Source organism: Synchiropus splendidus, chromosome 17 (genome assembly GCF_027744825.2).
Source record: "Synchiropus splendidus isolate RoL2022-P1 chromosome 17, RoL_Sspl_1.0, whole genome shotgun sequence".
Classification (NCBI taxonomy): Eukaryota; Metazoa; Chordata; class Actinopteri; order Syngnathiformes; family Callionymidae; genus Synchiropus; species Synchiropus splendidus.
In genome coordinates this window covers 5,052,213-5,191,789 of record NC_071350.1, presented here as the reverse complement: position 1 = coordinate 5,191,789, position 139,577 = coordinate 5,052,213, and the positions used below count along the sequence as shown (strand labels likewise).

The window sequence follows — 139,577 nt, the reverse complement described above, 5'->3', positions numbered from 1 at the left end:
AAGGCAAAGGTCATGCGTAACACCATTCCTGCCCAACAGTAAAAACATGAAAGCACCTGTTGAAGAAGTTTTGAAAATAAAATAAGATTTTATGGCAATACTTTTATTTACACTTTGTTGACATATTCTTTTGGAGTTTTGAATACAATATAGAATTTTTATTTTGATATTTAAACATGGTTTTATCATATGTATTTCATTAAGAATTGTATTGTTTTTCCAATTTTCTCAACAGTTTACATCAAGTGTATTTTTAAATTTTTTCTTTAGTAAATTTGATGACTTGCACCTACTTCTGCTGCTAGTTGGACTTCTCGATGACAAATAAATCTTTGCCATGATCACATGGTTTCATGTCATTTCACAAGGTTTTGGTTTCTTTACGTGTAAGAAGAACATGGTTATCAATCACAAATGAAATGAAGAGTATGTTCTATTGCCTGAATGGACCTCAGCCCCATTTCTTCTGGGAAAGATGGGCCCTGAGATCAAAAAGGTTAAGAACCCCTGTTCTAGACAACCATCTGAATGCACCAAGGTTTTGAGGGCTTTGTCAGTCTCGGTGGAGAGATGGCACAGGAGTGCAAGCTTTGCATCTTCCCTGTCAAGTCTGTGCAGTGTGTGTGAGATTTTTATTAACAAAGAGAAAAAACACATTTTTATTATTTTTGATCAAACAATGGAGACTAGAGAGGTTCTCACTACTGCACAGGATCCACAACATCCTGTAATGACCTGCACTGATGTGAATGTTGGGTAAACATCTGTCAGGTTCATTGCTGCGCAAGATTACATTAGTTTCAAGGCCTAATACCCAATGTTAACAGCAAAAACATTTCTTTTTTGTCCCTCTTAGAGAACAAGAAGGACATTCTTCCTTCACTACTTCCACTTGCAAAAGTTCCCCAAGTTCACTACACAACAGTCAAAGTCAAACCCTAGCCGTGCAAAGGAATGCTCGAGTGAAAATGGCTTCTCTCCAAAAGAGAACTCATTGAGGTGCTTGTGATCAGGTGAGTATGTTTTTTCCCTCTCATTTTTCATGGAATTTAATGATAAATGTCGAGCAGCTGTCTGATCAAGTGCGTGTCGTGCCACACGAGGCTTTCTCTCTGTCCCGACAGAGGTCAAACTTTAGAGAGCTTTGCAGCCAATACCTCTTAAGACACAGCGGACGCAATATCCGTTTGATTCCGGTGCAAAGTGACCTTAGCCAGTGACTGGAACATGATGATGAGGGTTGGCAGTGGATGTAAATCACTGAAGCCTTTAGCTGATTACTGTGTCATTTCCAGCCCAATGGGACAAAGTATAACAGACCATTTGAATCCCAAGGTAAAAAAAAGGCCACTAATAAAACATATGCCAAGGAAGATCAAGTCTGAGGAGGATGACAGTTTTATGTCTTGCTTACCCTTCAGCAGCAGGGCAAGTAGAGAGTGCACCTCAAGTGACTGGCCATCATGGCAAAGCAGCGCTGCCCGTGAGAATACCAAACGGTGGGAAGGGACAGGCTTTTATCTCGCCCACATTGCTGAAATGAGGGATGGTAAGTGATGGTGGGCTGCTGGAGTGGGATGGGTAGTTCTCCATTTCTGCGAAAACCCATCTTCCAAAGTTCCTCAGGCAGCGCTGGGGAAAATTGCAGCGATGACTGATGCCACAATGTGGCTTTTTGCAGTGTAAGCGCCAGGAGATGCACTGTGAATGGCTGTATTCTGAGATGAGGGCGGCTCTTGCAGTTGCACATTTTGTTTTTGTCAAATGCAATTTGCCAATTCGAATTACAGTGAAGAACTGCTTCATTAACACTATTCTGTTAATGAGGCAGCTTTTCTTGTCTTCCGTACACTCGCGATCTATTTTGGAGACACTTCGCTTGAGACGAGAAGCAACACACTTTTGAAATGAGAGGAATTTAAATGACGGTATTGTCAGCTGTGACCCAGCAGGAACCCTGCAGCACAGAAAATGCTGGAAGATGCTTTGGAACCCAGCACTTGTATTTGTTTTTATCGTACTCAGTAGCACAACAGCTTCTTAAATCCGATTCTCAGACATTGATTTTTGTATCTCCGGTGAGTCTGCCAACCAACTATTGCGATATTTTACAGACCATGACGTCAGTGATCCATGATTCAAACACAATCGGAATCCCCCTCAAACAGCGCAGAGCATAAGCCAGATAGCTGTGCAAAATCTGGCAACCCAATCCACCATGCCCAGAGATGTTGCAGTATATGGCAACCCAATCCTCCACTTCAGCAGTGACAGCGTTGTCTCACCGTCTCACTTTGTTTTATGTGATGTCAAGTATCAAACACAACCTGCTCTGTCCTCATCTTGTCACTTCAGTGTAAAGTGTGATTCGATTTCTAAATGCAGTTGGATCCATTTCAAAAATGTGCCTGTTGTTTTAAAGTGTTGGAAAATGAGAATAGAACTACAGTTTGTAACAAGTGGTCAAGCAAACTGTCTAGAGCCTTCTGTCGGCAGCATTAGCCTATCTACTGTGGCCAAGCAGAATGGTGCCAAAAGGACAACAATTCATCTGCCATGGCTTTATCAACCTCAGTGTACTTTCGTTTTTTTGGAATGCGTGTTTTGTAGGCCTAATAGAAATGGGCAAACTTTGCATTTGCAAAGCAAAGGCAACAGGAACATTTAAAAAATATATATCAAATAATTTGTATACTTTGGAAAATATGTTTTCTAGACTATTGTATTCAGCTTGGCTTCTCTCTCAGAATGCAGTGTTTAAAACATGCTGTTAAGTGGTATTTGTGCTTGAAATATAAACATTATCTTTGCTGTTTTTTGAACCACTGGATGTTACAGTAGCTAGATTCCTCCTGAATATTAAAATCAGATATCAGTTTCTAACCAGCCTATCACCACATATTTTCTTTCTCCCTCGAGGTGCTTTGCTTAAGTTTCTGAGTTTCATCTTTCCTTGTTAAAGACGTGTCCTTTTTTGCAAAAGACAAATTGCTTGGAAATAACTTGTGAGAGGAAGACTTTACTGATGTAATGTGTTTTATTAGCATATATAATGTTCTTGGCCATTCCCAATATGGGTCCGACACTGGGAGTGAAGATGGGACTGAGTAAGACATTGTTGACCACTGCAACTAATTTTCCCCAGCTCATGTCAGGGTAATGTTTTTTTTAATCTTCCTATAGAGATAGACAACACTGTATGGTACTAGAAAATGGCTTGTTTTCAGAAGCTTGGAAAGTCTGTGAAATATCTGGCAGTGGTCGACATCTTATCCAGGATCAACGTTGCTTAAGTGTGTAATGCAGTGACACGCGGTGAGGTTTATGGCTGGTGAGGCGCTGACTTCATAACAATCAGATTTACAAACACATGAACCCTACAGTGCCTATTCACCATTTGACTGGCAGCAGTTAACAGGTTATGATTAAAATCTCATATCAGCTTTTTGACATACAAACTGTACTATACAAAAAAGCAAAATAAATTAAAAAAAACAACAACTAAAAACATTATCATGGTCTTACCTTCATTTATAAATGAAGTCCATGCGCCGTACGTTCTGTTCGTACGTTATGAGCCTTTTCAGTGCTGAGAATGGCCGCTCCACCGATGCTGCGGTAGCTGGGACAGTGAGCACGAGCTGGAACTTTGTCGCCTCTGGAACAGTTTGAATGAGATCCTTCTGGTCCAGAAAGCTAAGAAGCTGTTGTTTGTTGTCACTTTTTCTGTTGTAGCAAGAAGAATCCCTGGGATCACAAGTGCCCCCTACCACGAGGCAGGAGAACTGCGTGCCTCACTTTGTGGCTTTTCACGGCTGTTTAATGATCACTCAGCACTAGAAACTAGTAACACACATACAGTTGTTGACCCAAAAAATCACGATATCCATCAGCTATACAGTAGCAAAAACGTTCTCACTGCATAGCAACGGTTAGTCGAGTCATTGCGCCATCTATGGTGAAGCTCAGCAGGTGGCTGCCTCACCGCGCTTCTCTTTGAACAGCGTTTGGCCAAGAGCAAACAACATTTTTGAAAATTCAGCCATTTTGAATAAAAACCTAAAACTTGTGAAATAAAAAAAAAATTCATTCATAGTGTAAATCGGTGGATAAATATAACCATTTAATATATTTTTTCATTTCACATTTTTTTCTTCACACACATCACACCGACGACTCAAATGATGTTTGCTCCTGTCGGAAGCAGGAGATGTAGAGGAGATTGAAATGCACGTCAAATAGCAACTTAAGCTTTACTGTGACATTATTCACCTTTGTCTTATGAGAAATGTGGACAGAGTGATGATGTAAAATCCAAGTTCAAATAAAACAAATTGACCCAGTCCAAGTCCAATACCTTAGTTTGTAGAGGTCCAAAACCTCGACATCCTCACACCAGGGAGGAAAGAGTATGAAATCAAAAGACAAGTGGCGGTCAGAATAAACAAACAAACAGACAAACTGCCACATGTTGCTGTTTGTCCAGAGATTGTAAAGGGCACAGCCCTCCAGGTGCAACCAGCTGGAACTGCGAACTCCAGATAAACTCCAGATGCAGCAGGTCGATGAGGCTGACACAGATGCGCAGGCAGGAAAACAGGAAGTTGAACAAAAAGAAAAAGAACCAATATAAAAGCAGGACATGACACAGCTGTTCCGTCTCAAACATTTCTCTCAAGCCCAATTAAAAGGCCTTTTATCATTCTACTCTTGAATCATAATAACTCCCCGCTCTCACAGACTGTGAATGTATGAGGTGCAGGTGCCACCTTGCTTTTCTCATCATCTCTGTAATGATATTTTCTGATGCCAGAGATGAACACTTTCTCATCACCCTTCAGAGTATATATATATTTTTGGGCCAATAAAAGCACCCCAACTCACCTTTTTTATTTTTACCTCTCTTTGTGCAGGCTAGACTCTTGGAAGATCAGGAAGTGCTTATTTAGTAACAGTAAGACTTCACACAAGTGTTTTTATTTTAACATCTGACAGCGTGCCTGCGAGCGAGAGGGATGAGAGCAGAACGCTGACAGGAAAATGACAGCATGCACCTTCAAACAAGTCTGCTGTAAGAAGACGTCTTCTCAAGGTCACAAAGCAGTTTTCCACAAAACTTCTTTGGACTTTTAATGAAAGACAGATGAACATTTGATGTCAACAGCCACAGTAGTGGCAACCCTTATGACTACGCAGATTGGATGTCATCTTACAGTTTCCACTGAACACAACAACTATTTTCCACTGTCACTCTCTCACTATGTCGTGGAATATTAGAAACTGTATTTATGCCACATGATCTCTTATCTCTCAAATAATAGTCATCGAATAATGGTTGCAACATCACGCTCAAAACAATGCTCACACACTAACAAGATTAAAATGAATCTAAATAGAAATGGTTTGTTTGTCTGTACATTTCAGCACATAATCCAAAACAGGAATAATCTGGACCTGTATAACAAAAAAACAAAACTATTCAATCCATTCAATATATCAGTTTTCCCCATTACAATGAATGGAAAAAGAAATAATGCATTCCAAGCCTTAAAATAGGCTTTTGTAGGAGTGAATGTAGAGTGTCTGCTGCAGGTGCGCTGTTCCTCTATGTGTGTGGCCGCTGCATGTGGGAGGGGTTGCCGAGTGAGTGACGTCTCTCCAGAAGTGAAGAGGTGCCCGGTGCGTGTCCAGCTCTGAATGTGCGCTTCTGTGCAGTTTGGCTGTGACAAAGTCATAAACCAAGTAACGCTCTGTCCCAGACTCGCCTCATCCCTGTCCCAGCTCCAGCCCACAACAGGACATCAAACCCTGGAGTGAGCGCTCCAGCCTCGGAGGTGTGGAGAGCAAGCACCTCCCCTGTGACACTCTACCACGGTCCAGTGTGGAGACAGGAAAGGTTTTACACCTCAATATGAAGAAAAAACAGCCAGTAAATGTAGCTAACGGGACGCGTCTGCATACAGAGGCTGCGTTATACACAATAACAAAGCGCGTCGTGGGTCTGCTGATCGGTCCGCGCACGTTATGTTTTTCGGGGGGGGGCGTTCGAATTCTGGATTTTCTTTTGAAATCCAAAGGAAAAATATCTCAAATTTTTGTTTGACCTTCGAAAACCGAGGTACCACTGTATATATATCAGAATCAGAATCAAATTTATTGCCATGGTCAGTGGGGAGCCCACTAACTAGGAAAGTGTTTTGGAATAAAGTGCTGACAAAAAATAAAATAAAATGTTCACGAATTCAACAGTCTGATGGCTGAGGGGAAGAAGATGTTCCTGTGACAGGAGGTTCTGGTCTGGATGGACCGTAGCCTCCTGCCAGATGGAAGAGGAACAAACAGTCCATGTCCAGGATGAGAAGGGTCAGCTCTGATCAGACCTGCACGTCTCTGGGTCCTGGAGACATACAGGTCCTGAAGAGGTGGCAGGTTGCATCCGATCACCTTCTCAGCAGAACGCACGATGCGCTGCAGTATCTCTTGTCCCTGGAGGTGGCGCTGTTGTACCAGACAGTGATAGAGGAGGTGAGGATGGACTGGATGATGGCTGTGTAGAACTCCACCAGCAACTTTGTCGGCAGTCGTAGTTTTCGTAGCTGCCTTAGGAAGAACATTCTTTGCTGGGCCTTCCTGATGAGGGACCTGATGTTTGGCTTCCATTTGAGGTCCTCAGTGATGGTGGTTCCTAGGAAGCAGAAGGAGTCCACAATAGGAATAGGTAAACCAGCCAACATGAGAGGGGACAGAGAAACTGTCTTCTGGGTGTTGAGCTCCAGGTTGTTGTGGCTGCGCCAGGACACCAGACGCTCCACCTCCCTCCTGTAAGCGGCTATATATATATATATATATATATATATATATATATATATATATATATATATATACACACACACACACACACACACACACACACACACAACTGCTGAGTGAAAATGACTCCTTCACCAAACACTCCACGGCACCTGCCCCTCTCCCATAATATTGAGGAATTGAGCTGGAATCATAAATGAATCCAAACCACGGACTCTGATAACAATACGGTGAGGCAGAGATTCTGTCAGTTAATAACAAAAGAACCCAAACAATTTTAATGGATGGGTCATCTGTCCTGGATCAATAAGAACACCTTTCAAATTGAGTTTGTTTTTCCTTCTTCTGTCTTTTGTTTTGATAAGCAGCTGTAGATGAAAGACTTAATCTGTTTTTCCTGGAGGAGAGTTTTGTCCCAGGAGTACGCTTACTGAGTGCTTACTGAAATTCAAGCATCATAGTGTCGAAAAATGATCCATTTTGACCTCTCCTTTAATGCACTTAAAGTGTTGTATTGTTACATTTATCTCCAGTTTTCCCCTTTTTTTTGTAAATCATCAATTCCCAGCACAACTATCAGTTACAAACCAATTTTTTTCCAGGTTTTTTTCATATTGGTCTTGAAGATTTTATTACCTTAATTTCTAATATACAGTAATGACTAGTAAGATCACTGTTTTATTTGAGTCTTTGAGCTTACTGGTGACGATGATGATGATTTTCAAGTTTTGCTTTTTTTTTTTTTTCTGGAATGGCCAAGGAATAGTTCCTATTGACTTCCTATATTAGACATAGGCCAAAGGATCATAGCAGCAATGGGGCTTGCTGAAAACCCTCATGCAATATGACATTGCTACAGTTGCACTAGCTGCAGCGCTTTTAGGCTTCTGTAGAAATGGCACATCATGCGATGAAAACATTCTCCTCTCCAAACACATGGATGATATGGCAAGATTGGTAGCAAACCCTAACTTGGGGTGACAGACGAATGCGTGACAGAGCATAATTGAGTAAATAATAACACTTTTCATTGTTGTTTATACATTGTAACGGCAGGTTGTAAACGCCGGACAACATTACAAGACTGAGGAAAAGTGCAGGCGAGAAAAGCAAACTCCCTAACACAATATTCTTGCTGGTCTTGCCCTTTCTGCAGTAAACCACTTGAAGATTTTAAGCTTCATCTGAGCCTTTTCTCGTCTGAACACAGCAGCACTTTGTGTTGAGGTGCAGCCGGGTCATGTTGATAAAGTGAAACACTGGCTGGCAGGAGCGCATTGCATGTTTTGATTTTCTTTTTCATGACTCACTGTCCGACCGTTCAATGGAATTACACTGAATTATGGAAAAACTTAACTGCTCCCTGTGACCTATAAATGATCTTGATTTCATATCCTGTTCATAGCATTAGATAGTACTCGAAAAAAAAAAATCTATGAGCATATTATTATGTGTTTGGCATTACAAAGTCAAATGTGCTCTTTGTTCACAACAAATATAGTATCAAAAAGGCTGTTGAGAGAAACTGTCAAAGCTACACCCATCTTCAATTTTCATGTGTTTTATGCAAATCAAAATGTGAATCTAATATTGGCTAAGTTTGAAAACAAAGTTTATTCACAAGTAAATGTTTTCTTCGTGTTCTTTCAGTTCTACCGAAGGCTAATAGAACACTCTTGCGCTTGGCATTTCGTATTGTTCGGCGTTTAAGTTAAGTTAATCCCCCGTTATTGCTATGGCCTTTCATTCTATGCAGTACAATGGAAGTCTATCGGAGCCATTCCTTAAATTCACATATCGACGATGGTCACTTTTCACTCAATATATTAAAAATAAAAATAATATGTTAAGATTTGTGCAAAAACATTTTGGCAATTGAAGGGTAACTATTTTTAATGATGAAATGTGTTGTATTAATAGCTGGAGTAGAAGTGCACTGAAACATTTATGTTTAAAAAAGGTTAAAATATGACATTTTTAAGGCTATGAAGAAATTCTCCAAATCAGATTTGGCCCCTTTGTATTGACCAAGCAAAGAAAAAAAAAATCTATTGAATCTATCGACCAACTTGCAACTTTTGCGACTAAAATGGCAAAATTTGCTCCTAATATATTCAACCTGGCATGTAAAGGTTACATTTTTGTATTGGAAGTATTGAATAGTTGCTTCTTATGATCAGATGAGAAGTTGATTTGATGGTTTAACAGTTAAGAAACCTGAAACCAATGTGTGTTCATTTTTATCATGTATTATACTTACTGAAAGATAAGGATTTTAAAGAAAAATTAGGTAAAAAAAAATCACATTCTTTCTGGATACAGGTAACTGTTCAAGCAGAAAGCACATAGAACTGAGACACCACCCAGAGGCCCCGCGCGGAACTACAAGAACAGAAGTCAGCATGTGCAAGAGCAGAAATTCTGTCTCTGTCATTCATCTACGCGAGAGAAAGCTCCCTGAATCATAGCAGCGGTCAGCAGATGGTGCTGCAAAGGCAGGTTTTGAGCCACGTCGATGTTGCCTGTGCAGTGTGGGAGACTGGCGTAATGAAGAAGTGGACTCCAGATCATCATCATCACTCCGGTGAGTGTGGCGTACAGGCATGTGACTAATGGAGACTATAAATCAAGCACATGAGAAAAGAGGCCGCGAGAGAGGCTGCAGAGGAGAGTGATGACCTGCACTTTGGAAATTAGAGAGGGCTGCTGCTTACGATGTGGACCGACATATTATTCCAGTGCACATTTCTCTGACCACCTGCCAGCCGGAGCGTCAAGAAGAAAGAAATGTGGGCATTAGATGCTTTACTGAACGAGCTTCTCGGAAAAAAAATGTGAATTTATTGGAAAGCTGAAGGGCCAAACAAATACAGTTGTCATGCACCAACACACTCTACTCTATTTCCTAAACATTTAACTGGATTCAAGCTCACTGAAACATGCATTAGCAAGTGCAACTTTGTCCAAGTAAGACACTAAATTCAGCTCAACACTGACAAGTCCCAGTACATATAGTCACCTTCCCTTTCTTTGCTCACCAAACTCAGCTGACTGTTCATTCAGACTGCAACCACCAGGACTCCCTGCGATATGTAACATAAAAAGCAATTGAACACAAATAAAGCTAAAATGATAACTGTTTGTCGGGTTAGACTTGCATTTCTTTATTCTCTCCCCCTTTTCAAAACACTGTGTTATTAATGCCAAACACTTGAGATCATTGTCAGGAGGTACACGATAAAACTGTTTCCCCATAAGAAGGCTCATTTGCAGGGTGGGTTTCATCACTCTTAACTGCAACTGTTCTTCATATTTTATGGCTCAGTTTAAATATTATAGGTAATAAATTACATAAAGGAAACATACACATGATTGTATTCTATAATTCCATATTGATTCGGGTTAAGACAGCGTGGTGAAGTAGTTAAAGCTGCAGCCTCCCGACACAAAGGTCACAGGTTCAGTACCAGCTTGAGGCAACTCTGATTCATAGTGTAGTGTTTGTGTCTCAGTCCCATCCTGGTTCCACCCTTTTGGTTGTAGCTTTTTTTCTCTCTCAGCCCTACTGGTTTGTCCTTCACCAGCACACCATGCCTGTTCCTGATCCCTGTTTCCTCCTGATTCCTTGTCCTCCAGCTGAATCTCTCATACCTGAACCTTGTCTAAGTCCCTGCACCTCCTTGACCTTCAACCACAGCCTCAATAACCCCCCATAAACTGTATGAGGATCATGTGTGGATCTTTTTGCAAAAGTTTCCTGCCACTTGCCAAAACATTCAGAGGTTTGTGGATAACTCTAGTGTGAGTTTTATATGCCTGTGAATAAGCAGAAGAAAATGAAACTGTATTTCAAAATCATGACTTTCTGCTTTGACTGAAAGGCCTCTCCACTTTTAGTGAGGGTGTGTGCGAATACATGTCTGTGCAAGTGAGGCTGTGTTGGTCGAACGTTGTGTGTTTGTGTGTATGTTGCATGTGTACAAGCCGCAGCTGGATGTGTGTGTGCCACATATGGTGACACAGCTGTGAGGCTTTGATTGTGTTTCTTGGTCAAAGGCGCACCGCACAGGTCCGTGAGTGCTTGAATCTACAGACATGCGTGTGTGTACCAGTGCGCCCAACCTTTGATTTCCTTTGTGTGTTGAGCAGAATTTATTCTCATTTTCTTCTCAGCAAAAAAAAAATTACACACAATTACATTTCATATATATATAAACATAGCAATGAAGTCAGTGGATAGTGAAAATTCTTCCACTAGTTGACATTTTATTGGCCAGAAAAACACAGCTGTGTTGTCACATTTCTAAAACGCCAACACCACCTCACGAGCTCTTATATTCTTTTGTTCATCAATCTGTGTTCTTAGACTCTTTTTAACGGCTCTTTGTTCTCCGCCTGAGTCTATTTTTATCCTGCCGTTCACGGGAGGAGTCAGAGAAATGACAAGGCTTCGGAGACATATTGGTATCCATGGCAACTATACAGCAAAGCCCTGGAAGTCCAACGTCGCATTTTCCCCTATACCGTCTCGTGTTCCCGTCTTATTAGATTCCAGGTCGTTTTCTGCAAGGATTCCTCTCCAGATGTGGAAATCCTTACATATTTCCTGCTCTGAATCCTCATCTCCCCGCAGCCCCCAAACCCCTCCCCCTTTTTCTCACCCCCAGGAGCCGATTGAGCTGTCTGCTCCTCTCTGAACCAATGGCTGTGCTGTTGTGGAGTAATTCCTGGCCTCACTCCTGAGCTGGGATGATATTCGCCATGCAACCGCTGAGAGGCCCACTTTCATGTGACTGAAAAATCTCTCAGGCCTCTGAGAGGGGTTTCCCCCATTTTTTTTTGCCTCCTGTTTGGATCTCGCTGATGCAACTCCACAGGCATCCCACTGCAACGCTGGCGCACATTTAGAAACCAACAGCGCGTAGCCGCCCCTCCTCTTCCCCAGCTCACCTTATTTGCGACTTCAAATCAAACATCCGCACTGACTCACGCTTCATCAAAGCTCTCCCGCCTCATTTCAATATTCTCCACCACAATGGCTGGGGTTCCTTCTGGTCACATGGCTTGTACTGTACAAACATATGTTGTCAGAAGAAGCTGCAAGGTTCAGTTGTACACAACAACATGCCCAGAGCGAGGCGTGCAGAGAATAGAGGCAGTCTTGAGAGCTATATATGAAATGGATGGAGGGGGTGGGGACTTCACAGAACAGATGAAGAAACACTCCAATGTGGGTAATAAGGAACTGATCTATATCACTGCTCCAAAAATGGCCGTCCTATGAGGTGTATATCACCCTGGGCTAATGATTCACATCACCTTTTTCAAAATCTATTTTGGAATTTACTCAGTAAATTTATTATTGTTCTTAGTCTCAAGAGTCTATAATGACTTTTTTTTTGCGCAGGTAAAACCATCACACCTTCGCTGACTCCAGACGGTGCAATAGAGTGAAAACATAATGGGGCCAAATCTTGCACAGTTGCCAACGACTGTGATAGACTAAGTGATCTCCCACAGTCCAGCAGATTGCCTCCCCAACATGAACTCCTCACACTTGTTACACCATGCATTGGCACCAGCTTTCCTCTTTAGTGTCACCTGCCATCCGGGGAGCAGGTGGCCCCAGCGGGCCAGGTGGCAGCCTCAAATGCTGCACATGCAGCGTGCTTATCATGGGCAAGTTTGGAAACATGTGATGGGTGAGAATGAGCTTGAGGGCGTGGATCGGAAACAAGTGAAATACTTATACATGATTTTAAAATGATCTTTTTATTCCCTAAACCAGGACGTGACATTCATCAGTGGGCAGATGATTTTTTTGGGGGGCTATATTAGTCTGTAGCAGATGGCTGGTGCAGCTCTAAAGGATAATGTAAATAAATATACCCACGTCGATAAGAGACTTAAAATTCAAGGACAGGTTCCACATTGCACATAAGGTGCTATATATACCAAACAACAACTAAGTTGAAGTAAGGCAAGAGATTCAACTTGCATCCACAAGATGTACATGCATGTGCAGTCACTTGGCTAGAAAGGCGAGACAAATGGGAAGTATGTCCTGACAAAAGTATTTTTTTAATGGCAGTTTTATAAACGTTATGAGAAAATTGGCAACCCGATACAAAAATGTTAGCGCTCTCTGCTAACCGCGGCTCAGTATAGCGCTGGAGGATTGTAACCCAAGTGACGTATGTTGAGTGAGGATCACACCAACAGATTAAGAGTGAAAAACAGTTTTTTTTTAATTGTCAAACACAAAACACACAGCAACCAATACAGACACTGACACAGATTTGTGGATTAAATCAGGACATTTCCTATGTCTTATCTGGTGCCTCAACTCCTCAGACTTTTCTCCACGTTTTCTGGGTCCTAATCAACAATATCCTGAAGCAGTGCTTTTACCACATGAAGCGACTGAATATTGTGTAGGCAATGTTTCAGGTAACTTCCCTGGTTGGGCTCTGATATGTGATCCTCACAGACTGACACACGCAGTAAACCGACACTGGTGGAGTGACTAAAAATGACATAATAAGCAGATACAAGTGTCAACAATGGTCTGCTGTCCTCCATTCAGAAACTCCGAGAGTGAGAAAGAAGGCACAACAAGCTGGAAGCCTTGCCCGGCAGAGCTGTCTTCTGGATCATTCATTCAGACTTTTGTTGTACCATGCATCAAATATGCAGATGCTCTGATAACCCAGTCGTTTCTGGAAGGAAGTAGGAGGAGATGGAAGGAGCAGCAGAAGTTTGGCTGGTTTTATGGCACATGACTAGGAAGGGAGAATGGATGTTCTTTCTTTATCACAATGGAGGCCACAATCTGACTTTGTCAGAACTGATACCAAGAGACATGGCCTGCTAAAGTTCTGGAACATTATAATGACAGGAAGTAGATGTTACAAAATAAAAGCATGCAAGAGTGGAATGTGACAGTTCAGTGTATTAAAACACCTGCGCTATCTTTACATTAAAGCCAATTGAACCATGCTAGCAGTCTAAAGGTCTTTAAGAACTATCACATTTAAGCTTAGCTCTTTTTTACATTGACTCCATATTGTATATGCCCATATTTCTGTCATATTACATAGTGCTCAGGTTCTATGGAATTTGTCTGTTGTCTGTAATATGTAAAGTCTCACTGCCTATAAATTGAGTCTATTGCCATTGAGTTAACTTTTTTTTTTTAATTCATCCATTCACTATTGGTAAACATCCAAACACATGTTAGAAGCCACATCTGGCTGACAGCTGCCAAGCATGAAGAAAAGGAAACACCTCTTACATAGTCAGCCTCAGTACACATTTCTGGCTAATATTAAGTCATGTATCATGTATAGGTGACCCTTGACGTGAAGCAAGTGACAGCCTGGTAATCCAGCGCAGTAACTAAAGTCACAGCACCCCCCACTGTGAAATAGGATGTGATCAATACTGGCAATGAGATGCAGTGTGACGAGTGGTCTATCAATACCTCGGGGCAGAGGGGGGTGGAGTCATAAATCAATGGCGTCTCCCAGTTTATGAATGTACATGGGCATTTACAATGGCAAGGCAAGAGGTCACATCTGCAGCTTATTGTATTATTACGCATTTTATATATAAGACCAACTTTCAAGCAAACAGTGGTGTCAAATGCTCCTCTTTGTCATAAAGTTTAGTTAGTGTTTTCATTAGTGTGCCATAGTTGCAGGATATTTTCGGCCTTCGAAGCAACAAGTATTATTCTAAATGTTGTACAGAGATACGCAAATATGTTTCTCTGCTGAAGAATTGAAAAGATACTTCGAACACATGAGTCTGTTTAAAGCAATCTGTACAATCTACCGACTCTGCCTTGGCGATCAACTGGGAGATTGCGGTCAATGTATATAATGTGAAATCTAATGTGAAACCTAAACTCAACTTGAAAACTTATCAGCGTAATACTATAAATAAATCCAATCAGGCAATTATTGAGTGTTTCATGTGTTAAAAATATGGTTTAAATTGTGATCGAGTATACTCTTCTTGAGATATATTGTATCTTCAGATGTTGAAACAATCCTTATAGTATCTTATCGTATCGACCTATCCCAAGGCGACTGTCCTAAACAGCTTTTCCTCATTTGTATTATCTACAGCGCCTTGCTGCGCCCCCCTCCTCCTGGGGATTGTTTCCGATCGGGGGGCCTGGGCCCCTTCGTTCCTAGAGCAACTGTCAACCGGAACACGCTGTCCTCACCGCACTCCGACCGCGTCGCGCTGCCAGGGTGGGGACTGGCCCTCGTTTTTATGGGTGCAAGGGATCTGTGGCGACGTTCGGCCACCCATCCGACCTGTCTTGAAGCATGGACCAAGGAATGTAAAGCACGCGTGAGTCTCTCTTCCACACACGAAAGCATAAGGCACAATGAAAGTGAGGGCCGGTCAGCCAAGGTGGGGATCCCAGAGGCGCTTTCCGCAATCCCAGGGACATCACCCGCTCCGTTTGGGAGGCGGAGCATGAGCGCGTGCGATAGGACCCGAAAGATGGTGAAGTATGCCTGGGCAGGGCGAAGCCAGAGGAAACTCTGGTGGAGGTTCTGGGTATAATGATGGACCCATACATACAGTTAAACAACAAAATATTTTATATTTTGCATCAGTTTGACAATGGCACAATAAATCGCGATGGTGGCTACATTCAAGTTTTTATATCACCTTATTTAAACTAAAGCTCTTTTAATGTCTTGAAAATATTTGTATAAGAATTACAATTTGATAAGAATCTCAAGTACATTCAGAGTAGAGGAAACCCTGGCCATTGTGTAGTGAAAAACCTCCCTGAACAAAAGCAAACAGATGCTTTTGTTTGCTTTTGTTCAGAGATTCCTCCATGTTTTTTGTTGTTGTTATCATCCTAGCTGCCACGTGTCTTGTGCATCAGTGTGATCAGTGGACCAGAAACTCCTGCAATTACAAAGGTTCCCTGTTGTTAAATTAAATTAAATTAAATTAAATTCTCATTCATTTTTTGTAATTAAATTAACACAAGTTAAAACATTTATTTTTCATGTTATCATTTCTTTACTTATGACATTCAATGAATAAATATATATGAACAACTGATGCTCACAAAATGAAGAGAGAGAGCAGGCACCATCGAACTCCATCCTCGACTCATTGTGCAGGACCAATCATACAGCTCTATAACTCCTGGCCAGAGCAGAAAGCAAGCCGCTAACCCTGACCGTAGCAGTGCATAACTGCTACATGTATGAGCGTTTCGAGAATCAATGTCCTTGTGAAGCTTTAGGCTTTCCAGCACAATGGCACAAGCATTAGTGAATGTGGAATATGTGTTTTAACACTCAAGCGCCGACTCAAAGTGAACATCTTAATTCCCTAAAAGGGTGAATATTTGCACAAGAGTGTCACGCCCTGACCTCTGGTGCTACTGTTACCCTCTGTTGAAAAATCAATGAAGCGCATGGGTGAAGGGGCTCCCTGAGGACAGTCCACATCTGCACACATCAGTGTGTCACCACTGTTTTTTATGAGGAATGCCAGCAGTGTCAGCTGCAATCAGGAGGCACAAATGTGGCACTTTTAGTGCTTCTCATTGGGTCTATGAACTCACATAAGTGCAGTGCACCCAGGGGACAGGACTGGCCAACACTGCCAAGATATCTGCACAACAGAAGTAGGACATCAAAGTGATTTAAATATACTATTCCCAAATCGGCAACATTCATCACAGCGGCATTTTCCCAAAGTTTTATTCCCACTCTGACATCCTGCACGTTTCTGCCCCCCACACTACACACTACACACTACAATGGCTACATCATCCATGTGGTGGAGAAGAGGTCATGAGTGACTCTGAACGCAGCGTGGTTTATATATAATACATCCACTTCCTATAGAGCCATTACTGATAAGCTGAAGTCAACTGAGGTTTCCACGCCATGGCCAGATTCTCAAATATAAGTGGACTATGGATGCAATCTTTCAGTCCAATGATATTGCTGTTGAGGATGGTAGGCTCATGGGTGAGTGTGGCAACATTTTGAAATGATTTGCGAGATTGTTTCATCACAATGCTTCTTATCTATCGGTCAAAGGTGGGCAGTTATATTTTACATTATACAGTGGTACCTCGGATCTCCACCACAGTCCATTCCAGACGGCCGTTCGAGAAGCGAATTCTTCGAAATCTGAATCGATTTTTCCCATTACAATGAATGGAAAAAGAAACAATGTGTTCCAAGCCTTAAAATAGTCTTTTGTAGGAGTGAATGTAGAGTGTGTGCTGCAGGTGCGCTGTTCCTCTATGTGTGTGGCCGCTGCATGTGGGAGGGGTTGCCGAGTGAGTGACGTCTCTCCAGAAGTGAAGAGGTGCCCGGTGCGTGTCCAGCTCTGAATGTGCGCTTCTGTGCAGTTTGGCTGTGACAAAGTCATAAACCAAGTCACGCTCTCTCTCAGACTCGCCTCATCCCTGTCCCAGCTCCAGCCCACAACAGGACATCAAACCCTGGAGTGAGCGCTCCAGCCTCGGAGGTGTGGAGAACGAGCACCTCCCCTGTGACACTCTACCACGGTCCAGTGCGGAGACAGGAAAGGTTTTACACCTCAATATGAAGAAAAAACAGTCAGTAAATGTAGCTAACGGGACACGTCTGCATACAGAGGCTGCGTTATACACAATAACAAAGCGCGTCGTGGGTCAGCTGATCGGTCCGCGCACGTTATGTTTTTCCAGCTTTTTTCGGGAGCATTTGAGGTCTGGATTTATATGTAATTATTTCATTCAGTATTCAATCCATTCAAAGATTCTGAATGTGTCTATACATTTCAAAACCTATTTTCAACTGTGATGTACTGTAAGTTACAAGAAATAATCCTCATCAACTGAAAAGGCGAACAACTAAACTAAATGAATAAATAAAACTGTCAGGCTGATTTTATAGTTGTACCCTTACTCCAAGAGGGCCACGTCAATAGAGTCAGAGGGCCGCATTTGTCCCCCGGGCCACATTTGCCCAGGTCTGCTGTAGGTGTATCCTGAGAGGATCTCCACTCAAACTGTGGATGATGATGTCTATACCCAACCTGAGGATCCCGCAGGAGGAGCACTATAACTGAGCCCGTGGGTAAACGGCTACAGGAAACTGGAGAAGTCCTCCCACATCTGCATAAATGATGGTGAGACCCAAGACTCATCCTTTCTGTTAACTAAATATGTTCTTACATTTTGACAATATAATCCAAAAACTAATATTCATACCTATTTCATGTCATCTTTAGCTCTTGACCTGCTTTCTGCCCGCTTGGGGCGGCACATTGAACTGAGTAGTGTGGTCGACACTGTAGTTAATGTATGCAGCAGCACCACATGAGAAGGGCTGGGTTTGCCAGCAGTGATGCCCACTGCTATTCATGCTCATTCTTAAATATTTGCTCATCTAACAGAAACAGCATGGAGCGAGCTGTTGCACAGTGGAGGCCACCCATGACTTTCCATCTATGTGCCTTCGGAAGATGAGGTGAGTCATCTATATGAGAGACTGTACAGTATATGTCAAGTAAAGCAGAAATAAGCCCTGGGGAAGACTCTAAATAAGTGACCACTGAAGGCCACGTTACGGAAGAATGCATAATCAGGCTTCAGATGCACTGAGCATTGACCATTGCAGTCACGTTCTGGAAACACTGATGTGTACATTTGCCATCATATTAACTGGACTCACATGACACTGCTGTCACAAATCTAAAATATATTTTACTTCAAACTGGATCTGCTTGTCTCCAAGAGGACACCTCTGTGAGGGTGATGCACAGCTGCTCTGAAACGGCACAGGTCCCTTGACTGAACCCTGAGACACATCCCCACTCACAGACACACTCACACACTTGACAACATTCTTTTCCTCAGTGTTGCTTTGGCAGCTGATTCTGTTGCACCTTTTTTTTTTAAATAAAACCCATGCATGCAGACACAAAATAGCATGCTGTGGAATTTGGATAATTCATAGCAACCAATGCTTTTGTAACAGATGTCTACATAAATGCACATATTTCCATTATGAATTGTACAGCAGTACATACATAAAATGATTCGAAATATAAATATATGAAATAAACCACACTTTAAAAGAAAATATATCACCAAATGAAGATAACAAATTTGACTGAAAACTGATTTCACTTTCACAGTGAGACCTTGTGGTCGTGTTTTACTGCGTAAATAAAAATACATACTACATACATACATGTTATTGGTTTTCTTCAATTATTTCTGGGAGGTAAATGCCATGAAAACTCAAGCTTAGTCAGCCTTGAGATAATGGACATCTGTACATGAATCTTGGCTCCATTTCAACACAAATTTAGACCAATAACCCAGGACTCATCTGAGGACTAGTACTTCATATGAAAAAAAATATTTGTTTGACTGTCCAGCACCTTATTTACATTTTATTGTGAACCCCAGAAGAAATAACAGTAGAATACTCCAGTAAAATGTATCCATTCTCCAAATGTTTTGCCAGATCTTCACAAAATGTTTGCGAATTGAAGTTCATAGTGACACACTCACTGTTTCATTCAGAAAGTATAAAGTAAAAATACTCTTGACTCTCATTTAAAGTGAATTGTCTGTGTTCAATGACAATTTGGTGTCAGCTTGGACAGACAGGTGATTAATTTGCATAAAATGCCTACAAAATATGGCTTCAGTTAAAGAGAAAATAAACTACATTTAAATCTGCAAATACAGACACGAGCCATCACATCTATGCTGGAAACGCTAACCACAGCACCCAATCTGACACCGACCAGGCAAAGTTAACTCAGCAGAAAAAGAAAACCAACAAGTAAAGAACGTGAAAAATCTTTTTTATTATGTGTGTCTTCATATTTTGTGTCCATCATTTATGTATTTAAAAGAAAAAAAAAGTTTGTTGATCACTTAAACATTCCTGACAGGAAGCACAAAAACGTTTTTTATTTGTTTTTTCCCTTCCCTCATAAAAGGTGACACCCAACTCGACTCGCTGTAACTTTTACGAACATATACTTTCATGAGAAATCATTCACATTCACATATTCGCATGTATATTAACACATCCTCATGACTTCTCAAATAAATTGTGATCAAAGTCATGGCCAAAACAAAAGCTCAACAAACTGAGTTGCTTTTTGGCATAATTTATTTTGCCATTTTGATTTTTTTTTGTTCACACTGAGTGGATAGTGCAAGACTAAACATTTCACCAGCCTGCCTACTGTTTTGTGTGTGTTTTCCTGTCTCTCTGGTCAATGTCTGTAATGTCAGTGTCTCAGATGGAGATGAGTTGGCCTACAGGAGGGAGGTGGAGCGGCTGGTGTCCTGGTGCAGCCACAACAACCTGGAGCTCAATGCCCAGAAGATGGTCATAGACTTCAGCAGAGTAACAGTTTCTATGTCCCCTCTCATGTTGGCTGGTTTACCCATTCCTATTGTGGACTCCTTCTGCTTCCTAGGAACCACCATCACTGAGGACCTCAAATGGGAGCCAACCATCAGGTCCCTCATCAGGAAGGCCCAGCAAAGAATGTTCTTCCTAAGGCAGCTACGAAAACTACGACTGCCGACAAAGTTGCTGGTGGAGTTCTACACGGCCATCATCCAGTCCATCCTCACCTCCTCTGTCACTGTCTGGTACAACAGCGCCACCTCCAGGGACAAGAGCAGACTGCAGCGCATGGTGCGTTCTGCTGAGAAGGTGATCGGTTGCAGCATGCCACCTCTTCAGGACCTGTATGCCTCTAGGACCCAGAAATGTGCAGGTCGGATCAGAGCTGACCCTTCTCACCCTGGTCATGGACTGTTTGTTCCTCTTCCATCTGGCAGGAGGCTACGGTCCATCCAGACCAGAACCTCCCGTCACAGGAACAGCTTCTTCCCCTCGGCCGTCAGACTGTTGAATTCGTGAACAGCCTTGTTGTTATTTTATTTTATTTTATTTTATTTTATTTTATTATTCAATTACTTTTTGACTGCACATTATTCCATAACACTTTCCTAGTCAGTGGGCTCCTCACTGACCATGGCAATAAATTTGATTCTGATTCTGATTCTGATTCTGATTCTGATTCTGAATGGGATGGTGTGCCCTTATTTGAACTGAGTAGGGCGTTTTGCACTGCAAATGTCATGTCCGCACTTTAACCTGTTTGTTTTTCCACTGTTTGTATTTTCTCTGCGTCCCTTCCTCATACTTTTATTCTGTTACTCCCTCTCGTTTCCGTTTCCACTCCTTCTCTCCATCTTCACAGGCAAACACACCTGGCTCTCATTGTTTCATCAGTCCCTCCTCGGATATATTCCTCCCAACGCCAGCTACGTTTGCCAGATGGTAGATTTGACTCTCCACTCAGGTGTGTTTTCTGTTCTCCCAGTTTTAAGGCTTGTGATTCTCATCCGCCTTTATTGTGTTCTATATTCTTCCCCGCTCCCTGTGTGTTCTTCCTGGTCCGCGTTTTGGTTCCCGGCGCTTTTAGTTCATAGTTACTTGTCTGTGTATTCATTTATTTGTATCCATCGATTAAATTGTTAAATTTAATCTCGTTGCCACGTGTCATCTGTCGACCAGTACCGACTGCACTTGGGTTCAAAAGCGTGTGCTTTTCCAAATTATGTACAGTCGAAAGCCAGAATGAAATGCCTCTCAATCTTCAATTGATAACAGTCACGGCAACCCATCCTGACTCCCATCGTGTAGTATATTGACAATGGGAAGGTGGACTTTTGCATCCCATTAGGATTTCAACTGAAGCATGTTCCACCTCTGGAGGTGGAACACGTGATGCTCCTTGTTCTTTGGGACATGTGATCCACACCTGTGCCTGGAACGGGAAGTAATTTTTTTTTATCCATTGATACGCCTATGCGTCAACATGCAACACTGGAGTCCGTATTTATCGTCAGTATAGGACGCAAAAGTCTGCATTCCCAATGTCAATATGTTACACCACCAAGTGAGAAAAGATGGGTTTCCCAGAGTCCATTCAAGAGAGCGAAATACCTTGGTGAGCAACAAGATATGATTCATATCGAGGAGTTTCAGGTCCCCAATCGAATTAAACACTGAAGGTTGATCAAAGTTTGTGCTGCTGTGGGGAACATCTTTTTTACCTACAGTACTTGAAACAATTACTCCATCAACATATCAATATACAGATCTGATCACAGTCAGTGGAGCCAATGAGACACTAACAGCTTTCAGCCTCTTAAATAGTGATGCCAGTAGCAGTAGGACTGTGCTGAACGTGTGCACTAGAATGGCATAACAGTGAAGAAAAAAAAAGAAAAGGAGCAACAGCCCATTAAAATGTATAGTGAACGATTTAGGTAATTCATTAATTTAATCAGTAAAGACAACTGCAGTATCCTGTTCTTTATCAATGTGCAGAGGGTGAGACAGATAGCAGGAAATCTATAGAAAGGGTTGGCTGTCGAATTGAAAGTGGCAATATGCCACTATAACTGTGCATATGCTGCTGTCAGACATTAGAACCCTCAACATCATTAGCACCGTGTCAAACACTGCTGACCTCGAACGTTTCCCGCCCAATCTCGACAATCCTCGAGCTGTGCCAGCACAGACAAACTGTTGGATATGTTTGTTGACTGAAATCTTCTTTCAATGGCCAGTTTCAGATTCAGCTGGTTAACATGGATGGTGACTTTAACTTCATATCATGTCGATCACCAGTCTGAGCTGATGCCAGGAAACTCATTTGAAGTTGAACTTCTGCAGCTTGACGTGAACCTCTTTCGGAGGCTTTTATTGCGTATTTTTTTCTCATCCATCGCTCTCTGCTTTCTCTGGGCAGTGTCAGGTGAGACTGGCAACTGAGCAGAATTTCAGTTTGCAACACCACTGAGCCTGCTTTGGTCGAGTGTTTTATCGACAATCGTGGACATCTTATCTGGACTCTTGGAATTCGGAAATCCCCTCTAGTTTTCATTACTTTGTGCCAGTGTCTTGGTTATTAAATCATTTTTGCGACATTTGTGTTGCTGCACCTCTCATATGTCCGCTCTTGGGTGTCCTCCATTGTCAGAGCCCTCATGATAAGAACTTTGACTTGGGCCACTCCACTGTGGGAGTTACAGTCTCCTGCCCAGTCGCTTCTGAGGCTTCGCCTTCTGAGATATGTCAAGAGTATCTTCCATTCTGTAACACTCTGCCTCACATTGTCTTCTTAGTCTCCACTAGTCTGAATCTTCTTCTGCTCACATGGAGCAGCTGGTACTGGATGGGCTTTTTTTGAGGATCCAGTGGAACTGATACATGATCATTCCAGTTACCTAGAAGAGTTGATAATAAACCAAGCTGTTCACAGTTTGAATCTGAGTTTTATTTGAGGTTGAGATGCAGGAAAACTTTTCAGACACCAAAGTTTCAGTTCACTGCACTTGCTGACAATCATGAATTGAATGGGTTTTTAGTAAGGATCATGATCTTTCCCCTCCACCTCACTGCCTCAAGAACTGCTCCATCAAACTCTTTCCCAACTCTGGTATACTTTGTAGCCGCCTTCACAGTGTTTCCCAGTCCAAGAGCAAAGCTTTTGAGACCTTCATTCATGACTCCATTCCTCTTCTCTTGATACTGATTTGGAGCCAAGATAGAGAAGTCCTTCACTACCACTCACTAACATCACCTTAGAAAAATGGCAACCCTCTGGAACATTTTCACTTCTCTGCAGATACACCTGTTTCATCAGAGATTGTAAGGGTTGTCATGGATGCGCAAATATCTGAACCAGTCCCTGGTGACGGTACAGCTGACTGCTTTTTCCGCTGACTGTTCATTCCCAGGTTTTACAGTACAATGGGGATTACCCGTCACCCAGGGGACCACTGTACATGCTACATGCTCCTTTGTGTGTCAGTGCTTCTGGTAGCCCCCAAAATGGCCCGGTTACTACTGTAATGTACTCAGGCATGGGCTCCAAGAACTGCTTTCTATTCAGAATAGTGTCTACCTCGTGGCTGGTCTCATGTCTAGAGTGGCGACTGAACGAAATGCCAAATGTGCAAAGGTGAATTATCTTTGCCCATTCTCTCAGACATGATGACCAAAGCCCACCAACTTTTTAGTGTAATGATGCAGGACATGGTCAAGCTAGGAGCTAGCATGACATGGCTCCTGACTGCTATTTATTTAATTTTGATGTAGAAAAGAAAGACATTTTAATAACCAGTACTGAGCTAGAGACTTATTTTCACAGTAAGCTTTCTGACATTCCTTACTTCATTTGCAACATTGTCTATTATTATATTCACCAATATGTCACTCCTGATTCCTGCCCTTGCCTAAGCTTGTCTCAGCTGTAAAGACTGCTGATCTGATGTAACATCTGTAACCAAGAACCACGTTGTTCAGGATTCCATTTCTCAAGACTGGCAGACATCCTGCAAAACTATCTGAGCCTCTCCAAGTCTATATTCAGAATGCAGCCCTCAAACTCAAAAGTAGGTACCTTGCCTGCACCAGCTCAAAACTCTTGAATATCATCTACCACAGGTCTGTCGACCTCCTCGCTTTCCTTCATAAGAACATTAAGCTGCTGCTCCATCTTTCCGGGCTCATATTTGTCACACATATTTCCCACTCAAGAGCAGCCAACACCTTTTTTTGCTTTCCAAATAAGGCTATAGTCCATAGCCAAGACAACAGTGACTTTAATGTACTGAGTTTTGTTTTTTGTTGTCATTTAAGTGTTTATTTGCATGCACTTATTTGTTGGTGCAGTCATTGTATATGTAAAAGCATTTGACAGGAGGGGGAAGTCAAAATGTGTTTTATGTATACATTCAACGGTGCAGCAACCTTGGCTGTCAAAGCAATAAAACTGCTTGATCAGAGCAGTTGGTTTTAGTTGCTTGCTGACATTCTGGAGTAGGAGTAGGAAACTCGAAAGCTCAACTACTTCCAAAGAAATGAGGATTTTTAAATGTGTTGATGGTGTAACCAAAACTTTCTTAGTGGCACATAAATGATAATCATGCCTGGCGGACTGTCTTATTATCTTTGAAAAGCGAATCCTGTCCAGCGAGACAAGTCAAACCAAAGACAGATTTTGTAGGAGGTTAATTCTTAACAACCCATCAGGAGGCACAATAACACTGCAGTGCTTCTTTGTGATGGTCATTGTGGGTCATTATACATGAGCCATCTGTCACTGAGGCCTGTGTCTTCTTCCACACTCTTTCCCCTTTTAAAGATGTTCCCATCGCCTGGCTCGCTTGATATTTGTGTTGACACTGTATGAGTCGAATGCACATGCAAACACAAGCCTCAATGGAATGTATATGTATCGACACAGAACACATAATAATGCATCTGTTTTATTTAAAAATAGTTCAAATTCAAATCCATCAACCTCCACCCAGAACACTCCTCAGGGCAGGCGGCACCCGACCCCACTCTTCATCCAACAATCACAGTGACTCCAACCAGCCGAAAACTCCCTCCAGATCCAGACTCCCTTAAGAAACCCAACACAGAGACTCCACAATTCCTCTTCTTCCATTACATCTACTCAACATGAGATTTTTGAAAAAAAAAAACAAAAAACACTGACCTTCCCACTGCCCAACACTACAAGTGACAAATTTGAAAGGAACCTTTATAAGAACCACAGACGACTTAAACTACATGAACATTTCTATATCTGTTTGTCCAACAGATGGTAACCAGTCAGAGCTCAAATTATTTAACAAAACTCAAGCTGTAATTCAACATGATCTCAGAACTAGATGCATTTGCTCAGCTGAAAACAGTTAAACTCTCACAACTCCAAATAAAAGCCCTTGACCAACAGAACAATATCATATATTACCTGTAGACAAAGGCTCCAAAATAGCCGTGCAAGACAGACTACAATGCAATGAACTCAAACTATGAAACCCAACACATGACGACCGGTAGTTTTAGTGCCTCGTTGCAATGCGTCATATGTCTCGTGAATGTTGAGTTCAATGCAAATTATATATATACAATCAAAGCAGGGCAATAATATTGGGTTTAAAATAAGAGCTTTTGAGTGCCTGTCTAAGTCTTAAAACAGTTTGCCCGGGAAATGATTTCTACATTTGAAAACAAAGTGACAGAAGTGCATGCATTAAATCCCAGTTGAGCTGTGTGTGTCCCGTGGGACTGATTCTAGTAGCAGGTGAGCACTACGAGCAGCTGAGCTCTCTGTTGTATGTTAATGTGTGTAGGAACAACACTTTATCCGTGTCCTTCCTTGTCAGAAAGCAGACCATTCCAACTCAAGCCCGATTCATGTATCGTATATTTCTGAGGAGCATGTGATGAACAATGCGCCGCTTGTCTCGCGTTTGATGAGCAACAATGCTCGAGTGTAACTGCGTGGTGTCTGAAAGTCGTATGTTAAACCCCACTAATGCTGCAGCGGCCCAGACAAAAAACACACACGGAGGGGACAAGGTTTACCGCTGGCTGACGTGTGATTAATACCTTCAGCCTTGAGTTGACACCAGGGACAGAGATGAAGCTGTGTGATACATTGTGTCCATCAATTCCTCGGATTGAATTTGATAATGCTTGAGATTCTGATGGATTTTCTCATGTCGTACAAACCAACCTTTGTTTATGTCATGTCATAGACGAGTGAGGATGCATTTCTCTCAGCACCAATAAACCTGTGAGTGTCAAGAGATTCGAAAAATGTCCATTTTGACTGCAAAAGAAAATGAATGTGACCACTTTTGATTAGCTGAGCAGATTTGGTGAAGTGTCCTGGAATGAGGTTTCATCTGTGAGTACGTTTTAATGGGAAGGGTATTTGCCTGGTTTAAAAAAGGGAGCAATTTTTTTTTTTTCTCCTCATTGACCACGATGAAATAGCTGAAACCTTGAATCGCTCCACACCTACATTTTCTTCCATCCATCCTTTTTATCCGAGATCTTGTTCTTTCCGTCATGACCACACTACATTTCTGATGCAGTTCATATATATATATATATATATATATATATATATATATATATATATATATATATATATATCACTGGACTAGCACTTGACCCAGACTTCAACTGACACCCCTCTAGCTATGGACTCTCATTTTCTGGGGCTCTCTCAATAGCTGTCATTTTGTATATTGCATTTCCATACAGTGCAAATGGCTCATCATATGTTGTACTTTAGAATCCATTGTAGAGGAGACAACAATCTTCTGCTTCTGACTGCAGCGAGTTTATAGCAGGGACTGAGGGACACAAAAGTAAAAAGATGTTTTGGAAAAAGTGTTGAAGTCAGCGACGTGACCAACTATCACACGTGGGTTTAAATGGCTGAATGCCAGAGAACCCATCTACATAAGTTCAGCATGTGCAAAAGTAAACACATGCTCAAAGAAAATGTGGTGATACTTTACTTATGGTTCTCATCTGAAATGCACTTTTACTACATTCCTAATACGTCATAATGCATTCACAGGACATTATCAACAAAGCTAGAGTTGTTGAAACTCATGTATGGTAACTTATGACAAGGTTTATATAGTATTGTATGTTGTGGATTTAATTCATTGAGTTACATTATACAGCCTCACGAACACCTAACCATAACCTTAACTCTTCATCGATCCAGACAGACACTTGTCCCTTAAATTGTGCACCTCACAAGACTTCAATAACCATGTTATAGACAGTCATTCACGAGTATAGTAACATTCAGAACATCAATATGAAATGGACCTATTTACAATGATGGACATATTGAGACAGTGATTGATGTAAATATGCCAGTTTATTGCAACAATGCTGATTTGAAGTCCGTGGCAGGTGGCGAAAACACATGACAAGATAGTCGCGATAGTAAGGTAAACATGGCTGGTCACAATATCTTAACACGGCATTCTGGTTCACCAAGAGTCCAATGAAAATAATTTCTGTTGAATGAATCAAAAGTCTCTGGGAGCTGAAGATGTTGAATTTTTTTTATTCTTTTCTTTTTTTACAGGGGACACAAAAGAGGAAGCTTGTTCTGGAACAATCTTCTTTGTTATGAAACCGATTTTTCATCGGAAAGGCACAAAGATTAGTTGAGTGAGTGTTGGATAATCCCATCAATATTGTGTCATAGTTTTGTAATTTTTTTTTCTTTGGTTGTTAATACTAAACTGTAATGCTTGTCACAAGTGCAGAAGTGAATGACTGACTAGCCGACACCAGTAAATTGACAAATTTACTGGTGTCGGCTTGTCAAAAATGTAATGGAAATTACACATGAGGAATCATGACCCTTCATTCCCTGTGCTTTCCTCACTGTAGCATGATGGTATTTTACTGTTCAATGCTATTTCTATTGCTTTTGGTTTGACATTTTGTATGGTGAATACATTTATTCCATTTTTCCTCCTTGAAACAAATGTGGCTCGACTGACACGGCATATGAGAAGTGCTTATCAATTACGCTTCGATTTCCCTGAGGAGATAAATAAAGTACAGTCTGTCAAATATAGCAAAAGTGTCAAAAGTGGAAAAAGCCCATAACTCTGTTCCTGAAAATCCTTATTCATTGTGATAATCAAAACAGAGCTCTTCCATGGCTTCCATCTATGGAACCTCATGTTGTAGGTGAGACTGTATTGTTGTTGTTGTTTTTTCACCAAGTTCAAGTAAAATCGCTGCTTGCCATGCATTAGGGCTCCACGCTGCTCTTAGTCGCATGCCTCTCTTAACTAAACAAGGGCGCCATGTGAATGAGGGGAAGGTAATAACTTGCCGTGTTACAATATGAAGTGTAGTACCCAGGCACTGTGGGGAAAAAAAAAACCTCCTATCACCGGCTCAGCAAGCAAATATAATTATATCGTCCTACGTACCTGCCTACCGTCGTGCAAGAGCATCCCACTCATTCTCTTTCTGACTTCTTCTCTGTGGCCTGGTGATGAACTCTGATAGTGCCACCAGCTCACTCCAATTAACCTTCATTTTTACAATGATAATAATAATAATATTAATAAAGCTTCATTTACATAGGACTTTTTAGAACACCGTTCACAAAGTGCTTTGCAGGTAGAACGTGTTTGCACTTTCTCGACTCCAAGGGTGGACAGCTAGACCCTCAGATAGAATTCAGACATTGTTTGGAGAATATAAAATCCAAGACTATAGAGCAAGTTTTTAGCAGGGATTTGAAGACGGTAGTGCATGTTGTGTTTGGGGATCTCCTCTGGCAGAGTCCTGACAGAAAATCCTGTGTCACCTCTAGCTTTTTAAGACTTCAGGGACAACTAGCAGAGACCCATCTGAGGGTCCTGGTTGGCCTGCAGGGCGTCAGCAGTTCTACAATGTAGTCGGGGCCAGGGAGAGACAGACTTTGAAATGTATTCATAAAATCTTGAAGTGGATTCAAAAGTGGACAGGGAGCCAGTGCAGAGAAGCTAACTCTGGAGAGATGTGCTGCTGTCTGTTAGACCCAGTTAGAAGCCTGGCTGCTGAGTTCTGAATCTGCTGGAGGTGTGATAGAGATTTCTTGTGGAGAGATTCCAGTGAGAGAGTTACAGTAGTCCAGGTGGGAGAATATGCATTTTTCTAAGTCAGCATGTGGAAGCGGGAGATCATTTTCAATTGGAGGAAAAGAGTGGACTGGACTGCATGTGAGGTTCAAAAGAAAGTGAGAAGTCAAGTGAGATGCCGAGATTTTGGGCTATAAGAGTTATATATATTTGTACAGAGGGCTGAGGCTGCGATCAGTTTTTGACTGGTTCAGCTGGAGAAAATTATTCCCGTCCACTCAGTGACATCATCAAGACATGCTAGGACCATAGCCTAGCACATATAAACAGAATAACAAAACAGTTTATGAAATTCACAGTCTTGCAAACTAAATTATTATTATATAAACGTTATAATATTGCATTCTGCAGCGACACTGATAGACCCCTAGCAGTGCTCAAGCACCATCCCTATTTTCCTGCATGAGAAAAGTGCTGTTTTTTGCTTGAGTGCAAAAAAAAAAAAAACAACAATAATAAAAGAATAAATAAATAAGTAAATCTCAATTTTTTTCCATCCAAATGTATTTTGGTATCTGGAGCATTTTCAGATTCATACCTCAATCTGCACTGCAGCGCTCACACGCATCAAGTCTCGGGGCGACAAGAGCAGATATGGTTTTCCCCAATAATGCTGAGGGACAGTCTTTGCAGAAGCACTGGTTAGCTGCTAAAGTTTTTCTACTACTAGGTAGATATAAAAGTGCAATACTGCTCATGAAATAAATCAAGCTGTGTTCTGTCACAGAGGCCCATATGGTGAGGTGGACCAGTTACAAAAGAAAGGCCCTCCAGACATCATTTGAAGTATCAGAAGTAAAGGGAGTGGAAGCCAGAGCGCGAGTGAGGCAGTCAAACAGAGTGGGTACATTTAGCAGATGGGCGATCCAGGGAGAAATCAGAAAAGCTGAATCATGCTCTATTCTCTTGGAGAAGAAGACCACAGATGTTTCCCACGGAGAACGGGTGTAAAATGAGTGGCATATGCAGTACAATGGTCTTCAAGATGACATACGTGCACAAAGCGGTAAGGCTCTGCATGTGCGCTGCAAAGCACATTGCCTGAACTTGGCACTGGTGGAAGCCTCAAAGTCAACGAAGCACACTGCGACCTTCTTCAGCCTTGAGAGAGGCTGCATGTCTTTTGCAGTGGTTCCCCAAAATGTTATGCTGCTTTGGTGAGATGCTGCAGTGCCTGGATCTACCATAAGTGAAGTCCCTGCAGAGAAATCTGAATGGAGTGCGGCTCCTCCAGGAGGTATGTGAAAGAAATCATCCAGTCCTGGCGTCTCTGGGGATCCGACTAGCACAAGTCGTATGAGCCATACACTCTGTGAAGGTGTGCGCCAAGTGGACAGGCACCCTCAACCCTGAGGCAGAAGATGCTTTGCAACTTTTATGGGGAAACCAGCTGAAGCATCAGCAGAGCTCAAGGTGTTCCATTCACTGCCTGCGTCGGCTTCAGTAGACAGGTCTTTTTAAACAGTTATCATGAACAGTCTTAGAGGAAGAACAGTTGCCCAGTCTTCTCTAGTTTGCTATTGATCAAGATATACCAATGAGGTCATTGAAATATTCCTGCAGATGGCACCAAGGAAGATGTTCCCGCGTCAGTAGAGATCATCACTGCTGTATTTTTAATAACTTATTAGATGATTCATTTAATTCATGACAAGCACAGTAATGCTGTGTTTCATGTTTCATTTGCTTTTCAACATAATGTGGTTAGATTAAATTGATGCATTGGTGCATCACCACATACTGTAAGCCGCTTGACATTACCAGTAATAAGCCAAGTAATCCAAGTCAAAATACAATGAGAAGGTTTTGTGTGGGTGCCATATTTGTGATGTCGGTGATGTAAATCACTCGAAAATGGATGGACTTTTGTATTTATATCATTAATATTTTGTGTATGAAATATACAGTATTATTATTGTTATTACAGTGAACCCTCGCTATAATACGGTTCACCTTTCGCGGTTTCACAGATTTTTTTAGTGCAGTTTTTTATTCTTTTTTTTAAAAACAGTGCATTGTGTTCTGCATCCTGATTGGCTAAGGGACTAACCAACGTGAACAGTCGAAAAACGTTCAACGAAACGTTCTCCAAAGGCACCCGAGGACGCACCCAAAAGGAAGAAAAAGATGCTAAATATCGCAGAAAAAGTTACACTTCTAGACATACTGAAGGAAGGTAGAAGCTATGCGGCTGTCGGGCACCATTACGGAATAAATGAATTCGTTCCGTAAAGAAGGAGGAAAGTAACATAAGGAAGACTGCAGCAATAAGTTTTAACAAGGATGCAAAAAGGGTTGTAACTGTCCGCAACAAACCTTTGCTGACAGCAATGACATTCATGACAGCGAAGAAGAGGAGACACCTGCACCACAGCCTTCAGCAGAGAAAGACGCTACAGAGGAGCGGAGTGACGGAGAGGCAAAGTTAGAGGAACAGTGAAATACGCGTGAGCCACAATGTGTTCAACCTCGAACTGACTATTAAAAATATTCTTTTACAGTTTTTCCAAAAACTATCATAGCCTTTTGTTGAAAACGTTCAGGGTTTTTTTTAATGCTTGGGCCTGAAATCAGGTTTTGGTCTTTGGTTTCAATGTATAAGTAGTTCAGTATTGTATAATAACTGTAAAAAATAAAGCTGACTACTTCACGGATTTCGCCTATCAAGGGTTCTTTTTGGAACGTAACCCCCGTGATAAATGAGGGTTCACTGTACTACAAATAATAATATAATAAGCAACTGGATTAAAGGTTCAGATAAACCAAAGCAAACCAAAAATAGATTAGCAATAAAAAGGATAAATAACTCAGAAGCCACTGAAAATACAAGGCAGAGCAAGGATGAAAAATGAGACAACAAAAAGCTCTAATCCCAGACAACAGGATGGTCGGAGTGGAAGGCTGGTACTAAGCTTTGAGTGCGGAACAATGGTGTCCCCAATGTCTGTGCCCTGTTGCAGAGATTCAACATTCGTCCCTCTAAAAACATGCCTGACATTTTCCTTTACATTTCAAAACATTCATTCTTGCTTCAATGTCAAATGTGGAAAGATCAAGATCAATAAAGGCCATCTCATCTAGCATAGAAGTTCATTTGGTCCTCACCTCAGATCCCATGTCTAGCCCGGTCACTGTGTGCGCGCGTGCATGGTACATGTGCCATTTGAGCTTAAGCAGCATGGCGTCCCTCATTCCACTCCTTCTCCAAAGCATGAGGCATGTTGCCTGGGGTCTGTATCATAGTGTGAATTAATTATTCTCTGCTGGAATCATGTGTGTGTGTGTGAGCACAAGATGCCATTTGGCACATGTTATTTTTCCACTTACACATACAGACGCCGTATTTCTGAAAATATTGAGTTCACTGTTGTTGCCAATGCGTCTGCAATATCAAGACTTCTTCTTTGGAACTGAAAGATGGGTAAGTGACAGGGGGAGGTGGCGAAGGCGCTTGTGGGTGCGTGCATGAAGTGGGCGACTCTGTCTGCTGCGTGGCTCTGTCTTTATTAAAATACTTAAAACACAGTTGTACATGCTGAATACCTGCTCATGGAACACCTTTGGAACCATTGTTGTGTTTGGTTTTTTTTGTTTTTTTCCTTTTCCCCTCTTGTGTATACAAGCTGCAAGCAGTCACGCAGCTGTTGCCATGGCAATATCTATCAGTGTGAACAATTCATTAACCCTTTCATGCAGTTGTGGAAACCTCACGTAGAATACAGATGCAGACACAGGAGGAGACTTTCGTTCTATTTTTAAAAGGTGATGCTATTATTATTTTAACTTGAATGACATTTGAATTTCTATCTGATCACATTCTAGAGGGAAAACAACATGTGTTTTATCATTGCACATGGTAAAAAAAAAGGTTTAAAAAATACTAATGATAAAAAGAACTCATTTTTTGCATCATCGTCACTGACAGCTGGTGGATAAATTGTGTTTTATATAGGGGAAGATTAAACTGGCACATGTTCACCAGACAGAGGCGATGTAATGGGGCGTGCACATGTGTTGGTTCATATTGATAAACCATTGACAAGATTAACCTTCAGCCAGACCTTTGCAAATACTTAATTATTCATCGTGATTGTGTCAATGAAACGCCTGCGAGGGTCTGGTTAAGGATTTGGCGTCACTATGTGTTACATTAATATATACATTTTGTACACATTCTACTTTTTATGATTTGGTCATGGCTACTACACTGAACAATTTCTGTTTTTTTTTCATTAGCTACGCATATTGTATGTGTCTGCGAGTGTGTATATGTGTGTGTCTGTCCTTGTACAGAAATACTTGCGAGGGACAAAACTGGTGATGTGTATTGAAGAGTTGATGAGGTTTCTAGAAACAGTGTCCTGGTTGTCAGAGGCCACCAGATGGCACTGTCTGCTCTGTAATGTTTGCGCTTGAACAAATAATTCAATGAAACCTCACATCATTTCTAAACTAAGAGCGCCATCCAGTGGCCTCTGCAATACTGTTTCATGATACCGCATCTACTACCCATCACTATTGGAAACACGCTTACCTGTCGGGACCTTTTTCCCAGACCCCACAAGGTTAAGCCTCAATTTGTGGATGAGGACTTCAAAATAACTTGGTCATTATAATTGGGTTTAAGTGTCTTCTTTAGAGTCCTGGTTAAGGTTAGGCATTTGTTTTGGATGGCTAGGTTTAGGGTGAGAGGCTGGGGCAAGCATTATGGCAATAAGTGGTCCTCACAAAGATGGTATGACAAACTTGCCTGTGTGTTTTAGAAGAAGAACATTTGAATCTGAAGCGATTATATGTACCGGTAACATGAATTTTCCGGTCCAGGAAATCACAATGTTGTGAACATAACTATGTACATCTCAAAACAGGGTCTTGGTTACCTATTTTATTTTATTTTATTTTAGCACTTTAGCACTTTAATCCAAAGCACTTTCCTATTTGGTGGGATCCCCACTGACCATGGCAATAAAGTAGATTCAGATTTCTGATTACTTGGTTTACTTCTTTGGTGTGACATTTTTTTCTTTATTTTTTATTCTTGATGGGAACAAAAAAAACACTGAAAAAAGATGAATAACTTAATTATACACTTTGGAAGATTGGAAGGTTACTCAGCGCACTGGAAACATGACGCATGTCTCTCACTGTTTAACAGTCGTGGCTCGGTACAATCCAAGACACACCAGACTCAGACAGTCTCCAATATTTACACATGAACGCAGGTTCTTTTGATGCATCATACTAGTGAAGCGTTTGAGTACTGATGGAGACCAAGTGGAAGAATTCCTGCGTGAGGAGGTCGTGCTGCAGCTTGGCTTCAACAAGCAAACGCTGCACTTTGATTGGACTCACCACGGTAACGTAGCAACTATTGCCTGGTAGCCCGTTTCAAGGTAGTGCTTCACAGCTGTGAGCCTTGTGTTTTTGATGCCTCCTCTATCATCCTTGTATGCAATGAGGCCCGTGATGCAGATTCATGTAAAGCCCTATTTTCTTAAAGCACGCACGCCATCATAAGGCGAGGCTGTGGTGAGCTTCCATCAGTGCCACTTTGACCTGTCTGGAGAGGCACAGTGGCAGTTCAATAACCTAGCTGCGCAAAAACTGTCCTCCAGAGACAGAATCTATACATCTGATTTAAAAGGTCCTTGTTGCATCTGAATCAGAAAAGCTTTATTGCCAATGTCAGTGAGGAACTCACCATTGGATTTTAACCTCTCAAAAATTGGATTTTCTATAGTGAGTAAATCCGTTTAGGACACCTGCCTGATATATCTGCGGAGCAATGGACATGTGAAGCAGAGTTGGATCACTGGTGTAACAATACACAAAAACATCATTCGAATGGTCAATTCTTATATCTCAATAGTCTGTAGGTGTGAGCCTATGTATGTCCGCGTCTGGTGTCACAATCCAACCGTGTCAGTTGGCCTCATTGCCACAGTAAGATTCCCTTTGAATCAGATCATAATGATGGTTGAGGTTCTCTGAGTCACCTCAATGTACCAAAGGCTCCATGTTCAACAGTGCAGAAGTGATTTCCCTATACTGCATGTGAGTATTTCTGTGGAGGTGGGTTGATTTTTTTTTTTTTTTATTGGCAAAGCAGCACGAAGGCATCCTGGGACACCCTTCAAAGATATCATCCCTCACTGAGAATCGATTTTGGTGGCTGACAGACATGAGCAGCATGAGGAGAAGCCAAATGACTGGAAGGCACCAATGCATAAACCATGTGCTCCTATTTATATCAGAGGAGCAGGGGCAACCCACTAACTCACATGTGTTATGCAACATGTGATGAAGAACAAATCTGATGGGACATTCACATCTCAGGCAGGGGATTCCTTCTCCTTGTCAGGGATTACCAGTTTGTTTAACTTCAGTTACAGCGGAGGCTTTTGAATGGCAGCATCACTGAGCAGAGCTCCAAATCAGAGCGCGCTCACAAACACTGGTGATCCATCTGGTTTGGTGCCGCTTCAACTCCACACCAAGTGCTGTTGCTAGGCCCAGAAGAATGAAAGCAGTGCAAAAAACTCAAAGCGTATTCTTCATTTAAAACAATACACACCTTCAATAACTAGTTTTGCGTTTCAAACACATCACCTCACCAGTGCATGAGCGGTTTTCTAGCAGGTCATGAATGTGAAGATGCCCGGTTTGAAATGTTTGCTACAAAGGCAGAATCCAGTACAACCTGGCTAGAGCTTGAAAAACAAAGTTAATCCACAACCTTTGGGTTTTTGGAAAGGCAAACATGTCTCCACAGCCCCAAACACACTCCTCATCTCTCAGTCCCGTGTGGAGGTCTGAGATGAGCCAAGTTCTTCATTGTTTATTACGGATTATTAATGAATAACAGCAGATGAAAATAGTTGTTTGCACGTTCGCACATGTATATACACCCGTGCGAACAGGGACAGGGAGAGCCTGTGGCCCTGACAATGATGGTGATGAGGACAAGAGACTGATGATGAAGCACGAGCGTGATGGTCTCTCCCTGACACGCCACGTTTCCTCCCATCATGCATTATTGTTAATGGCTCTTCCTCCTTTCCTGGCAGAGCAGAAATGCCTCTATACTACATCGTTGCTCTCCCCTTTTGTCCCACTGGTGGTGACAACGCTGCTCCTTTAAACGAGCTTTTGCGCAGAATCTTCGAATCACCACAACTGCATCGGCGCTGGATGAGGTTGCCTAGCAACTGGGCAGCACAGAATCCCCAATGAAAACCACCTCCTCTGTATTAGGCTGGTGTGATTTCTTCAATTGTGATGTTTGATCGGAGTTTGTTTAAGAAAAAGTGCAGCAGAAATTTTGCATTTTTGGACGTGTATTCAGTGTGTTCCGTGCACGTGTTGGTGTCTGACTTAGAAGGAGAGATGTGGTGCGAGACGCAAGTACGAGTGTAACTGGAAATTTCTTCTTATTTTGGGCGTGTTGTTGAATTGGTGCGGGAACTATGAGCTCGCCGTGTGTGTTCGGGGCTGCTGAACGGAACCGGAGCGCAGCGTAATTACGCGCCCGAACGTCATTTTATGGCTTGAACAGTGGATGCGGGAGGACTTTCCACACTCCAGGTCTGATGAAAACCGGTGCCACTGGCGAACCAGGGTCCGTCCATATTCTTCACCTTCTCATTTTTCTCTCTCTCTCCAGCCAGAAGAGGAGTGAGATCGGCTGCCGTGACGTCTGCATCAGATATCAGCCAACGCTTTTTCCAATGGGCATTTTCCCCTCAGCGACTTGGCGCTGATTTACATCATCAGCAAGAGCGGGAAGGGGGGAAGAAAGGACTGAAGATTTCGTTTTTCTTTTTTTTTTAAACCCACCTCTCGCCTTCAGACGACCGGCTCAGACAAACATCCGTGAGGAGCAGTTGTGGACCAGTCTCGCGCTGCGCTGGAACCATGCCTCTTCTGCAGATTTGGACATTTCATCCACCGATTTGAGGTCACCGATCGCGCACCCATGCCCGTGCTGGCTTTGCTCTCCAGAGGAAGACTCGCGTCACTTTGAAAACTGTTGTCGGAGCTGCCTTTTCGAGCGAAATGTCTGATCTGCTGGTGCTGGTCGAGGGTCTCTGTGACCTGCACGGATTTCCATAGCTCAGGCAGAGCGCCTCGCACAACCACCCGCTTGCTTCTACACGAGTTCCCTCAACATGTCTCGTTTGTAGAATAGTGGACATAAACTGACAGGTTTTTCTGGTTGTCACTTTTTGAGGGGGGGTGGGAACCACAGGACTGGTTGGATTTAATAAACTGAAACAGGATTTGTGGAGATGTTGGGTCGTCAGGAAGATAAAATATGTGGATTTTTCTCAGCTCTGGCGGCTTTGTCCTTCGCTTGCTTCGTTCAAAGGTAAGACGGCAACACCTTTCGCACCACGATATGCGATTATCGCTCAATAAAAGGGCGCTGAGATGTGGCAAATCGCATGAGCGGGGGGGACCCCGGGCCCGACTGCGAGGGGCGGCCGATCTACGTGTACCGTTAGAACATCCACCTTCACCTCAACCAGCCGGTGCGCATCCCGATGTCAGGGGAAAGCGATTGGAGGGTCGTACCGGGCAACAATTTGAGAATTGGAAACAATAAATTGATCAACGAAGTGAGAGGCGTCAACAAACCCTCGTTTAATTGTATGTATTCACACGCCTTTTTCTGAGACTCAGTCTCCACCTGGAGACGCACGATGCAGGAGAAATGTATCGGTCAATATTTGTTTTCATGATTTTCTCAAGCCGCTGTTGATTCTCTCCAGTGGCCTGCAGCCGCTCCATATCTGCAGGTGCCCACATCTCTAACTCATTTTATAGTGTAAACCATACCTGGTCATTCTTCCGCCCCACAGGGCCACATATACTGTCAGTGTCCCTGAATGGCCCCTGGTGAGAGGTCACTTTGAATATGGAAATTATTCATCGTAAATATTAAGTTAACCTTATTACATGCTTAAACATGCCATTGTATTAAAAAAAAAAACAAAACAAAACATTTTTATAGCACACAATTAAAGTTTAAAGGCATCCTCTGTCCTTAATGCATTGCAAGGCTAGTCTTCAAGCATCTTGCATTGTATTTGGACTCTTATTCCAACTAAATAAATAAATAATATTATGAAAAAAACAATCACATAAACAACGGTTCATGTATATATACTGTTTTTGTCTTGGTCTCTTCTTCCTTTCTCTGGTTTGGTTGTTGAACTACTCCCCAATGGCATCCTCAGTGTGTACAGATAATGAGACTAAGCGTCCTTCACTTCCCTCACAATGGAACCATCAGGTGCCAAAACCCTTAAGTCCTGCCACTGATAAATATCTGCGCTACCTTCGAGCTAATTGAACTGCGCTTCCCCAGTCTGGCCACTGACTGTGGCTGCAGCCAGGGGACCAATTTAGGCTCTACTTCCGCCCTCATGCAACTCTAGCCCTTCTCCATCTCGCAGGCGCGCGCACCTCTCCGTCAGGTGATGCAGGTCACAGCGCTGATGTTATATATGCCATAGTCAGACGAGAGGAGACTCGTATGCTCCTCCTGAGGACAGCCTTCTCAACTCCCCAACCTGCAGCCATTTAAATATCCGCACGGATCCTTCCATTTGAAACAGGTTTAGCGCCATGAAACCCTTTGAAGCAGCACGGTAATGCACATGACCATCATTGTTTAACACCAATAGACAGACAAATGATGTTACACCTGCAACTGGCTGTAGCTTTCTGTCATGAAAATTCACTTTCAAAGCTTTCAAAGATACTTTTGTTCAAGTGGATAAAGACGGCCAGGAAGCAATGGGACAGTCATACTATCATGTCAATGTAAATATTGCTCTTAATAACTTATGTGTAATAAATATGAATAAATCCCAAAATGATGATGAGTCACTTCAATCTAGTTGTCTTTTGATCATAATGTTTAAACCTGTGCACCTGGAATAAACAATTATTCACGTCCTTTTATGTTATTTTGGTGTGATGAGGTAGATTGTGACATTCATTGAAACTTTAAATATCAGCCTGTGTTGCAATTTACATGTGATACTTATGAGAAAGAATTAATGGGATGCTAGTTCATGTTTGTGGGACGAATGGACATCATATCACATGTTCTTCGCAACCAAGTCAGAGCAGCAACCGCTGGTTACACTGTAACCTTTGTTAAAACGAATTCGATTATTGTCCTAAAACAGTGTCTGAAGTGTTTCTTTCAGTTCCAAGTCCCCATGAAAACAAATCTTTTCTTATCCAAAACCATCTTAACAAGAGTCACTGTTTTAAACCACAAGTATTCCTTTGTTTTTTGAGTTTTCATTGTGAAATAATTTACCACGGAAAACAGGTTTTGAGGTCTGCGACTCCCTTTTTTTCGTGCTCTACATCGTGAGCTAGTTTTATCGCTATTCGTCTGACTTGACATCGCCATTCTCACTAGTACTGGACTCATTCTGCTCCACCACTGCTGAAGTTGGTCTGTTTTTTCTAGTCGATCCATCAGTGTCTGTGCAGACTGAGGGAAGGAGAAGTGCTGATCACAATCATAAGTTCAGCATTTCGTTGCTTTGCTTTTGAAGTATTATTTTTGAAAGAATGACCTCCTCATATCTTGGGAGTCTTTAAAGTCACTTCACCAGAAAGTCTGAAAATAGACTGCGAAAATGCTTATTAATAAATTGATGCCACCGCCTTTGATTAAAGACTTGAAACAAGTCAAACAACAAGGGGCAGAAAATGGGCAACCTGGGATAAGAGTACTGAATATTCTGCTTCAATCTGGTCTGTTTCTGTTCCCAGCTCCTCCACCGGAAGCTCCGGAATGTCTGTGGCCAAGACCACCGTGGACAAGTTGCTGAAAGGATATGACATCCGTCTACGGCCTGATTTTGGAGGTATGTGTTCAAGCTTTGTTCACAACTTTTGGCCAATGAATGACATGAATATACGTCATTACAGTACTTCTGATACGTATGAAAATCTAGATTATGAATTTGTCATATTAAAGACAGCTCTCAACAGTCTGCTTACTACTACAGTAGTTTATGAAAACATTGCCAATGGTTTCTTTAGAAGTCAGAGTTAAAATATAGGTAATAGGTACATCACAATGCATTTGCACTTTACAGAAGATGTTATGAATATTCATAATCATGCTTTGAAACTTGTGACAAGCTTTCAATTTAACTTAACTCAAGAGCCCTTAACCATGACTGTAAACCATAGCTGAACCATGTGGTGTAATATTAGTAAGATAACATTATGCCACACCAGTACACCAATACTCATGCAAATAAAAGAGTGTTGGGAATGGTTGGGACAGGCCCTTAATAAAGCTTGTTACATGTTGACATACATGATCATGAACATTTCACAACATCTTATAGGAAGCCTTATAAATGCAATATGATGTTTTCTGAATATAGTAATTCGGCATTATAGATGAGACCATTAAGTAAAGTGTTGCCAAAATATATTCCATTCTAGTTTTTTTGCAGTGGGAATGGGTGTATATGTAAATGGATGTAATAATGGAAATGCAGTTGATATTCAAGACCAACCAATATTACGGATGGTTTTTCGTGGAGTTTCTTGCCCCTGCTTTTTGTGGGCATTGTTGTTTTGGTTTCTACTAGGTTGGTCTTCTTCTTGAGTGAGGGGACAGTGTCAAAGAGAATGGAGAAAAGCTGTTGACTGCATGACTGGTTGAATGGTACCAACTTCTTGTCTTGAGAAGTCACCTGCCACTTGCTCTTCACTGAACGGCCAAACCTTTGCCTCATTGCTTGACAACTTAAAAACCTAAACTTCAAAGCCATGTTCACTCCCTGACATTTGATATTTTCACCTTAACTTAAATTGTTGTGAAACTCTCCAACAAGTATTTTGGTATTCGACATTTGCTTTTTTTGTCATGTCTTGAGCTCGTGCTTTCCCACCTATGCAAAGTTTGACTGGTTATTTGTTGAAAGAGAAATTTGACTTCTTGAACTGCTCTCACACCGGCATGATGGGAAGTTCGTATAGTGCTTTGAATAACACGAAACTGTCTTTTGCTTGACATTTTATAGATTGTATTTGACGCACAGACATTACACATTCACATTTATGAAGTGTGTGATATGGACAATAATTAAAAGGACTTTAATGTCCCCAAGGTGATTCAGAACTCAGCCTTCCACAATGCATGTTGACACACTAAGCTTTCAATTGTCATGTTTACCCTCCCGCTATATTTCCTGATGCCCAAAGCAGCGCTTCAGTGCTTGTCTGACACAATGAAAAAAAGTGGTTGGGGTTAGAGTTGAGCCACACAGTGGCACTGAGTCAGCTACAGTTTCATGTCACTTGGTTTATGTAGTACCTAATGGGATACTTGAGGTACTGGATATATCAAGTGACATCATACTGCATGAGAACTTACAATAGCCTCGCGCACCCTCACCCCAACCACTTATGTTCAAGAAATACCAGTGATTCAGTTGAAACTGAATGGTCGACATGCAATGAAGAAGGCTGACGGGACACAAAAGTCCCTTTGACAATCGCCAATATGTGACACCTTTGGAGTGAGACAGTGCTGAAACATGACTTTGACAAAGATGCCAAGAGTGGCTGGACTCTAAGTGACATTTCTTCAGCAACTTAATCAGATGAAAGTGTCTCAGGGCGCCATCAAAACAACTTACAGTTTAGACATACAAGGTCGCCATCCTTAGTTACACCAGTGATCAGGCTAAATAATGCATTTACACATTCTGGAGCTCCCAAAGCTTCCTCGGGCAGGGTCTCAGTCCAAGCTCTGAGTTGAAAATACTTGTTTTTTTTGTGTTATGTGCATGTTGCAGTTGCCAAGATTTAGTTGCTTTTAATCCAAGAAAACGCGAGCTGGGTAAATCCTTTATTGTGCTCTTTATGAACATAGCACACAATTTTGTCAGCTAAACTGGATGGACACTGCATGGTCTTTGGTTGTGATCATTTCCATAAATTATGTTTTTAGCTTAAATGTGTTACAAACTATGTTCAACTGGTGGAATAAATAATGTGAACGCCAGCCTGAAATATCAGCTGGGATGTGTGCAAGAGGAACACTTTTTTCCAATGACATCCATGGCGCAAACAAATCTGAGACCCTAAATTGCCACGGCAGTGCTCATGCATGGAGGCGTGCTCAATAGGGATGGACAAAAATGGACATGAATGGACAAAAAAATTATTATAATTTCGGCAATAACGATATTTATTACGATAAATACATTTTCATTCTATTCCATGTGTTGGACACCACAGCCTCTCGTGAAACTGTTTTATGATGAAATTTATTAGTAGAGTCTGTGTCCAACATCATTATTTGTTCATGTTTAAATATAATAGTGAACAAAGTGTAGAGATGAAAAATTCAGTGTTTCACTTCTCTGGTAGAACCTGCTCATGTCGGACAGGCTGCTCTGCCAGCTTTATTTAGGGGTTAAATTGAGCCGTCTGTCTGCTGTATCTCATGTCTATTAACAGTTGACTTTAACTATGGACCAGTCTGGACACATTTCCTAGATGCTGTTGAAGAAATAATGTGAATAAATGTTCATTTAGTCATATTCTATTCTCCAAAAAAAAAAAAAAAAAAAACTGCCAGTCCTTTGTCTTGTGTGATGAAAAATCTTTCCACAATTCTCTCTCCTAAAATGGTTGTTTTTCATTGCCGTTGAAGATTTCACTAATACTTTGACCGTTTTGTTGATTGTTGATGGTCCCTAACTGATGCCGGGTCGTAGCATTAGCGCTGCCAATCAGAGTGTGTCTGCGATCAGTGAAGCCTAATGGGAACGCTGCCATCAATACCGGAGCAGAGGTCCGTCTTATACCCAACTGTTTTCACCACGGTGTTTCGCTGAGGCGCCAGGGTAGTGGGAGACCTGCATGTGTTGATATGAAGGCAGGTGACCGCGTCAGAGAACCTATGAGGACCACTCCATCTAATAAAATAAACACAGATCCAGCGACCCAGAGTTGACCCATGTCATTATCAAAGGTTCCCTGTATTAAAAATAAGTTTAAAGCTACGATCTTGAGCCAAAGCACATCAAACTCTACACAACTGCCACACGCCAGTGTCGGCTGTCAAATGCCGCAGAGCTGGAGAGTGTGGTCACGGTCATGTATGCAGGTCCAATGCCGCGAGTGCCGAGTGTTTATTAAATTTATCATGAGACGCAGAATTGTCACAGATGAGATTGTTTTTGGCGGTATATTGTGTTAGCAAAGGTCAAAGTCATTTATGGTCAAGATGTGTTTTCTAAATCTGTACAAGAGAAAAAAGAAAATAAATATAAATAAAGAAATGAAAAAAAAAAAAAAAATTATATATATATGTATATGTATATATATATACCATGTTTATCGGGGGGGGATGTGCTACCCTAGAATTGGGTCCTGAACACCGTCCATTCAGTGCCCATATAACCTGCTGCATTGTAAGACAGCCTAGTTTTCAGCGGTGATTCAACGCGCTGCCCTTTTGTTGCTGATGACATTCATAATTTTTTTATAGACTTTAAAGGTGCTGGCAGTGTATAGTGGGTTTTCGGTTTGATGACAGAGGTATCAGTGCAGTCTGTCATACGGCAGAGAATGCCATCTAGAGGCCTCTGAAAAAGAGGACACCGTTTCATGAAGCCTCATCAGCTTATCGCCAGTCACAAGAATAAAATGGGAGGCTTCATGTACATTTATAGTTTACAATGCACAACACCTCAGAACACAAGAAGGATCAGATCGACATCTTTTCATTTGTTTAAGCAGCCATGGTGTATGAACTGCATTTTTACACCCCTGACACTTAACTATCAGCCGTCTCCTTCCTGAAAAGTGATCAGATAAAATGAAATCATTTTTGTTCAGAGGCTGACATAGATATGAACAGAAACAAACAAGAGTTTTCGGCGAATGTGCTGACAGAAAGGCGATTGCATTTGTGCAAGGCTGGTGTGCTTCAGCAGTCCGTGTGAACTGTGGAGCAGGCAGGAGGGAGAATCCTGGGCAGAGTGGCTCTGCTGCACCCTCGGGCCAGGAAGCTGCACTGTAATACATCATGTGTGCTCTTGATATTTTCAACATCAGTCAGCTACTTCTAGTCCTGACACAAATGCTGACGACACGAATGCCTCGGGTTGCAACTCTCAATTGTTTTAATTTGGCTCGATGCTGGACACCAAACTGAGGTCACGAACAAACGGCTCTCAAAAACAGGATGCATTTTTCAAAATTAAAATGAGTTGTGAAATGGAACATTTTTGTTCCAATAACATTTCACAGCCACACTGTCAAATCCCCTTCATCATATTTGTCAGTTTTTTTCCCCCCGTATTTCCTAAGTCTCATTCATATCAGTGCTTGTTCATTCCACTTTCAGCCACATTCCCACTGGTGGAGATTCATCAGTAACCCTTCGGCCACGACATTGTTTACCAGTCCGCTTTGTCCTTTCACTCTTTTTAGAAGTGTTCAGAAATGCTCTTTTGTATTTATCAGTGGCCTTTTGTGACACTGCTACATATTATCTGCGTCAGATATTATAAATGCAAAATCTACGTGTAGTAAAAATAAAACATTATATAGTCGATGGATGAAGATAGTTCCAAAAGCCGACATTTTCCTAGTTATATGTTGACAACATTTTTCTAGTTCTCAACATATAAAAAAATTTACAGTATACTCACCAAAATACTCTCAATGACATGAAGGAAAGAACATGGCATGGGCCTATGCTTGCTCTAACACGTGACCTCTATGTGGGTGGTAACACAGTGTAATAATGCAGGGTCCATAAAAGTGATGACCCATAAAATGTATGTGAATAAATTTATCAAGTGATGAGATACATGACCCAGCTAAATCACGCATTGAATAATTACTCATTGGCGGCTGCTTCTTTAACCTTGCCATAGTCAAATCAAATGCACACTGACACACGATGAACTGATCATTTCATACAAACCTGAAACCTTTCTGAGAGGAAAATGCATATTGATATGTCAACCACCCATAATCTGGCAAATCATTTGCACATACAAATTGCTCTTTTATTTAGTTACATGCACACATTATTATGTGTAACTGTGTGATGCATTTGGTCTGTAAAGATCAGTGTAGAGTCTTAAGACTGTCTAAATTTTTGCCCAGTTTCGACAGGAGATTAATATAACTAAAGCAATATTAGAGCCCTTTCACACCATCCTGTTTCTGGTTCTCAATTCTCAGAACCTCTGTGCTTTATAGCAGACTAGACACGTTCACATTCATTTGAGCAGAACTGACGTGGAAGGGCACAAAAGATATCACTCATGTTGAAGTAAGTCACACTGATATAAAGATTTTTTTTTTAAATGTTATCCAACTGCAGTGACTTTTGCTGATGAGGAGGCGATGACGTCGGCTGCATCAGGTATATATAGGTGATGTGTCACGTACTGTAGCACTCTCACACCTCGCCTTCCTTTTTATTTTTTAATGATAGAATGTGACCCACCGATGATGTCATGGTGTGTGAGCCCAAACCAACTTTCTTTTTGTTTGCCGCCGTGAAACAACCATTCAGGTTCCAAACCATTTTTGTTCCTGTATGAACACATTGGCTGGTTCAAAACTGGGTTCAGGGATTGGAACTGAAGGGCTCTTAAAGTGTCACCAACACGCCTCAGAAACAACGCAATACAAAGCTGTTTCTGTTGAATTACAACTCTAAGTGAAATGAAATTTGGAGCACGGAGCGAGAACCGGAAATGACCCTTTGTGACGTGTCTGGTGGTGGATCCTGTCTATGCTAAGGGCCATAAATAATACCCGGTCAGACGGTCAGACCTTTCAGCCGTTCCATGTTCAGGAACAGTTGGAAGAAAGCATCGACTCAAGCGCCATTTATTTTTTACTGTCACTTGTCTTCAGGTCAATCTTCTGTGAAGGACGTGGAGCCACGGGTCACCAGTGTATTGTTAGCTTCTGCTCAGGGTTTCTTGTTGTGTAAGAACTGAGAGCAGAAGCATGAAACAAGCTTATTATTTTTCTACTATCAAGACATAAAAAAATTATTAATAACTGTTAAGATAAATATTTTTTGTTACTCCTTGATACAAGTCCATGAACAGTCGTTGCTATTGCATTTATTGTGTCCCACTGTTTTATTACGTGGAGTAAAGCAGTTTTGTGTTCCTTGTCCTTTACTCCATGAGCTCTATAGGTACTGTAAAACTTGTCGATCACTGGAATATGGTGTGTTTACGGCACATTTTTCAATGTGAAAGTAAAAGTAGAGAAACCAAAATCCAAAATAAAATAAAAAAAACGCTTTATCTTAAAACACATTTGTTTAATTTTTTTGCGATGGTGTTAGGTTTTTTTTTTTTTTTTTTTTTTAATAAAGTAAATAAAATAAGTACATGCAAAAGTATTGAAATAATCCATTTTAATTTAATATAAACTGCAACTGTGAGGGGAAAAAAAGATTCATCCTCTCTTCCTGATCAATGCTGAGTGCTCACACACACTAACACACACACACACACACACACACACAGTGAAATGTGATTGCAGAAAACTGCAGGTTGCGCCACATGCAACTTGAAAGAGGGGGATCACTCAGTGGGGGCTTTGAGCTCTTTAACTGATTAAAGCACACATTTGTCTTGCTCACTTCGTCACATATGAGGCCCAGAACGAACCTGGATTACTGCTGAACTTTCCAGATTTGTTTGGACTCAGTCGCTTCTGCATCTTTTTCAACTCATCGGTTGTCTTCTCAGTCAGCAGCTGAGTAATTCAATTTGGATTCGGAGGCAGGCGTCATGTATTGAACCCCACCAGGAAGCTCCACAGTGGAGTAATACGATTTTTGGTGGATGATGCAGCAGCTATGGTGTTAGTCATCAGTTGTGCGTGCGGACGTTTTCGCGCTCAACAATAGATGCTTCATTCTTCAAGATCCAGTGAGGGCTTGACCAGACTGCTACATGGGAATCGCTCATGCGGATGACGTCATGCCTTTACAACCGTTTTTGTTAAATTGTGACCCATTGTTTCATATTGAGTTCCTCTTCCTCACAGTGTCCCCTCAGAACCTCAGTACTCACGATTATTGAAAACATGAGCCAAAGTGTGAGTGAGAATTGTGAATTGAATGCCAGCATGTCTGGCTTCTGGCTTGAGTGGAAGAATAGGATGTATTGCTGGATGCTTTATTTAGAGCAGGGGTCTCAAACTGGTCCACAAAGGGGTGTCAGTGGGTGCGGGTTTTCGTTCCAACCAAACATGCACACATTGGTTAGCCACACTGGTGTCCGCTGAGACAAGTCGCTCCAGACTCACAATGAATCGACACCTGAAGACCTGGACCCAAGCCTTTGAGAACCGGTTGGACACCCTGATTTAGTGGCTTTATCTGAGCATTCACGAGGTTGGTGACTGTTACCGTTGAGCTTTGAAATGGTCAAAAATGTGCACTTACATGAGACAACATTAAACCAAACCATCCACAGTCCCATGGTCTAATATACTGACGTTGGAAAAGTGCATCCTTGCATCCTATACTGACGCCAAAGGCAGCCTTCTGCATTGCATGTTGATTCATAGGCATTTCAATAGTGTACAAAACGTTATATGAGACTATGGACTGGAGGTTAAAAAAAAAAAGACCACTGGATGAGAAAGACACACAATAAAATAAAAAACAGAAAGACACAGAGACCAACACTTGAATATGAGAGGAAACAAACAAGTATGTGTTCCAACTGTCACACAAATAACAAGGCATGGCAGATATAATAAACAAAAAGCACAAAAACCAAGAAAACACTATACAGATCTTGAGAGACTGAATAACCGGTGAGAGCCAATAGGTTTGGATTCTTCAAGATCAGGAAAACTCATGACAAAATTCAGCAGAACCGAAGCAGAACATGCCGTTTATGTTTGGTGAAAGCGGTGAAATAATTTGAAATTCATAATGGAGTTCCCGAATGGAGAATGGAGAAACAAGTAATGGAGAAACAAGTCATCGGCAGCTGTCCGTCGTATATGGACATATATAATATATATAATATATGGACATTGGGAAAGTGGGCTTTTGCGTCTGAAGGCTGCCTTCAGTGTTTGCATGTTGACACATAGGCGTTTCAATCGACTACTTGCTTTTGCTGCCGCGAAATGTTGATGTGGCTCAGTTAGACTCAGCTTTATGGAGAGAGAAGAGTATCATGAAGCTGGATCTCCACACAAACACAGTTGTTTCTCAAGCTCCGTTATGGCTGTATGAGGTATTCATTACAGTCCAACATCGTCTTAATGGTTCCAACTGAAGGAGCATTAGCGTACATTCCACAGATTAACCACCAAAGTCATGAAAAGCCTCAGGTGAAGCCAGGACCACAGCAGTTCAGCCTCCATGTTTCAGCACATCTGGGATGTAGTCACCTGCTTCGCTCTCTAGTTTGTGGCTGGAGCTTTCTCAGTCTCATCTCTCATAGACACCAATGAGTCCCAGCTGCAGCTTGATCTTGTTTGTAATGGAAAAGCACTAAATGTAGCCATGAAACCGCAGATCAGCACAGACTGGTGAAGAGAATAGACACTTAATTGACCGAAGAGGAAGAAGGGAGTCTGTACACGCAGAACTGAAAGCCCAAGTTGGTGCAGGTTTTGTTCGGTTTCTGTCTGTGTAGTGAAATAGTTAGTGATCTGGCTTTTGCATAGAGGAACCAATGCTGTGAAGTATTTAACTGCAGTAATAAATAAGACAAAAGTGTCTATAAACAGGTTTATTGATTTTTATTTGATCAACCTCCAGTTCAATAACCTGACTTTGTAAGAGGAATAGAATAATAAAAGAATAAAAGCCCATCGTTTTTTTTTTGTTTGTTTTTTTTGTGGGGTTGACTGTCCGAGAGAAAGGATTGATACGCTCGGAACATTAGGTTAAATGTATGTGTAGAAGCCATTACATGAAGAAGTGCTGCAGCTCGATCACGATCAGTCGACACTTAAGCGATCGCAGGAGCAACTGCTTGGTTTGTGCGCTACCACGCGTCAACTTGTAGGCTGCTTTGCATGCCGGCAGAGAGCATGGGCCGTCGTAATTCAGTCTCAAAGTAATGCCAATTCAGCACAAAACAGCAGTGTGTTGTCAGAGCCCCAGGATGGATGTAGGGCCATGTACAAGTGATATCTATCCTGATGAAGAGAGAATGGCCTGTGATTTATTACCGAGAAACACAAGAAAAATGCTTGAGTTGGGCACTTTTCCCTTTCCCCATCTCTTAGATGTTCTATTTGAATTAAATGAGGTGTGTATGTTGGGAGGCGGAGGGGGCAAGGGTGCTGAGAGATAGCGGGAGGGAGAATACTTTATCTTCCCATTCATAGTGTTGTTTTCAGCAACTTTAAAATGAAGGGGGGAAATGCTGATAGAATGGCACCAAAATGCATCACTGTAGACTGCAGAATAGGAAAAAAAAAAGGTCAGATGTTGGTGAGGCATCCTGCTAGCAGGGCCATTTTTTTTTGTCCTCTCTCCCTGACCATTTAACTCTCCTTGTAAAGTCTCCTGTGCGTCACATTTTGAACCTGCGGTGATTGATGGGAGTCGCGCCCGTGACAGGGGCAGGATTGGCTGGCCAAGGGCAAGAAGGAGCTATCCAATTGTTTTTACCCAGATAAGCAAGGAACGAAATGTCATTTACAGCATGTGGAGATAGATGCTCTCGGCCTCGCTGCCGGTAAGCTGCATGCTTAAAAGCTTTGCTCATTATACAAGGACAACGTGGATGAATCAGGTTTCTGCTCCAAAATTATACAACCACGATGCAAAGCAAGATAAAGCCTTGATGATGCTGTTTAAAAAGCCCTCCTTCTCTGCTTTTACAATTCATCGCTTTTTCCCGTCGAACAATAAGCAGCCTCTGTCAGAATTCAGCTGCTATATTGGGATCTCACAGGGAGAGGTGAGTAGCCCTTGTTCCTGGGGCTGGACTGTCTGCCACTGGGATACTGTTAAGAGTGGAACCAGAGGAGAAAATTTGCCCATAAACATTCAAGTCCATAACTCAAAACACACAACACATTCTCTCTAATGCATCAAATATCGACTATTTTGAAGTGCGTAATATATATATATATATATATATATATATATATATATATATATATATATATATATATATATATATATATATATTTATTTACTTTACTGTTTACTTCCGAAAATGAATCATTGTTTTGTGAGAGTGATAAGAGCTGATGGTGCACGCTGTCCTTCCTGTGTCACGGCTGCTGTGGATTATACAACAGACTTTTTCCATTTATAAGCCCCACTTGAACACCTACATTTAGAAATTGTACAGTTCTCATTTGGTTCATTATGTCTGCTGGAAAGCATCCATTAAATGCAAATGAACCCATCTGGAAAACGTACGTCGAATGTTTTGTGTGCTCATGAGGTCACATTTGTCAGAATGTGTGGGAACCTTCAGCGACACAGAAGCTGTCACTGTATTTTCTGTTACAGAGTATTTTAAGTGTGGAAGCCCATGTTGTCAATGTTACTTTTCAACAGGATTCTTCTTCTGCTGTATCTTCGTATGAATTTGTATCATGCCCTGACAACATTTATTGTGCTTTATTTTGACATAGTCTTTTCGACCCTTTTTTGCCCTTTGTTTTATTGCTGGTGTTGAGATGCAATCTGTGCAAAATCATTCAAGTTTCGTTTCCTATCTCCCTTGCACAAGGTGACTTGTGTTGTCCTGCACATTTATCATCATCATTTTATTTGTAAATAGCTCCAGATGGCTGGACAGGGGAATAAAGCAGTGATATAAACCCAGGTAATGAATTGCATGTGAGTGTGCTTGACAGTTTGCTGGGCGCCATGAGTACATGTTACACTTGTTTCACATACAGACTCGGTCCCTATTTATCATTAACTTTGTGTCTCGCACTACATTTGAACTGTTAAATAAGTCATATCACAACCAGCTCATTATCCTCTGTGTATTAATCTCTGGAACAAATGATAAAAGTGTGTGGCTGTGGCCTTTGGAAATAAGTGGAGCATGTATTAGGTTTCTTATAAAAAAAATGCATTTTGAATCATAGAACGATGCTCAGTGAAGGCACATGATTTACATGTCGTTTTGGTTACAACTGACAATGAAAGTTTGGGTTTACATTCACCAAATGTACCAAAATGTACCACATTAACACCCCCCCCTCACCGACAACACGTGACAACGCATGTGGAACACTCTAGGTGGTCTGACAAAATCAGAACAGGCAGGCACGACGCAACGATAGTAAGGGATGAGCTTAGACGCTGCAGGGAAGCCAAGGCATTGGGCCTGTCCCAATTCTCACCCTAACACTTGATATTGGCCCTAACACTCGGTTTTGCGCGTTCACATTTAAGTGTAGTGTGTCCAAGGGCACTCATCTTTCATGACTTGAAATGATCCCTTCAAACCGAGGGGGCTCCCGAACTGACTTGAAACAAAGTGGGAAGTGTGGATACATTCCCAGGATACCAAAGTGTGAGTTGAATAACATCTCTTAAAACCAATGGGGGACAACAGGGACATTTTAGTAACAAGGACTGCTCTTCATTTGTTTTCTCTCTCCTCATATCGTACATTCGTGACCTAGAGGGTCCAACGTGTCCGACAGAAATAGCAATACAACATTAATGAGTGTTATTCTTTCTCAACAAACATCATTTGGCGAGCATTCACGCGAACATCGACGTACCTCTGGTAGATGCACAGTGCCACAGCAAAATAGCAGTGAAGCTGACTTTCGGCTCCACTTATTTCTTCTCCGTTCGTTCACCAATTGAAGTGGGATGATCAGCGCTGATGCAAGAGCCTACAAAAATGCTGGAGCTGGCATTTCCAAAACGTCTCCAACACTCCATATACAGTAAACAAAACACACCGCGGCAACCAGTGACGCTTACGTTGCTTAGTGGAAGGTACTCAAAACCAAAGTGCTAGTCTTGAAGGGGGAGACATGGGATTAGGCCAAGGTCGATAAATGTCAGTGTTGTTTGACACGCGACTTGGCACGACCCTCTCATACGCCACAAAAGCATCCGGTTGCAGTGTAAAAGGAAGTTCGGAATGGTCACAAGTATGTTGTCACACCAGCCACTGGAGAGATTTGAGAGAGTGGAATGAAAACCAAAACAAAATAAACAAAACCAAAAATACGGAGCAATGGTTTGATACATCATTGATAGCAAAAAAGTGATTAGGATTAGTCCGATTTAAATGCTGGGAATAAACTCTGACACTGTTGTGGACCAGATGATGTGTGTCTTATTCTGAATTAAATCCATTCTATTTTTAAGACAGTTAGGCAAAAATGGCTTCTGCCCTGTTGCCATGATCAGTGTGGGAGTAATGGTGAGGACGGCGCATTCATAAGGCAGCAATTTATGTTTGGTGTTCTCCTGAGATGCGTTAGCCGTGATCGCTGAGGTGAATCTTCTTATAATCTCCTCAGATTAATGTCATCATGTAGACTGCCTGGGCAGGATGTAACCCCACATGGGGCTGTTTCCAGCATTTACTGTACATGTCAAACGGTGCGAGCCGACGTCTAAAACATGACTTGAAAAATAATGGCGTCACCCTCTTCGCTTGTTCATGTATTGGAAATAATGTAATTGATTAAAGATGCCAATGTGTGACTTGCTGAATAAATTAGGGTGAGTAAATAAATTATAGGCTGCGCCACGAAGGACAATAAATGAATTATACCCTTCTTTAGCCAATAACTTTCCAAATAGCTTCAGGATAAATCCTGCAATGAAAAAAAAAAAAAAAAAAAAAACTTGTCCTCAATTAACTGCACTGTACATGGACACTTGCCATTTGTTTTAATGAAATCATACTATTTACAATATTTCAGATGAAAGCACCCGGTTGCAGTGTAAAAGTCCTCTGTCATCTCTATCATAATTTCTGCATTTCAACACACTGATGTACAGTGTCATATTGCTGTGGCTGGCTTTCTATCGAGTGAACAATTCAACCAAGTCAACCAAGGCTGCGTGACAGAAGACTGATGAATATACATACATAGTCTGTTAACCACTGCTTTCATAAAAGCTTTAGGATACGGACCAAACTGAGCAGTTCCACTGGAAACCAAGGGGGGCAGTGTTGCTGTTACTAACCCCATACGTAGCTCAAATGAGACACGGCATAGCAATGGCAGAAATTCTCCATTTTCCAGTCGAGAAATACTACCGACCACCACCCCGAACGACGCCGCCTCCGTTTTGTGTTTTCTGCAAGCACAACATTATCAATACTTCTTCCACGGTTGCCATGTTTATTTTTATTGTTGTCATAAACGTTTGGCACTGGGCTGGATATAATGGTAAACAGCAAAGCCAATGCAAAGAACACATGGAGGTATGTGATCAGTGACAGTAACATTATTCGAAACGGACGGGTACATTTTCATTCGTAAAGGGAGAATAGATATGATCAAAATTTGCAGTTTCTCAACCCTTTTGCTGCCTTACGTTGGAAATCATGGTCGCCATATTTGTTTACCCGTGTAATATCGCTGATGTCCACATCTCACAAGTCGCCACACATAGAAGCATGCTGCGATTGATGGGATGTCTGACACTGATAACAGGATGAAACCGCAGATAAGTTCCAAACTTTAAATAATTGTTTATAAAACTAACTCATAGCTTCATAATTGGAGGAGTATTTGCCGTTTTTTTTTTTTTTTTTCATAAAGCTCACTGCAGCGAACTGCACTCCCCAGTGCAGTTCGCTGCACGGCACACTGTGCTTTCAGAATGAGAGCAAAATAGCTAAACTGGGATCAAATTTCTTGTGGTTCTATTGTTCTATTGTAGAAGGTAAAGAACGCTGATTATTTAAAATCAAGCCAACATCGGATTGTAATAGAATGCGATGCGAGACCATGGTAGAAAACATGGCAACCCACTCCACCAGACACAGAGGATCCGCACCACGGCTTCAGTGTTTCCGGGCTGGAAGTCAGTATTCTACAGTGATTAAAGGTTTTTATTTTTACAATTCAATAGTTGAATGAAGATGTAATTCATATTAATGTAAGCATCAATTCGTCTATGTGTGTTACCGTTTAGCTTGTGGACTGTAGCGGCGCGTCTGGCTGCGTCATTGGCTCATAAGCACTTGTACACACTTATATAGAGGAGTTGGACAAAATAATGGAAACACCTTAAGGTGTTTCCATTATTTTGTCCAACTCCTGTACATCAGGGCTCACGCACGCACTGATCTAAAGTGATATTCAAGCATAAAACCAGATCGGACTGTGATTATGAATTTTTAAGAACCTCTGCTTCATGGTCTCCCAGATGTTCTGGGCATCATGTTCAACCTGACGGTGAAAACATTAGCTCATTGCTCCACACTGAGGTTATATGTAGAATCGCTGTGTACCTAGTCAAATCTAGCGGTCCAAAATGGCTCTTTGCTACCTGTCAGCTCGGACTAAAGAGGTCACAGCGCCACCCCTTGCCACAGAGGTGACACTTCTCCGTGGTTTAATCGAGTTATTGCCGTGGTTGGGCTACTCCCTGCATTCAACCGTAGGTCAGAGAAATAGATGAAGAAAATGAACAACTGCAGCTCCAACTCTCCTATTCACAGATCATCCTTGCGCTGTGAACATTCCCCTATGTTTGATGATGGATGGGTTGGTGCATTTGTGGATAATGTGTGCACCGTTTCATAATTCACTGACAAAATCTGAGTATGTAAGTAGGCAGCTTTGTTCATGCTATGGGGCTTTTTAGTGCCACATCTGAGTGGGTTTCATACATCAGATCTAAAGTATATGACAGGATAGTATGATAAAAATGGGACCACCTTTACTTATCCTCTGTCTCTATGACTTCGTGTGATGAACTACTACCTCACCTCATCTATTCTTTTGCTTCCTTTTCTCGCCTTTTTATTCTTTCACGCTGGCAAAATATATATTTTATATTACAAGTAACACCCGACTTACGACCTGCTCGACTTACGTCCACCCGTACGTAGGACCACGGCCAGCAGATTCTTCTTCTTGTTTTTTTTTTATTCAATGTCTGGCACCACAGCACGTAGCGATCTACCACTACAGTAGCACCCATAACGCTCGCGTCGGCTATTTTAAATGGCATTCGACTTACGTCCAACCTGACTTACAACCAGGATGAATGTATTTCAAAAGATCTTCTTTCAGGGTTGGTGAGAAATTGACTCACGTACAAGTGATTTGACTTACATGGTGAGCTAATGGGGATCTTAAATGATCAACCCCTAATTTTTTCAACTTAAACTAATGTAAACAAGCTTGAATTTCTGAAGGTCTAGTGCTATGCCTTATCCATATCTACTGCTTCTATTTTATTTGTGAAGTCACGTCACGACGTCAGCCCATTGCTGTCATGAAAATAACTTTATCTTGGGCTTGCTTTGTAGCTTCTAAAATATTCATCGGTGTCATCATTGTTCCCTTCTTTCCCTCCACTCCCAAATGTGCTTCACTTCAAACAGCTGTAGTCAACCCATTCTCACTCCTCTTAAGGTGTCACATAGTGACTATCTTCAAGTGAGTTTTGTGACCTATGTGCTGGATGTTGACCCATCCAGGTACAGCTAGCTACCGAGGTGTTACAATGGAATAACAATTGTCCTTTCCCATGTTATGTCCCAAGAGTTGAGATGTGTGTGAGGGAGCTGATCGGAAACTCTCTTGACTACTTGATGTACTTCATCATACAAGATGCGATTACTTCATAGAGCCCCTTGTATGCCATGAGCATCCATTCAAAGCCTGATGCATCAACATGCAACGCTGAAGGCTGACGTCGGCGTCAACACCATCAGAGCTCCGACACAGCGAGTCAAAATGTGCCTGCAAAAGTGGGTCCTAATATCAGGATCAAATACAGCTGCGGCTGAGGTGGAAAAAAAGAATCAAATTATACTCGCAGATATGTATTCCTGACACAGTGAATTCTAATCAGCAGGACTTCAGTACTATTTCACAGTTTGTCCTGAAGGCAACAATCACGGCGCCGAGAAGAATGTTTGGCATTATTATGCTGTGAAACACACCATCATGGTAACAAGTAGGGCCATTACAGTAATGACATGCACATTAGAGGAAATATCTTTATATTCCTCTGATTTACAAGTCTAGCTAATCATGTACTTACAAACAAACTGAACTTTCCCCGTTCTTTGTGTCTTTTTACACTCTTTGATTCGTGATCGGATGTTTTTGGTTGATGTGTTAGCGTGAGGACATTACGGTTGGAAGGTCCTGGGTTGAACTCTGCCAAGTGTGTCCATGTCTGGGAACAGTTTGTGTTCCTCCGGGTTCTTCCTACACTTGACGTGATGTGTAGGTGAAGCCAACTGGAAGCTAAATTGCCTGTGGGTTTGAAAGTGTATGTCAGTCTACGTGAGTGTTTGCCAGCCGATTGACCAGCGACCTGTCCTAATGTGCTAGTCCACAACGGTCTGAGATAGAGGACTGTCTTATTGTTTGGATTATCATCTTTGCTTTAAACATGAACATGCAACAAGATGTTTCCTATTTGAGGAGCCTGATGTTTTGTGGTGGGCCAACTAGTTTTCACAATACAGTGTCCTCAATATGTACAGCACTGTTTGGTATACATATAGTCTTTGGCCATTTCGGCAAAATCTCACATAAAAAAAATGACTGAAAATGAGGACACTGTTTCTTGAACCTGGACCAACACACCTCCACAAGGAACTGTAGGTCTGAGCTACAATTGTGCGTTATTTAGTGTCTTAAGAAGCGGGCCAAGCAAACATGAGCGACCGTGTATCTTTGAACTTCTCCGCCCAACACTGTCGCACTCCCAAGGCGTCGACTTGTAACTATTCTCAAATGGACTTGTGGGTGCAAGAATCTATGTCACTTAGTAAATAGAGCACCTTACCCAACCCATCCTTGTGAACACCATGCTGGAGGTGAAACATTTAGCATCACAATTGACCCAATGACCAACGCAAGACTTTGGCATCAACAGTGGATGCAGTAGTCTACTTGACAATAGACTGTCTGAGCAGCTATGAATCAGAGGGCTTTAGATCATCCAGTCTTCATGTAGAAGCCCAGCATGTGTTCCAATGGCCTCCTTCAACGCCCATACATGCTGAATGTTAGGGGTAGGACAAAGCTGCGGCATCCAGCACCGAGCGCTGATGTAACAAAAGGGAAACAAATCCAATTGACTTTCAGAGACACTCAGCATTTACCCCTAAAATCTAGAAATCTGTGCATAAGCTCACACAAGACATCCGATGGTGTCGTACAGAAACATAAAGGCCAGTTCAATAATGAGGGTGAATCCCTTCTGCTTCCAAGAACAAAGAGCAATTATTCCTAAAAAGGATTTCTTGATCAGTCCTAGTGCGCGCTCACATTTTCCTTCATTGTTATGAATATCTGTCTGTTTTACTGTGTATTCTGCCCCGACTGTTGGGGCAGTAATTGTCTGTTTGAGAAGAAAAGGGCTTCAGAGGAGTAACCATTGAAAACAAAAGCAAACATGGACTCAGCTGAATAAATCATCGTGCTTCTCTCGCACACTGTTGGGGAAATGCTGCTCAGTTGCTATGGAACCCTCTGTTGCTAGGCAATGGCTTGATTATCAGACAGAGGTTTTTTTTTTAAAAACAGAGTATGTAGTCTTGCACACACTGAACTGAACCTGTTGAGTGACGTGTCGACCCGTTTTTGATACGTCCACCTTTATTAGAACAGCATTGCAACATGGTGGTGTGTGTCTGGACGGTAAGGCTGCACACATTGACGTCAAACCCCTTTTTCTGACTCTTGCTTCCTCTTGAATCTGATTTCAAGAGCCACGGATGAGCTGAAATGACATGCTTTTAACGTCCCTTTGTGTTCTCGAATTCATATTGTTTCATTTATCAAAATATCAAATTAATTGTGGACGTAAGAAATATTGAAGTGATGTATGATGTCGTATCTCAGTATTTTATCAGTCGAGCCAGTGGGGGATGATTTGGCTGACAGGACGAGGGTTTCATATTCTCTCATAGCTGAGTTTATCTGATAGTTGCTGTGAAGGGAAATCGTCATTTCTTTACCTCCATCATGACCGATGAGCCAAATGAAACAAAAGACGTGACCACCAGCAGCGAGGATGGTTGTTATTACAACAAGCCACGCTCGCTGTCTGCGGCTTCTGTTAGTCATCAGAGGAAGGTTCCACCCAGACGGGAGCTACTGTCTGTGCATGTTCCATAACTGGCAGCCAGTGGACGTGGATGAAGGCCAAAACGATTCAAATGAAAGATCTGATTTCTTCAAGCATGAATAAACACTGAGCAAATGCGTGAGAGCGGAGGCCTGCTGTGTCCACTACTGTCCGACTGAATTTTAAATATGCGCCTCTTGATACTGGAATGGGCAAAGTTAGCAATGGCTAAAACCTGTCAACTAAAAATGGACTAAAACTATCAAGAACAGAAATGAATGATCTGTGTCTAAAGCTTGTTCTTTTGTTCTTATTATTTTTTCACAAAATAATGAAACAAAGACTAAAAAAGTTGGCTGTCAAAAACATCACCAGCAGACGCTCCAGCGCTGTAGCCATGCGAACAACACCACTTCTGAACACACTGAACTGTGGTGGAGTTAGTTGTTTCCATCTTTGTATGAACGGCACCTGGGTGCCCACGTACTGCGACCTTCATAAAGCGGCCCTACTACTGTCTTTATTATGGAAGCAGCCATGCCGGTGCTGCCAGTTCCAAACAGACCTCCCATATAGCGAATGTCATTCCTCTGGCCCTTCTTCAGTCAGAGTCATTATGTGGCCCGAGACGGATTACTGCCTCTTCTGAATGCTACTTTTAATTTATGTAATGTTTTTTTTTTACACGTAGTGAGTGTTTAGATGATCAAATTACTATGCCTGATAAATCGTATCTTCCACATACACTGTAGAAGAGAGATGAAATTTGGTGAGGTTGTGAGGTGTCTTTCATTCTGTTCTAAACTCATATTCTTTATTTCTGTGGATCTGTGGATTAAATGTCGGGGGAGCTATCACAAAAATATTTTAGAATCATAATTCTTTCTTGTCACTCCTAACCATTCATGTCACACTTCGTACCCCCTTGTCCTCCTGCTCATTCAGACTTTACGTTTGTGTCATCACACGAATTCACGATTTTGTGCCCCATGGAATTTGCTTCTAAATAAGGTTTGTAAAAACTCTGGACTGTTTTCTCATGAGCGTGTTTGCCAGACACCACTACAAACAGAGCAGCCTCACCACCCACCACATTGCATCTGTTCTTCATTCTTGGCGCGAGATGAAATTCACACATTGTTCTAAGCGAAGATAAAATTGAAAGGCTTTAATTGAGAGACATGATACACGAGGACTGAAGTCAGGACTGTGCGAGCCACACAGACATGTGGCGTAGTTACTCTGCGTGTGAGCGTGAAAGTGATGCTACTTTGTTCGAGAAGAAATAGTGGTATCAGATATATGACTTTTAAAGCATGTTAAAGAAAAACTATACCTACACTTCACAACTAATTTTGGGCAAGCAAAGAGCTAGCGGTGCTAACTTGGTTTGCCGGACTAGCCCAGCTATGAACCAGTTAAGACTCACTGAATTTCACTTTGTTGTCTGTTGTAGTTAAAGAAGTGTTTGTGGGTTTCTTTTGAGAATTCTGGAGCAGGAGTTTCCGCTGACCCATCCGCTAAGAGGATGGTAGTGGTCTTGAAAGTCTCTCTAGATATATTAACCATCAATAAATGAATTATGAATGTAGTTTGTTGAAAAAAATAGCATAACCAATAGTTCATAATACATGGTCTGCAGGAAAAAAAAATGTGTGCTTGCTTGACACCACTGCTGATGTTCTCAGGTTTATAAGTGTCTGACTCTACTGTGCATTTTTCTGTGAGGAACATTCTAGGATAGACTCCAGCACACTCCCCTCAACCCTGAACAGCGGTGGTTAACCACTGTGGTAGCCAGACCAGCGGCCGTTCCAGATACTGCAGTGTGGAGCACTTTCATATCACCATGACAACCTATGATTGAAAGTATTGTCATTCGTGCTTTGACATTTCTACCCCTGATGAAAACATGAATCATTTGTAGGGCAAGAACTGGGTGCATAAGACAGACAAACAATTTTGTACTTGTTTTCGTCACCAATATTTTACTCTCATCTTTCTGTGGTCCACTCTAATGCATTTGGGCGGTTCACAAAAAAACTAAGACCGAGGATCTAAATGGAAAACATGCTGTGTTGCTTGGATTAGTTCTAATAACTAAAACTGCATACATACATGCATCTTCAGTTAACCTTAGTCCTGTTCAGGGTGCCGGGAGTGGTGGAGCAGTCATTGGGCAAGAGGCAGGACAAGAAACTGCACGTTGAATGTAATACATGTAATGGATTTTACAAAGAATCCTGAATGAACACCAGCTGAAACTTCCTCTCCTCTTTGACTGCATCTGGTAATCTCTCATCCATTCTCGACTTAATGATCAATATGCCGCTGGCGAGGAAAGACAATGGCGGTCATTCTTTATGTAGCCAACAACCTTGTTGACGGCAAAAGCCTCCGCGAAGTTTGGCTGTTGTCAGCCAGATGTAACGAATGAATGTGCTTGAGATGACTTTATAATGTCGCTTGCTGTGTTCATTTTCTCTCTGTGATTTAATAATAATCACCGCTGTTACCATAGCGATGGCAAGAGGATGAATTGCCATGATATCCACCCCCAGAGGTTCAGATACTGTAGTAAGCTTTTTCCTGAAGGCTGCTGAAGCGTTGAAATCCTCCCAAAGCAGGGCCATTGAACTATGGATTCTTCGTATCATTCACCATCGGAACAATAAGGAAAACCAAAAAGGGTTGATTTTATACAATTCCAATGACCCTTGGAGTGTCCTTTGTCAGCTGTTGGCTGTTGACGTGGCGTTTCCACATCCTCGCGCCAGAACAAGAACAGAATTAATGAGTGCCTTCATCGATGTGATTCATTCGGTGTAATTCTATGGTTGCACTCCTCACTGATGTGGCCACAGTTTATAACAATGGCTACTCAGACAGGAGCATGTTTTCCTGTTTGTGCCATTTAGTCATTGCAGAAAGACAAAGGGTAAAAATCATACGAATAATTCAAAAATAAAATGGAATCAAATTCACACGACTGCTGATCTGTTCTATCATCATTGTGGACAATGGAGCTCCATGACAACGTTAAAGAATGAGGGAACAAAGTGTTCTGGACTGTGCAGCTCATATTAAACGCAAGATAACAGACATTCTTTGTGAATATAGAAGCACACAGATTTTTTTTTTTTTCTATTTTAACAAAAGATGACTGGAAGGTCACACATGAAGACATCAAAGAGTTGCTGGGAGTCCATCATAAAGATGATGTGAAGCCTCTCGTAGCAAAGCACTTTTAAAGGGGAACTAATAAAGGATGTGAAGGTTTTTTCAGAGGATTCATTTTTCACCTGACCTGTGAGACACATGCAGGAGGCAGTTATATTTTGAGAAAAGCGGTGGTGACAAATTGAGCGCCTCAGTTTCGGGAAAGAATGTGGGCAGGGAATAGGAGAGGAGGAAGAGGGGGGTGAATGTCCTTTGACATCTCTTGAGGGTCATGGTTACTGGTTGCTTGTGCAAAACAGCCCTCCTTCCCTGTCCCATGATTTTTGTTTTTTTTAACAAAGAATGGGTCAAAGTCTTGACAAATCTTGAGATGTTGTGCCGCAGGGCGCAAGGAGGAGGGAGCACAAAGACGTCACATTGTTCCAGTTAAAACTGTCACCTATGGCCCATGCAAGTAAAAATGACAAAAGTAAATGCACTGAAATTGAACATTCCCGTCTGCTGATTGCTCATTTTGGTGGTCTAGTGTTACCCTTGCTGAAATGAAATCCACTTCAAATTCTGTGTCACACAAACGCTCAAGTTACCTCTGCAAGTAAAGCCCCCAACCAGAGCAGCCCATCCTCACTGCATGGCATAATATATTGACTTTGGAAAGCAGACTTTTGTGTCCTATACTGACGACAAAGGCAGCCTTCAGTGTTGCACATTGACCCACTAGGCTTTCACTTGAAGCACATGTCCCACTATCCGTGGCATAGCCTCGTCCCTCCGCGTCCCATAAATGGAAGACGTTGGGGTTAGGAAGGCATAGGGTGGCGCTCCTTGATATTCCACAAGGGCTTATAAATAGAACTGGCATATGATGTCATTCAGTGATGCTACAGAATGGACTAGTTTCACATTAGAAACTAGTGTTTTTATTGTTGTCAATTCAATGGACGTCAAAACGTCCCTTGTTTCTCGCTTTTGGATTTGACTGTGTTCTGTTCAATTTTCCAGTTCTGCTGCCTTCTACTTCTACGTTGCATTACTGGAAAAAAGAGTTCAACATGTCGTACATAGATGTACTGTGTGAGCAGTCAGATCGCATCCAACATCGGCTCGTATAGTGTGAGACCTGGAACTGTGTGCTGTGAGTAGCAGGTGAATACTGCAGAGTGTCTTCCCAGCTCAATTCTGCTTCCTTGCCTTTGCGTCAGAGCTGCTGTCTATGTACCATACGTCATGGCAGATCTCATTACTGTCCAATGGAGCTTCCCTTTTGCTGGGGCTGCCACACTTCTGCTTCTGATCACACCTGACAGTAGTCTCCACCTGTTCCTCCGTCTGCACTCTTCTCTTCTTTTCAGCTCAGTACATTACTGTACTGTACTGATTCCAAATATGTGAACGTGTCAGGGATGGTGTTGCTTGCTGGTGTTGTCAGGTGTGAGGCCAAACACGCAAAAAGCCACGCAGCCTCTCAGGCTTTCACCTCGAAGGGCATCTGGGCGTCTGCAAAACATGAAAATATAGACAACCAATTCTTGACCGTATCTTGGCTGGTATATGGCGGCATCTGGCGGAGAAGCTGCAGTCGGGAATCTGGCATCCATTTTTTCATGTTTTGCAGACGCCCAGATGCCCTCCTAGCTAAAAGCCTGCAGCCTCTCACAGTCACGACAACAAACAAATATTTTCAATGGAATTCATATCTCGGGAGAATTGAAACTTAGAATGCTTGGATGAAAATGAAGAGGCACCTTCTCCTGTGCTGGAGTTGCACCAGCATTTCTTTACAATGTATGTTTCTCTAACTGTCTCTTAAGATAAAATATACACATAGCTTGGTGTCTAATGTCGGGCTAGTACCTAAGAAGTCAAATGGAGGGCCAAAATTCCTTCTCCACGATTGGCTCGTGATCATTTCTGGCCAGCGTTTTCTTGGGACAAAGCTGTCTACTTGGAAACACTTTCTGCAAATGAAGTTCAATGACAGCGTACACTGCCAACGGTAATTAAGACAACAGCAATGAATTGTTTTATTCATTATCCGGCTGAAAATACACTGACACTTTGCAGGGAAGGCTGTCAGTGATGAAGTATGCAAGAGTGCAACGCCAGCAGATGTATTTTTAGGTAAATCGCTTTCATGAAAGAATTTGGACAGATTAGGGTCAAAAACAAGGCTCAGACTTTGTCAAAGACTTTCTGGGTGCTGAACTTTGTTGGTTGGTAACCCAAACTTTTGATGCCAGCTATTCTTGATACTATTTTTGTTTCCTTGTTTTCAAAGGCATTTATTTATAGAGGACACTTGACGACATGAAGGGGGTGTGGTCACCCTTATGTTTGGGTCAAACACCTTTTATGAGTCATGGTTGCGCTGGACATTTGTTTCCTTTTTGTCTCTGCTCTGGTGCTTGTTAAATTAGTAAATTCTGTTTTGCAATTTAGAATTATTACCTGTGTTGGGAATATGGCAAATGGGTTTCATCATTTTGGAGAGAAACGGAACTTCTTTTCAAAAGAGGATGCGTTTTCTGTCTGGGTTGGGAACACACACTGGACTGAAGTGTACATTTATTTAGGCTGGATCAGCTCAAGCAGGCAACACAAGCAGCTCAATAATAGTCCTCAGCATGCTCTGATCTACATACGATTTCCACAGTAGCCTGTAGAAGACAACAAGAAAGCTTTCTTCACCCTGACTGAGGATAAATATTATTAGAAGTTGCTTCAAGTTCTTCAATATCCAACGCCTTCGAACTTGACTTCAAACTTGACTTCAAATTTGACTTCAATATTAAGCTATGGCATTGTTGGTTTACTTGTTAAGTGTGAAGATTTCTCAAACCTTATATACATACTTTCAATATATTCAATATAAATTCCCCAGATTATTCAGTTAAACATGTATTTAACACATCAATACATGACAAAGACAATGGGAGGCTTTTATTTGCACTTTATTTATTTCATGATCTGTAACTACCACCCAAGATCAAAACTTGAGAGCCCAGCATCGATGTGTTTTATCAGGATGTTTTTGAATTGGTAGTGAAAAACTAAATGGACTTGTTACTTAACTTAATATTTCAAACTGGCTCACAGTAAAATGCATTAAATAATATAATAACTGCCCTTTTTCTGTCTTGGGACCAGCCCCACAAAATGTCTGTGTTGGCTTTCATTGGACCTCTTCACTGATCTAGAGGTCCTCTAAATCAAAGGCTTCTATAGTATAGGTGGTGGCAGGTAGTGATGGGTTGATGAAGCTTCATGAAACAGCATCCTGATTTTCAGAGGCCACCAGATGGCACCGCCTGCTGTAAAATGTTTGGACTTGACCAACTAATTCAATGAAACCTCAGATTATTTATAAACCAAGAGCACCAACAACTGTTTCATCAACCCTGCAATACTGTTTCACGATACCTCATCTACCCATCACTACTGGCAGGTCTATCCTGGAGACATTGTGCAGATGTTAGTCATCTATCTATCAATGCAGATCTGGTGTTGCTGAATAGGGAATTATCTTTGGGGGATATCCATGTGTATTGTAATGACACCTATGCAGCACTACTGCTTGTTTTCGCTTGGGTGCAATTTTAAGCAAGGAAACTAGTCCTGCACTGTGTATAAACGTTCATCTCCGTGAAGTCCCCGGTTGGATGGCCACAGTGAATGGATAATCCTTGTAAAGCTGAACTTGTGTGAACACTGAAGTGTAGGCTAAGTGTTTAGAGTACAAGCTCGGGAGTGGGCGTGCATCGCGGTTTACATGTTTCATTACGTCCTGCAGTCACGTAAACAAGGCTCGGTTTGATCTTCCTGCCTCATGACATGAAATGGTTACATCTAAATTAGACTGGATGAGTGCCTCTCTGCTGCATTGTTTCTAAAGTCTTTATTTTATGGTCATGTACCCACTGAAGGGAGGGGGCTCACTTTGTTACTATTTTTTTTTCTTTTTTATTGTCAAGTGAATTCCACACTAGCATGTGATTCTGTTGCCTTTCCATTCTGCACAGTTTTAATATTGTGTTTATTTAGAACAAACTAAACTTAAAAAAGCCCAGGTGGCTCAGGAGCAAAGATTACAATGTTTACTTACTTATAAGGATTTAATGTTATTGAATGGATGATATATTTAGTCGTATATATATGTATCACTGAAGTCTTCATTGGAAACTAAACATAAATGTGTTTCTCCTGCAGGGCCTCCTGTCAATGTCCAAATGAGCATCAACATTGCAAGCATTGACTCCATCTCAGAAGTAAACATGGTAAGAGAACCTTTTCTATTTATCATCTAATTCAGCAACTGGTTTTCAACTGCCTGCACTGATTCGAAGAGGACACTAGATGGGAGAAAGGGAACAGAAGCTGGAGAAGGTGGATGAATGGTGGGGCAAAAGTCGGGACCTAGCAAGGTTTGCTCAATAACAAGGGTGATGCTTTCCTAGTGGCATGTGTGTTGCCCAGCAAGGTGGTCGGCAACTGTATTAGTGAATAAGAGACGGGACCATGCTGCTTGGAGAAGGGTTGACCAGTCTTTATGGCAATGTATGTATAAAAATGCTCTGTGTCTGGCCTAGGTACACAAGGTCAGATGCTCCAAGTTTGGGAGGATGCCACTTATATTTATAAACGCATGCTGTATGTTGATGACTTGCTTGAAAAAAGCGAAACTAATAGTGATTGTTTTGCTATGTCTAAAATAAAGACTGGTGATGGTGATAACTAGAATGTTTCAAGTGAAGAAATGTGTCACATATCCTGGTTTTCTCCAGTAGATTCTGACTCTCAGGGCATCAAATACCGTTCCGCTGTCGACACGTCACCTTTCCGGCATGATGTTCCAACGGACATAAGGTTGAGGCTAACCCTAACTTCAATCTCTGTCCTTCCAGTCAGTGAAGCACTGCTACAGCATCTGAATTTGCCATGGGATGTGAGATGTGCTTCATTTGATAGCTAAAGGTGGCAGCATGCTATAGGGAAGGCTGACACTCTGGGGCACAATAGCCAGTAACTGGCGACCTTGGGAGTGAGAATCTGTTGTTTACTTCATGTACTTACACCCACTCTGGAAAAGCAGTGCAGGTGGCTGGGCAGATCAAACCATTTTTGAGGCTAAAGCATTTAGTCTCTACCTCGTACTGGTTATGGTTTTGACATTTTCGAACGTCTGTCTGTCTGACCAGATCCATTTTGGACCTTAGGGCGGGACTGGTAATCACAAAGTATTATTTAGCAGTAGGATGGAAATGTCTGGGGCCTACTCTTCTACCTGGTAGCTGCGCCCTGTTAAATCAATGCTGAACACAGCACACATACATGCAGAACTTTCATCTCAGAATTCGGATTTAAAATGATACATACAGCTCGATGAGAAAGTGTGTAACAATACACACAGTGGATGTGTGTCTTGATCTTATAAACTATTTAAATTTAGTCCTTTACTTTTCAAATTTCCCCAAAAATTGCCCCATTTACATCGCTCCTTTTGTACATTATGAGCCAGAGCAAAAGACGAATGAGATCATGAAAGAAACCTTGCTGTGTGTGGTGACTTGTTTTGCAACTGAAGGTAATGTACATCATACTCACATTGAGAACCAAAATTAGGGTTGTGTGATATATATAAATCTTGATTGGTTGAGCTGTTATGACGGATCACTCTTGACATTAGAAAATTTCAGTCCCAGTGTTGGGACATTATGGAAAGGCAGGTAATGACAGCATTGCAGCCGAGACTGGTTGTCTTGTACAATGTGTTTATCAAGTGAGTGCCAGTGCGTGTGGGCGTTGTGGATGCTGCAGGACGTGGAGGGAACATTGTGATGTTGAAAGCAGGTCATGGTGTCATGCGCTACAGATGTATGTGCCCAATCAAATACTTCCATTATCTCTGTCGTCACGTGTTTGAATGCCGACAGTGACCTGGCTCTTTCACCAAAGTGACAAATATAACAGTGAACAATGCACGTCAGCTAAAGACAGGCGGTGATATGTCTGCATGTATCTTGATGTGAAGCCGAACAAGATACAGGTGGAGTGAAATTTCGAAACGTGAGCCAGGTGACACCCAGGAATCATACACAAAGTTGTCTTGTGTTGTAGGTAAGCTGAAAATGTTCCGCATCAGCACGTGTCAACCAAAAGTGACATCAGTGTCCGCGCTAAGATTAAGCACAATGCGTGCAGCGCTTTTTTTCAGGCTCAGACATGTGCAGGCAGAAATGCTTTGAAAACACAGAGCGGCTGGTGTCAGCGATGACGTCATTCTGTCTCTTAGCAATCTCTTTATTTCTCTCAGCATGACAATGTCGCCCAGTTCACCACTTTTCTCTCCTAGAAGCAGCTATTCACCGGAATGCAATTTGTGTTTTCATCATTCCTCGCTTCTAGTTTTTGTCTTCATATATTCAACCACAGGGCTTGGCACGTCTATGTCTTAAGGATCGAAATGTTTAACAGCATCTATAACAATTGTGTTAAACAAAGTACCCTATATGTCACAGTGTAGTGTCGGATTTTAGGATTTCAATGTAGTTGAATTGTGCATAAAATAAATGACAGAACTGGCTCAAGAATGCTCTTGAAAAACTCAAAATGTTGAAACTAAGACTAAATATAATGGAATGGGATGTAGAAAATGAAGCTGAATAGTTCAGAGTTCTGGTGCTGACTCCATTGTTCGGACCTGAGGGACTCTTTGGCATTGTGTGTCCACTGGAGTGCCTCTGGAGGTAGATAGAGAAGCACAAGTGCAGCTGCATTTGTTGCTTTGCTGCCTGTGTCCTGTTCTACAAACGCTGAGCTTGTTGGATTTTTTCTTTTTTTTTGACCGTATTGAAGCTAAACAATTTTCAACAACTGACTACATAAGAAAAAGTGCCGTAGCACTTTTATTGCTGCTGTAGCTCTATCACAGTTGCTGGCTCCACTCTGCCCTTATCATGGTGAGAAAGAACCCTATAGATAGAACAGTCTATTTTTTTCATCAATTCTCCAGCGACTCTGAAGGCGCCGTTAAGTTAACTACCATCACATTTGTTGTTTCTCTCTTTTCACTCGTTTTTGTTTTCAGAAAAACGTCCTAAAGTTCCTAAAGACTGAACAACAGTACGGCCTTGTCAGAGACACTTGCACTGCAATAGAATTTTACTGCTGCTACTTGTGTATATATTATTTATTAGTTCGTATTTGTTGTTCTCTGCATGCTTGATTGTTTTGATATATTCTTTTTTACATTGTTTGCACCAAGGGAGTAGCGCTCAAATCTCGTTGTACACTGTACAAGGACAATAAAGGCTATTCTATTCTATTCTATTCTAATTGTTAAGGCTCTATATATTGGGTGGTTGTGAGTCTAAAGATATAGCCTGCTAAACAGTATCCAGATGTGTGACTGCCAGAGAAAGCACCGTCTTGAATCTTCATAGAAATTCATTTTGTTTTTCCATAGATTCTCCCAAAAGAAGTGCCCTCACAGACAAAAGCAATGAAACCTTTGGTTGAGAGTTTAAACAAAATGGACAAAAAAAATAATGCAGTCAGTAAAGTAATATTGTAACATGGAAAGGGGAAGGATTCATGTTTATATACTGTACATTTCGATGCAGGTTGGATGAGCTGTTGGACAATATAATAAAACACTGCTTAATACTGGGGATACTGGCAGCCAGACTTTTCCACACATCAATCTGCCTGACTTTACTGCGAGTGCGGTCTGCAGGTCACCGTTGTAGCACTTATAGATGCATAAGGAGGGCAGCGGAGAGCCAAGGTCTCTAACCATCGCAAAAAGGTCTCTTGCCGAAGATTCACTGTCATCTGTTGAAGCTTCACAGTTTTGCTCACAATTGAGACTTTCTAAAACTAAACCAAAACCTTCCATCTCATTTCCTAGCAGAAGAAAAACTCTCAATTTGTGCACATCTATTCATTCAATGTAATAAAGCCAATCCAAGTATAGTATATGAATGTATTGCTTTGTAGGCTGAGTGTAATTTCTTTTTATGTCTGCTCTTCCCAGGACTACACCATCACAATGTATTTCCAGCAAAGTTGGCGAGATAAGCGTTTGGCTTATGGTGAGCTGAACCTGAACCTGACGCTGGATAACCGCGTTGCAGACCAGCTCTGGCTCCCAGACACCTACTTCCTTAATGACAAGAAGTCCTTCCTTCATGGTGTGACAGTCAAAAACCGCATGATCCGCCTGCACCCAGATGGCACAGTATTATATGGACTGAGGTAAGACAAATTTAAGTATGCTGCACTATTTTTTTTCTCATAGCTGGACTACACTTTTCCCAGACGTTTAATTCTAACAGACAGGTGTGTCACCAACGTGGAATTTTTCGGGTGTCAGACTAATATACAAGTAACATCCGGGACCGCGATCGGTTCTGACCAACAGGTCGTAAGTCAGGTTGGACGTAAGTCGAATGCCATTCAAAATAGCCGACGAGGGTTATAGGTACTACTGTAGTGGTAGATCTCTGAGTGAGAGTGAGATGCTGGGATACTGTGCTGCCGTAACTGTCGTACGCGATGAAAAAAAAAAGCATCCGCTGGCCGTAGTCATAAGAACGGGTGGACGTCGGATGTTACTTTTATATGTTCGTTTGAAAAAAGACAATTTCTCTAAAATCTCCTGGGATCTTAAAGAATGTCATTTTGTAAAAGGCAGTTGTTGCTTATGCCCTGCCCCAAATAAGCATGCTGTCAGTTCAATGGATTTAGATTTGGCTTGTAAATCCGACATGATCTTGTTCTTGATGTTCTTGGTTCTCTATAGTAGCTGAAAGACAGAACAGTTCAAGAGCATTGGGCCACTCCCTCCAACTGTTGTGTGAACTTGGACAAGCGCACGGGGAATAAACATATATTTGTTTAGCAAAAATAAACTCTCGGGATGACGGAAAGCAACATCAAAATGAGACGTCGCGTCCACCGCATGGGAGGTTATTTTCAACATACCTAATTTTAGAAACGAAAGAAGTCTTATTTAGAAAGTAAATAATCCACAGACGACGTGAGACTCAAGACAAACAAAATTTGGAACAAGGTGAGGTTCCTTTAAAGAGAAAAGCAATGACCCAGAAAAACTAAAAGAGGGTAAAAATACATGGCACCAAAATGTCCCTGATCACAATGACAAACTCGACAACTCAGTCAAGAGTAAATGGGCACGCAGGGACCCGCATCTGTCCCTAGGGAGCTGGAGAAGTATGAAAATGTCCTGAGGTTTGTTCAAACTCAAAGCGATGTGATTCTTTTCTTAACCTTACTCATTAAAATAGTTTGTTGGAAGCAAGAATGTGAGTTTTGTAACCCAAATAAAAGGCTGTGACAAGGTTTAGATCATAGTCGGAAAGAAATGAATTATTTATGTAATAATCAGTATTCACAGTCTGTGAATTTCAGAAACAGCCAATGATGTAAGTTGTGATGGCAAAAGTTGTTCCACATCAGAGGTACTTTAAGGAGAAAGAAATGCAAATTCACTGCTGTTGAAGATCTCGCTGCTCAGTAATGTTTAACGTACACTTTGACACTGGTGTGGTCTGTCAGTCAGAACTCTTCTTTGCTCTTTCAAAATAATCCTCCATCAAGACGAACAGCGATGACTATTCTCCAGGCACCTGAACTGATCTGAAGGATGTGATTTTAGAGCAATAAGTCAGCTCCAGCAAGACAGTGACATTAATCTGAACAGAATACTGAAGTGATGTACTGCTTCCCAAACTCACCCATTGAATGAAAACTAAAACAAAAAAAAGTTTCTCTGCACACAGTTTAGCCTTTTACGCGCACCCAATTTATAGTCAACTAAAATGACTTTTTATATCTTGTACAACGAACCATATTTTGCTCTTAGTCATTTGCCAGAATGTGTTTATTTTACCTACAATAAAAGTAGATTTAATATTGGGTAAAAAAAAATGGCAGGCTGCATGAACCCTTGAGCCTTTCACCTGTGCAATGTCCCATTTGGCTGCTACAAGGAAAGCTCGGGGACAGGGTGGGGGATTCAACCATGGAGGGGGCTGGTCTGTGGACTGAGTATCAAAAATTAGCGACTGTTCTTTTAAGTATTTAAGTAGTAATATGGATGTTTGGGAAGTGGGCCGTGCGTGACCAACATGGCCTGGTGTGGAAGGTATGGCTGTGTAGCCAGTGACTTGCCCAGAATGAGCCCTGCCTCTGAGACGTCGACTGGGATGTGCTTTAGTAGCCTAATGAACCCACAGACATAAATAAATGAATATCGACAACAGCAGCTGATGAAGCAGCCGCTTCCTGGTGCCGCACTTACTGCGCTGCACTGCAGACTACTCACTTTTCCAGCTATGTTAATGTCATTCTCGGTACTTCGGTCAATAAAACCCAAAAATTAATTCATTCTCGTCTCTCCCAATGAAAACATGAGCATTTTCAACTCTTCCTTTTCTCACTCTGCTTCCTGTCTTTGTGTCAGAGCTGCTGTCTCTGAACCACACATCACGGCACGTCTCACTACTCTTCTGTGAAGCTACCCTCCCACTCTATAGCTGCCAGTCTTCTGTCACAGATGAGCCCTGACGGTCATCTCTAACCGTTCCGCCATGCCTTCATCCTTATCTTTTCCTCTCTTGAACTCTGAACGCCTATGATGAAATGAATGAGGAGGTAGAAGTGTGCTACTGCCTGGAGCATCTGAACAGCACGAAGGCGCAAGACATGTATGAGGGCAGTGATGAAGTGGTGAGGTGTGCAGTAGGAGAGACAGGTGGATGAGGATCGCTCTCAGACTGTTCCTGTTTGCTATTGTTACGGACAGACTCTCAGACAAGGATTGGGAGCAGTCTCATGAACCATGATGTTTGAGACAATATAGTAATCTGCTGAGAGCACAACCCCTTGATACCATAGATAGTGCCTGCGTCACTGCTATAGAACTATATAGTTGACACCCAGGAATCATACACAAAGTCGTCTTGTGTTGTAGGTAAGCTGAAAATGTATATAAAAACTATATATAGAACTAATACTTGACCGTTCTATTTTTGATGTCGTGGATTAAAATGGTTATTTTTAGCCTGGAAGTCAGTCGACTAAAATTCATACAAACATCAAAATTGTGTCTTCCAGTGCCACAGGCACCAAGCTGTCTGGTGAAAGACAGTCTCTGTTGATCCTTGACACCATGAGCAACTCGGAAAAGAGGTCAAGTGAAGAGCAAGCACGTGGGACATGGATAGGACAGCGTAAATGACATTCATTGTTCCTTCTAATTGGCCGTAGAGGACAGCCATAGGGTTCAATGCACTCTTGAAGTGATCCTTGGTAACACGACACAAGTGTTTCCAGTGGAACCAAGGGCTAAGGAAGAAGTGAAAGTTTGTAAAATAAGCAGGATGGAGAGTTAAGTTGGTGGAGACGACTGACCATTGACAAAGGAGCTGCATGAAAAGAACTGTGGACCTTTCATGATGTAGCTCGGACAAGAAGCAGAATTCCTGGTGGCTGAGTTGAAGATGCTCTGGTTTTCATTTGGGAGTGAGTCTGAAGGACAATCTCAGATATAAGTACAACAGAGTGACAGCACATGTGAAGATGTTTGGTGATAAAGTTTGAGAGGCCACATTTGGATTGTGATACTGGGGACATGTTGCAGAAGTAATGTGAGAATATGGGACATTGGCCTGATGCACAGGGCTGTTAAAGATGCCAGAACTGGGCCCAGCTTCTAGCTTCCTGACATAACTCAGTGTCCGCTTGAACTCCAGCGGGGAAAAATAGACCAGATTGGATCATATCTTAAATTTGCTATGATAGTCACGTGCAAGACAAACTGAAGAAATATGGTCCATCGTGTCATGTCACGGTTCGCATCTGACTTTTCACTTCTAATACCTTTGCATTTCAGATGAAGGCGTACTAAATTTATTTCGACCCATCTGTATGTATCAATCGTTCCTTGTTGTTGGCAGTTATCAGAACTATTCATGCGAGTTCTCCCATCTGCTGAATTGTAGATTTAACAGTAGCTAGCTCCCACCTTCTTTGCGCTCCACACACACTTGTGTGTATTATTGTTTTCTGCAAGCTGTGTTGTTTCACGCGTTGATGGTATTAACAAAATCATTTGAGGGCCAAGTGCTGTTCATCGCACTTCATGAAAAGGCATTTGCCGTGATAAACACACGAAGATAAATGGAGCTCTGACACATTCATCAGCGCTTCCACTGGCTCTACCCCACGTGAAAATGAAATGTTCTCACAAGGGTCTCGGGCCTTTGACATTTTTCCCTCAACAGCTCATCAACAAACATGCTGCCAAGGGCTTTTCAGTTATCGTCACCTTCTGCAGTCATGATAAACAGCAGATGGCATGGAGACCTTGGAGCTGCCCTCCAGACCATTCTTTCTGCTGCGCACAATAATGAGAGGCAGCTCACAAATCCACGTGCAATGGTGATCTGCGAGCGTCCAGGGATCATGCATTTAAATCTCTGGTTTAAATCTCCATGCCTTGCCTGAGGGCTCTGCGGACATTTCGTCTTGAACTGAAGGTGGAACTCTACCGATAGATGGATGGACTCAGTTAAGTCGAACGCACAGCCGCTTTTATTTTTGCTGTTTAAATGCATTTTCTCATAGGGTGCGCCTGCTTCTCAGGAGTGCAGCGGAATACAAACTGTGGACAATCACATTACACACACTGGTGCACCTTCACCTATGCACACTCCGGGAATTGTGCTGAAACTGATGTTTGTCTCTTTAATACCTTCTCTGTGTTGTGATTTCTTGCTGCTGACTCTGGTTTTGTTCCTAGATGTATATCGCTGATAAAAAATAAAAATAAAAAAAAGCCCCAAAAAACGAATGCTTCACATTAGGATTCTTTGTAGCAGAACTCTGTTCAGTGGCTCAATAAATTGCAATTGTTGGATGGTTTATACATGTCTTGCAGGTGGTTCCAATATGCCTCCAATAGACTGCCTTTACTGAAGAAGTGTGTTGTGAAGACTGCGTGGTGTTCATGCCAGTGTTGATGTGTTTCGCTGCAGTAAAAGCAGAAGTTGGCTGCTCATCATCATCATACTAAACTGTCAAAGAAAGAAGACAGCAAACATTAGCTGACGTTGTTTAACACTTACCGTGACCCTGTTGTCACTGTCTGATCTGGTCCGCCTGCCTGATGTGATCCGCCAGAAATTCTGCTGCTGGAACCAGAAATTGGGCATGTTTTACCAGCTGACGTTTACTGGTGAGCGCATGTGTACATGGCTATGTCGCGCAAAGGTGATGAAGGTTTTGTACTTATTACAATAGTCCAGATTTAGAAATTGTATGTTTTTATCTGATATTCTACTTTTTTTTTTTTTTTTTTTTAACGCCGCACCACGATAGATATAAACGTTGTTCATATATATATATATATATATATATATATATATATATATATATATATATATATATATATATATATATATATATATATATATATACAGCGTTATTGAATCAATAACATTTCAAGCTCCTCCAATACATCTGACCTGTGCAATGTATTGTATTATCATTATTGTATGGGAAACATTTCTCCTTACAATTGTTTCACATAGATTTAACAGGAGCAGGAGTGAGCACTTCTGCACCTGAATTAGGTTTATGTCCATCATGGTGCGGCGCTTGAGTCCATTTACGCTGTTGGAATATGAGAAAAAACATACAATTTCTAAATCTAGACTATTTTAAGTAAAAAACAATTTTAATAAGTCACCTATTTTCATAAGTTATGACCTTTGCGTGATATCACCATGTACGCATGCGCTTACCAGCAAACGTCAGTTGGTAAAACATGCACAATTTCCGGTTCCAGCACCGGAATTTCCGGCAGACCACATCAGGCAAGCGGACCAGATCAGGCACCTTTCTAACACTTGTCCCACATTGTGGCTCTCACTCAACCGACTATCGAGCGGCAAGCATTGTAGTTTGCCACATATTGCACACAAAAAAAGCAGTGCTGTCACGGCATTAGAATGTATCTTTCAAATTCACAGACATCATATGTGAGATCTGTGGCATATTTCAGGATAGATCAGAAAAGAACTTTTGTCTCTCTAGTGACTCCAATTCATATTTTTCTGTTAAGGTCTTAGGTTGCATGAGGCAGAAGAAGATGGGCTCTCCAAGTGCATTTCATCAAGAGATAGTTGTTACGGTGCCCCACTAGAGCAAGATTTCAGAAAGAATAAAAATTAAAAAAACAAGCAGGAAAGGGTCCCTTTTACCATAAATCATGCGATTATCACTGTTTCCTGACGTCTGTACTCCACATACAAGACAAGCTCGGCTTTGTCCAGTCACACTCATTGACTCACATCTTCCTGTAGTGGCAGCCCAGGACTCCAAGCTGTGTCTCGGCCCTCAGCCACTTCAGCCAAATGCATTGCGTGAGTCAATCTTCCAGCAGATGGTATTGTCTCACTTGCCTTCACTGTGAATTGATTCCTTGTGTTCCCCAAAGTGTGGTGTCGCATTTTAATTGCAAAATGATTCTCTTTAGTAAGCAAGTTAGCGCACAGTCGAGGATCTGGCAGCAGACTGTGTAGGTGTCAGAAATATTGCTGCCATATTCAGCTGAGGCCTTCGTGTCTGGAGTGCGAAGACAGTGAGATACACCTCCACAAACTGGCGCCACATTTTTCTGCACTCTCATAGTAAAAATAAAAACGAAGGGCTGTCTGCACTCTAGTTTTCCATCTTGGAAGGATTTTGTAATATTTTATTTCTAATTTTGCCATGACATTGACTGAAAAAAAACCCTCCTTATAAGGTGGTCAAACAGCTTGGAGAGTTTTGGGCTGCTGTTGATCGTTGTCAGGTTGCTGACCATTTATGTTGCAACTTGAAGGTGCTGACCAACATCTGCTGACTTTTCTAAATCCCAGAATCACACTGTAAGCTGTCCTCACTTGTCTGCTCACTGAAGATTCTCTTCAGACTTGTTAGCACCCACACATAAATATATATATATATATTTTTTTTTAATCTGCCAACGGGTGAAGGTTTTATCTCTGTCCATTAGTCTCAGCAGATGCTTCGCAGTGCTACCAAGGGTATTTTTCTTTAAGACCAGTAACACGTTTTGACAAGATGCATCTTCTCTTAAATCATCACGGTGGAACGTAAAGGTCTTGCTCACACCTCTTCACCTGCAGATTTTCTAGTGCAGTCACTCTGATTTAGTTTTCACACCTGAAGCCTGTTTCTGTTTCATCTGTTTGCAAGCTTCATCGGCTGTATAGGTGGTATAGCACCTCACTCCCATGCCGTAATATATTGACACTGAAAGTGCCCTTCTGCGTTGTATGCTAGGCAGCCTTCAGTGTTGCGTGTTGACGCATCAATTCAATTCAAGCACATGTTCAGCCATATCCTGATGCCATGGGCAATACGTCATGTAAATGAAATATGGACGTAGTGGTTAGTCATGGGGTGGCGCTGACTGAAATGACTGCGTTTCAGGAAGGAACAACACGTGTGGCGAATAGCAACTATTTTCAAGTGTACTTTTGTGCCCCAGAATCACTTTTGTCTCTTATATACAGCACTCTTATAAACATCTGCAGTAAAGCAGTGCTGAGAAACCCCATTGAAACAACCACGCATCAAAGATGGCTGACATGGGCATCAACAGAGGACACATTAGAAAAGAGTCACCAAGGGAGTGAGAATGTGTTAGAAAGAGGAAAATGTTTTTTTGGCAAAAAATAAAAACTTTCACACATTTGATCTTCAAAAGTGTGTTAATATTTTTTTCAGAATTTACCTTAAATTCTGGTGAGGTTGTTTAAGGGTATTAGCCTTTTATTATTTATTTATGTTTACTTTTTTCTCACGTCCTCTTCTATTCCTTTATGTTACTTTATGTATACTAAAATATCAAGAGTACCTAGTTGCAGACAAGATGGCCGACCTTATTCCATTCTCTATGTATCTCACAACCGGAAACCCAGAAGCCCAAAACAGAGAAGGTGGACCTCAATAACAGTTTTTAAAATACAACTTCTTTCATGTTACAAAAGTGCTCTGCAAACGTGTGCACTTTGTTTATCGACAAGTTGACTCGGAATATATACAGCTGAACAGAAAGAAATAATTCCATATCTGGAATAAAGAGAAAGAACAATGCAATATTTTAGTGGCCACGATAAGTTGGAGGTCAGTTGTTAGAAATAGCTGTGCTCAACATTTCTGTGGAAAAAGGTCCACCATTGTGGCGCAGCAGTCGGGCTCAGAAGAGGCTCCCATTGGCCATTATTTTTTCGGCTTGGAACCTTGAAACATTTTCATCCTGCAGGATCTTTATTACAAGCTGCAATATAAAAACATCAGCCAGTCATATGTTGTCACTTGATTATCTGTTTTTGCTCTATTACATGAGCGACTTTCTTTGGCAAAAGCCAAGTATTCAACATTCTTTAACAATTCATCGAGGCATTGAAAGGTGCAAACATCACGTAACCTCATTTCTCAAATACACGTATTGTGTATGCAAATAACTTGTGGATGTCATATTGACCATGTTTGGGTCAGTTCCATTACAGAGGAGTGGAGGATCCAGTCTAGAGGAATGAGGTACCATTGGTGCATTTAGTTTCAATAGAAGCGTATGCTTTTCATCAGTGACCTGTTCTGTGCCTGTTACTGATGCTTGCATATGTGTATATATTTTGACAGTCGATGGAGGTATTCATGGCACTTTTTTTTAATGATTATGTCGTGACAATTTAGAGTAAACATACTTTAAGTAACGATAAACATATCGAAGTAATATATTACGGTGCATTTTTATGAAACAGAAGGCAGTGAAACTTTTTTCCTTCTCAGCTTATTCAATGGTTAATATTTTTGTTTTCAACCTCTCGCAGTAAGAGAAAATTATCAACACGAAACCATCACAAACAAGAGATTATACGATTAAAGTGCTCTTTATTCTGACTTATCTGTGTGGTTTTCATTCTGTAAGGAACAGAAAGTCACGATTCCGTAGTATCTTTCCTATTAAGGTGATTAGGTGTGATGTTATCTGCTCACAGAGTGTATCAGTATCAGGGCGGCTGCACTCTGCAGCAGAGGAGGCAGGCAGGCGGCGAGGATGTACAGCACAATAACACGAGCATGAACAAACCTGCTTTGAGCAGCATCATGCTTGTGCAGCAGAATCTGGCTCAGTGTCATTGTGAATAATGAATACATACCTGTCACACATTCTGTTTATGCATGTTTTCCGTTACCCTTCCGTCGCCTTCTGCTGTCATGGGCTGCGCATGTTTTTATCTTAATCTGCCCCGATCAGCTTTAGCAGAACAGATTTTGTTCTTCAATTATTTGCTGACAGCACTCTATTCACGCCACCATGACCAATTTACCAAGTCCATGTTAAGGCGGTATATTTCTGATGAAACCAGCGCATTATTCTCGAACCGCTAATTCTGCAAACCCTACTGTTTTGTCGATTATGAGCACTACATCATTGTTGATGTCAGTGCACGTTTACTCATATGAGCGCGAGGCCTTTCTATTGTTCATGCCAGCAGGCTTTTCACTGTTTCAGAAGCGGTTGCAAATTTCTGCCCGAGGTGAAGACATGCTTTTTCTGTTTTACTGACAATGCAAAACATAGAAAGTCCGGGCCTAATGCTCGGCTTATAGACGGTGATCTTGAAATACATATGAGCTGCGCAGGTGAATAAGAATGAGTGAATGCACCCACATGTTCAATTCTCAGGCAAAGCTCTTGTAACAGATTTATGGGCCTAAATAAACTGCTCCATGCACTCATCCTCACGCCCCGGAAATTGGAGATATGCTTTAAATATAACAGTTAGAGTAAAAATTCCTGTGAGAACCGTTTTCCAGGAGAAGATCCGATTTTTATTGATCCACTGGCAGGCAAAATTCAATCATCAAAGCGCATTATGGCACATAGAGTCCCTGATCTAGGAGGTGATGAGTCTCTGACTGAAGATGCTGTCCGTCCGCTATAGTCAGTCAGAGAGATGGTGTGAGAGATCGGTCATGGTACTAACAGTTGGATCTCTGGTCCTAGTCTCCATCAGTGCTCTTTCCTTCCAAAGATGGAAGCGCCGCCTGCAGTGTTTGTTGATGGTTCCTGCAGTACTTCAACAGTGTGCTGACTGATGCGTACATAACATACATAACATAGACTTTTTGGATTGTTGTCTGTGGTCTACCTTTTACTGTAGGTGAACACCCAGTGCTTTGTTGGAGACCATCATTTTAATCTCCTGCCAATGATCGTTCAACCCATGCTCACTACCACGGAATATATTGACGTTGGGAAGGTGACTTATGTGTCCTATGCTGACTCCGAAGGCAGCCTTCAGCGTTGGATGTTGTCAAAATAAGCTTATAATTGAAGCACATGTTCTTCCTTCCGAGGCGTATCCTGACGCCGTGGGCAGCCTGTAATATGAAGACAAAGGTTGGGGTTAGGTAGGACATGGAATGGTGCTCCCTTCACTCTACAACGTGTCACTTCCAATTGAAAGCTCCTTAAATGCGTTTCTATCACGGTGACGTGACTGAAGAGGACAGCTAGATAAGGGGTTATATATGGCAGATCCACACCCTCCGTTTGGAAGGCTACATGTTCCATTGAAGCGCTTCAACATGCGACGTTGAAGGCTTCCTTTGGCGTCAGTATAGGATAGAAAGTCCACTTACTACACCATTGGAGGGAGGGTGGGTTTTCACAACAATTTCACAACATGGTCATTGGTCTCACCAGCTTGATCAGTAGCAGCAACCCCTTCAATGCCTTTTGTCTGATGATGCTCAAGGGCCTGAAGAAGTCGAAGGAACTTGTATTCCTTGCGAGTGATGATCAAGTGCATGTGAATCCATCTCCAGTGGCTACGAGATCTCGCCACCCTGTTTTGACAAATAAAAGGATGGTAAATGGTACATTTATCACCACAATGCCATGGGAAGAGAAAGATCAGCTCCGTGGTACTAACCACCCTCCCAGAGTTCCAGTTTGACGCCACGAATCTCGACCACACATTGCATCTATTGTGATTCATGCTTATTCCACAGTGTCTGTAGTGCAGTTCTGAGCGCATGCACCCACATACTCAGTTGCCCCATCTAAACCTGGAAGCATCCCATCTCCCCGTCACTCTCTCTTGTGGGGCCTTAGATAAGATAACCACACAAACTTTTTTGGCGGGGAGAGGAAGCAAAAGTGTTATTAAAAGGTCGTAGCAGGTAAAGAGGTGAGGAAGTTGACGAAAAATTCAAGGTTAAACAACCTTTTTGACAGAAAAGCATCACATCATAATCCAGCATCTATGAGACTCAAACTGTTGTGAGCTGTTTTTTGTTCCATCAAGTAGTGGAACGTGGGTTGATAGACGCTGCACGAGAACGGCTCACTGCTGAAAATATACATATCCGATCTGAAAAACTTCTGACCTTTAGTGAGAAGAGAGATTCGGCAGCGAGATATCTCAAAGGCCGGTTGTCTAGCCACATGGTTTCCACTCAGGGAGTCGATTCCAACATGCACTACTACTCAGAAAATTCACTTTCTCCATGATGATGGTCAAGAGAGCAGAGATGGCAGGTCCTTATAGGACTCGTAGCTCAAAACATGACTTTCACTTCAGCATTACCGCCCTTGTTCAGCGTGGCTGGCACATAACTAGCCTGAAGCTGTTTACAATCACATCAGATGAGAAACTAGCAGGACAGCAGGAAGGTGCTCAGGGAATTTAGGCAGCAGTCGCATGGGACAGCGTGTGGAGACGTGCTTTCTCTGGTGGGAGGGATAGAGCTGGGCCACTATTGGAAGACAAAATGGTTTGTGCATAGACCATTTGAGAAAGTTTGAGACATTTTAATGAAAACATGTTTTGTGTTTCGACTCAGAATATGAATTCATGTTTATTAATGAACAAGGGCCAGAAAAACTGCTCACCTTAAAACTTTATTTTTAATGACTTGCCGTGACACTTGCAGCGTGTGAATAATGAAGACAGCCGAAACAACCAGCTCTTCCGTCTGTCGTCCTCAGAATAACCACAACTGCTGCCTGTATGATGGACTTGAGGAGGTACCCTCTGGATGAGCAGAACTGCACTTTGGAGATCGAAAGCTGTGAGTAAACATTGAACTGATTTTTATCTTGTTTCCAACTTGATGTTGTTCCTTTATCCTACATTTCACTCCATAAAGCAGCTCAGCTGAAAGTAAATCCTTGTGCTCTGGATACACCTGAATTATTTTGAAATACTTGCTGAATCCAACGCAGCTCTTAATGTGGAAGCGACAAGAAAGTACTAATTACTTATCGATTGAGAGAAATTTGGAAGGTGATTTATACGTGATTTATGGGTGTGTTATGCATCGCAGACGTTCAGTGATATCCCTGAAGCACTTTGGTGGTCAGAATAGTTTCAACGTCTAGTGAGGTCTGGGCTTCACTGTGCTCAGTTTCAGGGCCAGAGCCGCAGCTCCAGAACTGCTGAGGCACAAAGATAGTCCACAAGATACGTAGTAGTACAAATATTTCCTCAAACAAGGCAGGCTGGAAGATTAGACCACTAGTGGGTTTCATACATTTCCTTGGAATTGAGCACATTCTACTTGAAGTGTTTTCAATAAATGACTTTTGTGGCGAGATCAAGATGTGTCTAAACCTTTGAACCTTTGAGTCCAAGTCCAAACATAATATCAGTTATTGAACAGTGTAATAGAGGGAATTGTTAGTCTCGACAAAAATACCGTTTTAGTCTGTATTATAATTGTTTGTTAATTTAAGCATAAAACATCTCAAGTTGATATTCTTCACCAGTGACTCCACCTCACTGAACAAGAGACAGTTTTTCTTCTCCTATAAGGACAATATTTAATCTATTTTTTTGTGTGTTTTCTATTTCATTTTGAGCCACTACCTACTGAAGTCCAGCACAAGATTTTAGAGAATTTAACACAAATCAAACAGTAAGATCGTAACTTAAAGAAAGATGGCAAATTGTATTTGTTAAAATATTACTTGTTTTTCTTAACCTCAAATGACTGCCAATTATTATACTTGAAGATGCATGTGTTTTACACTATTGTCGTTCCAGCAGATGCCATTATAAGTTGAATACAAACATGGATATATATCAGTCAGATGCAAATAAGTGATGCGTGACATGAGGGTGTTATGCTGTTGAAATATTCCAGTGTTGGGATGAATAGATTGTTGCTGATGTTACTGAAACAAATACTGATACAAATATGTTGTGGAGCTCAGAATGACGAATTTTTATTGCAGTTTCGACAGTTTTTGAGTTGTCATACGGCAGGAAAATACCAATATGGTGGAGTGTTTTATTTTAGCTGCTTTTAATTTCAATAATATATACAGTTTAGTGATGTGTCGGTGGGGTTTCATGGCACAGTAGTGAAGAGTAGAAGAGGTTTCATGACACCGTATTGAAGTGTAGATGAGGTTTCATGACACAGTATTGAAGTGTAGATAAGGTTTCATGACACAGTATTGAAGAATAGATGAGGTTTCATGAAACAGTGTCCTGATTCTCAGAGGCCTCCAGATGGCTTTGTCTGCTGTAAAATGTTTGGACTTGAACAACTAATCCAATGGAACCTCCCTTCATCTAGTAGCCTCTGAAAATTGGTACACGGTTTCATCAACCCTGTAATACTGTGCTATTATACCTCATCTACCCATCACTGGTTTATCCAGTATAATATCTTGAGATTATCATCACAAATCCGTCAGCTGCAAGCTAATGCTCAAACAAATGGCCATTTTTTCTTAAATATAACGTGAGTAAAAACAATGGGCCCTACGTTCTAAAATAAATTCCATAGCAGATTAATATTAATATTTATATCTGAGATCTTTATAGATGTTAGAAATATATGTATTGTTTATGAAGCCAAGTATGACAAATGTTTATAACATGATTACAAGCAATATTGTTTGTTTGTGCACAAGTTTCATGTCTGTGGATTCATGTTTATTGCATTATTAATAGTTTTAATAGTTATTAATAGTAATTAATATATTATTAATAGTGATAAGATGTTTATAATGTGCTGATATGCTTGTTATTCATTGACTTCCCCGAACTGTGTTCATGTAGATAAATCACCATCCAGGAGCAGATGTGTTCCTGGTGTAATTAAAAATGGTATTTGCTGGATCCTTTTATTGACCGCTCCATCATTCAACACACATGCATATTTGCGGCTTCTGCTACCTTGACCCTTGGAGAGATGGCCTGGCGGTGAAATATGGATATTCTGCAGATTAAAAAGCTGCAGGCCTGTATATTTGATGTTTATGGTCACACCCGGCCCGGGTGACGGTGGGAGCGGTGCGGTGTCAACCTTCACTTTGATTGATGAACCAGCCGCTTGGTTCATTTCATGGCCATTGTCACATTTCCCTTTCCCATAAGCAACCCACCTCCAGAGAGAGATTTCATGGAAATGAATTCTGTTGCCAAGAGAGTTTACGACTGTCCAGGTCTGGGAACCATGTTAACACTTCCCACACTGGGAAGTGGAGAGCGCGCACTAAACCCATTGGCAAAGATCTATGGTGGTGCCGTGGGTGACTGTGTGACCAAGTAGCCATGGGTGAGGACGAATGTCTTCTGTAGAGGTTCAGTCCACCATAGAAGGACATGTTTTCACCAAAATGGTTTCCTGTTGCAAGAACACAGAATGATTTGATGAGACATTTTATTGAAGTCAATTTTTGCCTTAAAGCTTTTTGTTGACTGGTCATATTGTAGGGAAAAACCTGCATTAAGTTCAAACGGGAATCAAACGTTTTAGACTCATCGCCATTTATTGATGCACAAATTCTTTTACAATGGCAGCAAGGGACATTTTTGGATGCTATACGCTAATAACCGATATGTTGCAACTGCAGTGAGGACAACATTTATGGAATTTATGGAGTTATAATTGCTGCTTCAAATTCCTTATTAATTGTCTGAATCTCTGAAACATTGTCAATGGTAATGAGGAGGAAAAACATGAGGAATGGGTATGTATGAGGGGCCGCTCTCATTTTTGGGAGGGATGGTTTGGACATTTTTGGTTCTGAACAGCTGTTTCAGTGAAAACTGAAGTCAAAAGCGCCATCTACTGACCACTGAAAACCTTGTCAGCCCATCCCTATTGACAAGGATTTCCATTGCAGGCTAGGATGGTTCTCGGAAGAAGGTGGAGGCTTGGTGTAGACAAGTGCGGAAAGACAATGAAAGGAAGAGTCTATGCCAGTACCAAGCTAAAGCATATATGCAATGCAATGCTGCCCAGCTTCAGTTAGTGGAGTGATTTCGAATCAATTCTAATTCTGAAGATCATGTGCTTGAAAAGCAACTTAATAGCTACAGATGGGCGGACGAGGTTTCATGAAACAGTGTCCTTATTTCCAGAGCTCAGCCGGTGGTGCTGTCAATTTTAAAAATGATTTGATGTTTCACTGAAGCAGTTGTAGTTGTAAAAATTTTTAAACTGAGTGATTGGCTTCTAAAAATGATAATGCTGTTTCATGAAACCTCATGAGACGCTCTGTTGTTGGACACGCCATTCAAACAGTGGGATGCAGAAAGTGAACCCAAAACACTGAGTGTGGAGTGATTTCGAATCAGTTCTAATTCTGAAGATCATGTGCTTGAAAAGCAACCTAATAGCTACAGATGGGCGGACGAGGTTTCATGAAACAGTGTCCTTATTTCCAGAGCTCAGCCGGTGGCGCTGTCAATTTTAAAAATGATTTGATGTTTCACTGAAGCAGTTGTAGTTGTAAAAATTTAGAAACTGAGTGTTTGGCTTCTAAAAATGATAATGCTGTTTCATGAAACCTCATGAGACGCTCTGTTGTTGGACACACCATTCAAACAATGGGATGCAGAAAGTGAACCCAAAACACTGAGTGTATTTCAATATAGCCTCGATTGTTTTTTGTGCCACCTACTGCACACTTAAAAAAAAGGGCACTGTTTCATGAAGCTAAACTCTTACTGGATAAAGTCTTGTGAGGGCCAATATCTAGAAAGACACATTTGCAACACTGAAGCAGTTGCATAAAGAATAGAAAAGTGAATTTTTTGCAATTGCTCAATGGAAGAGTAATTCTTAGCTTGGACTTAACGTAATGATGGTGAGCTTCCCTAATATTTATTTGATTCTTTAAGAACCTTAGAATGAAATTTGTGACAAGAAAAATATAGGAAAATTGCTTGAGCATGTCTGATAATATAAAATGCTTGGCGACCTTGTTACTTCGATAACCTCGGCAAGATTATAAACTTCTGAAAAGTTTTTTATTAACTATGTATAGAACAAAAGGTGTGTGGCCGCGAGAGAAAGCTATTCCGAGGATTTCCATGTGTCGGCCCGTCTGTATGACAGTGTCTCTCTGCCACACAGATGGATACACCACAGACGATATTGTGTTCTTCTGGCAAGGAGGCAACGCTGCTGTGACAGGTGTGGACAAGTTGGAGTTACCTCAGTTCTCCATCGTGGACATTCGCCTGGTATCCAGGGAGGTCAGGTTCATTACAGGTGAGCACATATACGAAAGAATAACACCACTGAGGAGCCACCTAGCACAGAGCTTCAGTTCTACAGTCGTGCTACGGTGGCACCCAGCATGATGCCTCCTCTCCGTTCTACACAAACGTCCGATGTGGGGGCAATTTTGTCTTTGAATTCAATCAAATGCCGAATATTTACAGCTGACATTATTATGGGATTTACTACAGCGATCGAAATAGTTGGTCTGGAACTTGATGAAGTATGTATGCTGAGGTATTGATTCATTAAAAGATTTACAGGAACCTGGAGATGATGAGGTCATTCATCACCGAGCGGTGCTCATAGCAACTGGCCTGTTAGAGCAGAGTCTTCACTTCCAACTGGAGCTTTATTTTGCCCCCTTTTTGTGACAAATAAGCAATAAAAGTAGCAATGACTTACATGCCATGAAGTTTAACAGTTTAAAGAAATGTGTGTGGTTTCCACACCGGTAAATACGGCTGCGTATCTGGAGGGGAAACGTCCCGCTTGCTTGTTTGTATCGCTTTTCCGTCGGTATTTTATTTCTGTGCTTGCTTAAATTAAAGTGCATTGAAAATACCAATTACAGTCGCTGGCCGACTGGCTGACATTTTCTAAGAAAATCTACAATGGAATAATTTACTTTTACACTTTTTTTTGTCCCCCCCTCCATGGTGGAAAGAAATGCCTTGCAATCACACGCCTTTTAAAATGGCCTTTTGGTAATGTTTAGAGGAGTGAGAAAGTGAGAATGAGAAGCCAAGCGGATCACTGTGACAATTCTCCCAGGGATGCTGGCGCTGCCTGCTGAGATAGGGGGTTGCAGAAAAATCTGCCGTGTTTGCGACTTTCCTGCCATGTTTAATTGGAATCGAACTTGTCCCTGGAAAGGAATCCATCGCTTTGGGGAAATTAAGTGCTCCATCTGAACAAATGGAGAAATGACTACCCCGCGTATTGTCAAAGTGCAGACTTTGGAAGTCCCTAAGTTGTGTCAACATCTCTCCCTCTTTGGCGAATTGTTCTGCTTCCTCCCATACTCTTGCTTTCTTCCTGTCGTTTCATAGGTTCCTACCCCAGGCTTTCGCTGAGTTTCAGGATTAAGAGGAACATTGGGTATTTCATCCTGCAGACATATATGCCCTCTATCTTGATCACCATCCTCTCCTGGGTCTCCTTCTGGATCAATTATGATGCCTCTGCAGCTCGGGTGGCTCTGGGTAAGACACAGTCACTGTCCCCATTATAATCCAACCAACAGCACCTCGCTGGCGCAAGCTAACGCTGCCAGCGCCGCGCGGCAAATTAAGTGCGGAGAGCCGCTTTGATTTGAAAGGGAGGGAAAAAATCCTGCGCCTGCACTTTTTGAAATATCAGAGTATCAATGAGACACCTAAAGCCTTGCCGCTAAATCAGCGTTTTTTTTATTCTATCTTGTCACTTTGAAATTCCCCATGATGATTATTCCTGCAGGAGCTTTGCTCATCGCAGATGTAGCGCCTTGTTATGATACAGATTCATGGTTTACATCTTGCATCTTACATCTCAAGAGCAGATACAGGATGATGAGAGCGTCAATGAATTACGGGTGGGATTCGATTAAAAAAAATTATCTAGTTAATTCAAGAATTTGTGGTGAATTAATCTCAATTTATCGCAGTTTAATGGTATAAGAATATTTGCCACAAGAATTTGGTATGTTACTGAGTCAAATGATGGACCCATACATACATTTAAACAACAATATATATATATATATATATATACTGTATTTTGCTTCAGTTTGACAATAGCACAATACATCACGATGGTAAACAAAAGCTCTTTTAATGTCCGGAAAATATTTGTAAAAGAATTTCAATTTCATAAGAATTTCAAGTACATTCAGAGTAGTGGAAGCCTTAACCATTGTGTAGTGAAAAACATCCCTGAACATTTCCAATAACCAATAGCGCCATCTAGTGGCCCCTGAAAATTAGGATGCTGTTTCATCAACCCTGCAATACTGTGTCATGAAACCTCATCCACCCATCACTAATGAATAACAATAACATAAGCAGCCACTCACATGGAACATAAACCCTAAGTCTGTTGAGTCTTAGCATAACTGCCATCCTATTCTGCTTTAAAGTGAGACACGAAACACTAACCTCCTCAGCTGCTACAATGTTTCTCTTTTTTGTTTGTTGGTGCAGTTTACTTACTGGTCATTCAGTGATTCTGTTTTCTGTCTCGCATTTTACTTTACTTACTTGCACTTTCTTTGCATTTAAAACAATAGCTTTAGGATAGCATTAGGATTTTATTTATTATTGTTTGACCCGGAAGCCAAGCAACGACATTTCGTTGCCAAGGTCTCACTGGAAGGAAGTCTAAGTCTAAGACATGATTTCCCGTTGATCCAGAAGATCAAATGATGCAAAATAACTCACCATGTTTTCCCTGATTTACAGTGGTTAATTTGCTTATTTTCACTTCAAGTCAATCTTGAAAAGAATTTTGAGCAGGGTTCTCAAACTGGTCCCCAAAAGGCGGTTTTTAGGTCCAACCAAACAAGCGCACGGAGGTTAACCAATCAGGTGTCAGCTGAAACAAGCGACACCTGATTGGTGAAAAAGGTGTCCTCCTTATTGTTGACAACAAAAAACCTTCACCCACTGCGGCCATTTTGCGGATCAGTTAGAACCCCCTGATTTAGAGTATGTTTTCCTCACCATAAGATTCTGATGACTGTACTGGAAAACAGTCCCAAGACAGAAGCTAAGAAACACAGTGAGACACTATCTGAGTTGTAGTAATATGTTACACTATAGGGCGTCACCTTTCACTGTAGTAGCAGGTACCTGCTGCATCAGTGCAGAGATAAAACTGCGACTGTCTGGATGAAACCCGTGTCTTCCTGTGTGCAGGTGTGACGACGGTGCTGACCATGACAACTATTAACACCCACCTTAGGGAGACTCTCCCAAAGATTCCATACGTGAAAGCCATCGATGTCTACCTCATGGGCTGTTTTGTGTTTGTGTTCCTGGCCCTGCTCGAATATGCCTTTGTAAATTATGTGTTCTTTGGCCGTGGCCCGGCGCAGCAGAAGAAAATCAATGAGCGGCTGAACAAAACGAACAACGAACGCACAAGATACGAAGAGAAGCGCCTGAGGGAACAGGTTTGCATCTACGTCTCCAGCCTCTATTATGCTTTCACTTCTAAGTCAGTCAGAGTTCAAATACAAACAAATACACTGCACCCATTCCTCAGCAGAGAAGTGGTTTCTAGGAAAACACAGACAGTATTTCCTTAAGTAAAGTGTGCTTATGCTGAAACACCATACCAATAAGCATCCACCAACCATCTTCCATCGCTTCTCCCTCAAGCACTGACTGCTTTCTATCGAGCGCCGCTCTTTTCATGGAGATAGCCATTCATCTAGCTCAGCAGTGGTGTAAACACTCATTTCTTATTTAGGTTCTTGTCCACGATAATGCCGTGGGCTTCATTCATTCTCACTCACTAGCTTCTATCCTTACATGTGTTTTGGGCCCAAAATGTGAGAGTGTGGATTCTTGACAGACGATGTCGTGAATGAAGCCTCTTTTTGTATGTCGACTACTTAATGCTAAGCTAATTTTCAGAATGTCATACTCTTGACTTTGTACATTATGTATCGAAATGAAAATGTGCTTCTTTGCCAGGAATTCTGTAGTCGTCTTTTAATGTTCTCATTTTTTCTTTCACATTGCAAGGACTCCATTTCCGCGCCGTATCAAACCAACACCTTCAGGTCATATACACAGCGAAGAAATCTGTATCTCGAGGAACAAAGAAAAGTCGGGGTACATGCATTTAGCAATCATATCAGCTACAGGGCAGCCAGATATTTGAAACTGTTGGTAGTTCTATCTTCTTTGACTCTCAAGGGCCAATAGAATGATCTTTTACTGTGACGTGGGACTCACATTTGCTCAATATTGAGCTCCCATGGAACCTTTGGTATATGCTCAAATGGATACGAACCACTCACTTGGACAGCATCTGAACGATGTGTGAGGAAGTTGAAGAGAAATATGAAATGAAATATGGCGACTTCTAAGCTAAGCCAACCCATCCTCATTTCCTCGGTGACATTGGGAAGGTGAACTTTTGCGTACTATACTCACGTAAAGGGCAGCCTTCAGCATACCGTGCGTTGCACAGTGGCACATTGTTAAACGTAGAATGAATGGGGCGCCATCCCATGGCTTACATGAAGCCCAACCTCCATCTATTTTTCACGTGTCGTGCTGCCCATGTGTCCATATGGGATGCTGAAGGCTGCCTTTGTCATCAGTATAGGACGCAAAAGGCAACTTTCCCAACATCACGACACGGCAGTGAGGATGTGTTGGCCATGCCAAACTGAAATATGAATGAATCTGCATTAACTTGGAAATTATTGGACAATAAAACACCTTGATATGACTAGTTTTGCAGCTACAAATATGGAACTGAATAAGAGGACTAACCAAGTTAGACTATGTTTTTGTGGACAAAAAACCAACAAACAAATAATGTCATTTTCTTGGCCCTTCATGCAGAAAGACATGGCATATCATCCCTGCATGAGTTCAGTTGATGGTTGGGGGGTGGCAGCTTTCGTTGTGCAAGGTTTTAGGGCAAGTTGAGGCTCAAATATTCTTGAGTCGTCCCTGACCGCTTCTCCTTCTTCCTCCCAGGTGGACGCATATGGAAACATTCTCCTCACCACTCTGGAGATGAACAACGAAGTGATGCCTTCTGATGTGGGAAGCAGCGTCAGTGACTCTCGGAATTCTGTCATGTCCTTCGACAGCTCCGGTGTCCAATTCAGGAAGCCCATGACGCCCCGGGATGGCTTCAGCCATCACTCCCTCGACCGCACCGCCATGCGGAACCGGGCTAATTGTCGGCTACGACGGCGCTCCTCCAAGCTCAAGTTGAAAATCCCCAACCTGTCAGATGTTAGCACCATTGACAAGTGGTCCCGGGTCATTTTCCCCATCACTTTTGGATTTTTCAACCTAATCTACTGGTTGTACTATGTGAATTGATGTGCATCCCACTAGGAATCATGGGCCATATTTTGAGAGCACATTAAATTGGCTTTGATACAGTTAAAAATATGTATACACATATACAAGTTGAACATATGTATATGCATATTTATATATACATATATTATATTTATATATACACATGCAAAACCCGAAGGACTTTTCTGCTGTACAAAGTATGAATAGGATGACTTGAATGTCGAAGAGAAGAATTTCACGGCTTTCAGTTTCTTTGCCTCCCGATACAAAACGGATCCCAGCAGGGATTTTCGGAACTTAAAGGCTGCATGATATTTTTGCTATAAAAAGCTAAGAAAACAAAAAAAGGAAAAGAAAAAAGAAAGCTCTTGGGAAGCCGCCTCAGAGTCATTAACTTTTGCATACAGGCGTCAGAAGAGAGAGATCTTTGAACCGCTAACACCGACCGCCACTCGGCAGTGGATCACGTGCATGGCACCCTCTGGTTCTACTATGTACAGCAACCTTGTATGGATTACGTGTTGTTTTTTTGAATGAAAAGCGTTCTCTTTACATTGCAGAAGCTCTGGCCTCATGCTTGCCATGACAGGGCAGCACTGGCAGGTTGTTTGAGTGCAGTTTTTCAAACTTGTAAATCTTTTCTCATGTTATTTTGAGATGACGCGTCCTGGGTGAGAATTCTTTTTCATAATGGTTGCGAACAAATGCTGACTTATGTAGATATGAGAACTACTGTGACTTCTGAGAGTGCCCTGAACGTTCGTGCTCGGGCATTAAGAGATAGGAACCTGAGCGGTACCCATTTCTAAAGAGGAAGAGAAAAAAGATATATATACACGAATATATATCCTGTACATTTTTTATCATTCAATATTCTCATTGAAGTATACATATACCTGTTTCTTTCCTCCTTTTGATCGATTCATGTGCTCTTTTGAACAGTCATTGACGTCATATACTGCTTTGTGTTTGCTAAATAGGAAAAGGTGGGATGGGGTAGCTTTGATGGGGGGCGGCTTTTGTGACAAATTATTTCCACGGTGAAGATGTAAGTGAACATATATATTCATTAGCCCACAGTTCGAGCAGTTGTCATTGGGTTATAAAGTATTTGTTTTTTGAGCATTTCTTTGGTGTCGAAGTTGTGAAGGCAAAAGTGTTGACGATCGTGATGGAAAGTAATGTTTTAAATAGTTTTATCGATGACCAAAAGGCCTATAATTCATGTTCATGGTTGTCCTGTTGAAGTTCCAGTGCTCAGGTTTGTTTGCAAACATTGACATAATGCCTATAATTTAACGGTAGCACAAAACACCATTGGTTTGTTTTGTTTTGTTTCTAGTTTTCAAATGGACAGTAGCACTGTGGTAGCTCTACACTGAAGCATCAGAGCGTTACCGGAGATGTGTAGTAGAAACGGCTCTCAAAAACACACTTTGCCAAATCAAGCTAACTGCCTTGTGAAAATTTCACCAACACGGACAGAACCAGGTAGCAAATGACATTGATAAAAGGGAGGAAATGTTGTTGTTTTTTTTAAACTAAAACTTGGTTTGTTATTTTGTTCCATTTCGTTTGACACATAACTTAGTTTGACTCAGCTCCGGTCCCTTTGCGTGGGTGACTGACATCTGCCTTAGACTCCTCAGAGATAAGTTGGCGAGGCCTGTCTTTTGAGGTACAACCGGCTGGAAAGAGCCAACGCCGCAGTCAGGGAGGTCACAAGCCCACTCTGACCGAGCCGAGGAGTTTGACAGAAGAAACTTTTGTGCCATCAACCTGACATTGTTTCACTTCATTTTAAAGTTTTATCACCAAATAGAGACCTTATCTTACAGGACCTATCTGATCTTTAGGAGGAATATCAGCTTCTTCACACCCATCAGACAGACTAAAACTTGGCACCAAAGCGTGACAGAGTCTGTTTTTATTCTTCCTTTCAAGGGAAAGGCTTCTTCAATTGGATGAAAAGAAAGAAAGCCTGAATAAAAGCCTCCAAACCAGGAAGCATCTTCAAACTTGGTGTGACTATGCTTTTGACTAACTTGGTTTAAAGATCCTACATACAAATAGTAATTCAACCATGTAGTTTACTGCAAGATATTGCACCGAGTGTTTTGTTTCTGTATTTACTCAGTTATTATCAGTCTATTCCTAAGCTATGGTACATATGAATGTTAGTTTAAAGCTAGACAAGTGGGTGATGGGAGTAGCTCATGACTAGAACAATGAGTCCCCATCAGGTTCTTACAAACCCTTGTACTGAAGCAACCCAGTAAACAGAAGTCCTGGAGAGGAATTCCGACCGGTGGGTCACAGAACCACTACATGTCCTCGCATCAATTCACTTTTTTTTTTTATTAACCTCTGAATGCAACTTGTTTGCAGCAAAGATCCATCAGAGCATTGCTGACTTGTTACCTTCACTGTCATCATTCGCGAACAGGTCAAGATTGGCCAAAAGAAAAATGTGAAAAAGGCCTTTTCACTTTGCCTCAACACTTTGCATCTGCACACTGTCATGAGCCTCAGTGGTGCAGCCTCACATTTCCACTTTGCTTCAACTGTGCGAGATCCTGATGAGAGCCAATTCTTTTCACAACAAAATGATGGCTTCAAGTCTTATAAAATACGGTGTTAAATTTTACACTTTCAGTGTCCATGAAAACAGGTAGAATATATGTTTGTGAAAGACAAACTGTGGTGTGCGCAAGTGCATAGGAAAGAATCCTTCAACAGCTGCCTTACAGGAGTGTTTTCAGAGAGAACATGATACACTTGAATAACACCGCTATCTCACCTAAATGCCCTTTAAGTCATTATACATCATCCAGTATTATATTCCAAAATAACAGGCTTTCAACCTGATACTCCCACTGACATATCACTCTCCTTTTACCAGCTGTCTTACGCAATCGAGAGACTACGATTGCCAGCCACATACTTTTGTAGTGCTTCATCACCAGTGTTTCTCATCCAGACCTTATGTTGCAACATGAGCTCACGATTTCTGTTGTGCATCTTTAATATTAAAAAACAAAACCACTTATTTATTTTTATATAAAAGCTTATTCTATCTCATATTCATTTATAGATTAATGTTTAATATGGAGTCGCCGCTATAGAAATACTAAATATAAGTATATTGTTTTTAATTTTATTGTTTGTAACTGAAACTTTTTGCTTTAAAATATACCGCTTACTACTTACCACCCATCTAACGGCTAGCCATGGACGTTTTGTCCTGCCTCTGCAGCTGTCAACAGGAGGTTTAAGATGTTTTCCTGTAGCAAGAAAGCCGGTCGTCAAAGTCAGATTACGGTGAAGTAAAACTAATGCTGTAGCACCTGGGTTTGGGCGCTGATCGCCTCCAACTGCATTAGGGTTTTTGGTGTTGCTCTGGAGTTTGAAACATCACAAGAATCAATTGGATTCAAAGGCCGAAAAACTTGTTTTGATGTTCAGTAGCATACAAATTTAAAGGTAGCAGTGTGGATGAGCCTGTTCAGGGATTCTGAGAAATGCGCTTTCTTTACTTCCCGCACTTAAATTATGTATTTACTCACACGTTTTGAAGGCATCTACACTCAAACAGCAACATTCACAGCAGTGGCACGCTCACGATTTGTACTCCACACCACGTGTCACCGACGTCACGAGCATACAATCAGACCAGTACATTCACCTCGATAAGCTGTGAGTATCTTTGGCATACTTTATTATTTAGTCACTCGTCATGTGTTCAACGGGCAGCGAAGAAAAAAAGTGAACTGATTTCAATGTGAATTTTCTTGCCTCTAGTGTATATGTGTAATTACATGTGAATTGTTCTGTAAATATGATATCTTTCACTTAATAGCTCTTAATGCATGAACAGAAACATGGCAGTTCTTAATACCAGCTAGCCTCACTGCTGATGGCATGGACAGCTTCTTTAGCATTGGCGTACTTCTGCAAACCTGAAGAAAAAAAGACAGCAAAAAAGAAACAAACAATGTGAACGGAGCACCGACGGAATCAACAGACGTTCCTCTGACAGTGAGGACGGTGTGAGCGAATAGAAGGTGCAGCATTTGGCGTGACGATACCCCACACTATCACCCGCCAGTCTACTAAGATCGTTCAGGGCATTTTGGCCTTCGCTGGGTTACAGAGGCTAGAGGAGCAGGATTGCCTTAAGAAGGCGAGAGGGGGTTTTATTTCCTGTTTCCTCAAAACAAAAAAACTGGCATACGTGTCCTCGAGCAAGATACTTAGCAGATTGACCAAGTGCCGCTGCTCAGTTGGCGACATCACAAGCGTGCGCAAGTCAAATGGAAGTCCAGATGCAAACAGTTTTCTCAAGCCGTTTTACCTTCAGAATGTAATGTTGAATTGCTTCAATTTTAAATGCCATCATTCACAAAACTACTGATATATTTGAGTCATGAGAAGCAGCAGGAATCTCTATTTAATCCATTTTTTAAATCTTTTAATCTGCACCTACAAGGCCTGTCAATTCACATCTGTGTTTTACTCTGTGGACTGGCTTGACGTCATCTCAGTCCATTAACAGTATATTTTAATATTACAAAACCAACATTTATGGGAGAAAAGGTGTTTATTCTAAATACATACATATATTTTTTCTGCTGAGTAATGTTTCACGTACCTGCTGAAAATGGCAGCATCATTGAGCACATGACACCTTAGTAACCATGCTTGGCCTAAATGTGAGAACTTCATTCAGTGGCAGGAAGTCATGTTGCTTCATGACCAATAACCAAATACTATTTTGAGCTGTGAAAGTCTCCCAAATCTGGACCAGTTTGGAAAATTCAATCCTTCAGACATGCAGCATTTCACTGGCGGGGGAACGTCTGTTGGTGCATTCCGTGTTTCAAGGACCTTGTAGGTTTTATTTTGCATGAGTTTTAAAAAAAGGTTTATTTTCCTATGTTTTCTACAATAAGACAACGGATTCATCATCCAGGGAAAGAAGGATCCTGTGTTTACATGCTTAAATTGCACTTGTTTGACAGCTGGCTCTGGAAAATCTGGTTAAACCAATTTGTTGGTTCATACTGAGAAAAAAAAATGCACAAAGTGCATGCGGCAGTTTTATCAGGTTCAGCAGAAGCATTAACATCAGCCTTCAACTATAAGGATGTAAGGATGCTCCGCAGCGGCATCTCAACATAAAGCCATGTGAATGCACACTGAGTGGGTGTTCCCTCTATTCTCTTTTGGATTCTTTCCACTGGTGAAGCTCTGTTTCTTGCCAAAATCTGTTCTGGTTTCCAGGTACATGTCATCGACAAAGGCTACTATCTCACCCGCAAACATTTCCTGGGAAAAAAAAAAAAAAAGAACTGGAGGTAAACGGAGAGAGGCCAACAAACCCACAGCCTGTTAATTTTTGACTATGAATTTCATTCTGTGTTCATTTCTGATTTATTGTATCTGTTGCATTTGTTATGGATTGTTATTCTAACTGTTGTTGGTTACTCATCTGAAGGAACTGTAACTCATCTAAATGACTGGCACTGGAAGAGTAAAATGCATTCAGTTTTTTGTACCGTAGTTGTTTTGTTCACATTTGGGCTCTTATTTGATTGAGTTGTTTGATAAGGTGTTTGATTTCTGGCGGAATCAAAATTTGTGTAGTAAGAAATTGTTATTTCTTTTTGTCAGTGCAATTTAATGTTACAGTGTTGCTCAGCTTTTTTAGGTGTTTGAACAAAATGTGTTTTTTTACAAATACAAGGTGTTCAAGTAAGTGGTATAAAAAGGGTTATCATTCCAACAACAGACTTTTTACAAATAAAGGCTTATACAGTAAATACAATGAATGTCTTTTCATTTGCCCTTTGAGGACTAATAGTCTACCCTGTCAATTCTATGCAGTCGAAACATTTGCAAGGTGTTAGTCCCCAAAAGGTAAATTCAGTCAGTTGTGGGACAAAATAAACATATGAATCACTTTTTTTTTTTTTTAAATCTGCTCTCTGTTTTGTGGAAAACAGCCCAAGAAATGTCAAATATTTCTTCTGCCTTTTAATGATAAGGCAATGCACAACTATAATTCTACTTTAATTCATATCTTCTGTTGCTGAATAAAATATATGACAAACTTCAGAAAAGCGTTTATATTTTATCAATTCTAAATCAAGAGGAATGTGAAGAGTCAGTAGAATGAAAAAAAAGTTTGTTCAGCACTTTCCCACATTAATTCTTCTGTCATCCTCTGGAACTCAGTGTCGGGAATCTGTTGCAGCATCATCTTCTATACCACGGGGGTGCAATTCTGTTTCCTGAGGGGCCACATTATATGCTGTGACGTGAGGGGCCGTCAAGCAAAGAAAAACAGACTAGTCAAAAGCAACGTCAAATATGATTTACTTTTATATAAATGGTTTGTTTAAAGATTCTCACTATGAATCTTTAATATAGTTGTGAATATCTTAGCTATGGCTAACATATTCTGATATAAAGTACTTATTAACAAGGTGTTTTCCTATTAATGTAGTTGGTTGATATATTTTTGGGGGGTAAAACTTACGTTTGAAATTAGTAAAGATTGTTATTTTGACCTCAATGAATGGCACATGAATACAAGGGCTGCATCTGGCCCCTCAGCTGCAGTTTCCAACCTGTGCTTTTACCCAACATTGAAACAATCCTTCTCTGGTTTTCCAGAGAGGTTGTCATCTGCCAGTACATTAATGTGTCACCGACACTCCTCTGGAACAGTGCATAAGTATGTAGTATGAAATGAGCATATATCGTCTACAAAGTTGGTTCTGCAGAATTACAATACTAAATAAGTGCATAACTACTTCAATATGGATCATATTCAGAGCTGTGCTGTACAGAGTGAGAACAACCAGCCAGCTTTTGTGACATCATTGGTGGGAGATCCTATCCACGTACCATTAGAATGCAAGTAAAAAAGCTCTTTAGCCTTAGTATCTGAGGAGAAATGCCGAACCGTTGCATGACAGCTGGATGTTCTCATCATCCAAATGAGCATGGAAGCCTGTTTAGTCATAAGAAATAGGTGAAGCAAGTTTCAAGAATGAGGGATGAGTGGCAACCATCCGGGCTGTTTTGCAGGATCATTTTGCTCTGCAAGTTTGCCTCAAATGGGTTTTAGAACTGACTGCAAAATGTTTTCAAATGTAAACAATGATAGCAACCTATCAAACACATGATGTGTTTTGTCCTGCTGACTCTTCTGAAGAGAGTTTTACAGTATATTTACGTCACCGTTCAGTGTTGCCATCTCTCCCTGATCCGTTCAGACATTTCATTGTCTCACAATAGTTCAAGCTGTTGCTTCTGCAGCGACATGGTTTGAATGAAAATAAGTCCTTTGTTTTCATGAACCTGGTCGTCTTCATCAAAAAACCATCACTATTGTCTCTACTGCCACGGCTTCATGGTGTGTGGGCCCTCCATTTACGTCACAAGATGGTGGCGGTGTTAGACCCACTTGTGAGAACTCCATCAGAATCACTATGCATTTCATGGTACTATACAGACGCAAAATTCAACTGTTTTTTTTTTTCTTTTTTTCTATACTCAGAATGCATTATGCATTGGTTAATGTTATGTTATCATCACTGCCATGAACTCTTTCAACTACATTCAAAACTAAATTATTTCAATAGCATCAATATTTTTAATAATTTCAACAGCATCTGAGAAACAACTGATAACAAATGTAATATGCCGTGCAGATATCAATGCATATGAGGTCGATATTTTCCTTTAGAAATAACTGTATTCTGGATCAGATATGAGTGAAAACTTTGGACAACGGCCACAAAACTACTACATCTAAGCCAGTGTGTCCCAACTTCACCACTTCAAGACAAGTACATACATCGTACCAAGTTATTGAGGATGCTTTAAAAAAATATATGCACACGTACTATTGCCACTGACAGTAGGATCCACAGAAGGCGCCTGTGACCAGGCCTTTCCGAGTGTGTCCAGTGGATATTGAGAATTTCTGATGGGAGTCAAAAGGACTAGTTTAGCAGGGTCAGTTAGTGTCATCTTAAATCCAGTATGGAGTGCATGGATGCGCTGAAGCACACGGAATCTCAAAGGAAACCAGGAAATGGATGGAAAAGGCTGCGCATTTTAATCTTTGATGACCAACCTAACCAATGTGGAGTGATATTTCAGAAACCACCTTGAATATTAAATTAAAAAAATTATAAACAACTGACTCAAAAGACTCAAATAGTTTGTTATATGCACAGCACCCTATTATGGAAATCTCTGTCAAAATTCATGTGTACTTCGCAGTCACGATGTTTATCAATGTATTGTTGCATGTCGCCAGATCTGTGCCTGGAAGCTGGCGACATGGCCAGCACTGGTCATGACACCTGGCAGCGTGTTCCTGTCAGCGTCAAGTTTGGTTTGATGAGCAGTAGACCAACATTCCACAGGCCACAATCAACAACCCGATCGATGATTCCAAAGAGACGTGACGCGCTGCTTGATGGCAAATGGTGGTCACACCAACGTATTGTATTGTTAAACTGTGAGATCAATATTTGACCGCTCCTTTGTTGTACTAACTGCTCTACTTTTGTCAGCCATTTTCCGCTTTGACATTCCTGTTCCTGATAACACCTGAGATTCAGACAGCAGCTTCTCTCGCACATTTCATAGGCACAAAAAAATAAAAAAACAGCATGTGACTTTCCCAAGTGTGTCACAGCTTACTGCAGTGCTTCTCAATTATATTCTCTTGCGCCCCGCCCAGGAAGGTGTAAACATTTGGCACCTCCCAACTATGCCACCTCTGTAAATAGTATCATTTGTCTATAAAATTATGATAAGTCCAATGCCGCAAAACATTGTATCCTTAAAAGAAAAGAAAAAAGAAATGAATATAGAGCAACAACAAACATACATAACAATCATACTGACTTTTGATCGGGAATGTCATTTTGATCAACAATTTTCTTCAAAGGTCACTTGCTCACAGATTTGGGGTGGAAAGTCAAGCAAAAGGCCTTGTTCACTGCCAACACAGTGGACGGTCACGTCCTACAATGAGCCTTCAGCATTGCCAAGGCTGTGTTTTGAAAAGTGGTGGGGAAGATGATAATAATGGGTTTTATTTTAGATAATGCTTCCATTGAAGCATCCATGACACAGGCTTTTTTCATGTTTTAGGAGAAAAAGAACTTGATTATTATTTCTATAAACATGCATCCGATCTCATGAATCCCATTTTAGTGTTTTGTCCATTTTAGGCTTCCGTAGTTCAGTGCATGTTCGCTACCTGCTTGAGCTGATCAGGCTGAAATAAACAAGGGTTATGTTTCTATTACATGTGCGCACTTTTGCTCTCTCTGGTAATGTGCTGATCTACATATCTCAGATGGGATGAACAGAATTTTTTATTTTACTGGGAATAACTGGGGTTATGACACCCTGACACCTGGAGGGATGCCTACAAAGGTGCCTTTATCGTCAGCATAGGACGCAAAAGTCCAATTCTCAAAGTCAATATGGGACACCATGAGAGTGATCATGGGTTGTTCAAGTAGTTGGAGAGATCCTTTTCAAAGTAGAGCATCGTGGCATTCACATGTGAAGGAAGAATGAGATCGATCAAAAGAACCTAAAGAGAAAGCGTTCCATCTACTGTAGGTTCCCACTGTCACTCATGGTAAAAAGCTTTGGGAAGACCATCAATCCAAGAGGCTGCCATGAGTTTTCTCCCCTGGGTGACTGGACTCTCCAGGGGTGAGGAGCTCACTCAACTGAGAGAGACTCAGTGTTGAACTGCTTCCCGTCAACATCTAGAGAAGCTGGATGAGGTTGTTCAGGCTTTTCTTGAGAATGATATGATGTATGGTGTTTCACGCTTGAAGCAGAGGTGCGAGACAGAAGCACCTTTGCAATGTTCACTGCCTTCATTTCTATCTTGTGGTGTTCCATTTTCATAGGCAAAGGTGTCCCTCTTGGTAAGGAGTCTTAGTTGTTGAGGGCACCTAAAACCAAGTGGAAGATTTAAGGGGGGGAAATTGGACTCAGCCTTGGTCTCTTGGTTGGCACGGGGAACATCCCAGTACTCTGGGGTGAGGAAAGCATGAGCAACTTTCCTTCCATCCCTGGTGGATGGATGGATGGATGGCTGGATGGATGGATGGATGGATGGATGGATGGATGGATGGATGGATGGATGGACAGCTGTGTGTGGTGCTACTCAGTTCAGTACTCATAAATCAGTGAGTGATTCATTTGCTCCAAAATTAAAAAGTCTTTGCAGCAACTTTGTGTCCTCTGGTGGAGGGCACAAAGTTACAGCAGCAGAGTTGGACGCACAGTGAACGTGAAGGTGAAAAGGATGGAGACTAAATTTGACTGAGCAGACGTTCGACAGGATGGGAGGGAAATATTACATTACACATTACACAAATAACCACCAGACTGTCATTACACAAGTCTGCGTGTGTACAAGGTCATGAGAGTCGAAAGAGGGGCTGTAAAAGTAAACTGCAACGCATTATTGTTGGTGTTCAATCTTCACTTAAATGCCAATACATTTGGTGTCCTAAGTGAGCTAGGCGCTCACGACTCTCTAATCTTTGGCATAGAACAACATTTCACCTCATATCATTTTGAAAGTGAGAGCGCCACCTATTGAGCTCTGACAATAAGGACTCTGTTCCATGAAACGCACTAGTATGGTAGTCGCACATGTGAGCCAGCTATTGTTCTTTTCATCTTAGAATTTCGTTTTGAAACAGTATAGCGTATGTGCCAGCAGGTTTGGAAATAGCATATGTTTTTACTGTGTATATACGTGTTAAACGTGCATAGACGTGTGTGTTAGAATGCTCAAACAATCCTGAGACTGATTCATTGAGTGCTTCCATCAGTCTCACCATGTTGACAGGAGGTTTGCACCTAAAGCCAACACAGCGCTGTCTGGTGATGAGGTGACTCCACTTAGAGAAGACGGTTGTGTGTGTGTGTTGTTTCCTGGGTTGCCTCGAACAGCCAGGAGGTGTGAATGTGAGTGTGAATGTCTCTGGTGAAACAGGCGCTCGCTGCTTGATAGACTGGCGACATGGCCAAGGTGACGCTGGCCTTTTGGTAAAGCTCCCTCGGCTCACCCCAACAATCCTTAAAATCAAAGCTCAAACTAACCATAGAAATGACATTTCCTGTCTCTAGGGCATGCGATCCAATAGCTTTCTCCAAACGATGACCTCATCGATATCTTGGGTTTTTTTTTTACTTCCAGACGGTTGCCTCATCTGCATTGCTTTTTGAAGGTAACATTGGAAAGAAAAACTTGCGACCTGCAGGTGGTGTGGCTCTATAGCGTGGCAGCAGTGTTTGTTTTGGTGTGCGCGCCACAGCTTTGATACCACACCAACAGTCATGTAGGGTCAAGAGTATTGTAGTGGCACCATAATAACAGCTAGATTCCATTGTTTTGTTCTGTTCCATTTCCACACAGAGACCTGTACGAATAACACAAACTAAAGTTGAAAAACAGTTGGACTCTTCCCTCCACAAGAGACTCACCATAACAGCTCTCACAGAGCTCCAAATGAAAACAAGAATTTACATGAACATTACCAAGTACAAGCTGATAATGAGAGCGAATGCAAGTTAGAATGCCAAGTAAACATCTTGCACAAAGCTCATTACCTGGAGCAGACTAAAATGATGATGGGTCACACGTACTGCGCTCCCCCGGAGTGGAGTAATTCCACACAGAGGACATGCCTCTTTTGCAGGGGTGGGCAGTTAGTTCCGCTAAGAGCCACAGTGGGTGTAGGTTTTTGTTCCTGCCTGTCAAGAGGACACCTTTTCACCAGTCAGCTGGTGGAACAAAAACCTGCACCACCCTGGCTTAGTGATGGGTGGGTGAGGTTTCATGACACAGTATTGCAGGGTTTATGAGGGTTCATGATACAGTGTCCTGATATTCAGAGGCCACCAGATGGTACTGCCTGCTGTAAAATGTTTGGACTTGGAACAACTAATTCAATGAAATTTCACATCATTTGAAAGCGAAGAGAGCCACCTAGTGGCCTCTGAAAAATAGTACACTGTTTCATCAATCCTGCAATACTGTTTCATGACCATCTGAGCGCTGTATCATTACGACGACCTGCTCCGTGAGTTACGTACTTGTACAAGAAATATTTTTAGGACAAATTATCAAGCAATAATACTGTAGTAAATCAGTGTGGGTGGAAATAAGTGACTTGGCGCAGGTTATTATTGCGTATATACAACATACTCCCACTGCCAAAATAATGTTATTTCACATTGCAAACGCTGAGAGCATCAGCTTGTACCTGATTCTGTACTTTTCAGATTACTGACATTCTATAATAAGGAAGAAGTATGGCTGTGTTTTGGGGCAAATATGTTCTCCTTCAGTGTTCTCAGCCCTCTAAGGAGACGTGCTCAATAGCGTTATAGAGGCCTTCCCACACTTGTGATGTGTTACATTCCATTGATTTGAAACATTTTTTTCATTAAAATTCCACAGATGGTTTTGTGAACAAAAGGTGGAACGTTCTGTATCGTGGGTATTTTCAACCAACAAATAGGGACCAACTCAAGATTCTCTTTTATGTGTCATATTTGGGCTCCTGGGTGAGAAGTATGGAGCAGACATCTTGCAACAAGGCGAACGATTCTCACCGCTGAATATTGAAGGAGGGCTTGATGATGTTGCAGATTGGCTGCGATACTATATATGCTAATATCTGTCAGGAGGAAAGCCAGTCTCTAAGCCAGTAATCAAATGAATCACACCGCCGAGTACGTTGTTAATTGTGAATTGACGACTTCAAAAAGTCATCAGTTCAAGGCGTCATTAATGATTTTTGAGCTGAGACATCTCCAGACGTTAATACTTCACTGTCATCAGGAGCAGGACCCCGGGTCCTGTGTAAATGATGGGGTGTGGGTGCGCATACTAATGGAAGGCACTAATGTCGGACTGTCAGTGCAGCTGCAGCTCAGCCCTGAAATTATATTGAAAATAATAAAAACAACCTTTGAAACATACTTTTCTCTTTGCTTTGTATGTGCGCGGGTCTGAAAAGCTCATGTCACCAAGTACGAAAAGCAGCGATAACAGCAAAACGTGTTGTTGTTTCCGAGTTTGTCTTGCGCTGTATTCCTCCTTTTTTTTCTTTGAGACGCTGCTGTTTTATGATAAATAATGCAGAGGGTCGGGAAAAGGCAGCAGCAGCAGAAGCATTGTCTAAATTTGCGCTGCTTTCAGTCTTTTACACAAGAGAGAACAGGGTGATAATTCCCTCACATGATTAAACACAGTCAAAAAAAAAAAATGTTGTAGAACCTCATACATAAACATGACAGCCAAACTGTAGATTAGCATCCAAAATGGCTGTTCCTCCTGATCTTTTGAGGACCCTGTTAATGCAAGGATCAATACATATTAACCAGACTGATTTGAGGTCAGAGGTCAAGTATTGATCCGGGGAGATGAAAGGAGAGTCACAGGTGACCTGGATTCGGGTCAATTTCGCAGATATATGAGCAGCTCATAAAGGGCTGTAAAGTTTTAAATGGCACCAATCGCCATTATTGATAATGGCGCCGCGCTTCAATGCTAATCCAACCTTGAAAATCAAGTCAAATATTTTCAAGCAACTTCACTGTGATGAAATGATGTGTTTCAACTAGGGGTGGGGTTCAATTAAAATAAAAATGCATAGATTTAAACAACAAAATATTGTTTATTTTGCATCAGTTTGACAACAGCACCATAAATCACGATGGTGGCTACATTCAAGTTTTTATATCACCGTATTTAAACTAAAGCTCTTTTAATGTCCTGAAAATATTTGGATAAGAATTCCCTTTTTTTAAGAATTTCAAATACATTCAGAGTAGTGGAAACCCTGGCCATTGTGTAGTGAAAAACCTCCCTGTACAAAAGCAAACAGATGCTTTTGTTTGCTTTTGTTCAGGGATGTTTTCTTCCATGTTTGTTGTTGTTGTTATCATCCTAGCTGCCACGTGTCTTGTGCATCAGTGTGATCAGTGGACCAGGAACTCCTGCACTTACAAAGGTTCTGTGTTGTCTGGAGAGCAAACTGTTTAATTTAATTTAATTTAATTTTGTTGTCATTTTTGTTGCAACCCAAGGTTCTCAATATTTAGGTGTCACCAGGTTTCTCTGGCCACTGCAGTGCTACTTCTTCTTCTGGATGTTGGAGCTTTAAATTTTGGATGTTGATGTTGATTCATTTCTTCGCTAGAGTCAGGCACAATTGCGTCTTCTCTCCCAGTCGGTGCAGAGCTAGTTTCACCAGCTATAGCTTATAGCATACTCTCAAGTCGCATTCAACAGTCCTCATTTCTTTCCCATTGTTATGAATGTCTGAGCCCTCGATCAGCTGAGTGTGTTTCAGCGGACAATACAAACCAAATAACGCGACTGTCCCTTTAAATCTGTTGTTCTGAGGCGTTCGCCTTGGCAGAACTCAGAGAGGCAGATTTAATGCACAGGTTTGTCTCACCTAATTGATTTCTTTTAATTTACTCAGCGCTGCCTGGACCAGCACTTCGACAGTTGATTACGCTGCTAAGTGAGTTCACCTTGAGAGAAGCTGAGGTATATAAATAAAACATCTGACATGCAACCATGTATAGAAATCACCTTCAGACCAACACCCAATTGCTGCCTGTTTTTAAATGGTCAGCGCAGCAACTCGCTGGTGCGGGCTGAAAAGCAGCGGCTCAGAAATGATGCGGCGGGAGACGGAGGAAAATAAAGGTTATTATTGAGAATGTCAGCAGCTTTACAGCTGCTGAATTTGCCCGCGTTCTCGGATGACGGCGCTGGAGTGCAGAGATCTGTTAAGGAGATGGATACAGAGTCGCTGAAGTAGCTCAGGAACGTGTGCCTTCCATTTCCGTGTTCAATTGTCAGCACTCCATATAAAAACATTAAATATTGAGGAGGTGCATTAACGCAGGTCAGAAATTGATGGCTGCTCCTCTGCAGGGGGAAAAGAAAGTGGTCAAATGGCAATGTATGTTTCACATGTGCCCTCTGTGGTGCGATGGTTTGGGTGGCCTTGGCCAGTTGAAAAGCTTTGAAATCACTCAAAAAAACAATGGGTTTTGCTGTTGAATGAAAGGGAAGATTAACTCAACGTAACGGATCGACAGCTCAGTAGCTTTTCTACATGAATAATTCCAACCAATAATCAATTATTTGGTCAAACGGGCTTGTAGGTTAACCCCAAACAAGATCTCGGCATCGACCATGTCACGTCTGCTCGGCTTTACTTTCACCCTGTCTGATAGACCGTCCAAGCGCTTGGCGTTCCTGAAGCTCTAGTCTCCGTCTCTGCTGCGTCAAGGAATGGAGAGGAAGGAGACTTACTAAATCTTTGTTACAATTCATTTAGTCTCATACTAAAACAATGCCATTTTTCAGTTCTACTTTAACCGTTGTTTTTTTTTTTTGGTTTTCACACAATACAGGGTAAGTCATTCACAACTTTATATAGCATAGGAATCTCTATAAATAAGAAATACATACATGTCATATTTAATTCATCCAATCATGCATTTGTCATGATATGTCCCGAGCAAGGATTGAAAACTAGCCGCGGCACAGATTCTGAAAGGCAGCTCGGTCTCTTGGCTGCAAGAAAAATACTGGACAGGGTTGGAGTTCATTTCATTTAGAGAAAAGGGGGGTTTAAATCTGTAATCTGCATGTAAATTTGCCCTAGAGTTTGAATTTTTCACTATTTTCACTGAATCAATTGCATTTTGTGTTTTTTTAACGTCATATTTTAGATTGTTTTGAAATCCAAGGCACAACAACATTCTATTTGCAATGGGTTCCGTGTCTGGCTTGAGCAGAAGCCCTTCAAAATGTCTGTGCACGTTGCTGTTCACTGCCTAGTGCTGGACTAAAGTTTACCGCCACTGTCTGATTTGAACTTGAAACTTTATTTCACAGTGAGCAACAGTGATGTGCTGTCATAACAAGTATCCTCTGGTCCATGCACCTTCGCACCTGCTATCACACAGGAGTGCACTCCGGAAATGATAGAATTATCTGGAGACATGGCGCCTGTCTGTCTGTGGCTCCTTTGACTTGCACAGTTGTGTCGATCCTTGAAGACGCAGCGGCTCACGCTCGCCTTTGACGCCGATGAGAGATGATAGTTCAGTGTCACCGCCTGTGCTTTCAGTGTCGAGGGGGTGGAGATGCGATGCAAACGAGACCTTTGCATCTGCAGAAGGCAGCTGACATTTCACCCGGGCTCAGTGTTGTGATCCCCTCTTATCATTTGGCCTTGAACCATCTGATTTGTTTAAGAGGTGAATTGAAATGTGACTTTCATCTAATGCGCGCGTGTGTGTTTCACTCTTAAGGCCGTTGAACACGCACGCACACGTCCCCACCATTGCAGAAAAGCAGTTGTTTTTCAACAAAGTTACTCGATTCATTCATCGTTCACATCGGTCCATGCCTGCAGTGGCAGGATTCTCCGGTACTTTACTTGGTTCCGTGACTTCACCTCCTACCAGCAGACGGTGAACCGACTCAGGGGCGATGATATGGCTCACACTGCCATCTGCCGGTGCTGTTGTACACTACAGGAATTTTGCTCCCTTTCCATTTTTTATGATCAGTTAGAAGTTGTGATTGGGATATGTGCGTCTGAGTTCATACTATTTGTATGTAGTTTGTGTCTTTATATGGCTCAGCTTGTTCAGTATTTGTCCCAGAATTTGTTCCCCAGCGGTGAAGTTTCACAGTAGAAGCCCCTCAGTTGTCAGAAGAGAAGAATATTAATATTTTCTTTCTAATGAAAGAAGTTGTCATGCTCTTACTACAGATGTCAACATGAGTTTACTTGTGTTTCATTATGTTGATCATTCATTCATTCAATGCAATTCAAAATAGACATTAAAGCAATATTGTTTGAACAAGTTACATGAAAACAAACAAACCTAAGTCAATAAAACTGAGCTTTTTGTGCTCAGTTATAATTCCATCACTTCGTTATATAATGTTGAACTTTTGCTGTACACATTTTGCAAACACACACAAACGCAGACAGTAATGTTTTTTTGCAGACATTTCATTGCCATTCATGCTTTCCCCGAGTGTCTCACCCTAAACCTAACCATATCCGAGACAAATGGCTAAAGTTGGATAAAGAAGCCCACACTTACACACACACACACCTACACACACGCTATTTTTGCGAGGACCTCTCATTGCCATAACCCTTTCCCCAGCCTCTCACCTTGTCTTAAACATCCAAAACAAATGGTTAACCTTAACCGGGACTCTGAACCAAACTTAAACCAAAATATAATAAACTACTTTTACTGGTATTTTAATCCTCTAAACTTTGTGAGGACAGGCCAAAATGTCCTAACAAAAAAACATGTCTTCACAAGCAGGTCAAGACTTGGTACTCACTAGTATGGTAACACATGCCCACGTGAACATAACGGTAGAGGAAACTCGAGTAAATGATCGGGGAAATGATCCAGATCACATGCATGAGAAGTGCTAATAAAAAGGAAGACACCACAGTCCAAGATGTGGGACCTTCACACATCAAAAGATCCTGGATGACTTTCAAGCCAACCACCCAGAATCTTGGTGCTAATATCACCTCTGGCTCAAGAGCGTTTGCTCATGACCCTGACAGTGTACGTTGACGTTCTCCATGATTCATGAAAGCATTGTTTTCATCAGCCGTGTTCAGGGATAGAATGCTGGTTGTTGGTGCTGATGTGCCAAACAGCAGCGGTGTGTGTGAGCAGTGTGTGTGAGCGTGCACTGGGGATTGGAACCCTATTGACCATGCATGGCACCCACTGTTTGGAGCAGACTGAAATCAACATTGTGGGCCATGGCTACTGAGACGAAGCAGTGGTGGCCCACAAGCTTGTGCAACATCCCCATCTAGGCCCATCCAGGGGTACTGCAGAGCAGGAAGTGTTGAGGCACAGATTCAAGACAGTGGTGCGACCTTCGAGAAAGCATTTCAGAACACTGGCCTCGGTTATTATAGGATGGAATGGCTGAACAGTTCTGTCTAGGTTGAACTACATTCCAGCTAGTGATGAATAGATGAGGTATCATGACACAGTATTGCAGAGTTGATGAAACAGTGGACTTATTTTCAGAGACAACTAGATGGTGCTCTTGGTTTATAAATGATGTGAGGTTTCATTGCATTAGTTGTTGACGTCCAAACATTTTCAAAAAGTCAAAAATGGATTATTTTATTTCAATATTTTTTTATTTTTTTTCCTGTGTATAAATGTGTATTTTTGTTTTATATGCACAGCATCTACTTTGTGAATGTTTATCTCTCTGTTTTTATTTTTATTTCATTATTTTATTTGAGTTCCGGTTCTGGGCAGAGACTGAAGAAATAAACCTGCAGATGCAAGCAGCCAATGCTCTTTAGATTCTATTCCTCAGTTCACACAGCTATACCTCAGTATGTCTCCAGAAGAGCAGGGTGAAAGTGTGGGTGGTCCTGCTGCCCCCATGAGCTCACATTAGATATGTAAATAACATGGATGATCAGCGTGACACCCTATTGTTCGCATGAACATGTTAAATTCATGATAAGCAAGGGATATTGGCACATTATTATATCACATTCTGATAGTTATGGAGGATTTACACACCTTGTGTTAAGCATTCAGCACATGCTGCTGTTTCCCCCGGTGATCCATGTAGCTACACGGTGCAAGAACATTCACTTGAGGTGGGCGATAAAGGCCAGATGCAGATTAAATTACATGAAATCCATCACCAAAAGCTCTGACCCAGAATGGCTTACAAGACAAGGAGGACACTATCAGAGAGCTGCAGCCAAAACCACTGCCAAAGCCTGGAGACACTGAGGGAAACACTGCCCAACAGTTCAAGACTGGTTTTAAATAGACATATAGATGAGCTGGATTCAAGGGGTAGAAATGTAGTCTGCATTAAATACAGTGGTGCCTCGGTTTTCGAACGTCCTGGACTTCGAACAAAAACGTCGAGATTTTTTTGCTTCTTATTTTGAACGAAAATCCAGAACTTGAACGTCCCCCAAATAAGCCGGAAAAAACATAACGTGCGCGGACCGATCAGCTGACCCACGACAAGTTATTGTGTATAACGCAGCCTCTGTATGCAGACATGTCCAGTTAGCTACATTTACTGACTGTTTTTTCTTCATATTGAGGTGTAAAACCTCACTTCAATATGAGGTTTGACATCAGTGCTGCCTGTGCTGGCTCTGGTTCTTCGTTGGGCCACTATGGCTTGTGTTCATTGACATCACCTCATGAGAAACAAGAGAGACTTCTCATCTTTATGCAAATTAAACTGCTGTTTCGGTTGATTTATAAAACAAAATCTGGGTTAACATAATAACCCCCAACTTGTTTATTAAACTTGTTCAGGAGCCGTCAATGTTCTCATCTTTGTTGTGGTAAAATGACACCACTCCAGTTTAACATGGTGTACTGTAATCAACTGTTGCAAAAGCCTACAGTCGACTTTATCAGTCTCTATTGTTCTGATCATTTCGATGAGATAAGTCTTTTCGCGTTTCTTATAGACAGTCAGCCTCCACCTATCCATGTACCACATCCATGACCCTCCATTGTTAACCACCTCTTCTTCTTTTGCATCCAACATTCTCCCTGTCGCTCCATTCTAGATGTCAAACCATATGGCCTCTGGAATTTTATCTCCAAAATTCTCTACTTGAGCAGCTACATTGCCCTGTGTGACTGATCATAAACATATGCATCTGTTTTCATCCAGTCATCACTGTACAGTCCTCCAGTCGCTTTCATTTACATCCGTGAATTCTGTCATGTCTCCACTGTGCTTCATTCCTCTTCTTTCCAGCTTATGTATCCACCTCTCCAGCTTCCCCTACTGCTCACCTTTACGCTCACTACCAATCACTATACCATCAGCAAACATCATAGACCATGTGGACTCCTCCCTAACCTCATCTGTTATAACAATAGCACATGCTGGTTCTTGATGTCACACCATTCTCCTCTTGAATCCCTCAGTCACTCCTACAGCACTACTGTCACACTGTCCTCATACAACACACTGTGCCATCTGGTGGCCTCAGAGAATCAGGACACTGTTTCATGAAACCTCATCTATTCTACAATACTGGGTCATGAAGCCTCATGTACCCATCACTAATGTGTGGTGATATTGAGTCCTTGCCACTAGTTGAAACGGAATGATTGATCATGTATGTTTACCTCGAAATTTTGAAAATGACCTCTGAAACCATCACATTGTGGCTGTAGGCCACATAGTAGTTCGCACTCTCGCCTTGCAGCAAGAACATTGTGGGTTCAATGCCCAGGTGGGACCGGCCCCTGCGATGGTCAGTGTGGTGGTATCTTACTGAATCAAATGATGGAGCCATACACACATTTAAACAACAAAATATTGTTTATTTTGCATCAGTTTGACAATAGCACAATAAATCATGATGGTGGCTATATTCATGTTTTTATATCACCTTATTTAAACTAAAGCTCGATTAATGTCTTGAAAATATTTGCATAAGAATTTCAGTTTTAGAAGAATTTCAAATACATTCTGTGGAGCGAAAAACATCCCTGAACAAAAGCAAACATGCTTTTGTTTGCTTTTGTTCAGGGATTCCTCCATGTTTGTTGTTGTTGTTATCAACCTAGCTGCGACAAGTCTTGTGTACATATATATACACATTTCTTCAGCATACATAGCCTTAGCCATATATAAAATATATATGAAAAATGATAAAATCATATCTGTTTTATTGCTGTTGCATTGTGCCCTGTGTAAGTTGCCGACTGAGGATGATTCTACTTTCTTTCTGTTAATGTTAAACTGTGCACTCCACTACATATGGTAACAGTTAAACATTTATGTCTTCTGCTACAGCACAATTGACTCATATAATACATACATAAGTCTTATCTTCACTGATACATCCAGTGCAATAAGAGATATTGCGAGACAAGGCAAGAACTCATCACTGTCACTGTGCTTAACAGATGCATGTTTACTGCATGATGACTTTGATGAGTCTCCACTGTCCTTTCATGCAGAAAGTCAAAGAAATAAAAAAAGAAACAATACATGATTTCAAACACTCCTGAAAAATGTGTTTTTCCACAATAAAAAAAGACAATGTACACAAGTTATGTTGTTGCCCCAAAACATTTTCAAAAAATAGCCATTTATTTCACTTAGGTATTTAAAAACGCCGGAGAATATGAGGCATCCAAAAAAATTGTAGATTATTTACAGTTATTTCAAAGAACAGGTGCAAATCTGTCAGAGAAATGTCTTTACTGATAATTCAACATTGCAATTATCAACATTATCTCAACATTATAACATTATAAGTTATTCAACTATTTACTGAAAATGAATGCAGTAAGATTAAAGGTCATTTATTTCCTTCAGCAACCAAATCTCACAAACAAGAAAGAAGCCTTGCATTAGAATAAAATTTCAAATGCTTGTAAAATTTTAAAGTTTGCAAAATGACCTCTGTGCTTGAAAAGCTTGGTTTACGATGGACTGAGAAGGACGACAAAGAACTACAAACATGGGTGATGAGCTTTTGGCACGTTCCAGTGACCTCAGAAGTCGGAACTCGAAGCTGGGAATGACGTCACAGTGGAGTTCAGTGCTTTCTAGTTAACCATATCGACATAGATAGCCAATGTTAGCAACATTTAAAATTACGCTACAGAAGCATTTCTGCATGTATGTGTCCAACGCAGTGAACCAATTTGGGGAAAATATAGAAAAATAAAAAGCTCAAAGTCAAATATACACAATATTGCAGGAGCTCTACTCACTGTTGATACTGAGCAGCCATGTTAAACATTGTGTTGCTCTTACACCGACTGTCTAAGGGGCCATGGTGAATCTCTGGCAGGTGTTGCAAATGAATAAATGACTGCAATAACAGCTTCAACAAGCCATCTTGGACATTGCATATTGGAACAGGTGAGAATTCTCTACCATCCGACTGGGAAATCTGACGTCGAGTGACGTCCACTGGGTGGCAGAGCTGGTTCCCAGGACAAATGGAACGCACCACTTGTGACAATCGAATGGGAAAGCGCCTTCAGCAGACCTGGACAAACAGAGTCCATCTGCTTTCTCTGAGGCTCTACATGTACACACATGTAGATTCATGTAAACATCCTGATTGACTTCCTTCTTGAACCAACATAATCATGAACGCTGCTGGTCACACAATGGCGACTCACACAGATTTCCGTAAAGTACATCATATCACGACTCTTCATTTTGCGTTAATTGGCCAAACTACCTTCAAATGTAGTGAATTAAAAAAAACTTCATGGATTTGTCTGTAAGAGTTTCGATGAGTCTGAGATCAAGCGTGCAGGCCCAAGCAGCGCGCCGTGCTGAGAACGTCGTCCCGCGTCAGATAACACCCACACAGCTGCCTCAGACCACTGAAGGACTCTCGACCATGCAGCACGCGCCAGTTGTCCACAAAAATCACCTACAACACAGAGAATCACACAGCATTTCCGCTGCCTTTGATTTGGTTCTGCCGGAGCTCACCTGTCCAGGACTGAGCTTCACCCACAACTGGTTCTCAGGGCGCCTCAGCTCTGTGGCCAGCAGACGGTGCGCAGAGTACCACTGCTGGACCACGTCATGAGGGGCTGAGTCGATCACCGTCCGATCGTAGTCGTTGTAGCTAGTCATAAGGAGACACAAGTAGACATAAGCAAGTTGAACTTCAACCACTCTTTTCCCTTGGCACAGCAGAACGACCTACAGCATCCCCACATAACTTAGATAAGGATTTATAGAACTCAAGCAGCTTGTGCTGGTTTGCACGTTAATCAGTTTGCTCACTTACATATATAGCATGGAGCAAAGGTCAGGCCAGTGACACTCCACTCTTCTGAGTGTTCCATTCCTCCAGAATTGCAACTTTAAACTGTCGGCTGTCTCTCATCATCACAAGTGGTCAACTAACTTGGCAACAGGCTTTTAGCTCTGAGGGCGTCACATGAAAACATGAAGAAATGGATGCCCAGGTTTTCAGAGCAGGACGCCCCAAATGTCTGATAATATAATATAATATAATATAATATAATTTTATATTATATTATATTATACTCCCTGTGTGTAGTGTCATTACACTGGTTTTTTACACCATGAAAAGGGTGTTTCGCTGAGTATGATCGAAATTTGCAGCCGTGGCTTGGCCATCATTATAAATATGTTTTGCTATTTGCTGATAATCTCGTCATTTTTGTACAAATAACAGTTTACAGTTTCTTTTCTTACAAAGCAAGTAGTTAAGTCAACTGTTGTGTGTCAGGAGGGGAATGGATTGGGAGCAGGCTTTGGACGCCCTGTTTCATGTGGCATAACAGTGATGGCGTTGGAGGCTTTGGAAAGTGTCTCATCCAACTGTTACTCTGAAGCAAATTTTGCATAAGCTGCAGTATATTTTTATGCTCTGTGGGATAAAGACAACTAATCGAATCAGCGCCCAAGTATCGGGAAAGCATCAAATCGGGCCAAATGCATATTGTACCAGTCCTAATATACAAGCAATATGAGCATCGAAAATGTAAGACTAGCCTCGAACAAGTGTTTATATGTTTTGTTTTATCACATTTTGTGTTGGTTGTTGTTGCGTGAATAACGGCAGAAAACAAATGTCACCCCACCCCGCCATAAAAAAAAACTGATGTCCGCTGATTCCCAGACGCAATATTATCAAACTCAGTGACATTTCGTTTTTCCCAAAATCCATCAGCCCCATGAGAGAGATGTTTCTTGGCTAAAATGAGATGAGAATTAATGTTCTTTTTGTACAGCAGCGGTTTTCAGCTTGACCTGCCACTGATCCCACTGAAGCAAGCGACGGGAGCTAACTCCCAATGAGGTTCTATTTATTGCAAAAGCTGGCCACGTTTGGTAAAAATGTAGATCAAAATGTACATTGTAGCGATAATTGATGGAGACAGCGCTTTCCAAGCTAACAAAACCCTGTTGGTTTGTTTTCCATGCAGTAAAATGAATCTTTTCTGTCAATCAGAATAACAGACAAACCGGATCATGAAGAGCTCTTTGTTCCAGGGGTAAACTTCCAAGAGGGGGCCGATGCCTGTCAGATGGTTCCGATGTCCTTCCTTGCTTTCAATGTGCTCGTGCTTGACGTGAACACGAGTGAGGAGCTCAAAACTCTTGGGTGAGAGTTGTCTGAGTCTTTCAGCAGCGTAGAAACCATCCACCAGTAGATTCCTTCCACCAGTTCCATCGTGCCTCAGACAGTGAAAAACCTGAATCCTACCACAAATAATAAGGCAAGATGTAAGTATCATTTGATCATGACAGAACACAGAGTAGCCTCATGTCTTACCCACATGGCTCCTGCAGGTATGACGTGTCAGTATGGGCGCCCAGAGCCAGCTGAGTGTATGCTGTGTCTCCTCTGGCAAGATCAGAGGTGAAGCTCCACATGCGACCGTATGTAGTCTCTCTGGAGTCAATAGAGGCAGAGGACAGACAGTTAAAATATGGGGACGATCTTATCAGATGCTGATGACAGGAGTGTTCCGACAATCCCGGGAGTCAGTGCCATGAAACTTTTTGATTGTGAGCCATTGCTTTACGTTTATTGATCCGTATCCACTAGGAATAGGGTCCTTTCCACAATTGAAAATGTATATTTCAAAGCATTACTGAGAAAAATAATTGGAAAGCACTAACATGAGCAAGGTGCTATTTTATCTTGTATATATATATATTTTTTTTACTTTTCCGTTTCGCAATATTCAGTCATGTTACACTTCAATACACAGTCTGTGTCACGACCAGTGTTGGGTGTCACAGTAATCAGATTACATTCAGGAGTAAAGTAACCATCAAGATGCGCCGACGTTAACGTTTAACACAAACAAGATGAGGGGTGGACACTTAGAAACAGCTCCCCATTGAAGCTAACACAACCTCAAATCTTTCCAAGCACCAGTAACGGCAACATGCTAGCATCACGCAATGAAAACTTGATCTTTGGACAACAGGTGGAAACAGGGGAGGTTGATCTGAATGGTCGATCTCATTGCCGCACATTTCTAGAAAGAAGGCTGCATCCATTCGTAAGATTGTAAACAGGAGAATAAACAAAACACATGGCCAGCCAACATCAAAATACCAGCACATGATATCTGGATGACTGTTATACCGCAATGTAATCTTAACTTTAATTGAAATTTGAGATCTTAGATCATTTCTCAACTACTGCTGACATTTGGATCAGCCATAAGTAGCTTTTTTATCGGTGTTAAAATGGGCATTTATGATCATCATGATCATCATGATCAAGTGACAAATATAGATTTGTTTTGTTTTTATGCTGCTATTTATATTGACATAAGGAGTAATATTGTTATATCAAATCACAACACAAAAATAGCAAAAAAAAAGACACAAACAGATACTTCATCTCAAATCAACACCCCAAATTCAAGCGCTACTAAGAGGCTAACCTCGCGCAAGCTAACCAGAGCAAACCTCAGGCAAAACCAATAATAATGGAGTTTATTGTTTTGGAGAAGCAGCTGTGTAGGTAACAGCGCACCTGAACCCCTGATTCACATTCACTGCCAGGGCTCCAGAGTGAAGATATGGGCTTCTGTGTACACCTATGACTGAGCTCAGTGTAATGCGAGGAATGTCCTCTAAGCCAAAAAGAGCTGTAGTTGGGCGACCCAAACAATGATGATACAATGACACAGCTCCGCGGTGTCTGACAGTTCAACAATTACAAAGTTGTTTTTGAGCGATGTTGTCCACCCAGGCAGCGGACAATTTTATTTATATTAAAGTCCTAAAAATGCGCCGTTTTCGACTGAGTGCCCAAAGTTCCGACACCACTGCCAGGCTCAGTGGCTGCTTCTCGATTCCAGACCTCCAGGAGATCGGCTCTGTTGATGGAGCTGTATACACGCGGGCGAAAACAGCACATTTTGAGTGCTTCAAGGGTAAATAAAAAGCCTCTGATTCCATTGCCTCTGATTTAATCTGACTTCAGCCTGTAAAAATCCATATATTCGCTGCACAGTACAATAAGCCACAGGGCTCAGCCCGCGAGAAATAAGTAGCGGCTAATTGTCCGGAAATTACGGTAATATTCGGGTGCACATGAATTTTGTGTTGGTGCACCAAAAGAAAAAATATTAGGCGCACTGGAGCAACCAAAGCAAAACGTTGGTCTGGGGCCCTGTCTGGATATGTAGTCGATGATAAGAGGACCGGTCTGTCAGGTTGTAGCAGCATTCTGGTATTAAACAAGTGAAGAGTCAAGTTTACATGTTGAGTTTGAATTCTTTATTGTTCATCGAAAAGGAAATAAAAGTTATTTTTTTGTATATTAGGCACTTTGTGTTCTGTACTGTTCATTTGTAATTTTTTTTTTCCTTTAAAAGTTGCAATGTTTTCCATACAGTTTTCTTCAGCATTGTTATGATTTAGTAGATAAGTGTAACTAATTTTAATAGCGACTTTTTAATTTTCATAGCGACTTCTGTGAGTGAATTAATTAGACTTACGTGGAAAAAACAAAAACAAAACGGCAAAAATTGTTATTACCCAAAAAAATGACAAAGTGCACTCCAACTTTCCATGGCGTGTTACACAAGGGAAATGCCACAGTAACTAATAGTGACGGGTGGATTAGGATGCAGATAACAACAAGATGCCCTGTGCCCAATCACTGTCACTCCCTGCTGAGAGTTGAACTCCCTCAGCAGTGGGGTACAAATCGAAGGGGCCCCTGAACATGATAACAGTTTGTGAGTATCAGTTTGTTCAAGAAGGCATTACAAAATTACCTGATGAGACTGACTCTCTGGACCACTTCCTGTGTTGCCTCCACCGATGCAGGCACACCTTCTACAAACGCGATGCCATAAGTGAGGTAGTTCTGCAGGAAAAACTTCAGTTCTTCGTCACAGCTCATGAACTTCTCCCACTTTGCAGAGGGAGTTTTTGCACTCTCATAGATGTCTGCATTCCAAAGCATACGGCGATGCATGAAACCATTCTTCTTGCCCTCATAGCTGTTGTCAGCAAGCCAGCTAAGACTGTACTTTGTCACGTGACCTCCCGGCCCTGGGGACAGACACGAAGCAACTGGATTAGACATATATAGGATCAGATGGTGTCCATACTTTATTTATTTCAATCTCATTTATTCCACTGACATATCATCCACATGTGACAAATGGATAAACAGGGGATCTGGCACATGTAAACAACTGTGGTGCAGCTTAAATGAGAGCCACCTTGGCCTTTTTAAAGATTAACTCTCACATGATCAAATGTATTAAAACAATGGGGACACATCCAAACAGGCAGCTAACACAAAGCAACATCATGGAGGTGGACATGATTATGGCGGTGTTGGTGGCGGTCTTACAGAAAGTTCTCAAAGGAAACATCATAATAACTAAAAATAACTAAACTAACTAAGAACATCTATGTCTGCTGCTTTTAAAAATATGTGAGGGAAACCCTGACACACAGCATTATGTGACAGTGTAGAGAGACTGTAAAGGGGCATGTTGAAGAACAGCTAGTCTTTGTTACACTTCATAATGATTTTCTTTTCCCTGACAGATTGACCAGCTTAACAACCGTTATATTTTTCCAGATCCCAGAGGTATACATCATAGATACATGGGATGAAGGAAGAAGAATTTTAAATCATTTTTGTTAAATAAAATAAAATAAAAAATGAAGGGTTTTCATGAAATGATAACTCACTGAAACTGTGTTTCCTGTTTGCATAATCAAAACAAAGTAAAATGACAGCGAAATTGTCCTTTGTTTTCGTCTTCACTTATTTCATAAAGATGCATTTTTCATTTGAAAGACAAAAGTTCAAAACCAAATGAAAACGAAAATATCTAAAAACAAACACATTCTTTGTTGATGTTGGAGACAGATTCTAATAATGGCGTAACAGAAGAGAAGAACTGTTCATGGCAGAACTGCTGTGGTACAGCTGTCTGAACATGTTCCAGTTCATGTGACTCCTGTGAACACTGACCAGGTACAGTCAGTGTGTTTATAATAAAGACACTGTACTCAGACTTCATGTTCAGCGTTTCAACTCAGCCAGTCAAATCCTGTGAAGATGATACTAAATTGCAGTCGATACATTTAAGAACTCTGGCAATTTGGCTGTTTTCCAACCATTTTCGTCTTCACTAAAAGGGCTGCCACAAACAATTATATTGACCATCGACTAAACACCATTTTTTTTTTTCACATTATTTGGCAAGTCAGATAAGAAATTGCTGTTTTTGGCACCAGTGTGAGAAAATGTTTTTCATACAGCTTCTTTTATATAACTGTCATGAGATGAAATTTTGCAGCCATCACTGCATGAGATTTTTTTTCACCAAAATAAAAGAAAGGTACAAGGAACTAAAGACATCGATACATGATTCAAAGACAGTGAGGTGAGCATTGCAACATGCTCTGGTGAAAGTCTTGCTCTCTTTTGGGAGCAGATCATGCGCAGCATGAAGCTGCACAGATGCAAGAAAAAGATCTACATCAACGTCAACAACTACAACGTCCCACATTTTCACAACACAATTTGAGAGGACCATCTCTCTTAGAGTCAGCTGCCTCTGCAAAGTACAGCTGAACTTCATGTTTCACAAGTTCAAGCGTTTGGTCTTCCTTCTGGGAGACATCTTCCTCACATTTGCTGTCTGTGCCAGACTGGCGCGGAGTTATGTTGCCACTAAGGGAACCTCTGAATGTTTGCTTTTTTTGCTTCTTTCATAGCAAGCACTTCAACATTTCCCTGCACTCTGATCCCATCTTCAGGAGTCAAAAACTTCATTTACACTACATTTGTATTGGGGTCCAAAGCAGAAACAGGGACGATTGGGTTTTCTCTGTCTGGTGAAATAGCACAAGTACATCTCTCTTTTATGCCCTTTTGTACATTTGCCATGAATGATTTTCCTGCAATGGTAAACACTCAAAGCCTCAAGACGTGCCAAACCCCTGCTTCAGTTCTTCAAGAAGTTCCCACCGTTCTGGCTTCAAGTCTAAGTATTGGTTCCCCCTTGCTGTTACACCAGGATCTGAAAGAGTTGCAGCAAGAGGCTAGCGCTGCTCCGAGCAGTCTATCATGTGGAATGTACTGTTCCATCTTGTACTGACACCATGGACCAGTGTATTTTTCTTGACATCCATTTCGAGCTTCACGCTCTTGAAGTGAAGTTTTCTTTTAGAAATGAATTGACCGTGAGCTAGAGTGTGTGTCCAGCACAGTGGATTGAGACCCATCCATGGCTTTCTTCAGGCAGTCGCATTGCTGCCACTATATTGGACCCACTGTCATGAACTAGAGCTTTTATTTTGGCAGGCACTATGTCAAACTTGATTAGCACCTCTTCAATCCAAATCATTAGATGCCAAAAGCACAAAGCCTTTGTCAGCAACATGTTCAAGATTGACTCTGTGAGGACAGTAACTTGCTGAGATGTGCATGTTGTTGGTTTGGTGTAAAACGTATCCATGTGATTGCTGATCACAACTACCAATCACGTTTGACAGCCGGCGCTCTGATGAAGCCTCGCTGGTTGTGATGCATCCGCTCCTCCCTACTAACTGCTCACTCAGCAGCCTTGAATCAGCAGTCTGCCGTGAAGATTCTTTCAGTCATATAAACTTTGCATCCTGCAGATCGTGCACGGGACAATGTTGTGCCGGGAAGCGCTATTAAATATGCCATCTAAAGCTACAGCACTTGACGGAGCACAGAGTTTTCCGGGCTCATGAAAGTGAGACCGCTGGTTCCGTAGCAGCAAGCTAAGCTAGGCGTGACATTCGGAACGCTAAGCTAATTGCCCAAGAAATTATCATTAATTTCACCGAGCTAGATGAGCAGCCTTTTTCAGGTGTCATTCATGTGGAGATAGAAACGACCGGATCCGTCGCCGCTTTGGAGCCGGGTGCAGCGTTCGTCAGCCTGAAAACGTTTGAAAACGCTGATGCTCTTGTTGAAATATATTCAACCAATTGTGCGCAAGTCCATCAGGGAGACCAAGGATAACGTTAGGGGCATGGCGGCAGAAAAGTAGACAGAAGGTGCTACGGCAATGTTGAGAGAAAAAAGAAATTTCAAAAAATGAAGACGGCAAAGTACTAAATTTGCTGTCAACGCCTTTTATTGGGGCGTCATCATGACTGGTCAACTAATCTCGGGGGGCCCTATTCACTAGTGACATATTTCTTGATGTATTTATCACATGAATTGTGTCAAATATAACGTATAGAATACAAATATATAATACAAATGTAGATAGACGTTCGTCCACTGCACACTGCTTTTCCGGATGTCACTATGGTACGGTGTACATTTTACCGTATGTGAACAGAACAGGTGTTGGAAATGGAAATTGAATAACTACAAAATGGCAACATTAAATCCAATATATAATATACAACAGCTAAATGTGCAAATACTCCAATAATATCTAAACGGGAACAACATTAATTGTATTGTACAGTGACTGTCTCTGTGACGTCACCGCAGAAGCAACACACCGTGAGCAAACTTCTGAATACTTCTTTTACACTGCATATATTACATCACTGTTAAGAGTATAGCCTGAGGCCGTTTGACGCTTTCCTAAAACCTGATAGCTAACTCTGAGACCTGAAGATGTCCTAAAATGTGCACCGTATTGCAGAGACCAACTACTCAACTACTCTTGCAAAAATATCAAGACGCAGCTCCATGTTTCAGAAGAACATCAGTGTCTTACACAAAGGCGCACGAACAAAGATAGAAATGTTAACATGTATTTGAATGATTTCTGTGTTTTTGTGAAGTTTTACCATCTATTTGGATGATTTAACTAAACTGCAAAGCAACTCATTGCTCTACTTTATGAGCGTTTACGTTGTGTTCTAGTTACCACAGCTGATTGCTTTTTTCCCCCCATTAAAAAAAATGTATGTACCACATTTTACTGTGATATTCATATCAACCCAGAGGCCCCATCTAATATTCATAACAACAATAGCTAGGTCATCCACTCAACCAGAATATGTGTTCATGGAAGTCAAATAGCTGGATGATTTGGACCAGACAGATATATCATTCTATTTAAACAACTGAAAACTGGGAATACTTTGAATCTTACATATAGAGTAACACAATATAGCAGTTTAATAAAAGAGAGGCAGGCTATTTTTGGCAAGGAGTCGTGACCAGGCTGAAAAGAAGGAGGGTGCAAGACACCCTGTACTGAAAGATTGTTCGATTGAAGCCTTTTAACTGGGGGAAAAAGTATTGCCATTTAGGCTGGTATTTAAGAGGCATTCATTTGTTAAACAGTACAACAATAATACAAACACATCTCCGCCTCTATCACATTGTCAGAGCAAGTGAAGAAAACTCTCATAAAAGAGTGAATTTTGGGGTCGATCATATTGTGATCTGATGCATACTTGCCTCTTGTTTCCACCCTCGGTCACGCTGCTCTTATCTGTCATCGACAGGACTCTTCTCCCCGGTGCTCGTGAAGGCTACTAGATGGCACGCACATCGAAGTCATGAAAAGCCGGTGCTGTACTGTCACACGAGGTGCTCCACCATAGATGCGGCCAGAAACCGCTTCATTGTCCCAGCAAAGCATTGTTCACACGTGTGAACAGAGAGTCGCAGCCTTGTATTTCGGTTTTGCCTGCGTTCTGTTATTACTTTAACTCGTTGGTGTTTTTGTTAGCATTGCTAGCATCATGTTTATATTGTCTATGCTGCGCATTTGTTGTTTTCCCATTGACGGTTTTCACTGATCCGATCAAACGTTTTAAGTTACCTAAATACCTCATGACCTTAGAGACAATATCAGGTGTCAGCGAACGTCTTGATCAGAGTTTGGCTCAACGTGTCGCGATCCCCGGTACCTCAACCGGATGTGTGAGCCAAAAGTAGGGCTTCAATAACATTGCTTCTGAACTCACAGGTCAGGATGAGCTGGTCCCTCTCCACCGTCGAATGATCGGGACGAATGTTGAGGTCGATGCCGACGGTGTCCAGATTTCTCTGGTTCGTCTGAACGTTGTATGAAGACTCATCTCGACAATTATCCCGCAGCCACACGTAGTTGAACTTCATCTGTTTCCCTCCGTAGTGAAGCACTGATGGAACAAAAACGACGCCTTCAGAGCAGAGAGCAAGAAAGTGTCGCGAAGGAACCGAGCGTTTTCGAACTCACCGAGACAGTCGTCCTGTCGCTGCAGCGCCGCTGAACTTCCCAATGCTGCGTGAGCGCGGACCTGCCGGTGCCTCCATAACGGTTGTGACTTCGTCTTCCAGAGCTTAGCCGGTTTCACTGCAGCTCGCAGCTGTCGACCGACTGGTCCAAACATTCTCCTTCACTTGAGGAACACTGATCCCACACTGTCAACAGTTAGCGACGACTTGGCCAGTGCAGCTCTGAAGACTGGGGCTCGAGTGTAACCCCGCCCATTCGTGCTTCACTTGTATTCATTCCCCTTTAACCATTGTAACGTACACTGTGTGTGCACTTAATCAAATTCAAGCTGGATGTGTCTTTGTTTTGTAGTTATTTTGTGTTGCTTAATAGAGTAGCCATCCCTGTAAAACTACTCAGCCAACCTGTTGAAAGAGTTTTTAAAACTGATAAGAAAATTTTATGGCGATATTTAATCTACACTTTTCCACGTTTTTTTATATATGTATTTTACTCAGAATTATATTAATGACATACAGTTTTTCCAACTTTCTCAACAGTTTGCACTAAGTGTATTTTTTCTTTCTTTCTTTAGTAAATTTGATGAATATGGCTTGCACTTGTTTCTGTTGCTGGTTGGACTTTTCAATGACAAATAAATTTGCCATGACATATGGTTTCATGTCATTTCACAACGTTTTGTTTTGTTTATGTGTACGTAGATGAAATATGGTTATTGAAGACAAATGAAATCAAAAGTAATAAATCAGTGTGAATGTGGCCCGGTTCTTACAGAACAAATTGGGTCCCATTTGAGGTGGGCCCGAGAGTAGAAAGGTTAAAAATTCAAACAGGACAAGCAGCGAGACAAGATAGATTAAGGTGGTTGGAGGCTGACTTGCTGCTGCAACCCCTGAAGGAAAATCCTGAAATAGAAAAAACAAATGCAGGGAAAAAAATCCAGTTATCCAAACTGGGCTCGGAAAGAAATCATCTGATTAAATCTTGGGAGTTTCTATAGAGTGTCCAGAAATGTCAGGTTCCAGCTAAACAAAAACTTTACTTACTTAGTGTTCTTTTTTTTTTTTGTGACCATATTATTCTATCAATGCAAGGCGTTCCACTCAAGACTGTCTGAGGTGTTCTCATCACGTGACATTTTAGGGAAGAGCTGGAAAGTTATCAACTCTCTTGAATTAAGAAACATTCTCTTCCATCAGAGGACGGTCCATCATCTTGTTTCATAAGACTATGACCACATATTCATTCATTTAAAAAAAATAAAATATATATATTCTATCCAGAAATTAGGCAAGTTCTAACTTTTTTAATCAATTTGCTGGTTTAAAGGTGTGATGGTTCATCTTAACTGACCTAACACTATTTTTTTGTTCACACTCATCTGCAAAGAATGAATGATAGTCATGAGTCAGCTCATCGAGAGTTGATATTTGAATGTTTTTGTACTTGCAAACGATTAGATTGATTTTCCATTCCATCTTAGCCAGAGGCATAAAGTAATTTTCTTTAAACAATGTCAAGACCACACTTAGAGATCAAAGAAACAAAGGTTAAGAAGAACCCCAGGTCCAAACTGGAGTCATGAAATTAAAGGTGATAATTCTGAGATTGGTTTAATATTGTATGCTTGGTTTATTTATTTGCAAATTATTCTCATTTTAGTGTTCAAAAAGTTCCACAATTCTGTTGTTTTGGCACTCGTTTTAACTAGCAGCTTGTTTTTCAACACTGCCTCATGAAGTACTTCAGGAAAGAGTTTTATTCCATTAATCTTTCACTTTCATTTTAAAAGTTATTTTACACATTTGACAATTGAAATGGAGAGACGCAGCAAATGCTACGGCACAGTTTTCACTCTGGTTTTGGGAAACGTTTCAAACTACTTGTCGTGATAATCTTCACCACTAGATGCCGCTGTGATACACAGACCAGTTGTCGAAAGCGCAGTAGAAACCTTCACTGATTCACTGAGATTAAATGCCGTCTCACCCAAAGCGCATCAACACCAATAATTCTTTCATGAATGAGCCACTTCCAGTCAAAATATATCCATATGAGGTTTGATGGCTAATATGGATGCTTCTTTGGACTCGATCATGGTGAACTATGACTCCTGTTGGACGTGCCTTTAATTCAAATTATAAAGGAATGTTATTCCCAAATGTCTGATGATGTCACATAAAGAATTTAGAATATGGCTGGTTCAGTCAGGGTTAACTAGATAAGGATTGTCTAGTGATTTTACTGTGAGTTTTTACATTTCCATCTGCTGTGCTATCTGTGTGCTGTCCTTGGATGTGGAGTCACTATTCTGTCACATAACTTCCACAACCATATTTGGACATGAACATCTCTCACACGTTATTTTTACTTCTCTTAGCGTGATTAGACATCACATTGTGCAGTGATAGAGAACAATTCCTCCTTCTCTGTGTGAGTCATGTTCCTGTTCACAGGCTGGTTACTGCACCGAAAAGAATGTCTGCGGGGTTCCTGTTTAGAATTAAGTTATAAAAAAACATGAATCATGGGAACTGTTGAAAATAATACAAAGAAATAAGAAAGTCGAATGGCGAACGTTTGAATGTTGTGGATACGTGGGATGATGAAAGGGAATTTCCTCCTGTATTGAGTGAGTGAATCAAAACAAGGGACTGTCACCTCATCTCATCACCAAGCAAAGAGGAGGGCAGCACTTCACTCACAGGGAGAAACAGGGAGGAGCGACAGGAGTGTCTTTCTTCACATGACAATCATATTTCTACCATAAAGACAAAATAGTTAGCACATATTAATGACTTATCACATTTACTTTAGTGTGTCTTACTTCAGTGGTGTCCATTATGAGTTAAAATCATGATGAGATATAGCAATCTTATCTCTCACTCCATTCATGTTTATAGCAATGTTTAATCCCATGTGACAGGAAGTGCAACATGCTAGAAGAAATAAAGGGATGTATGAACAATTCAACTGAACATTGTTTTGTGTTGTGCACAAACACGTTTTTTTTGGATAAGGATTCTAGTTTCTTCTCAGCATCAATACTTTTTCCAGACCAACACTGAAAACATATATAATTTAGACATTATGCTGCCTTCCCTAGCTTCCCTTTTTATGTGGAATTGTAAGACCCTTTTGGATGGTACAGTAAGCTTCATATGTAGACTGGTTGATTTATTATGCATTGGCAGTGGTTCTCTTTTTGGACTATTAAAATGAAAACATCTGATATTTGCTGAAACTTCTTCAAGGTCATTTGCTAATATTGCGAATGACCTCCATTTGTAAACAAAAGAAGGTAAAACTTTGTCTCAGTGGATACCCTGATCCAGATTTTGAATTGCTCTGTGAAACCCGCTTTTGAAGAGTCAGCAGTTTGAACACGTTTGAACACCTTTTGAAATACATCCATGCAAATAAATCCTTGCCCTTGCATTACAACTATCAATGCAATTGCAGTGTCGATATGATGCTCATGTGTTACACAACAATCATTCACTATCTGATTGACTGTCCAACGGTTTCTGATTTAAATAACAATTTGCTTGTAGATAAGATAATGCTATTGTGTTATTACTGAATAGCATCACGGTAATTATAAAGTAATACCACTATTATTTTTATTATTTTAATTACACACAGGTGATGAGGCTCATAAACATTTACCGCAGTAGTGTATTTGCAAGTACGATCTTTCAGTGGTTGCTGTTTGGTTAAGGTCGCTGCAGATGCAGCTACTTCCTGGTTTCTCGTCATCTGAAATCGGGACCGCCGCAGTATTGATGCGTTCAAAAATTGCCGGAATTCTGAAGACTTTCTACTTAAGCGTCTTCCACACTTTAGATGGCCGTTTGTCACACCAAATGCTCTGTGTACAAGTATATAGCTGTTCAGTAGTTAAGTTAACGAATGCGTTACGTTAGTGACTGAATGAAACCTAGCATCCTTGTCTTGGCTGGACTTTCTTTTGAAAATGCAATTTGATATTTGGTTTTCCTTGCAGGGATATATCCCTTGACACAAATGAAAATATACTATTAAATTAGTATTTAGTGTTGGCATGTTTATTCTTTTGCATAGCACAATGTAAGAAGGCTTAATAACAGTCACATTTATTTTATATTAACATACAGTAGTGCTGGCCACGGACACATAATTTAGTCGTGTTGAAATTTGGCAAATTATAATACTTTACGTTTCAATGCTTTTGTTTATTTCATGTAACGTTTGAGAGGAGTCTTATTAGAAAAAAAAGCTGAACTGTGCTGAAACAATAAATATGATTACATTAAAACACTTAATCTACTTGTTTTTACGTGACAATAGGAGTGAGAAATGTTTTTTTTTGTTGTTTTATGTAAATGCTATCGTAACATGAGCGGTGGGGTTTTGGATCTTGTGGGCGGTCCGTGAACGCATCTCGTGCCAGCCCCTCAGCACCAGCAGCAGCATGTTTACTTGCTTTGTCAGCGGTGACACCCGAGCATAATCTCAGGCGCTTCACCTGCGGCGGACCAGGACCCCGGACTTTGACCGGAGAAACCTTCGTCTTATCATCCGTTTCCTCTGTCGCAGCAGTTTCTCGCCCTGCCTCTTGCGGACCTTGAGCGGGGGCACGTCGGGTTCAACGGGAGAACGATGACGCTGAAGTCCAATAAAAACGAACCCTCCGTGGTGCTGGAGTCCGTGTGCAGCGTCCGCTCAGCCCTCTCGGACCTCTACCTGGAACAGCTTCTCCAAAACAAACCAAAGTCAGACACGGTAAGGAGCTGCTGTTTTTTTTCCCAGCAATATTCTTACATTTGCTTCCGGGTAACGGTGTCACGCGACCGCTGCCTTCAGTTTTAGAGACAGTTATTACATGTAATACAGAGGCAGAGTCAGGATCGCGGTTGTGGTCTCTGCCGCTTTATTGCTGTCTCAGCTGGAGCAGACGTTGTTTTGGCAGTTTCACTTCAGCATTGGAAAACACTTGGGTGACAAAAATAGACCACACATCAGCAAGTCTTTTTTAGTAATCATGTGACTACGGGCATGTGTTTGTTGAGTCATCAAGTTGTCAGTGTTGAGTCCTTTGAAGTTATGTACATTCTTTATCACGTCATATATGTTCCCTGAGGGCCATTCACTCAGCAGTTATTGTGTTACCTGAGCAAGTTAGGGAAGTGGCCCAGGGATGTTCTTTTTTTTTTTTTTTTAGAAGGATTGTAGTTTCTTTTGAGCATCATTACCTTTTCCAGACCACTGCACTGAAAACATATTATAGCGTCTTCCCTGTCTTCCCTTTTTATGTGGAATTGTAAGACCTTTAGTATGCTGATTCCTTCTCAGCCTGTTTTCGGACGGTACAGTAAGCTTCATATATAGACTGACTGATTTATTATGCATTGGCAGTGGTTCTCTTTTTGGTAATATTAAAATGAAAAAATCAGAGTTTGCTAATATAGCGAATGACATCTATATGTAAACTAAAGAAGGTAAAACTTTGTCTCAGTGGATACCCTGATCCAGATTTTGAATTGCTCTGTGAAACTTGCTTTTGAAGACTCAGCAGTCCTAAAGGAGGAAGCTGTTTTTTCCTGATATCAGCAGTATTTTTCCTGCAACCTTGGACTCTGAAGTCTTGTCGATCTCTATTTAACGCCGATGAGTCCAGTTAATGTCATGAATGAGCTACATTTGCTTCACTTGAGCGTCATAGGTCCTGCTTCCCCCTGCACCGTAATTTGAGCAGAACACTCTTTGTACTGTATGAAGGACACTCACGTGGAAGTTAACAAAACAAGTTCAGGCCAGACAGGTTTGAGAGGTGGCAGAGCAGTGTTTACAGTTCGACTTACATGTGCGGCGCCTTTGCGTCTTTGTGGTTGGACAAGATGAAATTCAACAACTGGCTGTCTCAAATGTACCTGGTCAGATTAAAGTGTCCTGGTCTAGACAATAAGCAACTCAATAGAATTTAGGTTTTGCCTCTACCTCTGAAGTGATTGGTCTGCTGAAAAGTCAACAGGCTAATCCCATCTCGTGCCTCCCTGCCTTACATTGGCATTTAAATGTCTACATTGTTTGTCCCCGCCACTGATGATTTCCTCTAAACAGTTGTTAATCGCTTCACACAGTGTGATTGCTTCTCAGTCATTTACATGAAAAAGAATCACTCGAGATAAACCTGGTCCTGCTGGAGCAAAATGGGCCCTAATTCTAGCAAACTTATGCTCAACTGTTGTTGACAAATAAGAATTTAAAACTACTTCCTATAAAAAAGGAAACACATGCACGCACACACCACTCATATTTATTTAAATGTTATAATATTGAAATAAAAAACAACACACTATTTATTAATAATCGATTAAATAAACAACTAGATCCTGTAAATGCAGACTGTACTTGTGATGACTGGATATGGGTGGTGTTCAGTGAGCACTGTTTGCTATTTGTCATGAGAAAATAAAGTAGCTAAAAGAACAACGCAACGCCAGAATGTAGAATAAATCTCTTTTCAAACCAGAGTTAATTACTTGCAGTGAGTAGATCACACAACAGCAAGCAAATATAGAAAAACCTGTTTTGTTCCTTCATGACGAAACCAAAATGTACAAAATGCAGAATTTCAGCAACTCACACAAAAGGTTGGAAACTCGGTTGTTATTGTTTTACTAGCAAACATATGCCCAGAATTCCTGGGTAAAACGCTTAGCCGGTTGTTTTGCACAGCACATTAGCAGCGAAAATATTTGACCTTTAGATTTGTTTCCTACTTGGTAGTTGTTGCTTAAGGGAAGGAAAAAACATCCTCAGCTCAGTGCCCCCGGTGACCCTTTTCTTTTGTCAACTAAGAGCTTATTTGTGTCGCAGCAGAGTTAGAGAAATTGGAAGAAGTTACTGTTGATGTGTGAAATGTATTTCCATGCCAATGCATTTGAGAAAGCTGGTATAGTTTTGTCTTCACTCTCCCACTTACAGGTAAATAGTTCATCATAAGTCTGTCTAAGAACATCCTGTGAGCTCTAGGCTGGTAAATAAGCTTCAGGATCATAATCCTCTCTTCACTCATCAACACACTTATGTGTTTATATTTTCAAATGTCAGGAAATTATATATATATATATATATATATATATATATATATATATATATATATATATATATATATATATATATATATATATATATATATATATATATATATAGTTGGATTTGAGGGGTTCCATGATGATGATCATGTCATCTATTGTCTTTCTTTGCTGTGATGACTAGTGTCACTGCTGGTATCCATGACCACAAGAGCCTGTCGGCCGTGATCTCTGAATGTGCTTAATGGGCTGTTTTATAACGCTGGGTTAAATTTTAACCAAGAACATATGTTGAAAGTGCAAATAAAACAATTGCTGTTGTCACACATTAGCAGAAAAGACTTCACAGTTATCGATCAGATCGATGGAACGGATGTCTTGTTAATGTTTGGGTTCTTCTTGCAGGCTGCTATGCAAACTTACGACAATAAAGGAGCTGATGTCTACACCAATGGCAGTGCAGCTTACATGAACGGCACAGGCATGACCAAGATGAGAGAAGTGGTGTTTGAGAAAAACCCCTCTGAACCGATGGTATACTCTTCATCGTCCGGCTTAACTGCACCTTTTTTGTGCCCTGTGTTTTTCAACTGCATTGATTCCTTTTTTTTCTCTTTGCAGGGTGTCACTCTGAAACTGAACGACAAACAACGCTGCACAGTCGCCAGGATATTGCATGGGGGTCTGATTCACAGACAAGGTGATTCATCACTTATTGATCTCATAGATAATGAGGTTTTTTTCTTGTCAAATTGTTTTATGGCACCGTCATCTTTGTTTGGAAATTCATCAAAAGTAGTCATCATAACAATTAATAATAAATAAGAAGCATTCTAGCTCCACGTGTTGTATACCATTCACTTACTTTGATGATTTCATTTCACATTTTAATGGTGTGATGATGAGGTTTTATAAAATATGGTGCTCATTTTCAGAGCTCAGTAGTTGGCGCTTGTAGTTTAAAAATGACAGACAGACAGACAGAAAGAAAGAAAGAAAGAAAGAAAGAGAAAGAAAAAAGTGCTGCTATGTCAAGTGGGGTTTCTCTTTGCTGGAATGCTTTTAATGTGATTTATGGCAGGGGGAGTGAAACATATTGTTTTATTATATTACTGGAGCTTATCTTACTTTCAGTAGGACTGATAAGACAATAGGATTTTATCACATTATATTTTTGCCCACACGGCGAGCTTTCGCCACACAAGACTGTTTGGATGGAGTCCAGTTTCGACCTGCAGAATTGCTCCTACATATCGACAAATACAAATATGACCATTGTGTGGGGTCTTCATGAATCACATTTTACATTTGTGTTTGTTTCCACATGTTTAAGTCCAAACAAACCTTGTGTCCAGCCTGTATTGCCTTCAGTCTCAGTGTCATCAACCGCTCTATGAGTGAGACACACCTTTTAATGATACAATGTAGGTTAAATTTCCCCTGTTCACGTGCAAATCATAGCAACATTGGACCATGGCTCTGCGTTTTTTGATAATGTTCCTAAATATTTCACAGATGATATGTTGATGACACACTTTTCCCGAAGTGTTTTTGCTCTCATTATATACAGCATTTACTCTGTGGAGAGGAAGGTGAGAGTAATCTCCGCTTTCAGCCTGAAAATAGTTTCTAATCTCGATTCCCATCCCCCTTACGACTTGCTGGTCAGCAGCCTCCCCACTCTCACTTCTCCTTCAGCATGATGACGTGCGAGAAAGGATGACTCAAAGTAATAGGCGGCCTGCTTGTGCGCTCCAGTGTGTGCAGCCGTCACGGCAGGTGATAGTTCCTGGTACACACATGCTGATAAGATGCAAATTTCGAGTCTTGTTCACATGCTAATAAACAGAGACTAACTAGCGAATCTTTTTTCAGCGCACATTTAACGTTCTGAAAAAAGCTTCCGCTGTGATCCGCTGGCTTTTGTTCTTGTGTGACATCATCACTCAACAGCGCTGTGAAAACTGTTGATTTAATTTCGGTTTCAAGTGACTCAGAAGACGCTTTAATTACTCACAGATATCTCTCTGTAATGTGTCAAGTTCGTTGTATTTTCCATCCTCTGACGCTCACCTGCTCTCCACAGGGTCTTTACATGAAGGGGATGAAATAGCAGAAATTAATGGAAAAAGTGTAACAAACCACACTGTGGATCAGCTCCAAAAGATTCTGGTGAGGACCTGCCTTGAAATGAATGACATTTGAACACGGTGACAAAAGTATTCACAAGAACTCTGCCTCATTCTGTTACAGAAAGAAACCAATGGTGTGGTCACCATGAAGATCATTTCTAACCAGCAGAGTCGATCCAAAACCTGTGAGGTAGTAACTCCAAATGAACCTCACTTGTGTGCACGCCTTCTGTGTCTCTTTAACTCTGCTTTCAATCTGCATGGAAGATCATCCCTCTCATGTCCCTGACGTGTAGTGGTTTCTTTTCCGTAGTCAAAACATTAAAAGGTGTTTGTGTTTTATTAGGTGGCTCCTCTGTTAGTCAGTGGCCGACCAAGGTGATTATAAGTTCAAATCAGTAGATCGAGACTCTTCAGTAGCGCTGACCTCCAGACGTCCTGCCATGTACCAGTCACAGCACAGCTCATCCAAATGATTTACTCTCATAAAATTCCCTGATTTTGATTTGAAAAGCTTTATAAACGTGGTGTGAAGAAACTAAAACGTAATAGAGTAAAGTGCTATGTGTAACTGGTGTACCTGCAAATGTTCTTCATTGGTTTCCCCACTGTGCTGTGGTTCGTGATGGCAGCCTTTTAATATAGAGACTTCATCTAGTTCTTGTTTTTATTAAGGTAACTCTCATTACTCGCTGAGCTTTAGACCTCATCAATAGCAATGAGAGAGTCTTGCATAACCATGGTCTTCAGCTATGTTCACATTATCATGTTGAAGCACAAATGAGAGCTCGTGTATTGGGTTTTACACGAGTCACAAATACTGATGGGTTGGGTTGATGAGTTGAAAATTCATCAGCCCATCATTTGTCACTGTAAATACAACGATTAGAACTTTTAAAAAAACATGCAAATGAAAACTAATGTGGACATAGCCTGTCTTTTTTTGCCGCCTGTGTTTGTGTGGCATGTAGTATTTTGCTGTTGCACATTTTTAGCATCTGTAAGTACATAAGATACTAACCCTTTGAATTTTTTTACGGTCAAATAGTCTGCTTTTTAGATGCCATTTAATGTTGTCAAATCACCTAAATCAGGCTGGAAGTATTGGCTAGATCGCAGATCATGGTTCAGGATCTGGACCTGGAATCTGTTGATAACATAAAGGCAGGCAGGCGACAGGATTCCAGGACAGACTGAACGTGGACTGATAAGCATTGGCTGGAGAGCCGCTTGATTTCCAGCAGGTCCGAGATGTTGAGCCGTGATGAAGTAGACTTTTATCAGATAAAATACTTTAGGAAAACCTTGAGCAACATGTCCCTGTTTTTAATTCCTCCTCTGTTCCGTCAGATGTACATGAGGGCTCAGTTTGACTACGACCCCATGAAGGACGATCTCATCCCATGCAAAGAGGCTGGGTTGAAGTTCCAAACTGGCGACATAATAAAGATCATAAACAAACAGGATCCAAACTGGTGGCAGGGACAAGTGGAGAGCAGCGCTGCCGACTTCGCAGGGCTCATTCCCTCGCCAGAGCTCCAGGAATGGTACAAAAATAATCGTTTTAACAAGTCTAGCGGGGCAAGATTAACTCCCTCCCACTGTTGTAGGAGGGTGGCGAGTAAGAGCAAGACCAGAGAGGGCAGCCAGTCCTGCAGCCCGTTTGGCAAGAAGAAAAAGTGCAAAGACAAGTATCTGGCGAAACACAGCTCTGGTGAGTATGTATGCCCAAGCCTTTTACCCAATGTTGGGTTATACAGTTGTGCTGCGTTCCATACAATGGCCTTAACTGTCACCTGTGCTGCAGTGTTCGACCAGCTGGACGTGATTTCTTATGAGGAAGTGGTGCGCCTTCCAGCTTTTAACCGGAAAACACTAGTGCTCATCGGTGAGTTTTCTTTCTCAAGTGTCGTATTTAATCACATGACCAATAGGAAGCAGTGAGCAACATTTGATGCATTCCAACAGCTTTTTTTTTAGGACTTCCAAAACGACATTTTCCTAACAAAGTAATGTTTTCCCAGATTGTGTGTAGCATGTAAAAGACTTGAAACAATGAAATGGAATTAATGAACTATGTAATTTTGCTGCTTCAGGTGCACATGGTGTAGGAAGGAGCCATATCAAAAATGCATTGTTGACCAAATACCCGGAGAAGTTTGCCTACCCACTACCACGTAAGTCTCCACCCGATGCAGACATAGACTTCTTCATGATCCAAATGGCTCAAACACGCTCGTGTGTGTGTGTGTGTGTGTGTGTGTGCAGACACCACCAGACCCCAGCGTAAAGACGAGGAGAGCGGACAGGAATATTTCTTTATCTCCAACGAGGACATGACCCAGTGCATCACTGGCAACAAGCTCCTGGAGTACGGAAGCTTCCAGGGTCACATGTTTGGAACCAAAATCGAGACCATCCAGAAGATCCACGAGCAGGGAAAGATATCGGTGCTGGATATTGAACCACAGGTGTGTGTTGTTCTGCAGAGTATCTCTGTAGACTGAAAAATGGACGATAAGATGTGAAATGTTCACAAGCAACCTCCAATTCATATCATTTAAGTGATGTGATTTTCATGCTCGACTTGTTCTGGTTGTGAAATGTCTAAAAATCTGATCCAATAATTGAAGCTTAAGTATTTAAAAAATCTATTGACTTCCATATTTTTATGTGTGTTATTCACTATAAAACTGACCTCTTTTTGTCGCAGACTCTGAAGGTGCTGCGGACGGCTGAATTTGCACCTCTTGTGGTCTTCATTGCTCCTACCGACACGGCTCCCCAGGTGAAACTTCCTTTCCCACTCGTATGTCAATATGTCGTCGGTCGAAAACATCAGGCTAACAGTGTGATGGTGTTGTGTTTTACAGACGGAAAACTTAAAGATGATTCAGAAAGAATCGGAGGCCATTCTGAGCACGTATAGACATTTCTTTGATGTGACTCTGGTCAACAACGACGTGGATGAAAGTGTCAAAGGTGTGGAGGAGGCGATGGAGCAGGCCAGCTCCACCCCTCAGTGGGTGCCTGTCTCGTGGGTGTACTGACGGATTACTGAGGTCCGGCGCCAGTGAAATGCTTGTTTTTATATTGAAAAAAAAGACGTGCAATATCACCGCGAGATCTTCTAAGTAAATGATGTCCATGTGTGGAAGTTTTTTGTCACTGAGATTGTTTGCACACTCACACACACACCTCTCTCATTTCTGTGGTTCAAGCCTTTAAGTGGCAGAGATCTTTTCAGGTGCCACACCTTTGTGATTGTTGAATGCAACAGGACCAGAACTGTGAATGGAACTGTCATTTTTAGTAACATGAATTAGCTGCATCTTTCCTTGTAGTTTCCTTTCTTCTGTTTTTAGATTAAGCCATGAGATAAAGATTTCGAGACCTTCTGTTCAAACGGTGTGCTCCACCCAATCATGCTCCTGCAGCAGCAAACGTCTCACTTGACCCATCTCAAATTGTATACCTCATGGGATACTGTAAAAGCACTTTGAAGGAAAAATAAATTTCTGTTCTGTTTCAAATGATGTTATTGTGTTTACTATTTTTCTCAGACAGTGAGCTATAGATTTAGTTACACAGCCCATTGCTCTTGTGCCATGGCTCAAATCTATAAGATCTCAAGACTTAGACTTTAATAAGGAAAAAATAATTTTGGCCAAAGCTTGTAGCTTGAATAGTTTAATTACAAAATATGAATGTAGTTGAACAGCCAGCAAGTTAGAGCAAATTGTAGTTGATGCCATCTAGTTCAACTACAAGAAGAACCAGATGAAATGACAAAATGGGACACAGAGTCATTGCCACTCAAGAGAGATAAATCACTTATTAAAGTGATATTCAGCATCAACCAACTAACACACTAAAACTGTGCTTAGAAGAAGACGAAGACAATGACAGGGAATGGGTGCAACTAACAAAGGACTTCAGATAAATATTGATGCTAATAAAATAAATAAATAAATAAGATCATAATCAGATGACACATCTTCTTTATGTAGATATTGTTGACATGTCTCACTTTTTATCTCACTCTGAAATACTTTGAATATGGATTGGAATCACTTTGTCTGTCACCATGGATTTGATGGGAACATAACTAGAAAGAGTTTGTCTGTCCCTGAGACACAACTACTCATTCTGCTGGTCTGTTCAATCGAAAGTGTTTTTATTTGACAATACCGAGTCATGAAACGCCAGCTTCCTTCTTTCCTATGATTTAAAAAATCTCTGCCTTGGTAACTACTGTATGTTTGGATACATGAGCAGAGCAGTCATATGTCACGAAAGCTCAGGAGACATCCTGAGGTTAGATAGAAAATGAGCGCAGTTACAGCAGTCCATGTTTATTTTCACACTGCACTGCACAAACTGCTCAAACTTAGCATATGGAATCACCATCTGATCAAAGGAGCATGAATTTCCATCATAGTGTTTCATGAAACAATGAATGAAACAACCTCATTTTCAGATCTCAGTAGGTGGCGCTCATTGTTTAAACATGATCTGAGGTTTCATTGAAACACTTGTTCAAAGGCACATTATTGCAGGCCTCAGAAAATAAGGATTCTGTTTTGTGAAGCCTGATCTGACAGAAATTGTATTCTAACTGAGATTGTGTACTTGCAATCTCAGAGACGATCACAATGGGTCAGGAGTGACGCTGGGTAGGAACTGATAAGACTCTAAACATTGTTGCCTGATATTTTACACATCAATCCACCAGAGAAGAAACACCCACAGGCAAGCAGGTAATGCTTGCTACCACACTAGCCACTATGACTCATGCAGAGCAGTAATAACACCTGAACAGTATTTTAAAGACTTTTTTCTTTCTTCAGGCCAAATATGAACTAATGTCTCAGATCAAAGTTTCAGATGGATTCTCTTTCTCCTGGAATATTCTAGCCATCTTGGAAGTCTGAGGGCTAGAGGTTCATGTAGCCTCAGTTTTTCACAAGTCGTAGCTAAGGCCCTTGATCAATTATGGATCAAACCCAGCCCATCCTGCAAGCACACATTATTACTCTCTATTTGTAGTCATGGTGGTCACGCTGCTGCTGGAAAACCAAAGCCATTTGTTCTCTTGTAGCCACATAAAATAGTGATATTCATTTTGACTAAGTTGTGATATGTTGGGGTTTTTTTTAATTTCTCATACTTGTATATTTCTGAACTTTTTCTGCCAAATGTGATACTTTTTTGTGTTGGTGTCAAAGATTCAAACCCAGATGGGATTCAGTCTGAATTTAGTGATGCACACTTGTAGGTTTGCAACATGTTCATGAAGCTCTTCGGGGGACAGGAATGGTTTTCTTTTCTTGATGTGATACACAGTTATACAGTACAAGAGCGACAGTGCAACATTCCAGTCTTCACACCCGACTTGTTCCAGGTCGTGTCTGCTTATGCACTCTGTTATTGGAGCTGTATATAAAAGCATCCATCAGAGGGCAAATATGGGGAAAACCGCACAACGTTTCCAAGCCACCTGAAACTGGTTGAGTTTGAGCAACAATATTCCTATTATTCTTGCCCAGGCACTATCTTTTACTGCTTACTTTTTATGATCTATGTTATGTGTCAGTCAAAAATTATAAAAACTTCCAATCAAACAAACATAAATGAGCACATTACCATGAAATTTCCAAGAACCTGTGCTGACTCCTGAGCAGCGATCACTGGGTTTGGGTTATTTTCCTGCTCAGGTTCTGCTTGACTTTGCAAGCTATTTCCGGAATCTTGCTGCCACCTGCTGTAGCACTGAGTTCATTTCAATTTGACTCGGAACGATATCGATGCTATTTCAAGTGGAAAAACAAAGCCGTGGGGTGCGACTTTAGAACGTGTTTTCTTGGGTGTATGTTCTCATTTCCGGGTATTTGGCATTCGAAGAGTGTAAATAAATTGAATATATATATATATATATATATATATATATATATATATATATATATATTTTTTTTTTTTTTTTTTCTTCTTCTGAAGCATATCAACCGTTTATTGTGAAAACAGAGATGTTTTAAGCATCTTTCTTTCTTTCTTTCTGCAAAGAATAATCTAATTGGAATGGAATACAGTAGAACTTACACAAGGACTTACACAGTAGAACACACACAAAACAATGAGTACGTTGCATATATCCATCATATGTTCAAGAATCGTTGTACAACTTTCAAATAATACAAATTGCACTACAGTCTAAATACTTGTAGAAACATGTAAACATGCCCAAAATAATGAATAGATTTTCTACTCACGAGTTCTAAAGCAGTAGGCAATAAAAGGAGAAGCTCATATTAAATGATGGTCTTGACAGACAAAAGCCTCAATCCTTCAGTGCCACCGTGTGATCAAGTCTGCAGCAACTGGATTGATCAAAACTGTAACTTCTTGTTTGGACAGAGACAAGTATTTGCTCTACAACAATATGAAAGACAGGGTACCTGTGTGATCTCT

The 139,577-nt window shown here is 41.3% G+C and overlaps 3 protein-coding genes across 8 annotated transcripts; 2 read left to right on the top strand and 1 right to left on the bottom strand.

The window, feature by feature from the left end:
• Positions 1 to 36,657: 36,657 nt before the first annotated feature.
• gabrb4 (gamma-aminobutyric acid type A receptor subunit beta4) lies at positions 36,658 to 97,547 on the top strand. 3 transcript variants are annotated; one of them, XM_053847409.1, is made up of 11 exons: positions 36,658 to 36,973; positions 37,053 to 37,757; positions 40,190 to 40,284; positions 66,081 to 66,148; positions 69,907 to 70,127; positions 81,973 to 82,055; positions 86,361 to 86,498; positions 87,560 to 87,712; positions 89,402 to 89,658; positions 90,236 to 90,325; positions 91,205 to 97,546. In XM_053847409.1, the coding sequence occupies exons 2-11, from the start codon at positions 37,678 to 37,680 to the stop codon at positions 91,556 to 91,558; spliced, it is 1,539 nt and encodes a 512-aa protein (XP_053703384.1). In that variant the 5' UTR covers positions 36,658 to 36,973; positions 37,053 to 37,677; the 3' UTR covers positions 91,559 to 97,546. The 3 variants fall into 3 exon arrangements, with proteins under 3 accessions (XP_053703384.1, XP_053703383.1, XP_053703385.1); XM_053847408.1 differs by having other exon boundaries at positions 36,658 to 37,757; XM_053847410.1 differs by lacking the exon at positions 90,236 to 90,325 and having other exon boundaries at positions 36,658 to 37,757; positions 91,205 to 97,547.
• Positions 97,548 to 112,056: 14,509 nt separating this feature from the next.
• tmlhe (trimethyllysine hydroxylase, epsilon) lies at positions 112,057 to 128,865 on the bottom strand. 4 transcript variants are annotated; one of them, XM_053847343.1, is made up of 9 exons: positions 128,702 to 128,865; positions 125,888 to 128,632; positions 123,899 to 124,803; positions 123,645 to 123,821; positions 118,478 to 118,757; positions 116,005 to 116,124; positions 115,695 to 115,931; positions 114,183 to 114,321; positions 112,057 to 114,120 (listed from the first exon to the last, which is right to left on the bottom strand). In XM_053847343.1, exons 3-9 carry the CDS (start codon positions 124,050 to 124,052, stop codon positions 113,989 to 113,991), a joined length of 1,239 nt encoding a protein of 412 aa, XP_053703318.1. In that variant the 5' UTR covers positions 124,053 to 124,803; positions 125,888 to 128,632; positions 128,702 to 128,865; the 3' UTR covers positions 112,057 to 113,988. The 4 variants fall into 4 exon arrangements, with proteins under 4 accessions (XP_053703318.1, XP_053703319.1, XP_053703320.1 ...); XM_053847344.1 differs by having other exon boundaries at positions 126,560 to 128,632; XM_053847345.1 differs by having other exon boundaries at positions 127,568 to 128,632.
• Positions 128,344 to 136,642, top strand: mpp1 (MAGUK p55 scaffold protein 1). Its single transcript, XM_053847342.1, has 12 exons — positions 128,344 to 128,662; positions 131,383 to 131,511; positions 131,599 to 131,677; positions 133,064 to 133,149; positions 133,231 to 133,299; positions 134,460 to 134,656; positions 134,720 to 134,823; positions 134,917 to 134,997; positions 135,206 to 135,286; positions 135,378 to 135,580; positions 135,823 to 135,897; positions 135,983 to 136,642. Exons 1-12 carry the CDS (start codon positions 128,540 to 128,542, stop codon positions 136,157 to 136,159), a joined length of 1,404 nt encoding a protein of 467 aa, XP_053703317.1. The 5' UTR covers positions 128,344 to 128,539; the 3' UTR covers positions 136,160 to 136,642.
• Positions 136,643 to 139,577: the final 2,935 nt, after the last annotated feature.

What these genes read in the sequence shown, in the direction of transcription:
- gabrb4 (XM_053847409.1), top strand. Translation starts at nt 37,678, where the DNA reads ATGTTGGGTCGTCAGGAAGATAAAATATGTGGATTTTTCTCAGCTCTG. An exon ending in TTCGCTTGCTTCGTTCAAAG is followed by an intron (nt 37,758 to 40,189) that starts GTAAGACGGCAA and finishes TTCTGTTCCCAG; the next exon opens with CTCCTCCACCGGAAGCTCCG. An exon ending in ACAGTATTATATGGACTGAG is followed by an intron (nt 70,128 to 81,972) that starts GTAAGACAAATT and finishes TGTCGTCCTCAG; the next exon opens with AATAACCACAACTGCTGCCT.
- tmlhe (XM_053847343.1), bottom strand. Translation starts at nt 124,052, where the DNA reads ATGTTTGGACCAGTCGGTCGACAGCTGCGAGCTGCAGTGAAACCGGCT. An exon ending in GGACCAGCTCATCCTGACCT is followed by an intron (nt 118,758 to 123,644) that starts GTGAGTTCAGAA and finishes GTCTGTCCCCAG; the next exon opens with GGCCGGGAGGTCACGTGACA. An exon ending in TGAAGCTCAGTCCTGGACAG is followed by an intron (nt 114,121 to 114,182) that starts GTGAGCTCCGGC and finishes TCTGTGTTGTAG; the next exon opens with GTGATTTTTGTGGACAACTG.
- mpp1 (XM_053847342.1), top strand. Translation starts at nt 128,540, where the DNA reads ATGACGCTGAAGTCCAATAAAAACGAACCCTCCGTGGTGCTGGAGTCC. An exon ending in ACAAACCAAAGTCAGACACG is followed by an intron (nt 128,663 to 131,382) that starts GTAAGGAGCTGC and finishes TTCTTCTTGCAG; the next exon opens with GCTGCTATGCAAACTTACGA. An exon ending in GAAAACACTAGTGCTCATCG is followed by an intron (nt 134,998 to 135,205) that starts GTGAGTTTTCTT and finishes TTGCTGCTTCAG; the next exon opens with GTGCACATGGTGTAGGAAGG.